Genomic DNA, 144,179 nt, shown 5'->3' on the forward strand with positions numbered 1-144,179 from the left:
AGAATGTCTTAATAATCACTTAATAGAATCTTATCATGAGAAGCAAATTGCATTAAATGGGCAAATGAAGTTGACTGCGAGAAGCAGAGTTAGGAAATAAAATGCTATGGGGGGTTTTATGTGGGAAAAATCCAATTAACACCTTTTTAAAAGAGTCGGCCCATGGCTTTTTCATATCCCTCTCAGTGCCTATCACAGAGTTATGCCCTGAATAAATACTTTCTCTCGATCCAATCGATGTGAAAGAAATTATAGGTAAACATAAAGCATGTGAAAGGATACATAGGGGAGAGGAGGGAGACAGAAGTAGTAGCCATCTGATATCACAATTTCACTTAGAAACTAAATGCCAAATGATTTGATTGTAGAGCTACTGTGACAAGATTTACAACAGGGGCACATTAAAAAAAATTTATTATTGAAGTATAGTTGATTTACAATATCATGTAAGTTTTGGTTGTACAGCACAGTGATTCAGTTTATATATTCTTTTTCAGAAGAATCTGAAAAAGAATATATATGTATACATATATATTCTTTTCTTTTCAGAAGAATAATGAGTATAGTTCCCTATGCTATTCACAGGTTAAGAACACATTTTTTTTCTTAAGCAAAATTGCTGTCATTATGCAACATGTCAACCAAATAGATTCTGTGTGGGATGGATATTCCCTCCATTTATCCAAATCTGGGGAACCATAGTGTTGAAAGAGCCAAGCCCGATGTTAAGGCAGCAAGATAAAATTTGGTGAAAAGAGAGTTCAGGAGGGGGTAAAGTCCACATAGACACCCTAGGGAAGGCGGCTGGAATGGTGTATCACACACAAAGATAAGGAGACTCCATGGAAACTGCCGGGGAAGTCTTGTGACTCAGACGATAAAGAAGGGGGTGAATTTTACTCAGGAGAAATGATTCTGGGAAGCCTGGTGGTCAGCGTCTTGAGCTGGGCTTTTCAAAAGAACCAGTAGGTGGCAGAAAGGCATGGACAAAATCCAGACTTTGTGTCCAGGATACCCAAATCCAACATGCAAGGAGCAAGGGCATGGTCTGTAGGGAGGCCAGCATGAAAGGGGGGTTGGGGAGTGGGATTCTGGGGGTAGCTCAGACCAAGGAGGCTGTGCATGAGACCAAATTAAAGCAACAATAAAGCTTGCACTCTGGAAACAGCACAACAGGATCACTGAGTCTGAAAGTTGAACTGTACACCTCAACTGTACACACACACAGACACACACACACACACACACACTGAAAACTACACACCGAATTGCTCCAAGAGCATTCCCTATGAAGAGGCGGGTAGAAAGGGGGTAAGAGAGATGAGAGAACTTTTATTTTTTTCTCTATACAGTTTCATGTTATTTGATTTTCTTCCCTTTCATAAGAGACCTACTTACCATTAAAAAAATTAAATGGGAGGGAGTGGAAGCATGTACTATTTCCAGAAAGGACACCAGGGCTTTGGTCTTTGCCAGGAGAAATTGCTTCCCTTTTAACTTGAAGGACAACATGGACCCTAAAGCTATGTAATAATGCTTAAGAGGGTGCTGGGATCTATTTTTCTCACAATGCAAATAAATTTTACTCTCCCCTTCTTCCTGGAAGCTCTGGCCGTTCTGTCAATCTTAGCAGGCTTCTTGTAACCACGGTTTGCCTGCATTTCCTTTACTTAACGTTTCCATTTGCCTGCAGTGGCCGTGCGGACCTGCATGGCCAACCTCCCCAGATCATCCCCCTTTCCCGGGCCTGAGACTGAGGCGGGGCCCGCATTACCGCCTAATGGCCTGTTCTACTGCTTACCTCTCCTCTCTGTGATGAACAGACCTCAGGGTTGCATTTTAGCCTCATTCTAATTGAGCGTGGAACATCGTTCTGTTTTGTAGGGGTGACTAACGAGAGAAAACAAGCACGTGCGATGGGCAATCAGGGTCACTTTTCTCACACCCCAAGGCCAGCAGCGGCGGAGAGAAGGAGCAGGGAATGAAGAGACAAAGCCGGCTTTTCCAGCAGCACCCTGAGACGTGAGCTGCCTGCCGCAGCCTCAGGCCGACGCAGACTCTGTCCACAGCGGCTCAGTAGTGATACCCTAACGGCTTTTAAAACCTTGTAAGGGTGCTCAGGTGGGAATCACCGATGCTTCCAGAATGCAGTTACGTCTCTCAGCAGTACAGATTCCTGCTGACACCTTGCGGAATTTTAATAACGTCATTTAACAAATTAGAAGGTGAACAAATTAAATACGGTAAATCAAAGCTTGATAAACAAAATAAAAGCAAGCTGACTTTTTCCAAGTGTGCAGATTTGAAAGCGTAAGGTTTCCAAACGATTAGCAATAAAGGGGAAAGTTACCATAGCAACAGCCAAAGCCGGCCTAGGTAGCTAGCCAGCCTCCACATGCCTTCAAATGTCCCGCTCTGTGGAGGGGAAGAGGTGGGAGGTGTTTGAGGGCAGTTTTTGGGTTTTTTTAATAGGGCAAAGAAAAAAAAAAAAAGCTTAGTGGATTGTGATTCACCTTTAAATACCAGGAACAACCCTGGAATGCCAAGATTTCTGGAAAGGAGCAGATGCCTTGAGAAATGGTGACTGGCCACGTGGTGGCGCTGTTGCTCCACTGCTGCGTTCTGCAGAGGCCTTTCACTTGCTGGTGGACGACAGCCTCCCTTCGCAAGAAGGTGCTCTTTCTGTGAGCCGCCCTGACATTCATTTATTCAGAAAGTATATTATCTACCATGTACTGGAAACCATGTGGGTCTCTGAGGATAGGCTGATATGCACAGTCTAGCAAGAGAAACAAGTAATCAAGTGAGATAATGACACATTGTGATTAGGTCTGTGAAGGAGACAATGGGGTTCCTATTGTAGAAATAATGGTAGGCAACTGTCTTTGTACAAGATGGTCAGGGAAAACCTTTCTGATGACTGTTTATTGATTGACTGATTGATTGATGACTTTTTAGACTGCACACCACCACCACCCCCGCCCCATCCCACCAAGGGATGGAGGAAGAGTGTTTCAAGCGGCCACTTTGGCTGGGGCACAGCAAGGAAAAGAGGCGTGTGGAGAGGCCAGATCATGCAGAGCCTTTCGTCATGGGAAGACCTCAGTTCACATTTTATTCTTAGGGCAAAGGCAAGCCTTTGAAGAGTTTCAGCAGGAAAGTGAGATTATTCAATTTAAACAGTTTACTTGTCACATGCTATTGTGATTCCTCTTTGATCGTCTTACTTTAGATATATGTAAACACTATGAAAAAAGATATTCAGTATTGTAATAATCTTACGTTTTTATACAGCTGCGGTTTTTATAATACAAACTATATGATATAAAACTTAACAAGATCTTTGCTGGTGGGGCAGAGTTTAGGAAGTTTGAGAGACGTAAACAAAATACATGGCAAGACAGCACTGCATTAGGGTGAGAGTTAGCAAACTGGGTGAGATGTCCCTCCTCATAGCACTTCTCATACTGTGTTGTCATTACTCTCTACCCTGTCTTCTGCCCCACAAGACTCTGGAATTCAGAGGCAGGGACTGTCTTATCCACCTTAGTAACCTTGATGATTAACATTGGAACGTGGTAGAATCTCAATAAGTGTTGGATGGGTGGACAGAGGAATGGGTGAATGGATGACTAGATGGAGGAATGGATGGGGAATTGAAGAATGGATGGATGGATGGAGGGATGGAGGGATGGGTGGGTGGATGGAGAAATGGTTGGGGGAGGCAGAAGGTAAAAGATGCGGAAATACCAATGCTGGATAGGTGAGTCTTTAGAGAAGTTTGGTGACACTTTCCCGAAGATAAATCATTTTCAACTTCCAGGTGTAAGACAAAGCATTTCTCTGGCCTCCTTGTGTATGTACCAAATATCAATTGAGTACCTACTATGTGCAAGGCACCAGGCTATCAGGGACACAAAATGAGTAAGACATCGTAACAGTCCTCAAGCTACTTACAGTCAATAAAGGAGGTAAGACCCAATCACAATCAACACAGTTTAGAAAGTGTTGTGTACACAAAGTGAGGTGTGGATTAATTGCTGCAGGTGTTGAGAAGAGGGAAAGAGGACTTTGAACTATAGACATTAAAGGAAAGTTTCATGAAAGTGACATTTGAGTTTCATCTCAAAGGATGAGAGGTTTCTTTCTGGGGTGACAGCTCTGTGAGCCTCCACTAAGAGCTAGAAGTGGCTTGTTCCTGACCATGCTGTGCCAACGGGGAAAGAGTGCAAAGCCCTCTCGAATCCCTATCCCTCATTTTGTGAGCCCACGGTGCTGTCACCCCAGTGCATCCAGACAGCCCAGCTTCCCAGACCATGAGCTGAAGGCCACCATTGAAGAGTGTGCTCTAGGGATGGATATTCTGGGCCACGACTTTTTCAAACCTCCCAAGCAGTGTTTGTGGCTTCCTGTTAGGGTCTTTAGTTTGCGTACACTCTTCATGTTTCTACTGCACTATTTTTCCAATTGCAGGTCACAGTCCATCAGCATGTCAAGTAATCAATAGAATGAATGTGACCAGCGTTGTGAAAGATGGAATAGAAGAGAATGGAAACTATTAAGGAGCATTGCATATTAAGGGAAATATCATTTTGTGTGAAAGCTTTTCTCAGTTAAACGTAATGTGTGCATGGTAGCCGTCCTGCCAGGTGATCTTTTTCTTAAAGATTCTAAGGGACAAACTTCCTTGCCAGAGTATCGGTACCCTACTTACATGGCGATTCCACCTTTCACAGAACCAGGAGAGAGCTCCCAATGTAAACTTAGGTGTCCTCTGGGTTCCAAGAATATGGAGATTCATGCCATAATTGAGTGGAATCGGAAAACATTTTTGTGCTAAACATAAACACATTTTTGAAAACAGAGGTCTTTTTTTTGGAGTGCCACTAAAATATTCTCAATTCCCCATCTCGTGTGTGTGTGCACATGCACGACTGGCTGAAGAAGTTCTGTGTCAGCCCTCTGAGCAACGTGCCTCACCAGGCAGGAAAATACGAGTCAAAGGACCACAAAATGTTCGAGCCGGGGAGTCAGCCCCAGCCTCACAAAGCCACGGAAACTCTTAACATACCTCCATTTTGTCAGAAATGTTTGCATGTGATTTCTGCCACAGATTTTATTCAGATTCCATAAACTACTGTTTTCTACTTCATTAATGTCTCATAGAAGGCTTCCAATGCAAGTTGTGAAACCATGCAAGCACAATTAAATTTGGGCAGAACTGAGTAATGCATAGCTTGTCATTAGTTGATTAGTTCTTTGAATCAATGAACAGTTACAAGGGCCCACTAAGGGCAAAGCACTTTGGAAATCTCATGAGAGACAGGCATGGCCAACTGCCATCAGCGAGCTCAAGTCACACTGAGAATTCAGCAAGTCATTGGACGCTTTTCTCTTTTGGGATGGAATTATGGAGAATAATACATTTGGAACAAAGGATGAACCTCATCCTTTCCTAAACAAATGAAGATATTTGAATGATTGGGTACACTCTTCACTACACTCTGCAGTGCAGGTGATACCATGTGGCCATTTTAAAGTGGTTGCCCCTCCTTTACATAAGATCCAAATCAACCCCAAAAGTTAACAAGCAAAAGTACATTATATGAAATATACAGTGTATAAAAGTATATTATATGTGAAACTCCACAGGAGAATTTGGGATGCAGGCGAGCCTCTGGCAAGTGTGTGCAAGCCAACTGCTGTCTTCTCAGCATCCCCAAAGTTCTCAAGGGCAGAGCTGACCTAGAGATTACCACTCCTGTGTCATTGCCCCAAATCCCCATCTAGATCCATCCAGGGGGTGTGTTAGACACCCCCTGGTCTCTGCAGATAAGGCGACCTGACTCATTCATTCTACACTATCTTGCATCTAAGAAGCTGGGGAGGGTGAATGTGAGCATTAAGGAAGCCTGTGTCCTCCCACCTGCTTCCCGCCTCCCACCTCCCGCCTCCCCTAAGGAATTGTTTCTCTTCCCTGCTGAGTAGGATCATCTATGTAAATATTCAGAGCCAAGCCACAGATAACTGAGCAGAGCAGACCTGCCTGACAGCTTTGTCCCTGACCGTGACAAACTCACATGTTCCAGTATACTTATGTCAGTAAAGACAAAACATTTTTGTTACAAAGTTTAAGCTGAGTGAATAAAAACTGGTTGAACAGAGGCCGGATGAACCTAAAACAACCGGATGCCTGCAGTGTGTCCTGTAGTGTGTCGTGAGAGTTCTCGTGTGGATTTCCTCTGAACTCTTTTTTCTTTTTCAGACTTTTTATTTTATATTGGAGTAGAGTTGTTGTGTTAGTTAGAAATGTTGTGTTGGTTTCAGGTGTACAACAAAGTGATTCGGTTATACATATACATGTATCTATTATTTTTCAAATTCTTTCCCCAATTAGGTTGTTACAGAACATTGAGCAGAGTTCTCTGTGCTAGGCAGTAGGTCCTTGTTGGTTATCTATTTTAAACATGGCAGTATGTTCATGTCAGTCCCAAACTCCCTGCACTGAACTCGTCTTTGAAATTCGCCAGATGTTAATGGGTTAATATGTTACCTCAGGATGTGACTATGTGGAAGGAGGAACTTGCAAAGGCCTGACTCGCTTTATCACTTGGTGGGAAAGGAGGGGTGTGTTCTGTATATGGCCATCAACGTTCACCTTCACCGTACGTTTTCCTCTCCCCTTCGCTATGTCAGCTCTGTATAGACAAATTGGTGCTTGTGAACAACTGCAGCCTTTGTTTTAGGGACCCTGGACCTTCCCAGTGTTTCTGCTGCTCAGGACAGTGTCCTGGGCTGGGCAATGGGTGGGGCCGGGCACCTCCACATGGCAGCTGCTGGCCGTGTCTGCGCCCCCAGAGAGGCTGCGTGGCTGCGTCAGGCTCTTCAGAGCTGCAGGTCAAGCCAGCAGATTCCCAGGCTCCACCCAGACCTGCTGGCCCTGGACGCCCGCACTCTTGTGCCTAAGGCGCCCCACAATGGATTCTTATTTCAACTGAAATTTGAAAACTATTGCCTGGTGGGAACCCAAATCTGGCTGCACCTCAAAATCATCTAAGGAGTTTTAGAAAATACTGGTACCCAGGTCCTACCACAGACCGATTGATAAAAATTTCACAAGAATGTGATAGTAGCTCTGCAGATGATTCTAATTTGCAGCCAGAGTTGCGAACCAAACAGTTCATGACAACAGAGTTATCCAAATACCTTAGGGGAGTAAGCCTGGGTGACAGTCCCAGTCCCTGTCCTGGTTCCTCCCCTGGGCCCTGAGGCAGGTTTGGGACAGAGCCCTGGGCTCCTTGTGACACAAAGTAGGGCCAAGCCAAGGGTGGGGGACAAAACCATAGGAGTCCTTCTGGGAGCATCTGGTTTCTTCCCTGGCATCTGGGGAGGGCTTTCCCAGTCACCAAGGGCTTTCTCACATTATGGAGGTAATGTGACAAGACTCCTAACTTCTTCACATGGCTGTAAAACAAGGGGACCAGTGAGAATCAAGTTCCTAGGAAGATGTGTAAACTCAACTTTAATAATGATATTGGGATGCAGAACTTGCTTTTGACCAGAGTAATTTTTTTCTTTTGTCTTGCCTGCCTGGAGTAAAATATCAGAAATCAATGCTTTCTGTATAAGGAAAATAAAAATGATCTGATTTCAAAAGTAAGTGTAAGTGGTAAACATAAAGTGTCAATCCCAAAGAGACTCATCTTTGGAATCATTACCTTTGACATTGAAAACCCTGATATTCCATTAAGAATTCACAGAGTCCAACATTGATTGGCTTATGTGAGATGCTTCTATAATACAGTTCCTTCAATATCTCCATAGCTATTACCCAGCAAATACTTGTTGAGCACTGACTAAATGCCAGGCAGTGAGCCAGGCTAGGAATACAAGAATGAGCATGACAAGATCTCAAACCTAAGGAGAATAGGGAGTATGGGGATTGTAAATAAATACAAAACAAGGTGAGGTTAGCATTTATCATGAATAAAATATTGGATGCTATTGAAATTGAAGGAACTATTTGTGGATGCCTGTCTGAATCAGTCAATTTGAGCTGGGTTTTGAAGTGTGAGTAGGAGTTTTCCAAATACACCTAACAGGACATTCTGGACAGAGAAAGTGGTACATGCAAGAAGTATGGATGAGCAGATCACCTTTGGAAAACTCTGTGCAGTTGCTTTCTATTCCTGCTATAAAAAATTGCCATAAACTTAGCAGCATAAACCATAACAGGTTGATTGTTTTACAGTGCTGGAGGTCAGAAGTCCAACATGTGCTAAAATCAAGGTGTATGCATTCCTTTCTGGAAACCCAAGGGGAGGATCTGTTTCTTTGCTTTTTTCAGCTTCTAGACACTGTCATATTCTTTAGCTCATGGCCCCCTCCTTCATCTACAATGGCAGATCAAGTCCTTATATTACATCCCTCTGAACCTTCTCCCATCACCATATCTCTCTCTGCTGCAGCCGAGAAAAGCTTCTCTAGGTTTAATGACTCATGTGATTAGGTTGGACTCCCTTGAATAATTGAAGATAATCTTCCCATCTCCAGGTCCATGACCTCAATCACACTTGCGAAGTCCCCTTTGCCATGTAACATAACATGTTCACAAGTTCTGTGGATTAGGGGGTGCACATCTTTGGGGGTTTATTATTCTGCCCACCACACCGTGCATCAATTTACCAAGTGACTTCTATGGGCCAGCATGATTAGAAAGGGTAAGTTGGAGCCAAATCATAAAAGGCCCTTATATATCAGGTTAAAAATTATTCAACTGGGACTTCCCTTCTGGGGCAGTGGTTAAGACTCCGTGCTCCTAATGCAGGGGGCCTGAGTTGGATCCCTGGTTGGAGGACTGGATCCCTCCTGCGTGCACGCTGCAGCTAAGAGTTCTCATGCCACCACTGTGGAACCTGTGTGCCACAACTAGGGAGCCCCCAGGCTGCAACTAAGGAGCCTGCCTCCCTCAACTAAGACCTGGTACAACCAAATAAATAAATAAATAATTTTTAAAACATTATTCAACTTATCCTGTAGGGGACCAAGAGTCACTGAAGGTTTTAAGCAAAAGGTTTCCCTCTTCGAGATCTCTTTGGCTGTACTGGTTGATCTTAAGTATCAATGTGTGTTGGAGCAGTGGAGGTAGGGGTGGGGGTGGGGGGCAGTGCTTGTTACTAAGACTGATCTGCAGACTTGGAGATTCTGATTTAGTAGGTCCAGAAACATGTTTGTGACCAGTCAGGTTACCAATACACCACTAGAGAAGTTGGTTGAGAATATAGCAAGCCTGGAGGTAGGGAGACCAGTGCAGAATTCTGGTGAGAACTAATGAGCACGTAAACTGAAGTAGGGAACAGCCCTGCAGATGGAGCCAAGTGGGCAGGTTTTAGCAATACTCAACAGGAAAATTCGGTAAAACTATTATTGTATATCTATTGAATGCAGCCCTGGGTAGTGGAAAATGCATGTTTTAGAATCAGATGGATGTGAGTTCAAATCTGTACCCTACTAGCAGATGCTGAAATAATGCCTTTGCTGAAACAATGTCTCCAAACCTGAGGATCTCTTACTATTAAATGAGGATTACAATGTAAATTTTGCAGAGTTTGTAAGGATTAGCAATAATGTATCCGAGGTGCCTAAAGTGTAATATACACTCAAAAATGGCGGCCACTATTATGGTTATGCTGGTGGTTGATGTTATATGAATGTATAGGGTGATGGTGTGGGACAGGACAAAAAAGAGAATAAAGATGACTCAAAATTTTGGACTGGCACAACCAAATGGGTGGAAGGGCCATTCTCCCAGATAGAAAATATAGGAGGAGGAGCGAGCCTGGAGTGAACAGGATGAATTTTAATTTTGAAAAGTTGAGTTGGAGATGAGGGTGGAACTTCTGGGTGGAATGCCCAGAAAGCAGAAAGCTATACAGGTTTGGAGTCAGAAAAAAGAAAATCTGGGTAAGAGCTAGAGCAGCTTTTCCATGGATATGAAAACTATTAAAAGATGTCTTTGAACGTGAGCTGCAAAACTGTGGGAATCAAAAGAACTACTAATTCATCAAAGCCTTTTTACTGCTTAAATCACTTTGTGTATTGTAATAACACAAAAGTAATTACAATGTTCCTGTTTAAGTAATAACACCCTGACAGTTGAAAGGCATGCTTAGAGAACTGCAAAGCCCTAAACATTCATTTTGAGCCCTCACGGAGCTGTTTGGTTTATGATTTTACACGTTTCCTGTAAGCAGGGTCATGAGGAGGTTAATAGACTGGGCTGTAATTCGTCTGGGATCTTTGGCAGAAGCCAGAGTCCAGGTCTCTGCTTACTGCTCTATCGTTTCATTCATTTTCTTGCTCTGTTAACCCAACACTGGACCCTCCTTGTGAAAGCATTCCTACATCGTTCGTGTGTCCTCTTTGGGGTCTGCCAGTGTGATTCTCCTTCATGCTGGAGCTCTAAACACCCAGTTCCTCATGTCTATAGATTCCTGGACTTGGGAAGGGGTCAGTGTAGTGTTTCTCACTGGCATCTGCTGCCTCTGGGCCCACTGAGTCCCCGAGACAGGTTGATTCTTGGGACTTGTCTTTTATGACCAGGCCATTCCTTTCATACTCAAAGCACCCACAGTCCATGACTCAGGATCGATCACCCAACAGATGGCCTCAGCTGCTCCCTTTTCCAGTGTCTCCAGCCTGCCACCAGCAGAGCCCAGGACTGGGAGTTGGGATTCCTAGAGATTAAGTCCCTGCCCTCCCACCTTCCAGCTGGATGACCTGGGACAAGACACTTAACCTCTCTGTGCAGCAAATTCTGCTCACTCCCTGTTTCCTTTTTATTACTTTAGATACAAACCCCTTGTTCAAATGAGCTCTGAAGTGGAAGCCCAGAATAGGAAACGGGGAACAAGGCAAAGTGCTCTGGAGAAGTGGAGTGGGAGTCCTAGGGCCTGTTCACCTGCCCCAGCTCAGCAGAGCCCCACTGTGGCCCCGGCATCTTTGCAGAGTTTGGTGCAAGAGGCCCTCAGTGCTCTCGCATTGCCACCTCTGAAATTCTGCTCATTATGTCCCTGTGCTGGAACCTGTCAGTGGCTTTCCAATGGCCCAGAGATCATCCTGTCTAAACTCATTAATCTCTCATTTAAGGTGCCCCACAGACTGACGCAAACTGACCTTCTGACTTTAAATTCTATTCTACTCGCTACAGCAACCCTCGGGTCTAATGACTGTCCCTAAATCATACTTACATGTTCCTGTCTTTGCACTCAACTCCTCTCCTTGATTTATAGCCTGTATTCGTTTGCTATTGCTGCTGTAACAAATCATCATAAATTTAGTGGCTTAAAAATATAAATGTATTATCCTACAGTTCTGGAGGTCAGACGTCCAACGCAGGTCTCGTGGGGCTAAAATGTAGGTGTTGACAAGGGCTGAGCTCCCCTCTGGAGGCTCCAGGGGACAATCTGTTTGCTGGCCTTTCCCAGCTCCGAGAGTCAGCCCCCGTCCTCCCTCTTCAAAGCCAACGACGTTGCTTCTCTCTGTGCCTTTCTTCTGTAGCTCCATCGCCCCCTGACTGGCCTCTTCGGCCTCCCTCTTCCACTTTGAAGGATCTTTGTGATTACGTCAGGCTCACCCAGAAAATCCAGGATAACCTCCCAACCTCCATATCCTTAATTGAATCTCATCTGTAGAGTCATCTGACATAATCACAGGTTCCAGGGATTAGGACAACTTTGGGGGCCACTACTCTGCCCACCACGTACCCAATATCCGTTCATATGAGTAGCAGACTTCATGAGGGATGGGGAAGAGTGCAGGGGTGGAGGGAGGCTTCATTGCCGCCACATGGGCTACTTCCAGTGGACTCTCTGACATCATCCTTTTGGCTATGCCACCACTGAGGGGGTTTCCCTGGCCATTCAACTCCTCCTTGCCGTCCTCCCACTCATCCCTCCTTCTTCTCTCCGCTTTCTCCCCACCCCATCCCCCACAACCCATGGATTGGCAGTGAGAACTCCCAATTCTTCTCACCCCTTTATGCGAAAAAAATGAAACTTTCTCCAGCATTGGCTTCCAAACTCAGCTCCCATGGAAGGGCTCAGCTGAAAAAAAAAAAAAAGAAAGAAAAAAAAAAGAAACCAGCTTTCCATTTAACAAGAGCTACCCTCCTTAGAATATGATTATAGTTGTAAGGATTTACAACCTAGTCACGTGATGACATGTTGACTTGTCCATGGACATGGTGCCTCTACTGGTATGAGTGCCACGTTTTTTTGCACAGATGTTAATACTGATGTCTCTCCATCTCTTTAATATGTCTCAGGAATTATTGCTGGCTGGGGCAAAAGAACAGGAACTTAAGTTGATGCTTTCCCTTCTCATAATCGAAAAGCAGAGACTGATAAGTGATGAATCTAAGGAAAAGTGTGGAATATTTAGAGATTAGTTAAAAACTATAAGTCCCATCCCTCCATGGTAGTCAAGTACTAACCCTCACTAGATTGTCAGAACTTAAGGCTGGAGACCATATCTTATGGAAAGTCATGTCCCCCGCATTCTAGTATAGAATCTCCACATCCTTAAATCATTTTGATGGGTATAATTAATAGACAGTGTAAAAATCTATTATATATAATATTGATATATAGATTACCCCCCTCACAAATATAGTCCTCTTTTTCTAACTCAGAAGGGGAGTTGCCCTCCCCCTATCCTCTGGCACATGAGAAGATGGACTGTGTTTCCTGCTGTCAGGTGAGGATTGGTGTTAAGGGAATTGAGTAATGCAATCGACAGAAAGTGTCCATGGGGGATGTTGGAATGGAACATCGGCGTAATGGAAGAAGTGTTTTAAAGCCACATATCAGTGTTAACATCTGTGCAAAACAAGCTTTCAAACGTGAACCAACAGGATTTCCAGCAGACTATTAATCTTCATTCTGTTCCTGAGGTAGAGAGATGTTTCTTCTCAACAGTGAGTCACTCAGAGACATGGGCTCCAAAAAGTTACAGTCTGCAGAAACGCAGGGGATACAACTCAACATTAATTCTCACTCTTGTAATTAAGGATAACATTTTCCATTTTGTTTCATATGGTTGGGAAATAGAACCCTTTGTTTGTAAGCAAAATTGGGAATTTTTCTTCATGTGGCAGGGACCACCTGGAGAGGCTTTCAGTAGGAACGTGAGGGTGTTTCATGCCTTTTCCAGTAAGATGTGTAGGAATCAGGAGAGCCTTGTTCGTGATGGTCAGGAAGCAGCAACTTTTTATGTAGAGAATGAGTATCACCTTCATTCCTCAATAATTGGTTATTCATTCATTCATCCATTTGGAAAATACTCACTGTGTGCCTGGTGGCGTCGTGGTTGGTGCAATGACGGAGAGACATACCTGGTAACATGAACACACAGAGAAGTAGTACTTAATCCGGGCCCCAGGGGTGGCATGGGGAAGGCATTACCTTGGAGTGTGGCTATAGAGCTTGGTCTTAATGGATGAGGAGAGAAGAGTTGTGAAGCAGGGGAGCAATACCATACAGCAGGAAAAGGAGCCAGAGGAAAGGGAGAGAGAGAAATTGCAGGGGAGACAGAGCAAGATGGCAGATACAACTAGATCACAGAGAAGGTGGGGAGAATTTGGGATCAAGGACTCAGGATTATTGATTGACAATGAATGGAAGGAAGTATTTTTTTCTCAATCCTTTGACTCCAGCAAAGATACCAAAAAGCGGTACAATAAGTAAAAGTAGTTCTAAGGACCCAGGGAGGGGACTGCGCTGAAGTGAAGGATGGAAGAAACTGAGGGACTCACGCGCGCCACGAGGAAGCAGTCCGGGCATGCTCTGCCTGCAGCAGGGAGCGGCAACACTTCCAGAGAGCCAGGCGTCCAACCTACGAAGAAGGGGAGGACCTAGCTAGCACACGCAAGCACAAAATACAGGTGTGGTTCAAACCGCTGGGCCAAATAGCGTCAGGAGCAGCCACAGCAATCACCAGGAAGACCCCGCAGGGGACATGCAAGCTGGATGCGTTACCTGGAGCCTCTGCCGCTGCCGGTGCTATTGTGTCCGCATCTTAGATTCCTGCAGCTCCCTTGGGAATTCTAACACTGGGAGAACTTCTGTCTCCGTCCACCTCCAGCCCGGTGAGTCCCCAACACAAGGCCTCCAAGCAGGGGGCCTGGTGGCCTCGGTTCCAGTCCTAGCCTCTGGCTTTCATGCTGGAGAGTATAAGTCAAAATCTGAAACTTCTCCTGGACCCAGACTCCATCAGTGACTTCAGCATCTACCTCCTGTGTGACCCCTCAGTTCCAAAGTGGAACTGACTTTTTAGTGGAGAATGTTCCAGCACCAGAATATGTCTAAATTTACAGGTCAATTCATCCGCTTAAACATCCTGTGTCCCTTGGGGGAACCATGGTGAAACCCTGTGACAACTGTGTATGTCTGAGAGACTCATCCGTGTTACTGTGTGGGGCTGTGAAGTGTTCGTTTTCGTTTCTGTTTAGTGTTCCACAGTGTGAATACACCAGAATGCATCCATTCTTCAGATGTGGAGGTACGTTTTAGTTGTTTCAGTTTGGAGTTATTACAAATAATGCTCCTCTGAGAATCTCTGCACCTGCTGTTTGACTTACTCATGTCGAAATCTGTGGCATGTCTGGGAGTTGAGTTGCAGGCTCCGGGCATGTGTATGTTAAGTTTTGGTAGATTCATATTTTCAGAGTTTTCTAAAGTGATTTCACCAATTTTACACTTTCACGAGCAATATATGAGGGCTTCTGTACCTTCCACCAACATTCAGAATCGGGGACACTTAATTGCCAATCTGGTGAAAGTATGATTTTTCACTGTTGTTTTCATGTTCATTTCCCAAACAAATGGATCCCTTTCATACTGGCGCCCAGCATTTCCTCTTATGTGAAATGACTATTCAAGTCCTTTGCCCATTTTTCTAATTAATTTGAATGAATTCTTTATGTATTTTAGATACTAGTTCGTTGTTTCATGTGTTGCACATATTTTCTCCCATTCCGTGGCTTGGTTTTTCACTCTTTATGGTGTCTTTCAATGAACAGAATCTCTTGATTTTAGTGTAGTCTGTTTCAGTGCTTCTCAAACTAACTGTGGAACATTTTTTTTTTTTTTTTTTGGTTTTAATTTCCAATCAGTCATAGACATATTTCAGAGAAATACAATAAAAATTAACTAATATAAAAATTAAAGGGAAAACAAAGATTAAAATAAGAGGGATAAATATTCATTTAAAAGAGGAAGATAGAGAATTAAGGAATGTAAATGTTCCCAAACCAAGTAAGGGGTTTCATGCTCCCTCAGACTTACCTTTGTGATTACACAAACCCCAAGGCCCATGGGCACAGGCTCCCCTGGCCTTGGCAGGCACAGAGGTACAGCCGGGTCATTGCCAGTCAAGCGGAGAGCCAGTCCATTAAGGCCCTTGCCACCTCCTGCCCTGGCTTAGCCCTTCTGCTGAGCTCTCCACGTGGACAGTTCAGTCTTTGCCTTGATCATCAATGGGATTGGACCTTGAGATGTGGAGTCACTCAAGCCTCCTTGCCGGGGCTCCCCTTTATTTGGGCTGAAAGAAATTGTCATACTTTGAATCCCATGACGGTTCTCAGCAGATTTTGTCTGTGTGACCATCCCAGTCTTAAGCAGATTAATGATTATAAATATACATCCTCCTGAGAGAAAGAAAGAACAGGAGGTTTTACAGCCTCAAAGGATCCCACTTTTACGATTTTCTCCCCTTCCTTAATGAGCTCCTGGTGAGAGAGTGTATTTCTCAGACCGTGGTAAAGAGAAAATGGGAGTGTAGAGGTAATTATTGCAAAATGAAGCCAGTCTTCTTTACTCTCTCCACTCCCCAAACGTGATTTAAGCACTGGCTTGGAGGACTGTAACGCATGCAGTCATTTCCCATAACCATGACAAATAACTACTATAAGGTCAACATTATTTGGGTTGTAACGTAGAATTCCAGAGTGAGCATAAAGCTATACCGTCACAGCTCAGGCAAAGAAGCTAAGGTCTAAGAGGTTTAAATAATGTCATTCAATCAACAGTACGTTTTTACAACTTTTTTATTGTGAAATAAAACAAAAATACAGAAAACCACACAAAACAAATATATAGCTTAGTGAAGTATGATCAGTCAAACACCCTTGTCATCACCACCCTGGTGAAGACACAGAACTTTGCCAGCACTCCAGAGAGCCTTCCATGTGCTCTGACATTAGCAAAGCATAATCTCCCTTGTTTCTCCAAAAATAACTATGCTGTGTTGACTTTGTATTAGTGATGTCTTTATGGTTCTTTACCCAAATGCAGGTCCTCAGACACTGTGATTGAGTCTTGCCCATTTAAAAATGTTTTGATATATTTCTTTTAACCTATAAGTTTCCCTTCCATCCTTTCTTCTGCTTACACTTCTATCAAAGAACACTGGACATTTGACCTACAGCAGTGGTTGGTCCTCAAACATAAGCCTGTATCAGAATTACCTGGAGAGCTCATCAAAATGCAGATTGCTGGGGCCTGAGAATCTGCACATCTAGCAAGTTCCCAGGTGATATAGATGCGGCTGCTCTGGGACCACACTTTCAGAATCACTGACCTGTGAACTGTTTCACAATTATGATTTTGCTAATTGCATCCTTATGGTGCATTCAATATGTTCCACTGTCCTCTGTGTTTCTTGCAGATTGGGTGCCGGATCCCGGGGCTTGACCAGACTCAGGTTCTATTCCTTTGGCAAGAATATAGGTTGTATGTTCTTTCACTGGGAGGCACATGTCTGGATGGCTCTTTTTCATGATGTTAGCAGCCATTAATGTTAATTTCTTAGATTCATTATTCATTGGTGCTTGCAAATTAGTGATATTCAAATGTTATAATGTAGTTTTCATTTGTTACGTGGAATAATTTTGTAAAGATAGTATTTGCTTTTCGCTAAAGCATCTCTTTACAAAATTACTCCAGGTAACGAATGAAAACTAAATTATAACATTCATTATTTTTATTGGAATATAGTTGATGTACAACATTATATGTCACAGGCGTACAGTATAGTGATTCACAATTTTTAGTTATGATAAAATATTGGCTACATTCCCTGTGTCGTACAATGTATACTTGTAGCTTATTTTACACATAGCAGTTTATACCTCTTAATCTCCTACCCCTGTACGGCCCCTCTCCCTTCCTTCTCTCTGCTGGTCACCACTAGCTTGTTCCCTACATCTGTGAGTTGGCTTCTTTTTTGTTATATTCACTAGTTTGTGTTTTTCAGATTCTACATATGGCATATCATACAGGATCTGTCTTTCTCTATCTGACTTATTTCACTTAGTAAAATACCCTCCAAGTCCATCCATGTTGCTGCAAATGGCAAAGTTTCATTCCTTTTTATGGCTGAGTAGTATTCCATTGTATATATGTGCCACATCTCCCTTATTCATTTATCTGTTGATGGACACTGAGGTTGTTTCCATGTCTTGGCAATTGTAAATAATGGTGCTATGAACATTGGGGTGCACATATCTTTTCAGATTAGTTTTTTTTTGTTTTTTCAGATACACAACCAGGAGTGGAATTGCTGGGTCACACGATAGCTCTGTTTTTAGCTTTTTGAGAAAACTCCATACTGTTTTACAATTCAAATATATTTGATGTGTTGCAATTCATGGCAGTTATTATCATTGCTGAAGCTCAAATCATTCCATCTTTGCCCAGTGCGAACCTCATCAAGTTGGCTCCAGGTCTTTTTGACATGACCCCTGTAGTCATTGACAGCTTCCTTGTTTTCTGGAATGACAAGATGGTCTAGACTCTTTTTGTACATTTCCTACCTCACACCTGAAATCAGCCTGTCCTCCAAGAACAAGAAGCCCTGGTTTCTTGAAATAGTATTTCAAGACCACAGTCTGAGCCTAAGGATATTCAGAAGTACCTGGGTCTGTCAGTGTTTCTAGAGCTTTTCAGTAGGTGATACAGATACACACATTTGTTTTTAAACTATTTCATGTGTTCATACTGACATTTTCCATTCACATATCGACTACAAATTTCATCTCCTTTCTTTCATATAATAATTCTAGTTCCTAAGAACACAGTGGGTGATAGGATTAGAATGTCTCATAAGTATTCACTTGATTTATCCCATATTACCATTGTAGGATAACAATGCTGACACTATCACCAACTACTATGTTTACTGAAAACAGTTAAACGTTTTTTTGCAAATGTTATCCCCATTCCCTTTCCTTTTTAAAAAACACAGTTGCTTTATATCTGCAGCGTCAGAGCGTATGACCATGACATATGATGCCCTCTCCTTCTTATCCCTCCTTAAGTCTGAATTCTATAGGCAACTGCATCTTCAGTGCTCACTACCCGTCCATATGTCGAAGTGTCTTGAATCATTTTGGCTGTTTCAGGAAGGGCTCAGAGGAACAATATTCTCTGGGTTCTTGTATTTGATAACACGTTGTGACTTGGATACTTGAAAGTCATTTTGTTGGATATAAAATTCTTGACTTACATTTTCTTTCTCTGAGTATCTTAAATGTGTTACTCAAATTTCTTATGGCATGTGGTGTCATTGCTGAAAAGTCTGAAGATAATCTAATTTTTATTCCTTTATAAGGCATTTGCTCTTTTGGGCTAGATGTCCAAAGACCTTGTTTTCCTCTTTTACTCTAAAATCCAGTAATTTTTACCATGTGGGTGTTGGGTTGGGTTGATTGTCTCAGTTAAACGATGTGCTTTTTCTTTATATACGTTCAAATCATTTTTTATTCCAATAATTTTTTTCTTGAACTACAACTTTTAGTATTTCTTCTCTTGCATCGATTTTTTTCTTTAGTTGCTCCTATTATCTGTATAGATCTTTTTTGCCCGTTTCAAGTATTTGTACTTTCTCTTCTTCATGTCTTTTTGATTTTTAACCTTTTTCTTTTTTCACCTTCAACTTCTTTTAAGACCTTATTTATTGTGTTCATTTGCTTCTGTGTTCTTTCCAGTTTAGATTTCATGTCTAAAATATTTTTTTCTTTTATTCCTAGTACTGAGTTCTGTCATCTCATTTTTGTGTTTTGCTAATTCTATTTTATGTTGTTCTTTCATGTCTTATATTCTGTTCTTAATGTATTTTAGCCTGTTTTGGAAAAATAGCTTACAGTTTTAATTTATTTTGAAGTCACTAAATTTCTTGACCGAAAGATTTTTTCTGTTCCTTATTCTCTTTGTACTTATAATAACTTTGCTTAGGATCTGATCTCAAATGCTTTCTGTGGCTCATTTTTATTTAAAATTAGTTTGAGATAGCCTTTCTAACATCACAGATTTCCCTCTTCTGTTTATGTTTCATATAGAGTTTAGAAAACATGATGGTTTGTTTTCTGCGATCTCCTGTCTCCGTTACCCCCACCACTTTTATCTGTACTTCTCTTTCCTTTACCTCTATTGTCCTTGTTCTGCTCAACTTTGATTCCACTCCCAAAAGTTCCTCCTCCTATAAGTCCCTGTCCTTTTACTCCCAGTAACCTGGGAAACCCTTGAAGAGTTTTGAGCAAAGAAGGGACACAATCTAACATTTTTAAAATGACCCCTCTGTTGTTCTGTTGAACAAAGACTGCGGAGAGAGAACACCATGGTAAACAGGGAGACCCATTAGGAAACAACTGCAATGCCAGTATTGAAAATTGTATGCAGGAGGAAACTGACAAAGTTAACCTTCTGTAGTCTCACGTTTCAAACGGTCTTTCTATATTTTGATAGTTTTTCACATTATGAGCCCCAAAGCAACATTTCCCAGATTCCTTTGCAGCTAGAATGCAGAGTATAACTTAAGTTTCACCCATCAGATGCACTCTGATTTAGCAAATAATAAGAATGATGTCCAGTTAAGATTTTTATTGTGTATTTTTTATTGAGATAAAATTCATCCTTTTAAAGTGTGCAATGCAGTAGTTTTCAGTTTATGTATAAAGTGTGACCATCACTGCTATTTAATTCCAGATGATTTTCATTACCACCCCACCGCAAAGAAACCTCATACCCACTGGCAATCACTCTCCATTCTCCTTTTTCTCTGGCCCCCAGCAACACTTTTTTTTTTTTTATTGTCTTCATGGGTTTCCCTATTCTGGACATTTCCTATAAATCATACAATATGCAGTCTTTTGTGTCTGATTTCTTTTACCTTAGTATAATGTTTTTAAGGTTTATTTATGTTATACCATGAATCAATACTTCCTTATGTTTTATGGCTGATAATATTGCATTGTATGGATATATCACGTTTTGTTTACCATTCATCAGTTGATAGACATGTGGGTTGTTTCCACGGTTTGGCTATTAAGAATAATGTTACCATGAACATTCACATGCAAGTTTTTGTGTGAACACATGTTTTCAGTTCTCGTGAGTAAATCAAGTTTGAATTTCAGATAAACAATGAATAATATTTTAATACAATTTTGGCTCAAGTATTGCATGGAACAAACATATTTAAAAACTATTTGTTCAATGGGAAAAAAATAAAAAAATAAAAAAACTATTTGTTGTTTATCTAAAATTCAAATTTAACCTGGAATTCTATATTTTATCTGTCAACCTTACCCAGGTGAGGCCTGGACAAAGAAGTGAGAAATGAGAAGCAGTAGTCGATAGTAAATTCTATCAAATATTTAAGGAAGAAATAATACCAATTCTACACAATGTCTACCAGAAAACAAAAGAGGCAGCCAGCATCATTCAGACAAAGACACTACAAGCAAAGAAAACTATGGACCACCATCCCTCATAAACATAGATGCAAAAATCCTCAATGAAAATATTAGCAAATTAAATCCAAAAATACATTAAAAGGATAATAATTAAAAAAATCCCAGATCCCTCAGACTCAGCCCTGCTTCCGCAACAAGGGTAGCCCTAGAAGCATCTCCCTGGAATTCAAGAGTTTCCAGGATGCCGGATTCAAACACCTCTATTTAGACCTCAAATTTTGTCCTCAGATTAAGCTACAGAGAGCAACATACCGATACTGGGTTATTTTGCTTTTTTGTAGATTCTTTTTTTTTTCAGAGTTAGTATTTTAAGACACCGTATCATAAACAGTGGTGTGAAGATCATAAATGTACACATTTTAGTTGGAACATTATGAAGATATTTTATGTCTGTGAGAGACTCAAAATCAAGGAAAACTATTCTTCTGTGGAACATTTAGTTTTCCTTTTACTATATCTTATGGAACATACTAAATCTCACTTTCTTTTGACTAGAAATATTAGAGCCAAATTTGTGGCCCATCTCTAGCAAATACATAAAAATATGTGCATAATATTTTGTGTGTTAATCTTCTCTCTCACTTTATTATCTTCCTACTGTTAAGAGTCTCCTATTTTTTATTTTTTCATACATAGATGTATTATTGAATTCTAGAATTAATTCTACCCCTCTCAAATCTCAAGGTAATAACAGTAGAAAAAAATAACAGTCTTTTGGATTAGCAACTTCACAAAAGCAGAGAGCCATGTAGTCATTCAGCAGTGGAAAGGAAAGAGGGGAGAGAATAATTGAGTATAGATTTGGGGAGTCAGTTGCAAACAAATCCTGATTTTTGGTAGGGAAAGTGTATGACATGAAGAAGAGGAGTATGTCTGACTCTTTTCTTTTTTTTTTTGCAGTTAAACTTTTTAAAGGTTTCCAATTTTTTTTAAAAAACTTTTATTGAGATACAGTTAACAGACAATAAACAGCATACATTTAGAGTGTACAAACTGGTATCCCAATCTCCCAGTTCATCCCCCCCCCAACCCTCCCTGCTTTCCCCACTTGGTGTCCATGTGTTTGTTATCTACATCTGTGTCTCTATTTCTGCCTCACATTTCCTCTTTCACAGTAGTTAGCATTTGCCTTATATATTGAGGTGCTCCTATATTGGGTGAATATATATTTATAATTGTTATCTCCTCTTCTTGGATTGATCCCTTGATCTTTATGTAATGTCCTTTCTTGTCTCTTGTAACATTTTTTATTTTAAAGTCTATTTTATCTGATGTGACTATTGCTACTCCAGCTTTCTTTTGATTTTCATTTGCATGGAATATCTTTTTCCATCCCCTCACTTTCCATCTGTATGTGTCCCTAGGTCTGAAGTGGGTCTCTTGTAGACAGTACATATATGGGTCTTGTTTTTGTATCCATTCAGCCAGTCTGTGTCTTTTGGTTGGTGCATTTAGTCCATTTACATTCAAGGTAATTATCGATATGTATGTTCCTATTACCATTTTCTTAATTGTTTTGTTTTTGTTTTTGTAGGTCCTTTTCTTCTCTTATGTTTTCCACTTAGAGAAGTTCCTTTAGCATTTGTTATAGGGCTGGTTTGGTGGTGCTGAATTCTCTTAGCTCTTGCTTGTCTGTAAAGCTTTTGATTTCTCCATCAAATCTGAATGAGATCCTTGCTGGGTAGAGTATTCTTGGTTGTAGGTTCTTCCCTTTCATCACTTGAAATATATCATGCCACTCCCTTCTGGCTTGCAGAGTTTCTGCTGAGAAATCAGCTGTTAACCTTCTGGGAGTTCCCTTGTATGTTATTTGTCGTTTTTCCCTTGTTGCTTTTAATAACTTTTCTCTGTCTTTAATTTTTGTCAGTTTGACTACTATATGTCTTGGCATGTTTCTCCTTGGGTTTATCCTGCCTGGGACTTTCTGTGCTTCCTGGACTTGGGTAGCTATTTCCTTTCCCATGTTAGGGAAGTTTTCAACTATAATCTCTTCCAATATTTTCTCGAGTCCTTTCTCTCTCTCTCCTCCTTCTGGGACCCCTATAATGCGAATATTGGTGCATTTAACATTGTCCCAGAGGTCTCTTAGGCTGTCTTCAGTTCTTTTCATTCTTTTTTCCTTATTCTTTTCCACATCATTGATGATCACCATTCTGTCTTCCACGTCACTTATTCGCCCTTCTGCCTCAGTTAATCTGCTATTGATTCCTTCTAGTGTATTTTTCATTTCAGTTATTGTGTTGCATATCTCTGTTTGTTTGCTCTTTAATTCTTCTAGGTCTTTGGTAAACTTTTTAATCTTTGCATCCAGTCTTTTTTCAAAGTCCTGGACCATCTTCACCATCATTATTCTGAATTCTTTTTCTGTAAGGGTGCCTATCTCCTCTTCATTTAGTTGTTTTTCTGGAGTTTTATCTTGTCCCTACAATCAAGAATACTCTACCCAGAGAGGAGCTCATTCAGATTTGATGGAGAAATCAAAAGCTTTACAGACAAGCAAGAGCTAAGAGAATTCAGCACCACCAAACGAGCCCTATAACAAATGCTAAAGGAACTTCTCTAAGTGGAAAACATAAGAGAAGAAAGGACCTACAAAAACAAAAACAAAACAATTAAGAAAATGGTAATAGGAACATACATATCGATAATTACCTTGAATGTAAATGGACTAAATGCACCAACCAAAAGACACAGACTGGCTGAATGGATACAAAACAAGACCCATATATGTACTGTCTATAAGAGACCCACTTCAGACCTAGGGACACATACAGATGGAAAGTGATGCAAATGGAAATCAAAAGAAATCTGGAGTAGTGATACTCATATCAAATAAAATAGACTTTAAAAAATGTTACAAGAGACAAGAAAGGACATTACATAAAGATCAAGGGATCAATCCAAGAAGAAGAGATAAAAATTATAAATATATATGCACCCAATATAGGAGCATCTCAATACATAAGGCAAATGCTAACAACTATGAAAGAGGAAATCGACAGTGACACAATAATAGTGGAGGACTTTAACACCCCACTTATACCAATGGACAGATCATCCACACAGAAAATTAATAAGGAAACACAAGCTTTAAATGACAAATAAACCAGCTTGATTTAATAGATATCTATAGGACATTACATCCAAAAACAGCAGATTACACATTCTTCTCAAGTGCACATGGAACATTCTCCAAGATACATCACATTTTGGGTCACAAATCAAGCGTTGATAAATTTAAGAAAATTGAAATCATATTAAGCATATTTTCCGACCACAATGCTATGAGATTAGAAATCAGGAAATTACAGGAAAAAAACTGTAAAAAACACAGACACATGGAGGCTAAACAATACGCTACTAAATAACCAAGAGATCACTGAAGAAATCAAAGGGGAAATCAAAAAATACCTAGAGACAAATGACCATGAAAACATAATGATCCAAAACCTATGGGATGCAGGAAAAGCAGTTCTAAGAGGGAAGTTTATAGCAATACAACCCTACCTCAAGAAACAAGAAAAATCCCGAATAAACAATCTAACCTTACACTTAAAGAAACTAGAGAAAGAAGAGCAAACAAAACCCAAAGAGAGAGAGAGAAATCATAAAGATCAGAGCAGAAATAAATGATATAGGGACAAAGAAAACAATAGCAAAAATCAATAAAACTAAAAGCTGGTTCTTTGAGAAGATAAAATTGATAAACCTCTAGCAAGATCCATTACGAAAAAGAGGGAGAGGACTCAAATCAATAACATTAGAAATGAAACAGGAGAAGTTACAAAGGACACTGCAGATATAAAAAGCACCATAAGAGATTACTACAAGCAACTATATGCCAATAAAATGGACAACCTGGATGAAATGGACAGATTCTTAGAAAGCTATAACCTTCCAAGACTGAATCAGGAAGACATAGAAAATATGAACAGACCAATCACAAGGAATGAAATTGAAACTGTGATTAAAAATCTCCCAACAAACAAAAGTCCAGGACCAGATGGATTCACAGGTGAATTCTATCAAACATTTAGAGAAGAGCTAACACCCATCCTTCTCAAACTCTTCCAAAAAATTGCAGAGGAAGGAACACTCCCAAACTCATTTTATGAGGCCACCATCACCCTGGTCCCAAAACCAGACAAAGATACTACAAAAAAAGAAAATTACAAACCAGTTATCACTGATGAATTTAGATGCAAAAATCCTCAACAAAAATACTAGCCAACAGGACTTCCTAGGTGGCGCAGTTGTAAGGAGTCCACCTGCCAATGCAGGGTACATGGGTTCGAGCCCTGCCCTGGGAAGATTCCACATGCCATGGAGCAGCTAAGCCTGTGTGCCACAGGTATAAAAAAAGTTAAAAAATAAATAAATAAATAAAATAAAGAAATTCAAAAAAAAAAAATACTAGCCAACAGAATCCAACAAGACATTAAAAGGATCATACACCATGATCAAGTGGAGTTTATCCCTGGAATGCAAGGATTCTTCAATATATGCAAATCATATTAACAAGTTGAAGGATAAAAACCACATGATCATCTCAATAGATGCAGAAAAAGCTTTTGACAAAATTCAACACCAATTTATGATAAAACCTCTCCAGAAGGTGGGCATAGAGGGAACCTACCTCAACATAATAAAGGCCATATACGACAAACCCACAGCAAACATCATTCTCAATGGTGAAAAACTGAAAGCATTCCCTTTAAGATCAGGAATAAGACAAGGATGTCCACTCTCTCCACTACTATTCAACATAGTTTTGGAAGTTCTTGCCACAGCAATCAGAGAAGAAAAAAAATAAAAGGAATCCAAATTGGAAAAGAAGAAGTAAAACTGCCAGTGTTCACAGATGACATGATACTATACATAGAAAATTCCGAAGATGCCACCAGAAAACTACTTGAGCTAATCAATGAATTTGGTAAAGTTGCAGGACACAAAATTAACACATAGAAATCTCTTGCATTTCTATACACCAACAATGAAAGATCAGAAAGAGAAATTAAGGAAACAATCCCATTCACCATTGCAACACAAAGAATAAAATACCTAGGAATAAACCTAACTAAGGAGGTAAAAGACCTGTACTCAGAAAACTATAAGACACTAATGAAAGAAATCAAAGATGACAGAAACAGATGGAGAGATATACCACATTCTTGGATGGGAAGATTCAACATTGTGAAAATGACTGTACTACCCGAAGCAATTTACAGATTCAATGCTATCCCTATCAAATTACCAGTGACATTTTTCACAGAACTAGAACAAGAAATTTTATGATTTGTATGGAAACGCAAAAGACCCCAAATAGCCAGAGCAATCTTGAGAAGGAAAGACGGAGTTGGTGGAATCAGGCTTCCTGATTTCAAACTATACTACAAGGCTACAGTGATTAAGATAGTACGGTACTGGCACAAGCACAGAAATATAGATCAATGGAACAGGATAGAAAGCCCAGAGATAAACTGTGGTCAACTAATCTATGACAAAGGAGGCAAGGATATACAATGGAGAAAAGGAAGCCTCTTCAATAAGTGGTGCTGGGAAAATTGGTCAGCTACATGTAAAAGAATGAAATTAGAACACTCTTTAACACCATACACAAAAATAAACTCCAAATGGATTAAAGACCTAAATGTAAGGCCAGACACTATAAAACTCCTAGAGGAAAACATAGGAAGAGCACTCTTGGACATAAATCACAGCAAGATTTTTTTTGATCCACCCCCTAGAGTAATGGAAATAAAAACAAAAATAAATAAGTGGGACCTAATGAAACTTCAAAGCTTCTTCACAGCAAAGGAAAGTATAAGCAAGAGGAAAAGACAACCCTCAGAATGGGAGAAAATATTTGCAAATGAATCAACAGACAAAGGATTACTCTCCAAAATATATAAACAGTACATGCAGCTCAATATCAAAAAAACAAATAACCCAATCAAAAAATGGGCAGAAGACCTAAATAGGCATTTCTCCAAAGAAGATATATGGATGGCCAAGAGGCACATGAAAAGCTGTTCAACATCACTGATTATTAGAGAAATGCAAATCAAAACTACAGTGAGGTATCACCTTACACCGGTTAGAATGGGCATCATCAGAAAATCTACAAACAGTAAGTGCTGGAGAGGGTGTGGAGAAAAGGGAACCCTCTTGCCCTGTTGGTGGGAATGTCAATTGATACAGCCACTATGGAGAACAGTATGGAGGTTCCTTGCAAAACTAAAAATAGAGTTACCATATGACCCAGCAATCCCACTCCTGGGCATATACCCAGAGAACACCATAATTCAAAAAGACACATGCACTCCAATGTTCATTGCAGCACTATTTACAATAGCCAGGACATAGAAGCAACCTAAATGTCCGTCAACAGATGAATGGATAAAAAAGATGTGGTACATATATACAATGGAATATTACTCAGCTGTAAAAAGCAATGAAACTGGGACATTTATAGAGACACAGATGGACCTAGAGACTGTCCTACAGAATGAAGTGAGTCAGAAAGAGAAAAATAAATATCGTATATTAACACATATATGCGGAATATAGAAAAATGGTAGAAATCAACCGGTTTGCAAGGCAGAAATAGAGACCCAGATGTAGAAAACAAACATATGGACACCAAGTGGGGAAAGCGGGGAGGGTTGGAGGGAAATGAATTGGGAGATTGGGATTGCCATATATACATTACTAATAAGAAAAAAGAATACCAAATTGTATACTCTAAATACATGCAGTTTATTGTATCTTAACTGTATCTCAATAAAAGTAGTTAAAAAATATCAGATACAGTAAAGAATGGAGCTATTGGTAAGGGTGGTATTGGAAACATCCCACATTTAAATAGCAGTCATGGCATCTCACATATGGTCTACATCCCTAATGGTGTGAGCTCTGGCATCTTCACTGGAGAAGCCCCTATAGTGTGGTTTCAGTTTTGTTCTTGATTGCATAGCCTCTGGTACCCAGTGAGCTACCCAATATCCTTCCATATCCTTTTTAAAGAGATATTTCTACTTCAACTAGCCAGAATGCATTCTGTTGTTTTTATTAAGAATGCTATCTATTTCAAGGCAAATAAATATATACAGATTATACATATATCTACAAATACACATATAGCCATCTTTATAACTAAGTAGATTTAAAAAAAACAAAAACCTTGAGATTGTAAACATGATTTACCTCTCTGAAAATATGTTCCTCTCAGTTTTCAATTTGTCTTTTTTTGGGGGGAGGAAAGGGGAACAACTGTTCTAAAGATAGCTGACTTCTAAAACTATCAAGAAAACTTGAATGCTGTTTGGATAAGAAGGAGAAGTACAGTAACTTTATGATAATCTAAGAAGCTTGTTGTTTTTTCCAGTATAGGCTACTTCTAGCAACATCTAGAAGGGTCAGGGCAAGGACAGGGGTTTAGACCTCTTGCCTCTGCCTGACATCTTGGTCATGGCCCATTCATCAGGTTTGACTCAGGGATGCAGGGTCTGCTCCAGACATTGTTGGCTAGGCCTTTGAATCGGGATGGGATGAGGGCAGGAGAGTGAGAACCAAGATGATTAAAACTGCCCTCGAAAACTTGAGATTATTCCTTGAGAAAGAGTCATCTTGGCCTAGGCCTCATGAGTTCTACAGGCCTAGCATGGAAGAAAGAGAGAAAAGGAAAGACACTTAGTCATTACCAAGACACCATTGGCCAGGAGAATGGCCAGAGAGAATCCATTTGTGGCTCTGCCCCTTCCTTAGCCACGGGGAGCAGCCGAGCCTGTCTTGGCAAGGACGGCCTAGGCAACACAACCAAATGTGCCTCTGCTCCTTGCCTTGGACTCTTCCAGCATTTATGACTGTGCTGGGGTGAATGCTTTGTCCCCACTGCTCATGTGCCCATAGAGAGAGGAATTTCCATTCCGCCATCCAGAAGAAAAGAACACAGTCAACTTCTGCCCCTCCACTTCCTCCTCCTCAGGGAAGGAGGAGGACTTACCTAATCAATGAACATGGTGACGGAGCTGAGCATACCTCACTCAATCTTTCGCTCCCTTTTCTTCGGAGTTGCCGACCTCGATCAGTCTTCCTCTGTGTTATAAGTAACAGACAGGGCTTGTTCCTGTTGCAGAGACTAAAGTTGCGTATCTCTGTCTGTGACTTGGTGGATAAATCTTTTAGTAAAGGAAGGATTTGGCAAGTCTGGTTTGCCACAAATCTAAAGCCATTTTTGTGTCTCCTGTGTCTTACTTCTTTACTCATTTGAACTCTGGCAGGGCTGAATGCAATGACAGAGGTGGAGAAGGGAGGAGCAATAACTATACCACCCGCAGCAAGGGATCAACTTGGCTGACTTAATCTCTTATAACCCACGCTCTTCAAACTGACTCGTGAAAGAGAGACCAGGTGGCACACTGTGGCAAGCCGGAGTTTGCGAAAGATAGGGGTATCTGATTACTTCCATACAGACGATGAGAAAGGAGTCCAGTGTTAACCTTCAGGTGGCCAGAATTTCTATTCCGGCCATGGAAAATGGCTTCCTGTGCATCACCTACCCTAAAGCAGTATGAGGAACCTGCCAGCCACCTACACTGAGAAGACCTAGGAACTGGAGGTGACGAAGACACAACCAGGTAAGGCCATACGCATCATCAGGTGTGATATAAATGTGGATTTTGGTGCTTCATCAGTTTATAGAGATTTGGAAAGACAGGGAAAGATGTACTTAGCGTATATGTTGGAAAACCAGAATGTTAAGCCTTTTCTGACTCTACAAATAGATTCAGGAGAAAGAAGTCAGAAAGTCAAATCACTCTCCAGTTAAGCTTGGAAACATTTAAAAGACTATTTCCAATTTATGAAGTTAAACTCTATAAGATCACTTTCATTAGCTGTTCATAATTACTAGTCAAAAATATAAAGAGGATAAAACTAGAGGCAGATTTGCTGCTTTTACAGGGAAAGAACAGCCAAGTGCAAAAATGGAAGAAAGCCATAAATCTGAGCTAATTGGAAAAATGGAAAACAAAATAATCTATTGCATTTTAGTCACTGGATTGAAGGCTATGATTATAGTGTTTATTACCAATACTCTGTATAGAGTTACCTAAAACTTACCCAGTTGAGAGAGGAAGACCCTGAGTCAGCAAACCCTCTCCCCTGCATCAGGCATCTGTGGTTCCACTGGTCCTCAGTGACAAACACCATAGAGAGGGGGTTTATGTAAATTTACATGACACAGTTTTCATCTCAAAAGTGAGGTGTGAAGAGAAGTATGTCTGTAAAATAGGGGTAATCCTTATTCTACAGTTTAAGTATTTGAGAAAGGGCACTTCTTGTTTTTCTTTTATATACTGAATTTTCAAAGTCACCAATCCCCAGAAGAAAGCTCACCTGAATAGCCACTTTGTTTCAATTTCCTATGGAAATAGCTTTGACCCCTTCACTGTTTGAAAAATAATAGCATTATGCCATAGCAAGAAAAAAAGCCCAGTAATTTCTTTCTTTATAACCAGTGACCTAATTCAGCTGGCTCAGCCCCATAGTTATCACTAATTAATAGAAATTGAACAGAGCAAATATCAGCTTATCATATTGGTAGAGAAAATGCATGATATATAAGGAAAAAAGCAATTAATTTCTTCCAGTGAGCTGGAAATTCTGGGACTATATGAAGCTATGAAGTAAGGTGAATACATGACCTTTTGGTCCCTTAACTGTTGATTACAATTAGTGCTTTTTCTCTTGGTCCTTAACTTGGGTTCAAAGAGATGTTTGTTTTGAGGAGGAAGCTTCTAATGGGTCCAAAGTATAATCCAGCCTGAGCGTAGGCTGGTTTATAAAGTTCCCTGGTAGTGGCAATGTTTTAAGCTGTGGCAGCAGAATTTCTTTATCTTCATTGCTCACCGGATTTGCGTTAGAATGATACTTTTAAAATTCATTAGACCAGTAATAACGCAGCGGCATTTAACCTGATACTCAGATGGCACAATGCACTCCCATCGCTGTGCTAATAAAGGGCCTTTTCATTCTAGTCCCTTCCTGTTCAGCTGAAAGCCACCGTTAATGTTTTTTTTTCTTAGTCACACATCTCCTAACTACACATTCCTTAGCCCATAATAACTGATGTTTCTGGCCAGAACCCTGCTTTAATGATTTTTCAAATTCATATCCACAGACTGTTCAGTTTGGATCAGGAAACAAAACCCAATACATATTGAAGATATGTAATCTTCCAACGGCCTCAATCTCAGTTGAGACTGGGTTCCTAGCACAGTGTCGGGCACATTGACACAGATGGAGAGATTAATAAATGAAACAACCAGCATGACACGATTTCCAAATGTACAGCAGGATGGGATGACTTAGAACTACAAGCACAAATTTTACTTTTACTAGCTTCTGTTTTGTTTTCAAAAAAAGGCTTTCCTGAAAACATGAACCTTCGTCTCAAATTTGAAGTGCAGCAATTGGGGAATGCTCTCTGGTCACATTTCTCTGGCTCTAAAAAAAAGGCTTTCCTGAAAACATGAACCTTCATCTCAAATTTGAAGTGCAGCAATTGGTGAGTGCTCTCTGGTCACATTTCTCTGGCTCTAAGCTTGTTAGTTTTTACGAGTTCTCTTGTGACAGATTTTATGTCTTTTTGGAAAGTATTGAAGGGGGAAATCTCTTCTGAACCTGTAAGCCTACATTGGAGAGTTCATCTGTTCTTTTGGGGGTAAGGGCAGCCACTCAATATGATTCTCATCCGGGATGTTCTGAAACATAGCCAAGACTGTCTTAACTCATTATGGGACTTTGAAAAGGTTAAGTCACTCAGCTGTGTACTCTTTCCATTCATGCATTGTTGGAATGGAAGGAAAAATAATTGACATACTTATGGACATATACCCCCATCATTTGTTTCCTTTCTCCATTTAGACAGTTACTCTGTCTCTAAGCATTGCCTCAAAGAGGGAATATGATAGGAGAAAGCAGAGAAAAACATTTTCCAGTACTTGAGCTTTAAAAGGGCTCAAGAAAATTATGTAAGGGAGTACAGCTGAATAAGAGCAAGGACTTCCCAGGCTGCAGGAGAAGGCTGTATTGAAGGGAATGACAGGGAAATTATTTGGGTGGGTCTTGAAGAAAGGGGCCCTGCACCAGCTCCCTGAGCTCAGTCTGGACTAGGGAATGGTGGAGGAGGAAGAACCAATGAGGTTTGTGAGATTCAAAAGAAGAAATCAGTGTCTTGTCTCCTGGGTAGAGCCTCAGAAAGTAAGAAAACCCCAAGAAGAATGGCCTTAGAGAGTCTCAGGGATGGCCCACTGTGGTGGGAACAGCAGTATGAGTTCCAAGGACCTAAAATGGCCTGGAAGTAGATTAGAGATCCACCCATCGCAAGGACAGAGAAAGGGGAATGCAAAGGTGAGTGGCTCACATGGGAAGGTGGATGTCTCCGAAGATGTTAAGTGTGAATAGGAGACATTTAGTTCCAGATAGACAGCCCTCTCCTCTGCCCCCAACTCCAAAACTTGGTTCTGTAGATGCCAATTCAGGTAAAATACAGGTGAAAATTTGGGAGGATCTTAGAATTGATTGAGTTTTTTTTTGGACTACCCTAGTAGAAAGTGGGATTGAAAAAGAGATTATGTTCTGCCATAGAAAAATAATGCTGTTTCTTATATGCTTGCATTTATAGGCTAAGATTTAGACCCACTACATTTAAGAAAAATATTGAACACTTTTCATGTAGTATATACAGCATCATTTTAAATGCTTTATGCCTATTCATTCAGAAAAGAGCTCCTATGTTTATGAACTTTGGACTTTTACAGTGTCCTTATATAAGAACATGTAGAAGTACTATAGTGTATTTCTAACAAGAATAATTTCTGTTTCATTATTCAGACCCTGGTCAAAAAAAAAAAAAAGGAGGGGCTTCCTAGGTGGCACAGTGGTTAAGAATCCGCCTGCCAATGCAGTGGACACGGGTTCGATCCCTGCTGCAGGAAGATCCCAAATGCCGCGGAGCAACTAAGCCCGTGTGCCACAACTATTGAGCCCGTGTGCCGCAATTACTGAAGCCCATGCGCCTAGAGCCCGTGCTCTGCAACAAGAGAAGCCATGGCAATGAGGAGCCCGCGCACCACAACAAAGAGTAGCCCCCGCTCACCACAACTAAAGAAAGTCCGCATTCAGAAACAAAGACCCAGCACAGTCAATAAATAAATAAATAAATAAATTTATAAAAAAAAAAAAAGGAGAGAGAATAATGTAAAGAATCTCCATGTACCCATCTCCCAAACTTAGTAATTATTAACCATGGACAATCAATAACATTGCATATTTTGAACCAAAACCTAAACATCGTGTCATTTTATCTATATATATTCCATATGTATCTCTAAGGTATGGCTTTATTTCATCAAATGTTCAGTGTTCACATATCCCCAATTGTCTCATAAATTCTTTTAAACATTTATTTAAGGCAAGATCCAAACGAGGTCCACATATGGCATTTTGTCGATATGTCTCTTGTGTCTCTCTTATTCTATAGATTTCCCTTTCCTCTTTTATTTTTTTCTTGTATTTTATTTATTGGAAAATCCATGTCATCTGCCCTGTAGATTTTTCCATATTCTGGGCTTTGCTGACCTTCATCTAATCACTTAGCTTGTTCCCCTGGCCACTGTTGATTCCTGCAGTTCTTGCTAATCTTTAGTCTCAGTTTTTGTCTGTTTACTCTTTCCTTTCAGCTATACATGTACCTACACTATAACAGAGCGCTGACTAAGAACAAAATGAACAGGTAATAAAAGTTTGATCGTAGAAGTCATCTTTATTTTTACTGATTCTTAAGTTCTCACCTGTGAAATCCAAATCTCACGTGTGCTGTTGAATGAACATCCTCGCCTGCACCCCTGGTCTAACTAGACATTTATTTACAGATGACTCACCACATGGCTCAAAAATCTTTATTTAAACAAAAATAAACATTAACACACATAAAGCGTTAATTTGTCTTGGCTTTTGTGTCCTACTCCTGTGTTTCTAATTTCTTTTTGTTTACCAGACAAAGCCTGGTGCTCTGGGATCTGTGATATGCTAATCTGTTCCCCATTCACTGTGGGATTGAGGTCAGCCCTCAGGGAATAGGCTTTCCTCTGAGTAGGCATATTGAATGGCTGGTTTATTTCTATTCAGGCCTCTGCAGAGAAGACAGACACTGGAGTCTCCCCTGGGAGAAGGTGGGCCTGATTCTAGACAGCATTTGATATACTCACAGCTGAGAACTCTTGACAACAAAGAGGGAGGGAGAGAGGGTGTTGTATTGTATTCAGAGCAGGTAATTGGAGTTTACTAATCAGATAAACCATCCGCAAGCTGACGTATCATAGTTCCTGTCTGTGAATGCTGAATGGTACAATGACTATTTTAGCTTTGGCCTTTTGAGTGATGGTAGCATTGACTTATACCACTCATTTGGCCTCAAAACTTTTAATGAACTTTAAAGCCTCTCCAAACTCTGTTACATAAGGTGTATATGTGCTACTCAGCTAAATACATCCTTAAACTATCTTTGTTTCAAATGATTCCCATAAACTGACTTCATTATAAATAATTCCCAGTTGCATGTAGCTTCAGGTCTATTTTATCTTTTTGGAGAGTACAGTTATTTTTTTTGCATCTGAGTTCCAGTTTCTAACAAATAAATTTGCAAACAGAAAAAAGCTTAGAGAAATAAAAACCCAGAACCATGTTATTGGAGCACATTTTGTGTTTGAATGTCAGGAAAATATTGAATGAAGGAAAATATTGATGTACTCAGAAGCAGAAATGGGTGAATATTGCTGGACCCACTATCTACACGGGGAGATCAGAAGGTTGTCACTCAGTCTAAAACCCTTGTGAGAAGATGAGATTTGTTCTACAGCTGAAAATCAGCATGCTCCATGCCTTTAAATACTGGAGAAGAATGGAAAGTAGGCTGCTTGGGGGAGGGGCATGATAATGCTTAACTTTTTATAGACTTGGCAACTTACGAAATGATCTGCCTTACATTTTCTCATTTTAGCTTCATGACAACCTTGTGGAATGGGATATTATGCCCCTTTTTAATGGAAATCAACGAGGTAAAAGGAGATTAAATGACTTTTCCAAAATCACATAGTAATTAATAAGATTTGAAAATAGGTCTTTGGGTCCCCTCTGCCTGCCCAAACCACACACCCCCCCCACACCCAGCCCCCACCACAGAGCCTACCCGCTCTCCAGCATCAGCTGTTCCCGCCTCTGCCTTCCCACCAGGCTCCGAACCGCCTATTCTGGTTACTTATGTAAGGACACCCCCGGGAAGTGGCTCTTTCTCCTCGCTTCCTTTTGTGTACTGCTTGATATCTAACTGCTAACTTACGGGGTATCCTTGGGCTAGTTGCTTCTCCTCACTGGCCTTTATTTTCTTAATCCTTAACATTTCTTCTACTTCCTACATGCTCTATTTTTTTAAAATTAGAACTTGAACTTTAAAGCATAGTGAAAATGATAGCTACCATTTCTTGAGCACTATTTGGAATTAAGAACTGTACTGAATCTTCTTCATGCATGGTAACTAACTCAATATAGCCCTGCAACATTAACTTTATTTCATGGTGAGCCTTTGAGCCGCAGAGAGGCTAAGCAGCTCTCTCAAAGTCCAGGTGCCCCCATCATCCCTCTCCTGAACCACTGCAGTAAACTCTTACTTCATCTTCTTGCTTCCTCTTAGGCATCACCACTTCCATTTTCCTCACAACATTCAGAGTAATCTTGTTAAAACTTGTATCAGAATAGGTTCCTGCCTGATGGCTTCCCATCCCACTTAGCCAACCAAAGCTCACACTCCTCACCACTTTCCTCCTTCACACTCTGTGGTAGTCAGAATAACAGGCCCCCCAAAGACATCCGCATTCTAATCCCTGGAACCTGTGAAATTGTTACCTTACAGGGCAAAAGGGACCTTACAGATGTGGTTAAGTTAAGGAAATTGAGGTGGGGAGTGGTCCTTTGGGTGATTATCCTGGATGATCTGAGTGGGTCCCATGTAGTCACAAGGGTGCTTATAAGGAAAAGAAGGAGGCAAAGGAGGCGGCGGGGCAGGGGGCAGGCGATGGTGACAGAGAGATTTGAAGATACTAGGCTGCTGCCTTTGGAGGAGGAAGCCACGTGCCAAGGAATGCAGGCAGCCTGTAGAAGCTGGAAATGGCAAGGAAACAAATTCTCACTGAAGTTTATGGAGGGAGCCCTATTGACATCCTGATTTCAGCCCAGGGAAACCTATGTTGGATTTCTGACCTCCAGAACTGCAAAATAATAAATGTGTGTTGTTTTACATCTAAGCTTCTGGCAATTTGTTATAGCATCAATAGGGAACTAGTACATACTCTCTCACCATCTCCCATGTCTCAAACGCACCAGGCTTGTTCTGGCTTCAGGGCCTTTGCACTTGTTCCCTCTGCCTGGAGTGCTCTGCCCTGAGATATTAGAATAAGACCCCACCTGGGGCAGCCCACCTGCCCATAACTCTCTGTCACATATTTTATTTTCTTTATTTTATTAGCCTCACTCTCTGGATGGTTTCTTCTGGAACCTTGCCAGATTTGGAAATGAGCGAGAAGTGAAATATATTCAGAGGACTAATCTTACCATGTCTTTCCCCTCATCGTTGGCACTTTGTTAGTCACCACGCAAAACTTCCAGGAGCAGAAGAGATTCAATCCATCTCAGAGGTCCTTGCTGACTATCACACCCTAAGACCTTTACAATATCTAGGACATCTTTACTATATATACACTAAACTCAATATTTATATTCTATTTTTGTAATTAGAAAACTTGGATGTCCATTCAGCTCCTTTCCAAGAGGCCAAATCCAAAGGAAAAAATTCCAGTGATTCCTTACAAATAGAGACCTAACCCTTTTCCCCCCTCGCATGAATATTAGCAATAATATTAATACCATACATTTACATAGGTTAATACGTCTTCTGGGATTTATCTGGCACACATGGAAGTAAGTTCTTTCTAGATGTCAATGAATCATCCTGGAGTATCTCAAAGAGCTAAAAAATGTCAACAAGTAGCAGTGTTGGTTGGCTCTGAGGGCTGGATAATAGTCTGCAAAGGCATTCCCAACCCCAGCACCATAGTGTTTGGTCTAAGTGAGAAGATGGGGGAAGTGAAGAAGAGAAGAGGGAATGGCCTCCAGCACACTAGGCATATAGCACTCTCACTGGCAGCTTCCCTGGGGAAGGAACACTGTCTCTTTCTCAATCTTTCCACCCAAAACCCCACGAATGAATCTCATTGAGTTATATGTCTGTCCCTTACCAATTACTGTGACCAGAGGGATGCAGTCTTCTGCTTGGTCAAGACTAGGTCTCATGCCCACCTTCAAATTTAGGGTCAGAATCAATGCTACTTCAAGTCTTCAAGGAGAGCTGCGGAGAGGTGCTTTTCTAAGGAAATCAGAGTGTTGTTAGCAGAAGGGGAAATAAATGCTGGGGAGGCAAAAGCGACATATATCCTCTACCTTCCCCAATTGCTAAAGGTGGAGTTTCAGGCACCAAGTCTCTTAGATAAGGGAGGTATTTTTGTAGTGCTTCTTTTGGGTCCTCAGATAACACCATGTTACCACCAGCCTACATAAAAAGCATTAAAGAGCCATCTGGTCTGGGTTTGACTATTCTATCCATATTGCTCGCAGTTCTAGTTTTAAATCTCTTGGCTTGTAAAATCAGGTAGCAGCATTTAAATATGCTGAATTCTGAAAATGTTGGGATTATAAATAGTTCATCATATTTCATAAATGCTAACAGCAGTTCTGAGAACTTTAGTGTCTCAAACTTCCAGCAGTTTTTTTCCTGTCTTATTTTGTTTGCTTGTTTTGCTTTGTTTTATATAGTTGAGAAAAGAGGAAACTTTATCTACAATTACCCTTACACTAAATAAATGAGATAGCAAAACTTCTGTACAGATAACTTCAAATGCTTACTTTCGTTTCTTAAGGCTATTTTTGTTTGAATATTTTGGAATGTGTTCATGGTTTTTTATTTCCTATTTTAGATTTGCAAAAAGTGTGTTAAATTTAAAGTGTGCTAAATTTAAATCTTCATTTCTTATGAAAATGATAAGTAAAAGGTATTAATTGTCTTGCTCAGATTTGGATGTGTCTCGTGTTGCCAATTTGCAACATAGAAGTTAGATTCCTTTGTCTTTTCCCAAGTTTTACTTTATAGAGCTTTTACTTAATATTATTTTATAAAACTATTGTTTTATTTTAGATTATTTTTATTATTTATATTTTATAGATGATTGGACAAGGCACTGAAATTTATTTCACCCACTCCACTTAGTTATGGAATGAACTGTAACCTAAATTATACTGCAATCCTGCCTTCTAGGATTTGTCTGCCACCCACTTTTCCAGGCTCCTATTCCTATCAGAAACTTTATTACGGTATTTGTTTTTCACACATATCCTGTGTCCCTTTTCCTCTGGTAAGAGCACCAGCTCTTTAACCGCTCCTCCTTTACTCCGTGTGGTTCCGGTGGGACTGCTAATCATGGTAACGCTGCCTCTGGAGAGGATTTTAGCAGGCGATCCAGGCTGAGCTATTTGACCACATTTCTCAGGACATGGTGATTGCTTCAAGGAGTGGGCACCTCACCCAAGCTGAAACAAATATCTCTTCCCAGAATTTTCTGAAATACAAACCATTCTCATCTCTCCCTGGTGAAAAGCAATAATAAGTAACCCAGGAGCTACCTGCATCCATGTTCCCTACCTCAGGAAGTCTTTTCCTTAGTAGGATAGAATGAGGCCAAATATACCGAAAGAGGCAAAAGTAAGTACAGACAGTAAAGACAAATATTTTTGTAGGACCCCTGTCTATATAAACAATTTGATCCAAAAAATGTATTACAAAATTCTTGGGCCCATGCAAGGTGTAGTATTTATCACTGAAGATTTAGAATACTGGGTAGATGGATAAACAACGAAGTCATACTGTATAGCACAGGGAGCTATTTTCAATATCCTGTGACAAAACATAACGGAAAAGCGGGGGTGGGGGGGAATGAATTGGGAGATTGGGATTGCCATATATACATTACTAATAAGAAAAAAATATCACATTGTACACTTTAAATATATGCAGTTTATTGTATGTCAATTGTATCTCAATAAAAGTTCTTAAAGAAAAAAACATAATGGAAAAGCATATGAAAAACAATATATATATATATATAGCTGTCACTTTGCTGTACAGAAGAAAATAACACAACATTGTAAATCAACTATACTTCAATAAAATTTAAAAAGTAAAAATAAAATAGAATACTGGGTTGAGAAGAGGCACTTTCATATTTGTTTATTGTCCAACAAGTTTACATGATGAGTCTTTGTAGTATCCAAACACCACCTCTTCTGCTCAGGAATCTCCTCTTCAACTTTATTGTCAAATACACTGTTCCTCACTAATATCATAAACATTTATAAAAGTGTAGCAATACACTTATTGCGCATACTGCCATGACTCTTTAGAATCTCATTTGTATTGAAAGAATACAGATATTCTTCCCCTGCAAATTCTGTAATATCATTTATTTAATGCTGGTTGCACCAGTACTCATGAAGCCTCACCATCCACGGTGCCACTCATGAATACTGGCTTCCAGTGATTCTCTCAGAGGTGGTTCCTGTGTTTCATTGGTAATGACCACAACTCAAGCCTTATCCGGAGTGTGCAGTGAAGGATCATGTGTTTTCCATTTGTATTAAAGTCACCATTTGTAATGTTATAGCATTAACACAGAACAATACATTTTCCAACCACATCGTTTATTGAATTCTTTAGGCCACAGTCATTCCATTCGAAGAATGTGATCTCTTTCCATACTGACCATATCCCTACCTTCCACATACCTCCACCAGAGGGACAGGCAGTGGGCCCATGGGAGAGAAGGTAATAGTGGGTCCATCTTCAAAAGGAGGGTGTGTCCCTGTGTAGCATGGCTTAAGATTGACTTAGAAGAGCACAACATCACCATATCAATTGGGAATAAGAGGACATGATTGGGCTTCCCTGGTGGTGCAGTGGTTAAGAATCCACCTGCCAGTTTAGGGGACACAGGTTTGATCCGGGAAGATCCCACATGCAGCGGAGCAACTAAGTGCATGCAGCACGACTACTGAGCCTGTGCTCTAGAGCCCGTGAGCCACAACTATTGAGCCCAGGTGCTGCAACTACTGAAGCCCACGCACCTAGAGCCTGTGCTCTGCAACAAGAGAAGCCACCGCAATAAGAAGGCTGCGCACTGCAACAAAGAGGAGCACCCGCTATCCACAGCTACAGAAAGCCCGTGTGCAGCAATGAAACGCTGCCAATAAATAAAAACAGATAAATAAATAAATAATTTTTTTAAAAAGAGGACATGATCAAAAGGCTCCAATGGCTTTGCAGAGTAATTATCTCAAAAGCCCTCAGAGAAGAGGCACGGCCACTGCCAGAGCCCTGCCTGACACATGGTATGAAGTCTGAAGAGGAGGCAGGGTGATTGAGGAGGCAGGGTGATTGAGGAGGCAGGGTGATTGTCCTGGGTGCCAGTGGTGCAGGCACACCGGGTAAAGGATGCCTGCCACCACCACCCCACCCTTAAGTGTTGTAGCCTGAAAGCGTCACTATGGTTGAAACTTGGATGGGCAGCAGATGACACAGGGGCCCCTGCATTCAGCTCAAGTCCAGAAATCAGCAGTGGGTTGTTAGTCACGCAAAGACCTGAACTTATCACCATTAAGAAAGTGGAAAATCAGGAAGCTTCCACTGAAACTATCGAAGTCACTAGAGCGTAAGCTCTATCAAGGAAGTGATTTGGTCTGTTTGTTTACTCATGTGTTGTCAGCATCTCAAATAGTACCTGGCACACTAGTAGGAGCTTAATAGTATTTGTTGAATGGCTGAAAAAATACCTTATTATAGCTGCAGTCCAAGGACCAGGAAACTGGGATCAGGAGTTGCTGTCATCACTGCACAACTGGCTGGACAGTGGGATGTGGATTCTGTTCTCTGCAGTCACCATAACTTTCTCTTGACAACTGGAAACTGGTGCTTAGACATTGGAAAGCTGAGCATAGTCAATGACACCACTGCAATTACCTCACAATATCTACAAACCAGAAACTGAACACTGTCATCCTCAAACCATATTTGCAGGTAGAAAAACAAAGCAGTAGCAAGAGTTACCTGTGCCTCATTTTTCCTTTCAAATCTCACACTAGTGTACCTAATTAATGGATCTTAATTTGCATCCAGGATTTACCTGCAAGAGAGGTTTGGGTAATATGTTTTCTTTAGGTCTCTGCAGTCAGGGCCCTCACTACAATGAGATAGGAAGAGAAGATGGGAACCATTTGCAAATATCAAGTTCAAAAGAAGAGTGCCTGGGGACTAAGTCCTGAAACACTCTGTATTCACTTTATATTGCTACAATAACAAATTACCTCAAACGTAGAGACTTATAAAAACACATATTCACTATCTCACACATCCTATGGATCAGGAGTCCAGGCGTGGCTAAAGTGGGCCACAGGCTGCAATCTGGGTGTCAGCTGGGCTGCAATCTAATCAGACGCTCACCTGGGCAAAGGTCTTCTGAGGTTCCTAACCCTGTTCGCAGAATTTATTTCTGTGAGCTCATGATGACTTGCTTCTTCAGGGTCAGAAGGAAAAAGAATCTCTGACCTTCTAAGGGCCTCCATCTGATTAAGCCAGGCTGTACTCAGGATAACCTCCCTTTTATTTTTTTTTTTTTTTTTTTTTTTTTTTTTGGCACACGGGCTTAGTTGCTCCGCGGCATGTGGGATCTTCCTGGAGCTGGGATCGAACCCGTGACCTCTGCATTGGCAGGCGGATTCTTAACCACTGCGCCACCTAGGAAGCCCAACCTCCCTTTTAGACAACTCAAAATCAACTGATTTGGGACCTTAATTACATCTACAAAGTGCTATCACTGCTGCATATTTTATTGGCTAAAAACTAGACACAAGTTCCACTCACAGTCAAGGGAGGTGTGTTATATAAGGCATGACTCATTGCGAGGGGTCCCTTTAGGCTGTGTCCACTGTATACTCCACAATTTAAAGGTCAACAAAAGAAGGATAAGCAAGGCAAACTGAGAAGAATGGCAAGTGACGATAGAAAAGGGGGGGTAAAAGGAGATTGTTGGGGTATGAAAATCAAATGAAGAAATTGTTCCAGCTGTGTCATACGCTGTCCAGAGGTTGAGAAATGAGAAGATGAGGATGAACAAATGACTGGTGGATTTGGTAATGTGACCTGGACAAAGATTTCAGTGGTTGAACGTAAGCCTGATTAGAGGCTGATTCAAAAAGGAAAGGGAGGGAAAGATGTGGAGACACTGAGCACAGACCATTCTCTTAAGGAGTGTTTCTGTAAAGGGAAGCAGAAGAATGAGGTGGTAGTTGGAGGAGATATGAAGTCAAGGGGGATTTTTTTAAAAAAGTGCTGTTCGTTCATTAACGAGAATAACTCAACACAGAGACAAAAAATTGAACATACAGGAAAGCAGGGAGGTAACCATGGGAGCAGGAGAGGTTGGAATCCAGTGCACAGCAAAGGGGATGGTAGGCAGGAAGTGGGGCAGCTCATTCACTGAAATAGAAGGAAAAGAGGGTATACAGGGACAGATGCAGGAAGGAGGAGGATTTGATGGTGAGAGTTTCTGCTGCTGCTTACATTTGTCGGAGAGAAATGGTCGATGAAACAGGGGGAAGGTGATGCAGTCTTGAGGAATGAAATAGCCCCGGGAGAGTCAAATAAATTGACTAGGAAAATGCGGAAGAATTGCCAGTCAGCAGTAACGGTCAACTTAAGGTCTGATGTCAGCATAATCATTTTTTTTCTTGAGGTATATTTAGATTCTTAAGGGCAGGAACAGAGAAGGTAGAGACAGGACTGTTTCCAGAGTTGGGATTTTTTTTCAGGATAGTATAATGGAAGCAATAAGGGGTCAAAAGGGGTAAGAGCAGATTTAAAGGAGTCATTATAATGCAGGACCATGGAATTTAAGTTAGGTAAGGTGGGAATGAGGGCCTGAGGGATGGCAGTAAACGGTGAAAAGGCAATAGGGTCAGATGAACTAAGTGCCTGGTGCAGTAGAAGAATGTTTTGAGCTGAGGGCATGAGCTGGATGTAGAAGTAAAATGCTCGACACTGTGATAATTGAGGGGAGGTAGTTATTATAAATGACAAGAACTAAGGATAACTGTGGGGGTTGGTGGCTGAAGTGGCAGAAGAGAAGATCACTGGAAGTAAAGAGGTTGAGGAATAGAGAGGCCATGGGACTGGATGGACCAGCCATGTAGATATTGAAACCACCAAGAATAATGCAGGAGAATGGAGGAGAGAAAGACAGTAAACCTGGGGTAAAAATCTCTGAGGAATGTGTGGGAGTGACAGGACAGGGGGAGACACAGCGAGAAGGTCTGATAGCATGAGCTTCAAAGCAGCTGACGGGGGAGGGCAAGAAACAGACTGGCTTGAAGCGGCAGTGAGGAGCAAGACGGACACCTGGATCACCTTCTGACCCAGCGGTGCATGACAGGGGAGAGAAAGCTGCCACCACTCATGAGGGCTGCCCAGAATTCAGTGTCCTTGGGGAAAGCCAGGTTTCCCTCAGAACTAGAAAGTAAAGGGACTGTTCAGAGAAGAGTGTGGATACAGGGGATTTTTCTGATGACAGAGCAGTGTGGGGATAAGGATTTGAGTGATGAAACTTGACCTGGGAAGCTTGGACATCCTGGGGTCACTGAGATGAACATCTAAGACAAGACGGGGTACGCTGGTGGCTGTTTCAGTGGAGGGTATAATTAACTCCAATTATTTTTAGAACTTGACTAAGGCAATTCTTAGGTGAGAAAAGGAATTAAATCCATTGGAATTCGATTGATCCAATAATGCTGTTCATCATTCTTCCTTAATAACTCACGTTGGCCTCCTTTCCAATCCTTACTGATTCTGTCCTGCCTTAGTTTCTCATTAGGTCTTCCCTGGATTATTACGATTGCCTCCTAACTGGTTTCTCTCATCCATCTCACCTCTCTCCAATCCGTCCTCCACATTTCTGCTAGAGTGCTCTTTCTAAAGCATTCATTTAATCAGGCACCATCTCTTCTCTAAATCCACTGATGGCTGTCCTAATGCTTCATGATCAAATCCAAACTCCTTAGCATGGAAAGGGCCCTCAAAAAGCTGCCCCATTCTGCCCTGCAGCCTCAAGGGCCCCAACTCCCCCACAAGCTTTTGCTGTTCCCTTTGCCTCAATGCTCCATCTCTTTTTCACTTATCTTGCACTTATTCTTTCAAGCTACAATTCAAATCATTGGAAGAATATATAAGAAATTGGCAGTCCTGAATGTTCCGAGAAGAGAAACTGGGAATCTAAATCCCCCAGCATGCCCTTATTTACATTTTGAATTTTTATTATGTAGATGTATTGCCACATCTTTAAAAGTAATGAAAATTTGAAAAAATTTAAAGCATCAAATGGACCGAAAAAAGAGATACATTTCAGTGTTTCGTCCTCCATGAAATCTTCACTAACTTGATGCTTCCCTCCACTGAGCCATCACTAAGCCTTCCACGTTCCTCTATTACAGCATTTATCAGTCTGTGTTGTCATTATCTGTAAACAAGGTAACAGTCTTGACGTCCTCACAGCCTGGAAGCACCTTGAGGGAAGGGACTTGCTTTGTCTAATTCATCTTTGAATCTAGTACATGGCAGGTGCTCAGTAAAGGCTTGTTGAATGAATGAATGAAAAAATCTTCTGTACGGGAAGCGAAACGAAAGATAGGTAAGCAATTCCGCTTCTTTTACAGATGAAGAAAATGAGGCCCAGAGAAGTGATTTATTAAGTGGCAGAACAAAATGAGAATCCAAGCTTTCTAGACTCCAAGTTTGGCATTAGAATAAGTTATAAAACTTTCACTTTGAGGCAGCAGATGTGATGTGAATTATACTTATTTTGACCTGAGTCTCTGGATTTTCAGGAAATTTCTGATTTCCAGTAAGCTGCCCATTTAACCTTCAAAGGACACTTTCACATATCAGATCATGGGTCCTAAATTTGGGTTTGGAAAATATGTATCCTAAGGAGCTCATAGACGAGGCTTATATTCACATAGAGAAATCACAGGAAAATCTTATGGCATGTTTGTTTATCTTAAAAGTTGTGTTTCGTTTTATTGTTTTCCTGAAACACACATAGTATGATGGACATACACAGCTGCTCTCTGTAGAGATGCTAGAATAGCACAGGGAAACGTGCCCGTGTGCAACTCAAAGTGGTATATTCCGTTCTTATTTGTTAGCATTTGCTGAATATCCAGGGCACACAGCAGTGACCAAGGGGTATTTTATTTTATACAGTAGCCAAGTTTTTAGTGTATAAAATGGTAATGTTGATGATTACTTGGACCAGATTTTAAGTACCCTGGAGAGATCTTCTGTGGGCTTCAAGATCAGTGGTCTTCAAACCTTTTGCTCACATACCTCTCTGAAAGAATTCTGAAAAACCTGCATCCTTCCTGTATTTTTCTGTTGCCACCTATAATTTTTCAACATAAGCTTGCAAAGAGTATCATTTCCAGAGTATTGCACGCAATTCATGGTATTTTAAAATAAAGCTGTTAGATCACTCTTTTAAAGTTACCCCAAGGAATCTAAATCCCACAGTATTTTTTTACTCAACATTATTCATTTTAAATTTACGTGACCTAGCTCTTCTTTAACAGCCAGAAAATTTACATTGTTCCTTTTTCTTCTTGAACTCATATTTTCATTTCCATTTCCATATTTCCATTTCTCCCACAGAATGCTATCTTATTGCATATTTTCATGCTTGAAAAATTTGCATTGATCATTACACCATTCTTTTCAACTACATATTTACATAATTTTACTTTCCCGTAACTCTATCTTAGGAATTATGTCTCTGGATGGAGTTATCAGTTATTATTAGTAGTGCACAACTGATCAAACAGTGGCTATATTACAAACTGACAAGCATTTTTAAACATAAAAATAAGATTTTATTGAAAATGCATCTGTTAGCAAAATGGAAGGGACTTTTTCTTTTCCAGTGGGTTTTGGAATGAATATTATAGAGTGAGATGGAGTTCTGCCCCAATTCTATTCATGCGTTTGACAAGGTTCTTGCAGATATAAATGCTGAAGCATTTTGTTCACAAAATAAGTAGATGGGAATGTAAGGTATTCGCTGTAGCCATGTTACTCAACTTCCTTGAACTCCTCTCAATTATATACCCAAAACCATGTGATGATCTCTCATTTAAACTATTTTTTTCTTCCCATTGGTTGTCAAATGGTCCTTTATTGAATTATGTTCCTCTGCAGTTCTTAACTAGCTTGGCATTCCACTGTACCACTGTTTTTGTCATTCATCTGTGATGTCATGAGGATGATGGCCATCCACATCAGAGCCCACAGACCTGGCAGTCCCCAAGATCTCTTTAATGGTTCCAGAGTATTCTCTCGCTAAAGATTGGTGTTGTACTTCCTGGGCAATGTTGACCATCTCATCAAAGTGATGTTCCACTATGCTTAATGTTTTCAGCTTCTGTCTTTTGGTTGTTCCTTGAAGGCTTCGATGATCAGAACAGAGACAGAAGATACCACCTCAGTCTGGGCCTGTGTGTTCTGAATGGTTAGTTTCACTGTAGTTCTCAGACTCTTCCAATCATCAGTTGCCTTTGCAATGTTACCACCAACTATTTTTGGAGACAGACCCAAGGGGGCCAATCTTGGGGGCCAGGGCAGACGTGGCACAGACTTCCTCACTGGTGCACCTCAGGTATATAAATTTGATCTCTTTGGGCTCAAACGTAGGCAACATGGTGAGGCGGCTGGTGTCAGATATACCTGGATTTCAGAGGACCGAAGAAAATTGCCCCTTGGCCTCCTTCAAGCTGAATCTGAATAAAAGCCATTAAATTTTTGTTTAATGCTCTAGCAGGTGACACTTTTGTTCCCCAGTCATCAAAGTCATTCCCTTTCACAACACTAACACAGGCTTCTAATTTTCTGTGTTTTGTGCACCTGGGGTGAATCACCATAGTACGATGCAGAATTTGTGAGAACGACTTTCTTTTGTTAAGTAGAAAAATAGTGATTGTAAAAAAAGGGATGGAAAAGATATTGCAAGCATGTTCTCAAGCAAGTTCTAGGAATGTGTAGAAAGATAAGTTGAAAATGTGGAGTTGATCCCCTTAAAACTATCCATGCTCTGTACCACTTCAGAATCTTCATGTACATGGCCAGAACATGGTTATCCTGGTTTGAAGATTTCTATTCACTAATCAGCAGGTTTTGAACAAAAATGATTGGAGAGCAACAAAGATTAAGGCAGTCCTAAAGAGAATGGGAATGACATGGTGAAGAGAAGAGCTCTGTAAATCCTAAATTTGAAATTTACTAGCTGGGTATTTTTAGGCAAATTAACCTCTGCTTTAATTCCTAGTCTAGAAATAAAGGCAATAGTGATACCTACTTCACAGGGTCGTTGTGAGGATTAAATGAATTAATATGTAAAGCACTTAGAACACTGATGGACAAAGAATAATCACTCAATAAACCATTAACATTAAAACTAGGAAATGATTACATACGACTAAAAATGAGTTATATATGCCTCACTCCTAAATAAGTTAAAATTCTATATATACTTTGCTGTCATCAAAGCTAACCCACTTAATTTGTAAATTAAATGAAAAGTACAAGTACCCACAGCACGTAGGGGGCAGAGCCAAGATCCTTGCCCAGAGACTGCAAGCTTAATGATCAAGCTATGCTGCCTCTTGGGGAAAAAAAAAAAAAGGCAATAAAAATAAATGGAACAGAAGGTGTATAAGTTGTAAAGTTATTCTTTCTGGATCAAAAGATAGCCTATGTCAGGCAAAGTTTATAATATACTTATTTGGAAGCGGCAAGAAGTGTTTGAAGTGTTCTCTCCTCATATTGGGTAACCACGAAAAGTGCCACTATTTCCATTTAGGACATCCCCTCCCCCTACACAGACACTCATTACTAAATATATCACCCAACTTTCGGTGCTTAGAGGTTCAGGGGGGTTGCCTTGCTACTGTCACTGGGGCTTCAGGCAGATCATGTTCAACAGTCTTATCTCTGTTAAATGAAAATCAGAGGTGTTTTCAATATTATTGTATTTCTCCAGTATTTTTAATTGTCTCCACCCCTGCCCCATTCTAAATTTGAGTTTTATGTTTGGTAGCATATACCATAAGTTGTGAGAAACACAACAAAGAGCTTGAAAACCCTCATTTGAATAACATCGACTTCATGAACAGCTGCTAAGATAAAATAAATCCATGAGGGCTCAGCAACCACAGTGCAATTGCTTTTCTTCTTAAAGAGACAGGCAGATTCACACACGACTATAAGTCTTAAGTAGCTACATTAAATCAATACCGTATTTTAGTTGATAGCTAAGTTTTTCAACTCTGAATTTTTATGTGGGTGTTTTACCCGGCATATAGAGAATTCTATTCCACCATATTTCAGTTTGAACAATTATTTGATGACATCACTGATAGAGGTTTACAAAGCAGGAAATAAAATCCACCAGAAATCAAGCCTTCAGATGTCTCCTTCACTGAGAACGCAGAAAAAGAAACTTTGCCTAGCGAAATAGAAATAATGAAATCAAATGGAAATTTATCACTAAGATAAAATTGGATTGCCAGTTGCAGAAGGGGAAGACAAGAACTGTTTTGCTGATTGCAACACCTCGGCCATTGGTACTGAGATTCATATTACAGAAAACTGTTCATTAAAATAGTTACATAAAAGGTTTTAAATAAAGATAGGTGAAACTCTTGTAAGAAAATCCAACATATTAAAATATAATCTTATAGAATGGATGAATAATAAGGAGATTATTTGTTCTACAAAGGCGTCATTCATCATGCAAATAGATTTATCATAATTTTAAACATTTAGTTTCACTAGTACATTTAGATTATGACTTGATTTCTAAATACATTATTCACATATGACTTTTGCTGGAATATACCTATAACATAAAGCAAGTACTAGCCAGAAAACATAGAGCTGTGGCCTGAAAATTTCAAAATAGCATTTCATGCAAAGTTATATTTATCAATGTGTCTTAAATTTTCTGGCCTAGTTGTATCAGTAAAGAAAGAAAATATAATTTAGAAAAATATTAATATCCAAGATACATATTTATAATTCAAAGCATAGACACAGTCCCACATTTTCCCTGCTTCTCATTTAATTATTCCATTCAGTCCTTCGTAAATAACTCCTATACTTCATTTTTCACTGACTTTTTTGCTCACTTGACTATTTCCACATGTGACACTTTGATATATTTGTACCATTAAAATGAAATATCATACCCTCAGGTCACTTCATGAACTTTTTTTTTCCAATGTATTATCAGGATGCTTTTGGCTACAAATACGAAACAACTTCATTATTAGTGACTTAGACCATGAAGCATTTATTGTTAACTACACAGAATGCCCAGAGGAAGAAAGCCCCAGGTGGGTTTGGGAGCTCAGAGATGTCAACATTGACCCAGGTGGCCCAGCCAGTATTTCAGCCCAGGTAGTCAGACTCAAGTGTCAATGGATTATTCTGTCTGCCTGGGAAACTGAGTTCCTGTTCTAACAGGGACTTAAAATCTCTCAATCTCTCACATGGCAATCATTCAATAAATATTCATTAAGGAAATTTTCAAATAAGAGCAGGGAAACTAAAATTATGTGAAATAAAGGGGTGCTTTGGTGCAGAATTATATCACAACTCTTCAAGTTAATGCTGGATCTTTGTGCTCTGTGGTTTTTAAGCAGATTTCAGCATAACTAAAAAACATTTTGAGTCATTTATAGTCCCCCTACTTCCTTGGAGGGTCTTTTGTTGTCGGCTCAATGCTTGGGTTTTAAATTTGCAAGCTTAGAAGTGTAGACTGAGCCAAGTTGCTCTATATGAGAAAGGTTTAGAGGCCACAGTAGTCAGCAAGGTAAGCTTTGTGCAGCATTTGTGTGTGTATGTGTGTGTCTGTATATTTTGCATGAGTGTTCACTGCATTTCCTAAAGGAGGTATGCTTCTCTTTTCGAAATACAGGGTTTCAGGACTACCCTGGTTGGTACCTGATCACTTTTCTGTGCTAGCACATTAATTGTTGGAGTGATTTATGCATAATAGTTTTACATGACATAGTTTAAAAGTAATAAAACAATTTTGGGACAAATGGAAAGTTGGAAAGCAAACAGTTAGAGTTGGTAAAAGCCATCAGGCTCAAAAACAAACAAAACACTTTCAAAAGAAATGGTAGAGCAAAACATTCAGCAGACCAGACAAAATCTAAAACACCAAGAGTGAACCACCTAGATGATGTTGAAGCATTTTGTCTGCTGTTCTGTGTGTTTGTGTGTGGTGGGGGGGCATGGCGGGGTGGGGGAGTGGGGGAGGGGAGATAGTGCGGAGAGGCAGCGGGGGTGGGGGGGTGGGGGGGTAATGAGGAGGGATCATTTCCTGAGAATCTTCACTTGGGTGGAGGTGGTAGGAAGGGGGATCCACAGTGGTCTGCTTTTTCTGCAGACTCAGCCAGCACTTTATAAATGGCACAGGACTGTCATTTCAAGCTGAATTACTACTGGCCCAAATCCAAAGGGACAGGCCAGAAATGAAATCATCTTTGGTAATGCAGCATGATGCAGAGATTCACGCAGACAGCTGGAGGAGCCAAGCCCAGCTGAGTATAAGGCCACCTTTTAGACCAGGAAGCAGACCTAGTGGTCTGGTCTCTGCCTACCGCCAGGCTTGCAGGGTCAAGATTGCCCCAAGGCCCTACTCCAGTTCCCTCTCCTCCATGGAGTACTCCCGGACTACTTCAGCCCTCAGGGAGGACTCTAAAGTCTCATGGCCCTTGGAATTTGTCCTATACTATTTTGTAGTTAATTACAAATAGGCTTAAATTGATCTTGTGAATAAAATGAGGCCATGGATATGAAAGTTCCTAGTACGTAATGCAGCAAAGACTTTGTTTCTTTACCTGGCCACCCCTGGAAAGACAGTCCTGTCTAGAACACACAATTAATGAGAGTGGGGCCCTTAAGGGAGATGACTCAGTCCCTCTTCTCATCTGTTATAGCACACAGGCCCTGAAAAGCAATGGTCTTCACTAGATCCAGAAATTGTTGCTGCTATTGAAATAATCCAGATGGTATGAATTACAGCAGAAAGCCTTTATAAGTTGGCGCATTATTATCCACATTTGAATATACATGGTATTAGAAGCAGTGTGACCTGAATGTTTGCTGGTATTTGAAACACTGGTTTCCGAGGAACACATATGAGTAAATAGGGGGTGGATTATTAACTTACTAGATGTATTAAAATCAGAGCCTATTTATTTCAGCAAAATTAAAATATTTTAAAATTATAATACATACTTATAAAAATTCATGTGTCACAAAAGTTAATAAAATGTAAAGCAATCTCACTATTAACGGTATGGTTAGCAACCCTCCAGAGAAGGCATGAAGGAGCTGGGACTACAGAGGCAAACATGACCAACAAGGTCCCTGCCTTCATGGTGCTTACATTCTAGTGGGAGAAGACAGGCCATAAGCAAGCAAACAAGTGGACAAATAAACCAGACATGGGAAGGTTGCTTTACATACAAAAGCGGGATCCGAATGATGAAAAAGAATCAGAGTCTTGATACCTTTTTGGAAGAGCCTTCCAGCAGATGGAATGGCAGGTTCAAAGGACTAGAGGAGAAAAAAAGGGGCCACTACAGCTGGCACTTTGTATACCAAAGTGAGAGTTCTAAGAGGGGTGTAGGGGCCAGATCATGCACGCATAACTGGGTAGGAAGTTCAATTTCATGCTAAATACAACGAGAGGCCATGAAAGATTCTTGATTGAAGGAGGGGAGGGCAGCAGAGGGGATATGATCTTCATTTTTGAAAAAAAAAGTAAGGGCAAGAATGGAAGTCTGCAGACAGGTTGGAAGAGATTCATTCACATATACACACAAACATATAGAGTTCAAAATACATGTATACTTTTCCTGCAACTTGCTACTAGTGTGTATTTTTAGAATTTCTCTTTGAAATTATGTTCACGGTCTTTTACTGTCTTAGAGAATCAAACACATCTTGTTTTTTGACCTTTCCCTATCCACCCAAATGCAGTAACTTAGTTGGAAAACACAGGTTTTGGCATTTTAACACAACTCCAGAATGTGTTCATCAGATTTGGCTCTCAATAACTTTTTGGATCATTCCAAAAATCAGATTTATTTATTCCCAAAGAGAGAATTCTTTTAAAAAATTCAGTGTCTCCTAATGTGATACTTTTGAGCAGCATCATTGGAACATGTACATAGCCTGCCAAAGTGATTTATTTGAAATCAAAAACATCCATTTGAAGCTATAGTCATTTATGCACCAATAATTATTGAGCACTAATCACTAAACACCAGGCACTGTTTTAGGCACTGGGCATACATCAGTGAACAATCAGACAAAAATCTCTGTCCCTGCTGGGCTTACATTCTAGTAAAGGGAAATGGACCAAACAACAAAAAAGTAAACTCTGTACGATGGTTGAGCCAGGTAAGAGATTTAGGAAGCTGGAGGAGGGTTCCAACTTTAAATAATGTTGTTAGGTTGGGCCTCACAAAGAAAGGGACTTTGGTTAGATTTGAAAGGGCAGAGACAAGTGATATAGCTGTTAAGGGGAAGAACATTCAAACAGAGGGAACAGTGCAAAGATCCAGAGGCAGGAAAGTGCCTGGCAAGAATGAGGAGCAGTGGGGTGGCTAATGGTCGAGTAAGGGAGAGAGTTGTAGGTAAAGTCAGAGACGTAAGGAGATGGAGGGCAAGTCATAAGGAACTTGTAGCCACGAGAAGAAATTTGGCTTTAACACTGAGTGAGGGGAACGAAAACAGAAAAGTGACATGAATTATATTTTTAAAGAATTACTCTGACCACTGTGATATAGACTACAGAGGAGCAAGGGTGGAAGTTTTGATGTGTTTTGGAAAACAGCACTTGACAGTCATATCCCTTTAATTTTGCTCGAAAGGGGGAAAGTAGCCACAGTGAAGCATTGAAAAACATTCCAGATCGTATCTTTCCCCTTTATTTCCCTTACCAAAGCAAAGGTCTGTCAAGCCCAATCCCTTTATCCCTGGGCCAAAAGTGTCCTTAGACTATTTTCAGGCTGTAGCCAAATTCTTTATCTTGTCCTGTACGTTAGTCAGGATCTTCTTGGCTGCAAGTAACCAAATATCCGACCCCAAAAGGCTTAAGCCATAGGCCACTTACTATTTCACATGTGTGCAGTCTGGAGGTATGCAGAGCCAGGGTAGGTTAACTTAGCCACTTAGTGACTTCTGGGTTCTGGGTTACCTTTCCAGAGGTAAGGTATCCTTCCTGTATTTTTCTTGCTTATTGTTGCGGGATGTGCCACCACAGCTCCAAACATGTCTTGCTTACGATGGCCAAGGCAAGAAGTAAGGAAAAGACTGCTTAGGGGCTCTCAGGGATAAAACCCTTTCCTTGTAAGTCCCCCTCCCTCCACTTCCCATTATGTGCTCACCAGAAGTAGGTCACATGCTTAGCTCCTAAACCAGTCATTGACAAAGGGGGACAAAGTACCAGGACCCATCTAGACTAGTGGCTCTCAAAGTATTAACTGGAGAAATGGGGGGGGGGATGTTAGGAGGTGATCCCCAAGACCCTTTCAGGGAGTTTGCAAGGTCAAAACTATGGTTATATTACTAAAATGTTATTTGCCCTTTTTTTCCCCCATTCTGAGTGTACTGTGGAGTTTTCCAAAGGCTACCTGAAATAGTGCAACAGATTGAATGCAGATGTGAAAATCCAATTGCCTTACATTAAGCCAGATGTTAAAGATATTTGCAAATTTTTAGATATGACTCTTTTTACTATTTTGGGGGAAATATAGTTATTTTCCATAAAAATGTGCTATTAATGATAAGATTATTATTATTTTAAAATAAATATTTTTAAATTTCTCAGTTTTAATTTCTAGTATAGTAAATATCACTTGATATAACCCACGTAAACAAAAGCTCCCCGGGGCCCTCAAAAATATTTAGCCGTGGAAACTGGGTCTCTAAAGCAAAACATAGTAAAGCATTTGTTTAATCAGACAGCTCTGATTCATCCTTGCGGCTGGGGGCGGAGCCGAACTTCCCAGAGCTCACCTTGGCCTGACTCAAGCCTTCTTAAAATCCTACTCTGTAGGTGGTTAGGTGACAACATGGACTGCCAGACGCTGCGTGTCGAATCAACCGATCTCAAAGCTTCTAGCTAATCGGAGAGTGAGCGCTTGCTTTTTGACTGTGAGGAGGTTAAATGGTCAACATGAAGCTGGAAGTGTTATTTCAAAGACAAACTGTCACACTAAGTTGCTTCTTAAGATAGGAAGGGGTGTGGGACTTTGGGGGATGGACAGTTGAAATTTCAAAACCCCTCTCGGGGGCAGGGGTAACCCCTTCTACCCCCATCAGTTGTCTGAGTTAGCAATTAAGGTAATTATTGGTAGTACCTGGCTTTCCTCCCAAGCAGCCTGCGCTAATAGCGTCCTTACAATGAGGGCCTTACCTGGCGATTCGGCTATCATTCACCTATGCTTAACAGGCCTCCTGATCGCTTAGGCCGAAGGCAAACAGGATTACCTTGGATTCTGAAGTTGTCGCCATGGCATGTTCATTTTCTCCTTGATCTTTCATCCAGGATTGGGCATACGTGTGTGTAAATTGGAAGAGGGCACTCCTGTCTTTCCTTGTTCTTCAGTGTTAATATTTCTTGCCCTTTTCTCATACTATTTTGGTTTCAAAGTGCTCTCAGGAGCCTCCTTAAAATACCAGACCCGTTTTTCCTTTCTTGGGTAAATTTCTTGGCTTCACTTAAAAAAAAAATCTATCCAGTACATTTTTGTGTTTATAACTCAACTCATATGCCTGCGATTTCTCCATCTGATCTCTTTCCTTTTTCTGGCCATTCATTTTCCCTGGAGAATTTCAGGCTGCCATGGAACAGGGGAGGAGCTGGTATGACCCCAACTACGGGTGTAGCAGGCATACATTTTCTTTGCGCATATTTTGTTTAGTGGGTGTGGGACATTTTTGTATAAACTTCTAGTTCACGAGTGCCTTTTCTTAGACTCCCCGCTGTCTTCCGCCTAGGTCCGTTTCTTGCCCTAATTTTACATGAACTTTCTCCTTGACTCCCGGCGCTTGAACCTCCCTTCCCCTGAGCCTGACCTAATTCTGGGTGCCGGCTGTTGTTTGGTTTATTTCCCCACTTTTGCAAGCGCACGTGACTTTTCTGGGCGCTTCACTTTTGCTCCTGGGGTGATGTTGGGGTTCACCGGGGCTCGGAACGCGTGCCTTAAAGCAGCCGCGACCGCCCCCGCCCCGCCCCCAGGCCCCAGGCCCCAGCCCCAGGAAGCCCGGGGCCTCGAGCTCCGCGGGGGTGGGGAGCAGGGCCCGGCAGGGTGAATCACAGGGCGTAACAGGTGTCGCAGCCGCAGCTGCGCCCGCATCCCGCTCGGACTCTAGGGATAAGGTTTTCTTTTTCTCCGGGTTTTTTTGGAGGTGGGGAGGAGACTCCGGGGGGCCCCCACCGGACCAATGCAGGCCGCGGTTGTTCATCGCCTAGCAACCGGCGGAGCCAATGGGAAGCGACTGGGCCCGCGGCGCCGGCGGCGCGGGGGCGGGGTGGGAACCTCGCGAACCTGCCTAGCCCGCGAGGCGGCCGCGAGGGGCGGGGCAGAGCCCGGCCGGGGGCGGGGAAGGCGGGCGCCGGGGTGGAGGCGGGGCCGCGGAGTCCGGCGCTGCGTGCCGTCGCGGCTGTGCGGGCCCTCGGGGCTGCGCGAGCAGGTCTAGGACGCCGAACGGTGCATCCCCGTCGCACCCGGGGGCCGTGACGGTGAGAGCCTCGCCCCGCGCCGGGGATTGTGACGCGCCCGCCCGGGGAGGGACGACGACGCCGGCGGGGCCTGGGGCGGGCGAGCGGCGGGGTGGAGGGGGGCGGGGGAGGGCGCCGGTGGTGGGGAGGGCGCCGGTGGTGGGGCGGGAGGGCGGGCGCGGAGGTGAGCCCGGCACCTGGCGCGACGCCCCGCTTCTCCGCGGGAGGCTCGGCGCGGCGGTTGGGGCCGTTGGTGGCGGCGGGCGAGCGTGCATCCCCGGAGGCGCCTGGAGGAGGAGATGGGAGGTAGGTGCCAGCTCCGGGACCGCTCCCGCTGGAGGTCGCAGCGCTGAGCCCCAAACCCTCTCCGGGATGGAGAGAGGCTGGCGCCTGGCGTGGGCTGATGAGCGACGCGGGGATGTGGGGGAGGAGGGGATGGCCAGTTGGGGCTGCGGTGTCCGTTCAGCAGAGGCTGCGGGGCTCGCGGGCTTCGGGGTTTGTTAGCTGGAGCCGCGGGGGACGGTCGTTAGGATGAGTTGCTGGTAGCCCTTGGCCACTGCAGGGGGAGAGAAGCCCGCTAGCGGTCTAGTTACAAGACTAGGGGAAGAACTTACATCATCCACAGGCAGGCGTGTGTGAGAATATTTTGATGTAGAAATTTGTAGTAAAGTACAGTAAACTGAACTGTGAGTTCCCTGCCCTCTTTCGAGCCTGTGCTGATCGCCCAGTTATGCAAGTCACTTGGGCCCAGGAAATGGAATCTGCTAAATAATTTGTATAATGTGGGAATCTTTAGGTTATTACGCCTTTTCAAGGTCTATAGTTGTGATTGCCAAATTACCATTACTTGCAAAGCGGATAATAGTTTTCGTTTAATCCGAGAGAGTTGACATTTCCTTTTTTTGGACCCCATGATGGGGCGACAGTTAGAACCACCCTCCCTGGGTGGTTCGGAGGTGTAAGAGGGGGCCGCCTGAAATTCGAAATTGCTAGGCTACCCTAACTCTAGATTAGCGTCTAAATCTAGAGTTGACTGTGATTGATGGGTGCTTAGGAATCCTTCATTGCTCAGGAGGGATTGGTTTACTGTTTAAGTAGGAGAAAATTCTGGTAGCCTTGATCCTGAACTGAAAAGGTAGGTGTGACTTGACACATTTAGGAGACTGAGCAAAATTTGAAAGAATGAGAGATCTGGAGAGAGAGAAAAAAAATGCCTTTAAAGTTTAGGTCAAGCTGTCTCGAAATGTAGAAGTTAGAGGTAGATTTATGAATTTGGATTCAGTCAGCAAAACTTAATCCATCAAATCTCCTGTCCTAGAGCTATCATAACCTACAGGTCTAGGAAGCTTTGGTTATTCTTTCAAATTAAACAAGTAAAAGCTAATTACTGGCTTGACGCTCTCTTCTACCTGCTGTCAGTGAAAGTTTCTCAAAGCCGTTCTATGAAGAGAAGATGAGCAACTGATAGTTAAAATGAAGGCTCTTGTAGTGACTTGCTGGGCCTCTTCAGCCAAGTCATTTTATATCCTTCCTTCCCCCATCTGTACAATGAAGATAATAAAGGCCCGGGATTAAGTAACATGGGTAAAGAGGCTTGACGATAACTGAGAAGACTTAGTTATTCTGGGATGAAATGTGAAAATCTCCTCCTAACACATTGCGCCTTGTGACAGGACTTGTTAAAGCACATTGCGATCCAAACATGCTGAGGCAGTGTATGAGAAAAAGAAATGTTAACTGTTCAGATGATTTGCCTAAGGCTTCAAGGCGGACACAGATTATATTCTTGGACTGTCTGAAAACCTGACATAGCTTCTCTTTGACCAAGCTAGCTTCTCTTTGACTCAGGTTTTATAAAAGTAGATATTTGAGTGCCTTCAGTGTGGTATACACCTAGAGATAAAAAGATGAAATAGATGCTGCCCCAGAATTATGTCATTTTAATTCATTTTACACACTTAAATTGGAGCACTTCCAAAGCTTCAGTGATGTTTTTTCCTGTCTTTTACCAGTAGTTGTCAACATGCCTTATTGGTTTGACCAGGTCATAAAGAGGTTTTGGTCTTCCTTGGATCTCTTTTGTGTCTTTGGTGATGGTGCTCATGATTAGCTGGTAATGAAGGTACAAGTTGTCTTGAATTCACGCGTTTATGGGATAAGATAGAATAGAAAAGTGCACCATTCATTATCAGTAGTGGAAAACTACCTAAAATCTTTACTTTTGATAGTGGATCAATAGTATATAGTTCCTGCAGATTTACTGTATTATGCTTTAATGATTTAGTCTTTAAATAAACATTTATTAAACATTTCCTAAGCCTCTACATGCCAGACCTGAGGATAAAAAAGATGAGTGTTGCCTTTGGAGTTTGTTTTCAGGAAGTTTTCAGTATAGTAAGGGAGAGAACAAAAATAGAAAATAAAAATTACAAATATGAGAAGGCTTTAAAAAAGAGAATTTCAGCTGTCTTGATGGAGGAGGAGACGTTCACCTGGTAAACACCTGTTGGCATGCTCTGTGCAGTGGACCATTGAGGAAGTAAAGGTGGTTTGGTAGTTGGAACCAGGTAGAGTGGGTTAGGGTTAAGGCTGGAGAACAGGGCTATGACCTTTGACTAGTAGGTGATAGGGAATCTTTAAAAGGTTTTATCCAGGGGAATTATATTTGACTTTTACTTCAGAAGGGTGTTTCCACCAAAATCAGTAATTCGAGTGGTCCACAGACAATCCAAGTAATATCTGAGAGAGAACAGCCCTACATAGCAATTAAAAACTTTAAAAATATGTTATTGAAGCCCCCAGAAATTTCAGAGAAGTAAAAATGATTATTCATACAAGCAACCTTTATTGAGAATCTCTTTTTTTAATTGTGGCATAATTGATATATAATGGTGTATTAGTTTCAGGTGTACAACATAATAGTTTGATATTTGTATATATTGCAAAATGATTACTACAGTAAGTCTAGTATCTTCTACTTTTAAGATTGGGGGAGTAGAGAATCAAAGATAAATAAGATACACTCCCATTTTCAATCAGCTTGCAATTCAGTAGGAGAAATGACAATTATAATGCAGTGCCAAGTCTGAGTGTCATAAGAGGCATAAAAATGTCAGGTCTTAGCAGTGTAGGATTCTGAGATGAGAGAAGACACAAATTCTTTCAAATTAAAAATAAGTTCTTGAGTAGATATTAAACTTTGGCCCGTTAAACTGTCAGTGCAGTCTTAACTATAACATAGTTTTCGTCTATTAACCTTCACTTCACACATTGCCCTCCCTCCCTCTTACTCTTTGAGTGAAATTTTGGGCTTGACTACCATACTTCTAGCTGTGGGGCATCAGCAAGTACGTATCTTCTCTGTGCCTTAGTTGTCTCATTTGTAAATTAGGAATTATAATACCTAATTTGCAGGTTTGCGAAGATTAAATAAGAAAACATGTTAATATCCAGAACGGTGCCTGGAAAAACACTGTACATCTTTTAAGCACTTAATATTTCTATTTGACATATAAGTGCTTTAACTGAATAAGAACTAACATAAAGACAGGATTTTTTTTTTTTTTTTTTTTGAGTCGCTAGAGGATCTGTCCCTGAGTATCAGGTAAAGCCTCTTCTCTTCTCATTCAGAGAAGCTAAATATATTCTGTTAAACTAAGCTTCTTGAACAAGTGACCTTTGTTTTTTTTTTGTTTGTTTTTTTTTTTTAATTTTATTTATTTATTTATTATTTTTGGGGGGGTACACCAAGTTCAATCATCTGTTGTGACCTTTGTTTATTATCTCCTTTTCTTATTTGCTGATCACTTTTCTGAAATCCGATTTCCATTTTTACCCCTCAGCTTTGTCATAAAGTCACTAATTACCAAATCCAACGTAATATTCTATTTAGCTCCTGCCATTTCTATGGCATTTGTTGCTGTTCATCACTTCCTCCTCTTTGAAACTTATTTTCCTTGGCTTTCCCAAAACTACCCCCACCCCTGGATTTTTATCTCCTACATCTAGGTCACCTGCACTCACCGGTTGCCTGTTGATGTTCCTTAGGGTTCTTTCTGCTGCCCTGTTTTTTTTCTGTATAGATTCAACTGCCACATGTATACTGATGACTCCTAAATCTGCCCTGATGTCTTGATCTCCAAGATCCTAGAGTTTATCTCCATTTGAGTGTCTCATGAGGACATAGATAAACCCAGTGAGTCTTACACAGAGCTCTTTATCTCCACACACTTAATCAAACCCATTGGTAACCTTACGGCTCTGTTCTCTTTATCTGTGTGACACTGTTATCTGTCTAGTACCAAAGACAGATTTTTACATGAAAGAATAAATGCCTCCCTTTTGTATACTTGTCACCATGTTTGTCAGCCCAACTTCTGAAGTATTTCTCATCTGTCCTTCATTGTTCTCACTGTCACTGGCTAAGTGAACCAGCCAGCCCTGACTGTTAACTGCTCGGTGCCATGACACTTTTGTGCTAGGGCTGCTGAAATGGGACCTATTTTGGAAACATAATGTGGGAGATTTCTAGAATAATATTGTTCTAAAAGAATTGAGTTTAATGAGTGGCAGTAGATACTTGTAACCCAAGATGGGTACCAGCCATTGCATATACAGTCAGACCTCCATATCCACGGATTCAACCAACCACGATTGAATTGAATCAATTGAATTGAGCCCAGGTTGGTTGAATCCGTGGCTGTGAAACTCGTGGATAAGGAGGGCTGACTGTATTCGTTGTACTGTACTGTCATTTTGTATAAGGGACTTGAGTGTCCTCAAAGTTCGGTATCCACGGGGGCTCCTGGAACCAATCCCTTTTGAACACTGAGGGATGGCTGTAGTTTTTACCTGAGAGTTAGTATTGTTTAGGTTTAGTTTATAGAGTAGTTTAGGTTATAAAGGACACAGTCTTGAGTTTGTCAGCCTCTTCCAGTTGATTTTAGTCTCGTTGTCTGTGCTTTCTATCTAAAAGATGGCGCTTTCAGCATTGTTCTTTATACAGGCGCCCTCGGAGATACAGTGGGCTCTGTTCCAGACTACCCCAGTTTTGTGAACATGGCAATAAAGTGAGTCACATGAGTTTTTTGGTTTCCCAGTGCATATAAAAGTTATGTTTATACTATATTATAGTCTGTTAAGTATGCAATAGCATTGTCTAAAAAAACAATGTGCATACCTTAATTAAAAAATACTGTATTGCTAAAAAATGCTAACCATTATCTGAGTTGTCAGTGAATCCTAATCTTTTTGCAATAGTAACATCAAGGATCACTGACTGCAATTCACCATAACAAATACAAGAATAATGAAAAAGTTTGAAATATTGTAGGAATTACCAAAATGTGGTAATGACATTGTGAGACATGAAGTGAGCAAATACTGTTGTGAAAAATGGTGCAGGTGGACTTTTTTGATGCAGAGTTGCCACAAACCTGCAATTAGTAAACACAGTATCTGCAAAGCACAATAAAGCAAAGTACAGTAAAATGAGGTATGCCTGTATTCTGTATCCAAGTGTTAGAAATCTCCTTCTATGTAGGATCTAGTATGTAAATGCAAGAAGACATTTTAGAAATCATCAATAAATACAGTCTGTCATCAACTGCTTTATAATGAGGAGGTGGGCTCAGAGAATTTATGACGCTTGCTCCAGGTACTTGTTGAGTATCAAGAGGAGGCCAGTGTCGTGAGGTTTTGGTATGAAATACAAGCATACCTCTTTTTAATTGTGCTTCACTTAACTGTATTTTTATAAATTGAAGGTTTTGGGCAACCTTGTGTTGTCAGATGATGGTTAACATTTTTTAGCTATGAAGTATTTTTTAATTAAGGCATGTACATTGTTTTTTCAGACATAATGTTATTGCACATGTAATAGACTACAGTGTAATGTAAACATAACTTATATGAAGTGGGAAACCAAAAAATTCGTGTGACGTGCTTTATTGTGGTGCTCAGGAACCAAACCACAGTATCTCCGAGATATGGCTGCAGCTAGTCTTTATTCTTACCTTTCAGGTAAAATAGCTGGGTTTTCCTTTCTGTCTTTCAGATTTGCAAACTGGGTAAGGTATCCAACCTCCCTGAGCTTCATATTCTTCCATCAATAAAGTAGTGATTATATCTGCTCCTTCCTAGGGCCATTGTAAGGGTGAGTGACATGGCTGTGAGTACTTCTGGCAGGTAGTAAAGGCTCAGAGCAGTAGTTATTTTCTCCTACCAGCTTCACATAATTAGCTGGAACCAAAATTCTTAATTCCATATCCATGCACCTTGGCAAATCTGTGGATGGCTTCACGGATCCTCTGAAACTGTGGCCAAAACTGCCTGTTTTTGTGCTTTTAAGTGGGAGGCTCAGTGGCTTTGAATTCTGTGACCCAAAACAACTTAACCCCTGGGTTGGCTGTAGTCAGGCCTAGAACCCCAGGGCTTTTGGTGCCTCATAGCCAGACTGGGTAGAATTTAGAATTGCTTGAAATATCTGAGGAACTGTGTGTATGTGTGTGTATTTTTAATTTAAAGGACTTTGGATGCAAAGAATTAGATTAGTTATATACCTCAGTTTATGACACATTCTCATAATTGGTCCACTTATTTTTTCAGTTTGAATAATAATAGGCACCACCTAACACAGAACTAGGACCTTGACAATAATCCCTTTAAACCATGTGATAGGCCCCTCCATCCCCTTTCCTGCTTCCCTCACCTGCGGCAACTGTTTACTGAATCTTGTGTTCATCATTCCCTTGGTATCTTTTTAAATAGTTTTATTGCATCTATAAGTATTCCATATAGGCATACATAATTTAAAACTATATCTGTTCTTCTTCTGAGATGTTTTTCACTTTATAATGTTGAAATTCATCCACTTAATATTACATTGCTGAGGTTCATCTATATCGTGTCACTGAATTTTTCTGATTGTTGCACAACAGCACATTTTGCAGACGGGCCATAGTTTATCCTCCTCCCGTGATGGGCATTTGGGTGGCTTCCAGGGTTATGCTCTGTGCTGCTTCACCATTGTGGAGAGGGCTGCTGTAGATGTTCACGCCTCTTGGCATGCATATGCACAAGGTTCTCTTGGATTTGTACGTAGAAGTGGACTTGCTAGGTGGTGGAGGATGTGAATAGGATATATGAATTTCAGCTGCCAGACTGTTTGCTTTTCAGAGATTCTCCCCACCCACCAAGGTTTAATAAGCTGTAGTCAGGCATTCTGTAGGACTGTTATATTCAACCTTCATTTAGTACTTTGAAACATTTTTACATAATCCTTGGAATCCATTCTGTAGCACCCTTAGGAAAGAATTCTTTTTTGGTATTTGGTAATGTAAACTGCGTATACATTCTATAGAGTACAGCTGTGTTCTCAGACTTTATGCCTCAGAATCCCATGGCAAGTCTGTGAAAACACTGATTTCTTGGTTCCACCCTAAGTTTCTGAATCTGTAGGTCTGACATGGTACTTGAAAATTTGCATTTTTTACAAGTTCTCAGGTGCTATTGATGCTGCTGGTCAAGGCACCAGCAGTTGAGACCTATAACCAATGATTGAATTGGGGCTAAATCATTGAAAAAAACTAGTACAGATACATGATTACATTATCACAGGACAGATTCATGAATTACGTTTAGTGTCTTTGTTATTTCCATTGCCTTTAGTAAATGTCATAACCTTTTACCTAATTTTGAGAATGAAATAACAATAAATGGCAGTTGTTTGTAAAATTTTATTGGGACTTCTTAGCTGACTTTCAGCTTTACAAAGTTAGATTGATGGACTTTTTTTTTTTTCTTCATCCTCTTAAGAATGATTGCTGCTATTCCAGCCTCTGCCCTGGAAGCGTTTGAAATTGGTATACTGTCTCTAAATTGTCTTGCTCTTGATTCATACATCTAATTGCCTAAGCTGGCACCCATCAAGACTCGATTGAAAGCCTTTCTAAGTCACAGCATTGCTAAAGTGTTGATTCTTGTCTGTGATAATATTAACAGTAGCATACCTCACACTAATATACCATTGAACTTAGTTGAGATTCATTCAGCAAACTTAATTGGGTTCCATATTGACCGTGGGTCAGTTATGATACCTCATACAAAAGCAGGGTACAAACAGTATGCTGGCAGGCTTGCTGACCAGGAACACAGCTTAGGTGGTGGGAGAGAAGTTTCATTACAGTTAGAGCTGTACTACAGAGTTGATGCAAAGGGTTCTGGAAGCACAAAGAAGGGAATGACAGTTCAGGGGTAGCCTGGCAATTTAGGCAGTATATTGACCAGATTTTTCAAAAAATTTTTTTGATTGCTATAACATTTAATATTTTGTGTGCTTTTATACAGTTCACATTCCGTTTACTCAGTTGGAGTAATACTGTTGGATTGTAATTGTGTCTCAAGGTGAGGTGGTAGGGAAGCAAGAACCTGTGTGTATGTTGGGTTTGAAAAAGCAGCTCACGTCTTTTGTGTTCCTTCCTTTCCTACAGTAAAGATAGTAGGGTGTGTAGTTAAATGGGCTGGACTGTTATGGTTTGATTCTTGACTGTCATATTCTAGCTATGTGACCTTGGGCAAGAAAGCTCTCTGGCCCTCAGTTTCCTCATCTGTAGTGGGGGAAAATGACTTTTTGAGTTATTGTGAAATTGAATCAGTTAATACATGTTAAGGGGTTTAAATTTACTTGTTTCAAGTATATCGTTTATGCTTGATTATTTTATTCTTAAAATTAGGTAGAATCTCATTTGATAAACGTGGTTATGGAGACTGTGCACATTCTGGTATAAAAATGTGAAGAAAATTTTAATATAAATGGCTGTACTCAATTCCCATATGAAGTCCCATGAGAAATATAAAAGCTGTAGATAATAGAACTGAAAATATTTTAAGATCATGTAGCTTGACCTCCTAGCTTTACAGATGTGCAAACTGAAAACCAAAGAAATCATGACCTGCTCAAGCTTGCTCAGTGTATGATGGAAGTGGCAGTGGGAACTGTGGTCCCTGACTCTTGTCTGGTGCTCTTTCAGAGCCTTCTTTGTGCAGCTTCCCTGAGGGGATAGTGCCCTGAAAAAAAATGAGTTTAACTGGAGAGCCAAGAGCAAAACAGATGAAAACATGAGCGATAAGAAGTCATAGTATGATGAAATACTGGATAGTGTAGCATAGACTCTAAGAACATACCTGTCTAACCTCACGAGCTGCTCTCTTGAAGCAGAGAAACACACTTTATTAGTTGCTTGAATCAAAGAAGGTTGATCGCTTAAGAGTGTTCTTTTTTGAAAAGAATCTTAATAGTTATAAATCAAAGTCAGCCTCCCTCTTCTTTCTTCCTATCGAGTTTAGATTGTAATTGAGCTGGAGGAAGAGTCCACCTTTGCCAGGCCGGCCGGTACTCTGCACCTTTACTCTTCACATCAGTCGGAGGGTGGGAGGGAAGCCTGGCTCCCCACAGACATGCTCTGGCGTGAACGGGGTCAGTGTGAAGACTGCAGCACCCTTGCTCACTTGTATGTGTGAACGTGGGGGGTGGGGCGGGGGCAGGTCCTGGAAGTGTAATTGGTTGAAGGGGGAGCGTTTATCATTTGTCTGCATTGATATTTCCACTGAAGGGCAGGGGATTGAGGTGGCAGTGCATCCATACACACTGCCTCATTAACTGTGCGTGAATCCACTGCCTCTAAAAATTTTACAAAATAATACCTGCCCCATCCGCTATATAAAGCTGTGCTGTGGCGGAGGTGAAAACCCTGGCCAAGTCCTCAGTACACCCAACCATCCCATTCCTCAGGAGTGTCCTTGGTAACAGTTTGCAACCTTTCCACACCTTTTTCCTAAATATATTTAGATAATTTGATTAGGAAAAAATGGCGATCAGAGTATTCTTGTTTTTCATAACTTTTTTCCACGCTATACATGATCTACTTCACTTTAATAATCTCAGAGTACCCCTTTTTCTGACTGTACCATATGTATTGGTTTTTAACTGTTTCCCTGTTGATATTTATTTTTTTGGCCATGCTGAGCGGCTTCTGGGATCCTTCTTCCCCACCAACCGGGGCTCCAACCCGTGCCCCCTGCAGTGGAAGCACAGAGTACTAACCACTGGACCACCAGGAAATTCCCTCTCTATTGATATTTAAATTGTCTCCAGTTTCTTCCCATTAAAAATAATGCTACAGTCAATAGTGTTCTTGTATGTCATACTTGCTAACTTGTATGACTGAGTATGTGGTAATAGATGCCTAAGAGTATAATTGATTAGTGGAAAGATTTATGCATTTCAAATTTTTGTGGACTGCTGGGTTACCATCTCAAACTACAAACTACTGACCTCTGATAAAGTTCTATCCCTTACATAATTGATTGTCTGAATAACTCTGGGACACTTGTATATTTCTAATCAATTTTTGCCCTTCAGGCCTGCTTGCCTTTGTGTATTGATACTGTAGTTTACCTGATTAGTCTGGAAATAAATATTTTATCCTTTTTATCACTCATGCCATTCTGCCATTAGTTTCGGTGTCTGAGAGTTGAGTTTTGGTGCTATTCACCCCTATTTTCTCTGCTGTCATTGTAACTGCCTTTCTAAAACATGGATTTTTTCTCGTTATGTGAAAAACACATTCACTTACAGAAAATTTGGAAGACACAAAAAAGTGAAGATTACCCATAATACCTTTGTGTGTGTGTGAAAATACATCGAGAAGGGGATGAAAAGTCCTTTCTTTGCCCCTCTCTTTTCTACTCCCAGGTTGGTCTTGGTCTTGTCTTCTAATTTTTTCTGTACTTATATAAACTTCTGTCTTTATAGAGCAGAATTTATATCTATACACATATACTCCTATGTAGATTTTTTTAGATCATGTTATTGTCCTGCAACCTTTTTTTATTAATTAACAATCTCATGGAAATTTTCCAAATTAGTAAAATGTCTAATAGCTAACATTTATTGAGCGCTTATCATGTATCCAAGACCCTGTTTTAAGCCCTTTACATGAATAAACTTATTTAATAAAGTGAATAAACTTATTTAATAAATTAAATAAACTTAAAACTAAATTTATTTTTTAACCGTAATTAATGGTGATTTTTATCATCGTCCTTTGAGATAAAGACTGTTTCTACTCTCCTTTTGCAGGTGAGGAAAGTGAAGTCTAGAGATTTCTGTTTGGGGCCACTTACCTTGTAAGTGCTGGAAGCGAGGTGTGAAACCAGGTGGTCTGACGGTGGACCGCATGTTTTTACCCGTTATGCTGTGCTATTTCTCATACTGCAGCAGCAGGTGGTGCAGGGTGTGTCTAGGAGGAATTTGGTGTTGCTTCCTGCTCCCCAGGCTGCCGAGAGGGCAGCTTCCTAATGGCGAATTCCCACTTGGGAGCTTCACTGAGATGGTATCCCTCAGCCCAATGAAATAGCGCCGTTTGTGTCGTCACACTGTTCTGTGCGGTCTTTGCCCAGTGGGTGATATGCTCTAACCAGTGGTTTAGCAGAGACTGCTCCTGAGCGTCTCATCCATGAAGCAGCAACACATGATCCTTAGGAGAATGGGCTCTGGGGTGTGGGGTGGAGAATATCCCCCGGCTCTGCCACTTGCCAGCTGCGTGACCTTGTGCAAATGACCTAACCTTTCTGTGCCTCAATTCCCTTATCTCTGAAAAGGAGATGATGTGATAACATGTAGCGTTGTTGTGAAGGTTACCTTCATAAAGTATGTAAAGCATTTAGAACAGCACCTGGCTTGTGTTTGTTAGATCATTTCCCTAGGTATTCTTTACTTAGTTTTTCACCCCTTACCTCATTAAGTATCCATAACCAGTCTACAAAGTAGATAGCATCATCCTGTTTTCCAGGTGAGGAAACCAGCTCGGAGAGAGACTTGGTCAGGATATGACCTGACTGACTCAGGCCTGCACGGTGCTCCCAAACTGTAAATCCTCCTCAGAGCCACAAACTCAGCAGAGGGGCAGATGATTAAGGGGATACCCTTAATTTTGAGTTTCAGCCATTCAGATATATACCAAAATTTAACTTATGAAGAATTTATTTCTGTGGAAAAAATCTATACTATCATATTATGCCACACAGATAAAATCATTTAGATTTTAAATTTTTAAAAGTAGATTCTAAGAGGTTGAATTTCTTATGTATCTGTTCTGATGTGGATATCTAAATGGTTTTGTGTCAAGTAGCAGAGGTTAATGGAATTGAAAGCTGTAGTTTCCTTTGGAACAAAATTAAGTGGAAGGTGGTATTAATTTTTCGAGTAATCATAATATATTTGGTTTTTGAGAGTAGCAACATCTATTAAAGTATGCAGATAACTAAATTCTTAAGTTTTATGGCTGAATTTGTAAGGACTAATGTTTAAAGACTTAGTTTTAACAGTTTTACTTTCTTAACCCAAGAGTTGGGCAACCCTAACTTAGTGAGATTTTAGCAAAGATTTTAGTTGGTTATTTGTGAAAAATCCTGTGTAATATTTAGTAGCCCAGATGGTATCATGTTACTACCTTCCTCTATAGTGAAAGAACCATTATTTTCTGACACTTGATTGAAGTTTGTTTTAGAATTCTGATTAGGTAGGCAGTTGTGCCTTCTCAAGTTTGAATTTCAAGTGAACCTGAAGAGAATACTTTAAATAGTGTCCTGTGTGAAGGAAATCTTGTAATCAACACATCACTTATGTTTCTGCCAAGGTCTCTTTCCATGGGTAGAAGTGTAAGGAGAGAGCTGGGAGATGATGAAGAGTAGTACTTTTCTCTAAAGGGCTCACATCTTGTGCATCTCTTCTTCCATTGCTGTTTTCATTTATCCATTTTTGCTTGCTGGAATGAATGTGCTAATTTACCATCAGTTATTTACTTGTGTATTCATTAATTATTCTTGTCTATTAAGATGGGAAGGTGGGTACAGAAATGGAGAATGTGACTAAAGAGTATAGCTGGGAAAGATGAAATAAACTAGAAAGACCTAGAGAATAGAGTTTCATGGCATGTGTGGAGGGGATGATGGTAGGTGAGCCGGGCTTTGAAGAAGCGTTAGTCTGGGGACAGGTGAAAGAAGAAAGCACATGTGGAACACATAGGCTGGAGTGAGTGTGCCCTATGTGGGACTCAGTTCATTTTATAAAGGTCTCCTGAGCACCTGCTGTGTTTCAGGTACTGTTGGATACAAAAATGAATATATTCCCTACCCTGTAGAAGTTCATAAACTAGTGGGGGAGGCATCCAACTATAATAACATGGAATGGTTTGTTGTAATACTGCATGATGTCATTGTCTTAAACCTGATGAGTTGCTTTTGTAGTGCATGGTATCACTTCAGTTAAGTTTCAGCAGGAAAGGTAATTATGGAAGGGACTCAGAAATGTAATATATATATATAAATATATATAAAAACTTGTGTTATCTATTGCATAACAAATTACTCCAGAATTTAGCAGCTTGAAGCAACAGGTGTTTATCTCGGCAATTTTTGTCCATCGGGAATCTGGGCGCTGCTTAGCTGGATGCCTGTGGCCCAGGGTCTCTCACTAGGTTGCCTGTAGGTGTTGGCCAAGGCTGCAGGCATCTCAAGGCTTGACTGGGGAGGGTCTGCTTCCAAAGTAACTCGCTTGACTCCTGGCCGGCCTCAGGTCCTCACTGGCTGTTGGCTGGAGACATCGGTTCCTTGCCATTCATGGGGCTGCTCACAACATGACAGCTAGGACAGCTTGCTTTCCCCAGAAAGAGGGATCCAAGATACAGGGAGTGAGAAATGACTCCGAATGGAAGGCACGGCCTTTTTATAACCTAATTTGGAGGTGAAATCCAGTCACTTCTGCTTTATTCTATTTGTTAGAGGCTAGTCACCAAATGTAGCCCACACTCAAGGAGCAAAATAACCTAAAGGTATATACAGAAATAGCTGGGGGCCATGCTAGAGGCCTCCTACCCCAACATTCTATAAGTGGTTGATATATATTGACAACGCTGAGTCTTTGGGGTAGAAGGAGGAAGAACCAAGCCAAGGAACTTTTCTTTTGGAAAAAAAAAGCGTGTAATTAACCTGAACCACAAATGTTCTTGCTAAAGATCTGTAAAACTTAGTTTTGATGTTGTTGTTGGTTTTTTTAATATATATATATATAAATTTATTTATTTATTTATTTATTGGCTGTGTTGGGTCTTCATTGCTGCACATGGCATTCTCTAGTTGCGGCAGGCAGGGGCTACTCTTCATTGTGGTGTGCAGGCTTCTCATTGCCATGGCTTCTCTTGTTGTGGAGCATGGGTTTTAGGCATGTGGGCTTCAGTAGTTGCAGCACACGGGCTCTAGAGCACAGGCTCAATAGTTGTGGCACAAGGGCTTAGTTGCATGTGGGATCTTCCTGGAGCCGGGATCGAACCCGCATGCCCTGCATTGGCAGGTGGACTCTTAACCACTGAGCCACCTAGGAAGTCCTTGATGTTGTTTTAATATTTATTCTTAGGAATAAATGATAATATGAGTTAATTCCACTGTCATTAAACTTTCTGTGGAATTGATCTTCTTTCTGGAAGTTGTTTTTATGCCTTTTTAAAGCAAAATATTCATAAATGAGAAAAAAGCTTATTGTTTGTGGCATACCAGAGGAGAGGTTTACAAGTGTGTTCTAAATGGAATCATTTAAAATGAATTATAGGAGCTCAGTCTTAAAGAACCTTGATGGATATCTTTTATTATATTCTCCTTTTTTTTAAACTTTATTTTTATTATTTTTGGCTGTGTGGGATCTTCATTGGAGCGTGTGAGCTTCTCTCTAACTGTGGCATGCGGATTTTCTCTCTCTAGTTATGGCACATGGGTTCCAGAGCACGTGGGCTCTGTAGTTTGCTGTACATGGGCTCTCTAGTTGAGATGCGTGGACTTCGTTGCCCTGCGGTATGTGGGATCTTAGTTCCCCGACCAGGGATCGAACCCGCATCTCCTGCTCTGGATGGTGGATTCTTTACCACTGGACCACCAGAGAAGTCCCTATTATATTCTACTTTTAACATAGATTAATTGATTGATCTGTGTGTACGGTGTTGAAAGGTTGAATGGTGGAGTGAAAAGAGCATGGTTTTGAAGACTGAGATTTGTGTCCAGGCTTCACAACCAATTAGAAATCTGACCTCAGGCAGTCCTGTTGACTTCCCTGAGTCCAAGTTTCCTGTCTGTAATATAGATAAATACATATGAAAGAAAATACTTTGACTTGAAGAGAGAGTTTTTTTTTTTAGAAACTTACTAAAATCTTCATTTTTAGAAACAGTACAACTAAGTTCAAATGTCTCACTGTTTCTCAATTTTCTGTCAGTGTTCTAACCTAGAAAATGCTACTGGATAATTCTTAAGTTCAGCATAATCATTTTACCCAGAAAAGACCAGAGTGCCCTTGCTTATTTTACGCTAAAGTATATGGCATTGTACTTGGGGCCAGTAGCAACATAGAGGGATGCCAGAGTAGTTCTTCAGAGATTACATTTTTACTGAAATAATTGCAGTTTTATTGCAATTAGTAAGATTTTCTGTTATGAAGATTTATTAGAATGTACATTGAGAAATACTTGGAACAGGGAAGTTTATTATATGCCTATACACGTTATCCACTAGGAAGGAACAAAACTATGTCTTTCTGTCTTGTAGAATAGGAGAAAAAATTATTACTTACAGATTAGTTTATAGATTTTTTTTCTTTATTTCAAGATTATTCTCCATCGATCTTAGATGAGTGAAATGACTTCTACAAGATGTTTAAATTCTTTAATCTTCAAGTTTTGCTCATAAAATTCACTCGTGATTTTGGGAATTTGGGCAGCTACTCTAATCAATTGTATTTGGAGAGAATTGGGGATTACAAGATTACCTGAACCAAAACACAATCAACTTTTTTCCTTTCTTCTTCTATAATGAACCTATAGTAACAGTCCTAGCATAACCAACTTTGTTTTTTATGTGACTTGTCGTGGATAATAATGTCCACTATGGTTTGCTATGACATGATTAATATGTAATGATAATAATTTTTATTTAAAGTATGGAACATAATTCTGTGTTCCAGCACCAGGCTTTAATGGAGTCCTTCTTGGCTGCTTTTAAAGCTTTCAAGTTGAAATGGACTTGTGATGGTATTAGATTTATGCAAAGCAGAGATACTTCTGTTATCTTTTTTCTTTTGCTTTTGAAATTAATATTGACTTATTTTAATACAACATAAAAATAGTTTGTAACCTTCATCAATGAAATTTTAGCTGTGATTGAGCTAGAATAGAATACTTTGCATAAATTAGTCTCTTGGTTTTGGGATGCATATTGATGAGTATTAAGTCTCCGTTTCTTGGAAAGACTGGTTGGGTAACTTTTCTTTTATCACAAGCCTCATGGTGTGTAATTTGCTGCCTCGTTGAGCCAAAGAGGACACATAGAAACTTTTTTTTTCCAGATCTTTATTGGAGTATAATTGCTTTACACTGTTGTGCCGGTTTCTGCTGTACAACAAAGTGAATCAGCTTAATTTATACATATATCCCCATATCGCCTCCCTTCCACTCTCCCTATCCCACCCCTCTAGGTCATCACCAATCATCGAGTTGTTCTCCCTGTGTTATGCAATTGCTTCCTGTTTTACATTTGGTAGTGTATATATGTCAATGCTACTCTGTCAGTTTGTCCCAGCCCCCGCACCATGTCCACAAGTCTGTTCTCTACATCTGCGTCTTTATTCTTCCCCTGTCACTGGGTTCATCAGTACCATTTTTTTAGATTCCATATGTATGAGTTAGCATACAGTATTTGTTTTTCTCTTTCCGGCTTACTTCACTCTGTATGACAGTCTGTAGGTCCATCCACCTCACTACAAATAACTCAGTTTCATTCCTTTTTATGGCTGAGTAATATTCCATTGTATATATGTGCCACATCTTCTTTATCCATTCATCTGTGGATGGACATTTAGCTTGCTCCCATGTCCTGGCTATTGTAAACAGTGCTGCAGTGAACGCTGTGGTACATGTTTCTTTTTGGATTATGGGTTTCTCAGGGTACATGCCCAGTAGTGGGATTGCTGGGTCATATGGTAGTTCTATTTTTAGTTTTTTAAGGAATCTCCATACTGTTTTCCATAGTGGCTGTACCAATTTACATTCCCACCAACAGTGCGATGGGGGGGGGGGGGGGTTCCCTTTTCTCTACAGCCTATCCAGCATTTATTGTTCCTAGATTTTTTGATGATGGGCATTCTAACTGGTATGAGGTGATACCTCACTGTGGTTTTGATTCGCGTTTCTCTAATGATTAGTGATGTTGAGCATCTTTCCATGTGTTTGTTGGCCATCTGTATGTCTTCTTTGGAGAAATGTCTATTTAGGTCTTCTGCCCATTTTTGGATGGGGTTGTTTGTTTTTTTGATATTGAGCTGCATGAGCTGCTTGTATATTTTGAAGATTAATCCTTTGTCAGTTGCTTCATTTGCAAATATTTTCTGCCATTCTGAGGGTTGTCTTTTCATCTTATTTATGGTTTCCTTTGCTGTGCAAAAACTTTTAAGTTTTTAAATGGTGTGACTTACTGTTCCTAAGTTTTGTTTCATAGCACTTAATGGAGTTTTGCTTTTCACTTTGAACATTTAACGAGACCAGAGTATTTTGCAAGGTTTTTTTTTTGGGTTTTGTTTTTAACAGGACAGGGAACAATTTACCATTGAAAGTTGTAGGTAATGCGGAACTAAATTCACAGACTAAGAGTAACTGACTTAAATTACAGTTTTAAAGTATGGATGTAGTAAACACATTTTGGTGTTTAATGATCTTTCTGTGTGAGGAGAAAAAGCACTTAGGGGCACTGTTGTATTTTCTAATGATGTCTGTCTCAGATCTTCTAAGAATTTATGTTCAACTCTTATTAAGAGCAACGGTGTATTTTATTATGGGTTTTAGAATCCTGTCATTTATACCAAACAGATCTGTGTCTAGATGTTGATGGTAACAGCTGATATTAATTATGTGTGTCCCATGTGCGTGGCAGTGTGACTTAATCCTTAGGGGATAATGACAGCTTATCAGTGAGGAAACTAGGGCTTGGAAGCACAGCCAGGTTAGAATAGTCGGGTTTATTGTCGCTTGGGTCCTGTTTTGCTTATAGCTACTATCTCTGAAAACCAAAAGTGAGATCATTTGTCTTTCTGGGTGCAGATGAAGGCACTTATTTAAGTTCAGTGGAAAGTGCCAAAGGATTCAAGGTGCTCTTCCCAAGGCACATGAGTAGCAAAATAGCAAAAGATCAGTGCCAAACTAGATAACCTTCCGTGTGTGAGTGTGTGTGTGTGTGTGTGTGTGTGTGTGTGTGAGAGAGAGAGAGAGAGAGAGACATCATAATGTATTATATGACACATGCAATTATTTGCATGAGTATGTATTTTATGTTGCTGTCTGATCTAGGCATTGTCATCTCTCTTTGCCCTTGTTTCAATCCATCTGCAAGTCCTGAAGGTTCTGCCTCCAGGACACATCCCGAATTTATCCACACGTCTCTGCTTCCACTGTCAGAGATGTAGTGTAGCGCTGGTTTTCTTACCTGAACTATTGCAGTATCCTGATTTCTTCAGTGCCCATTATTGCCCACCTGTAACCTCACAGGGTAGATAGAGTGGCCATAATGATCTTTTTTCCCCCCTTTTTTATTTATTTGTTTGGCTGCATTGGGTCTTTGCTGCGCGCGGGCTTTCTCTAGTTGTGGCGAGTGGGGGCTACTCTTCGTTGCAGTGTGCAGGCTTCTCAGTGTGGTGGCTTGTCTTGTGGAACATGGGCTCTAGGCACACTGGCTTCAGTAGTTGCAACACTTGGGCTTCAGTAGCTGTGGTGCACAGGCTTTAGAGTGCAGGCTCAGTAGCTGTGGTACATTTGCTTGGATCATCCCAGACCAGGGATCGAACCTGTGTCCCCTGAATTGGCAGGCAAATTCTTAACCCCTGTGCCACCTAGGAAGTCCCCATAATAATCTTTTTTAAACTCTAAAGGGGAACATGTTGCTTTCCTGCCTAAACTGCTTTTAATTGCAATTTAGAGAAAATCCAACTTTATACATCTGTTCTTGCTTACTGTGCTTCAGGTGTATTGGCCACTTCTATGTTTGCCGTACGTATCAAGTTCTTTCCATCTTGGGTTTTTGTATGTGCTGTTTCCTCCACCTGGGCTCCTCTGGCCGTTGACTGTCTTGTGGTTGATTCCATATCATTTAGGGTTTGGTTCAAATATGCAGCCTTCTTTGACTGATTCAGATAACCCCACCCCCCCCATACTCTCTTGTTACTGTGTTTTATCTTCTGTGTTCTCATCACTCCCAGTGTGATGTTATCGTAATTTATTGCTTACTTCTTACCTATTTCTACCCCACCAGAATGTGGACTTCTTGAGAGCCGGGCTTCCCCTATGCCTAGAAAAGCATGCCTGGCACATAGTAGTACAATTAAAATTTTATTGAATGAATGAAAAATTTCATCTCACTTTAACATTATATTGTGACTATTTCCCCACAGTCTTAAGTATTCAGAAGAAAGGTGGTAAACTCTTGATCTACAGTCCGTATCTGGCCTAAAGACACGTTTTATTTGGCTTATTAAAAAGTGGTGGTGTTTGAGCTGTAACTTCCATTCACTCAAGTGCACAGTCTTACGTGTACAGCTTGATGAATTGTAGTGATGTGTGTACCTCAGTAACCACCTCTCAGATCAAAATGTCGGTGGTGCTCTGATCTCCCCCTTGCAGCCGTTTCCCCCTTTGCACAGGATAACTTGCATAGCTACTGTTTTTAATTAGCTTCTGATATCTAAAAATTGGGAAATTTCACAGAGTAATCCAGAATTCCAACATCTCTTAAAAAACAGAAAGATGTATCAACACAGGAATTGCTTTCTTTTTTGGCCACAATTTATTGTGGCTGGGAAGCAGCTGTCCAAAGTGTTGACATGTGGTCTGCAGTTTGCCTGCAGTTTTCACCTCTCCTCCTCCTGTCCCTGACCTTGAAATCAATTTCCAGTTGCTGTTTATAATTTCATTTGAATTTTTTTATGGTGCAGAAGTGTTTTACTACTTTCATTATCTCTGTAAAAAAGTAGAAGCATGAACGGTAGACTAAAATGGTTACGTGCGTGTTTCTTAGACTTAGCCTGCTTTATTCATATACATTTCTTTTTGTGTGTTTTTTGGCCACCCTGATTCTACATGGCTGTGTTTAAGGGTTACACGGTGTTCCAGTGTATAAATGTATTATTTATGTAACCAGTCTCCTACTGTGGAACATATATGTTATTTCCGGGGGGTTTGTTGGTGTTGTAAAGAACAATATATAGGTAAATCTTTGTGAAAAATTGTTATTTGGAATTTCTGGATCAAAGTATATTTTCATTATTAAGACTTTTGATACATATTGCCACATTGCTTGGTAGTAGTATAAATTGATCTAATCTTTCTGGAGAGCAGCGTATGGGAGTATTCATTTCATTACATCTATGCCAACACAAAGAATTGTAATTAAAAGTTTTGCTAATACAGTTGGTGGCAAAAAAAACAAAAAATTGAAATGCTGGCCAAGGAAATCATCTTTTCATCTACGTAAGTAAGAATTGCACTTTAAAGGATATAATTTGGAAATATTTATTGCTTAATACAATTCTGTACCTTAGATTTATATTGTGAGTCAAATCACGTACCGTGTACTTTGTATGTGAAGTAATGCAAATACTTTAGTATGACTTGCGATGCCTTTAACCTTGATTCTTATATACACACACATGATTATTATTATTAAGCTCTATCATGTTCTATATGAGAGTACATCAGAGTAAAAAATACAAAATCCTTCTGTTTTGAAGCACATACAACTAATTCTTACACATTGGCTTTATATTTGTTTTCGTATTTTTAATTAGATGCTGTTACTGTATGATTTGTTCTCTAAGGAGATGCCTACATAGAAGAGTGACAGCAGCTGGGCTGAATGTTTCCCTGCTGAACTGGTTCCTCAGGTATCCTGGCTCTGGCGATTGCTATGGGAGATTGGATGACTGTTACAGATCCAGGTCTGTCTGCAGGTAACTGAGTTTAGAATAGTTATAAGCTGAAGCAGTAGTTGTAAAGGTTTATTTTCATTGACATTCTAATTACCATAAATATTGAAGATATAACTAGAGAGAGACATAAATAGTTACAAAATATATAATTTTCATCTTCAGTAAAATTATCGGGGAGAGTTAAGAATTGTGCCTAATTAGTGGGGTTAAGTGTTTTGGCTGAATAGTTGATTACTTGAGGAGATTTTTCTGCACTTGAAATAAAGTTCTTTGGCTACTTCAGTACTTTCTCTGCTTTATTCCTTTAATCACGTAAACTTTGAGTGCATAGACAAGTGGATTTTGCCTATTAGTTTTATAAATCTAAAGTACTGTAAATTAAGACAGTATATTGTAGCCTGACATGCCTTCTAAGAGCACCACTTTATTAGTTGTATCTTTTTGGAAAAAATTATATACTTTTCATACAAAACTGTGCTTTGTCCTAATTTGAAAAAACTTAAAAATATTTCTATAATTCAAAATCTTTGGTAATGGAGATTATGTTATTATCTTTGTGTGCATTTTTACAAATTATTTGCATAAATGCCTTTTATTGATTCTTTCAGAAAGCAAAAATATCTCTCAATATACCTCAGAAACAAAGATGTCTCCATCAAGTTTATACTCACAGCAAGTGCTATGTTCTTCAATACCGTTATCAAAAAATGTGCACAGTTTTTTTAGTGCCTTCTGCACAGAAGAGAATATTGAACAAAGTATTTCATATCTTGATCAGGTAATCTGTTCCGCTTTTTTGGCGGTGGGGGGGGGGGGGAAAGAAGCAACAAATTACATAAATCATGTTATATAATAGAATGTATCAAAGGTATGAGGAAAAGCTTGTGAAGCACAAGTATGTTACCTATTGGCCAGGGACTTACCTTAGATTTGCAGAGAGCCTTGGTGACCATCTAGTCTAGATACCAGGTAAACGTTTTTGTCTGGAGCAGGTTGCCTCCCCCATCACCCCAGGGGCTCCTCCATGAGAAGTCTTCCCCTTATTTTACTGATGCGGAAACCTACGTGCCTTCCAGATCACAGGTGATTATAGAACCGGGGCTAAAGGAGCCCAGTTCTCTTCATTCTTTGTTCTTTGGCATACGTGCTACTTTCTCAACTATCTCAGGATAGTTTTCTTTCTCAGGAGAGATTTTTGTCTTTTGTTTATTTACTAAGTTGTCCAATAACCAACTTTTAGGAAAACATTTTCTCCTACTAGGAGTTGACTACTTTCGGTTTTCCTTCATTATATGAAGAATCCAAAGGTAAAGAGACAAAGAAACAATTAAATATAGTTGCTGTTTTAAATTGCATGAATGAGCTACTTGTACTTCAGCGGAAGAACCTTCTAGCTCAGGAAAATGTGGAAACACAGAATCTGAAACTGGGAAGTGATATGGACCATCTACAGAACTGCTATGCAAAACTTAAGGTAGAAATTACATCTCAATCTATATTTCAGTGCCTTTATTATGTAGTTTGATACTGTAAATTTTCTTTGAATTTATTTATCAAACAAATTTTAGGGTTTTAAGTTTTAGGATATTTTTAAACTGGTAAGTAAAAGTTAACGTAATTTGTACAAATCATTTGTGCTGCTTCCTAATATCTATATTGACGGCAATGATTTTATGAGCTGTTTAGTCTTGCTGAATCTGCAGAAAGTTAGATCAGGGAATGCTTATATCTGAGGAAAATAAAATAAGGATTCCCCCACCCTATCCAGTCTTGCTCAATAAAGTAGGTGCTTAATTTAAATTAGTCTTATTGGGGACTTCCCTGGCGATCCAGTGGTTGGGACTTTGCCTTCCAGTGTGGGGGGTGTGGGGGTGGGGCGGGTGGGGTTTGGTTCCTTGCTGGGGAGCTGGGATCCCGCATACCTTGCAGCCAAAAAAACCAAAAGATGTAAAGTGAGGGCTGTATTGTAACAAATTCAGTGGGGACTTTGAAAGTGGTCCACATCAGAAAAAGAGAAAAATCTTAAAAAAAATAAAATAGTCTGATTGTGAGAGACTTCATCAGTTAATTTCACGAAGAATATTCTTGAGGGTATCTATGCCACAGTTGCTAAAGCTCAGTAATGAAAGCAGGCCAGATTAACGGCTAAATCTTAGAAGTCGCTGGGACTCTAGAGAGGACCATAGAAGAATGCTTTCATAGACTTCCTTATTTCTCTGAACAAAGGAAATATTTTTTACATCGACCTGCTACCTTGAACTATAGAACGTTTGTTGCTGGCTGTGCTTTGCTTTCAGTGTTTCCTTTTGTGTATTCCTTTTTTTAAAAATGTTTCATTCATTTATTTAAGAAATGAATTTCTCATTTATTGAGGGGGAAAAGGTATTCAGAATCACAGTCTGGTAGGGACTTAAGATTATATATTATGAATGATGTAATATAATCAATTCAAGGCAAAATTTTTTTTAAAGATACTATTCTATAATGGGTTTCCTTTTTGTGTGAAAGTAAAAGCCTTTGAATCTGCATGCTCTCAGAAAATCAGCTTTTTCTTTACTTTTTCACCTGGAGGTCCATGCCTCTACTTATTTTTCTTCTTCTGTATCCGCTCCCCATCCCACCTCCCTCCCTCCAAGAACAGATAATAACAACAACAGAAACCCACTCAGATTTTGAATCTCTGAGCTCTATTGGAGAATGACAGGATCTTCAGTATATAATACATAATGTTTATAATATTTGAAAACCCTTCAGTAGGGAGTGTACAAGAAAGAAGTAGTCTCGAGTTGGCCGGTATGTGAACACTGGGAATGTTGGGGATTGATTTAGAGAAGCGTGCTCGCTTCTCATCAGCCGTTGCCCATACCATCCTGCCATGGCCTAATACTATTGAATGTTGTCTCAGCTCATATACACATATAACAGTGTGTTTTTTCTGCAGTGATAATATTGGGTTTTTGTACATTCTGTATGCCATGCCTAAGAGAGAGACATTATCAAGCTCTGTATCTTGGCTGGCTGGGGAACTGTGCCGGGGTGTAGAGAGTAGTTGATGCCCTCCAGGCTTATTAAAAGGCTGTGGGTTGTGGAAACTACTTTAGTTTAATCAGAGAAACTTATGGAAGGTCTCATGAATTAGACTGACCCAGAGTTGTAAGTCCTAGAAGGGAGTAATTCCACGCTAAAACTTTTCATATCTGGGCACCCTTGGCTGACTGTCTTATAAGCAGCTAGTGAATAATTACATGATGATATTGGTAATCTGGGATTATTGAACCTTTCCTCTAAGCAGTAATCATTTATTGGGACTACCCAAAGCATAGAGTATTTTCCAGGATATCTTCTAATTTGGGATTTGACCAGGGCCAAAATCAGGTATTTTGGGTCAGCTGTGGACAAAAATGTGTGTTCAACGTGAGGAGTTGCTGATTTATCCTAGAAGAGTTTCTGGATCTATCATATCATTCATTCAATTTGTTTAGCAGAATTTATGGAGTATTTATGTGGTAGGCACTGGGTTCCAGAGATGAGTGGAACCCAGTCCCTGTTCACAAGGAGGTTGTAGTCCAGTGGAAGGAGACGCACTGACCCGTAATCGTTTGCTTCACTCGTTGTTCTTGGTGTGGGAGGTCAGGGATGGCTACAGAGAGAGGTGACTCTTGATCTGAGATGTGAGGAATGAATAAAAATTCTCTAGTGTTGGGAAAGGCATTCTAGGCAGAGCATATGACCTCTATAAAAGCATGGAAGTATGAGAGAGCATTTTCCTTTTAGGGAACAGCAAATAGCTCTGTAGGAGCTGATGTATGTGATATGTGATGAAGAGTGATAAGATGTGAGGCTGGGACACAGGCGCCATAAGAAAGGCATTATACAGAGACCTGGAGGACCAAGGAACGTAAACACAGGGAAGGCATCATGTAAATAAATACTCATCTGGCAGTAGGGTGAAGAAATTAGAGGAGGAGGTATAGAAGACACAGGAATAGTGGTAGGGGGCTCAGAAAGCCTGGTGAAAAAGAGCTGTTAGCAGGCCTTAGCAGTTGCCTAGTCCAGGGGGTCTGGGGCTTGAACTGAGGTAGTGCCAGTGAAGACAGTAAGAGTGAGATTGAAGAAAACTTAAGAAGTAGAATGGGTAGAATTTTATGAAAAATTGAATTTGGGGAAAAGAGAGTCATGAATTAAAGATACTGTTCAGGTCTCTGCTTTGAATTTACTGAGGATGGTGGTATGATTCCCTGGGATAAGAAACAGATTTTCAGGATGATGGTGAGTTCATGTAAAGTGTTGATGACTCTGAGAGAATCTGATTTGACGTATATGGGACATATCAGCTGGCCCAGTGCCTTTAAGTTCAGCCATGCCAGATGGTCTGGCATGATAGGAAGTTTTAAACACTCCAAAGAAGAGGGTGCCAAAAATTTTGACAATGTTGCAGTTATCTAAGTTATAGTCCTAAATTTTTCTTGAGATCCATTGTTACAGAGATTGTGCAAGTTGTTATTTGTGGTCAGTTATGACATAACTTGAGTGGCTTTTATATTTTATGAAGATGAGAGCATTTAAAACATACTCCAGTGGCTTCATGCAGAATTTGGCACAGTTCCTCTGAATTGAAAGTGAGCATCTTAATTCTGTACTGATTCAGGCGATGCTGGCATTGCCTTCTAGGAACGATCTTAAGAGTTTCCCGCGTGCAAGGCAGAACTGCTGTTGTCATGCTGTAGTCCCACCCTTTTTGACCTGAAGTGTTCTGCTTTGCTTGGTCACCTGTCTTCTTCAGACTTAGCTCCAAATCATTGTTGGCTCTTTCTCAGAGTGTGCTGTAGAGTGTTAAAAAGTATTAAAAAGAAATTATGAAGATGTTCAGTGGCAACATTACTGGAGTAGATGAAGAATCTTTCAAGGGATCCCCTTTGAAGGTCTTTTGTATATACACTAAAAATTGGGATTTAAATTAAATAAAATTTGATATTCAAATTTAAATAAGTTTTGTAACTCTGTAGCATCAAGCTTTATAATAATTGGTTTAAATAAACATTTTGTATGCTGCTAAACTTCAATTTTAGGTAACAAAACCTAGTGTGTGTAACTTGTTTTTACTAATCTTTTAAGGATTCAGTTGCTCTGAATCCTGTGTTAATTTTAGTCAAAATTGCATATGAACATTTTAGGAACAACTGGAAACCTCCAGGAGAGAAATGATTGGTCTTCAGGAAAGAGACAGGCAGTTACAGTGCAAGAACAGGAATTTGCATCAGCTACTGAAAAGTGAGAAAGATGAGGTGAGTTGTCAGTTATTGCAGATAAAGATCAAGTGAATTTACTTTTTTTTTTTTTTGTAATTTGAGGTAACCATAATGGTCACTTGACTTTAAGACAAGAAAGAACCATTTATTCATCCTGTGTCAAATTGGCATGGTGGAGCTCTGTGTATAGTGTTGTATCATACTTAACTGAGAGGTCAGGTACCCTGCCCACCACCCTCTCCCCCAAGTGGATCCATTTAGCTTAGTATGTTAGTCCATAGCTCGTGACAGCCAGTGCTCTATACCAGCGGTCCCCAACCTTTTTGGCACCAGGGACTGGTTTCGTGGAAGACAATTTTTCCACAGACGGGGGATGGGGGGATGGTTTCAGGATGATTCAAGCATATTAAATTTACTGTGCACTTTATTGTTATTACATTGTAGTATATAATGAAATAATTATACAACTCACCATAATGCTGACGGGAGGCGGCACTCAAGTGGTAACGCGAGTGATGGGGAGCAGCTGTAAATACAGATGAAGCTTTACTTGCTCGCCCACCACTCACCTCCTGCTGTGTGGCCCTGTTCCTAACAGGCCACAGACCAGTACCGGTCCATGGCCCTGTTGATTATACTTGAAATGATTTGACTGTAGGTCTTCTTCAGTGAGGATTAAGTTAAACATGATCATCTCTAGCAGAGATAAAGAATGTCTGTATAGAACCTGCTTGCTATGCAGGGTTGCCTGAGAAGCCATAGTAGACGTAAACATTGACCAGTAGTGCTTGGCATATAATACATACTCAGCAAGTGTCTGAACTGGATTCTGTCTCCTGTCTGTCTCACTCTGATTTGAGAACTGGTTTTGATCAGAGGAGAATGAAGCAGTTTGTCTGCTGCCACACGCCATGGCTAATTCGCCTTGTCACAGATTGATAAGAGATAAAATGATTCAAGTCACTAGTGAAAGGGAGTCATTACAAATGATCACATGACGTCTGCTGCTTTCAGGTGAAGCTTCGATCACATTAATGCTTCCATAAGAGTGTGTGGTTTCTAAATGATCAGAATCTATATGTAGGGTGAAAGGTGTAGAAGATAATTTAGAGAATTAGCAGCTCTGGAAATTTCAGAATTAAAAATAACAACTTTATATGCTTCATTTAATGAAATTTTAAAAACTGCTTTCCAGTGGTTACAGAGAAGGAAGAATAATCCTAGGATTTTTAAACTATTAGGAGCTGAATTCTAGGACTTCTGTTCTCTTTTGAATTTGTACATTTTAACTGGGTTTACCAATCCTAAAGGGACTTATTTAATAGAAAATGTTTTTTTTAGGTGCAGAAATTACAAAATATCATTGCAAGTCGAGCTACTCAGTATAATCATGATATGAAGAGAAAAGAGCGTGAATATAATAAACTAAAGGAACGTCTACATCAACTTGTTATGAATAAGAAGGATAAAAAAATAGGTAAGCAGCTGGCTAAGATAAAGCAAAGGGAATAAATAAGCTAGTATTACACTAAGAAATAAATGTAGAGGGATTGAGCTCAATAACTCATAAAGTGTCATTTTCATGCTTTATACATTCGATTTTAGATGGTATATATCCATGTAAACCAGACATTGAGACAACTGGTTATTTGAAAAATAGTAATTTTGCTTTGCTCCATTAGTTGCATATAAGAATTGCATATATATTTTTTTAACATTACAGATGTAGGATTAATCCACAGAGAGAAGCTAAACCAGAGGACACCCTAACCTTTCATAGCAAAGAACTGATAATATTAAAAATCAGGATCAGTTTCTGAGTATCAAAAGTGGGGGTTTTGAATTAACTTCATGAAATTGTTCATCAGGCCAAATTATTCATGTAGTTTGAGTTTTTTTTTTTTTTCTGAGTTCTTTTAAATTATTTTTTGTGCATTTTTGAAGTACAGCTGGCTGTGAAAGTTATGTTTGTCAAAGTATACTTTTTCTGTTATTCTTTTGAAACTTATTTTCCAACTTTTTTCATCCAAGTTTGTGCATAACTTTAAGTAAACAGTATAGATTAAACAACAGAACTACACTACTCAGCCATAAAAAAAGAACAAAATAATGCATTTGCAGCAACATGGATGCAACTGGAGATTATCATACTAAGTGAAGTAAGTCAGAAAGGGAAAAACAAATACCATATGATATCACTTATATGTGGAATCTAAAATATGGCACAAATGAACCTATCTACAAAACAGAAACAGACTCATAGGCATAGAGAACAGACTTATGGTTGCCAAGGGGAAGTGGGGAAGGAGGGAGGGATGGACTGGGAGTTTGGGGTTAGTAGATGCAGACTACTAACATTTAGAATGGATAAACAACAAGGTCCTACTGTATAGCACAGGGAACTATATCCAGTCTCCTGGGATCAACCACAGTGGAAAAGAATATAGAAAAAGAGTGTATATATGTATCTAACTGAGTCACTTAGCTGTACAGCAGAAACAAGCACAACATTGTAAATCAGCTAGACTTCAATTTAAAAAAAAATGTAAGTACAGACACACAAAAGTAGAGCTACAGAGATAAAGTTTTGCTGGCCTGCCAAGATTCAGGAAATAGGAAATCTGTGCATTGATTTGTTGAAGAGTGGTTTCCAAGTGGGCTATAGGCTGTCATCTAACCTACATTATACATTATTCTGAACTTGGACTTGCATACAACAGCTGATGAGCAGATGTTTCAAGCTGTCACATGGTGGGCTAAACCTGTTACCAGCAAGCAGTTCCGTGTTCACTGTGTCACTGTCATTCTCTACAGCAGCGCTGTTGCAGCTATTTGAACATTTTATTTTAAAATTATTAAAAAATGGAAGTTTAATAATTTGCAATTAAGACAAGGTTAGAAATCTAAGTATTCTGAGATTATAAATCTTAAACTTTACTTGGACACTTATTGGTTTCTGAGGTAGGTTAACCTTTTGTTCATTCATGAGCGAAATAGCAAAATTATAGAGCAGGATGAAATGCTAGAAATATAAAGTGTAACACTTAGAGAAGTTTATTAAATATTTAACTCTATAGCAGAGCCCTCGTATTATGAGTATCTGGCTCTTTTCCTGGTCCAAACCCAACTGGAAGTGACAGTTCTGTAATGATTCTTTTTATCAACTCTAAAATTACGATAACTTATTCTCATCTTTTTTCCTTCTTATGCCAACTGCTTTCATCTCCACCCGGGGCAGAAGAGACATGAACACTGTCAGGAGCCTTGACTCCTTTGATGATGATGGTGGTGGTCATGCTACAGGGTGTGGCAGACTTTTTCTGTAGATATCCATATAGTAAATGTTTTGAGCTTTGTGGGTTCTGTGGTCTTTTGTCACTCCGTCATTGTAGTGCAAAGGTAGCTATAGAAAATATGTAAACAAATGGTGTAGCTATGTTCTAATAAAACTTGATTTACAGAATTAGGCAGCTGTCCACAGGCCATAGTTTGCCAACCCCTGATGATAAAATTAATAATGATAATTAAATTAACACTTATTAAGTACTTACTGTGTTAAGTACCTTAACATTTATTTCACTCTTCACAACAACTCTTTGATAGATACTTTCATTATTTCCACCCTATTGATGAAGAAACAGACCAGCAGTTAAGTAACTTGCTGAGATCTCAGGCTTATGAGCGATGCAACTGGAACTTAAAATCTGGGCTATTTGAGCCCAAATCCTAATCTGTATACCAGGTTGACTTACGTCCCTAATGCATATAGAGTGTTGGGATTTTAAACACTTAAACATGTGTGGTTAAGAACTGGTTTTGTTCTGTGTGTTTATGTTTGTAGCTATGGACGTTTTAAATTACGTGGGGAGAGCTGATGGGAAAAGAGGCTCCTGGAGGACGGGTAAAACTGAAGCCAGGTAAGGCACGGTTGAAACTGACACATTTAATCAGACTTTCCTTTCTATACTGCATTTTCATACTGACAGTTTCTTTCTCAGGAATGAAGATGAAATGTATAAAATTCTCTTGAATGATTATGAATATCGTCAGAAACAAATCCTAATGGAAAATGCTGAACTTAAGAAGGTTCTTCAGCAAATGAAAAAGGAAATGATTTCTCTTCTTTCTCCCCAAAAGCAGAAACCTAGAGAAAGAGCAGATGATAGTACAGGAACTGTAAGTGGCTCTTTCCTCTCTAATACAGTCTTCAGATTGCTAATTGGAACAATTAAAACAGTAGATAGGTATTCTCAGTGGGGTCACACTCACTGCTGTGCTACCTGCAGTCACTCTGACAACCAAAAACATGTGCCTGTAAGTTTCCAGACGTGTCTTGGGAAATGATGGAGATGATTTTCTGGGGACTTAATATGTATCAAGCACTTTATAAGCATTGTCTCATTTTAGTCTTAGAATAATTTCATGCTTTTGGTACTGTGATTATCCCTATTTTATAGGTGAGGAAACTGAGGCACAAAAGCTCGCTCAGTATCATGCAGGACAGAACTAGGATTTGAATCCAAGTCTGTCTCACTCCAGAGCTCATGGTTTTTTAACTGCTGTACCAAATATCCTCTCAATAGCTTAAATATTGGGTAACTTAAGCAGGCTCTACCTTTCAGAGAGTGAAACTCTTATTAATTTTGGGAACCAAATGATCACTTAGTCCATAAATTCATTGAATGTTCATTATGTGTTCTAGTTCCTGGGGAGAAAAAGCTAAGAAGACTTTGACTGCTTCCTCTGTTTTAGTTCAGGCTCCTAAAGCAAAGTACCGTAGACTGGTTGGCTTATAAACAACAGAAATTTATTTCTCGCAATTCTGGAGGCTGGAAATGTAAAATCAGGATGCCAGCGGGGTTGGTGTCTGTGAGGGCCCTTTTCCTGGTTGAATTGCTGACTTCTTTCATCCTCACGTGGTGGGAAAAGCTATGAGAGAGTTCACTGGGGCCCCTTTTATGAGGACTCCACCCTCATGACCTAATCACTTCCCTAAGATCACCTCCTAATGCCATCATGTTAGAGATTAGGATTTCAACATATGAATTTTGAGAAAGCACAAACATTCAGACCATTGTATCCTGCAAGAAGCTCTTTTAAGAGAGACAGGCATGTAGAGAAGTAATTATTATACACATTAACAGCTAAAATAGGACGGTACGTGTGTAAAATAAAACAATTATGGCAATCAAGGAAGGCATCACAGAGAAAGTCACATTTGAATTGGGCCTTAGTAGGTATTTTTGAGGTAGGAAGCACGGGGAAATTATTTGATGAGGGCATAATGTGTAGAGGTCTGAAAATAAACACGTCACATAATGGTGAAAAGTTTTTTAAACTTAGTTCTTTACATTTAAATTTAAATTCTGGATGCAAGCAAGTTCACATTAGTAACTAAAATCTGAAAATATTGGGTTGGCTAAAAAGTGCCTTCGGTTTTTAAGTAAAAGTAAAAGACACGTTTTTCATTTTCACCAAGAACTTTATTGAACAACATATTCACCATTTTGTTCCACTACCTTCTGCCATTTTTCAGGCAACTTCATAATTACATATTCCCAAAACTTTATCTTTTTGAGCAAAGAACTGTTCCAGGTGCCTTTTACAGCCTTCCAGGGAATTGAAATTTTTTCCATTAAGAGAATTTTGTAGAGACCTAAGTAAATGGAAATCAGAAGGTGCAATGTCTAGTGAATACAGCGGATGAATCAGAACTTCCCAGCCAAGCTGTAACAGTTTGCCTGGTCATCAAAGAAACGTGCAGCCTTGTGTTATCCTGATGGAAGATTATGCATTTTCTGTTGACTAATTCTGGATGCTTTTCTTCGAGTGCTGCTTTCAGTTTTTGAAATTGGGAGCAGTACTTGCTGGAATGAATTGTTTGGTTTTCTGGAAGGAGCTCGTAATAGAGGACTCGCTTCCAATCCCACCACATATGCAACATCACCTTCTTTGGACGAAGACCGGCTTTTGGTGTGGTTGGTGGTGGTTCATTTCGATTGCCCCACCATCTCCTCTGTTCCACATTATTATTGTACAGTATCCACTTTACATCGCTCATCACAATTTGTTTTAAAAACGGAATGTTTTCGTTATGTTTAAGTAGAGAATCACCTGTGGAAATATGATCAAGAAGGTTTTTTCACTTAACTTACGTGAAACCCAAACATCAAAGCAATTCACATAACCAAGCTGGTGCAAATGCTTTTCAGCGCTTGATTTGGATCTTTTGAGTACGTCGGCTGTCTCCTGCGTGATGTCACTTTGTTCTGAATTAATGTCTCAATTTGATCATTGTCAACTTCAGCTGATCTACCTGACCATGAAGCATCGTCCAGTGAGAAATCTCCAGCACAAAACTTTGAAAACCACTTTTGACATGTTTGGTCAGTCACAGGACCTTCTCCATACACTGCACAAATCTTTTTGTGTGTTTCAGTTGCATTTTTACCTTTCTTGAAATAATAAAGCAGAATATGCCAAAAGTGTTGCATTTTTTATATCTTTGATGTTAAAATGGCTACACAGAAATTCACCAATTTTGATAAGTCTTTTTTTAAATACACGCTGTCACATACAATTAACAGAATTGTTTCGAATGAAGTTAAAGACAACTAAGTGCTACTAGAGGCATCTTAAATGAACCTTTTGGCCAACCCAATAACAATGTTGATGGAAAGTGGTAATTACCAGTAAGTCACCAAACTTGTTTTTTTAACCTATATTTGAGGATTATTTTGTGGTATCACAAATCAGTCCAACCGATAAGCTTATCTCCTTTTTTTTTCTTCTTTAAAAAAGTACCTAAATGTTCTTTTAGATTCCAATATGGGGTCTGCTTGACATCTTGTATTCAGTTAATTAACCTTTTCTCTCAAAGTCATAATCACTTTGGGTCAGCTCTTAATAGTCACTAATACCTTGGTAGAGTTAGCATAGTTTCTGTGACTCCTGTGGTTTCTTCACTTTTGGGCCCAGCCTTTACTAACCTCTCATTACCAGCTTTTAGTCAGCAAAAGTAGAGAGTAAATCAAGGAGATCTTTCTCAGATGATAGTATCCTGCATAACTTCTCATAATTCAAATGTTGACGTTTTTAAAAGATCCATTTTTCAAGATCCATTTTCTCTTAAAATTTAAGTAATTCAACCATTCCTTACTTGTAAGGAAAGATTTTGGCCCATTATAGCAAGAAGAGTAAGACATAATCTTGGAATGCCTAGGTAGCATCCAAACTTTCATTTATTATTTTGCTTGCTTAATTGTAGCCCAAATATATACGCAAAATTCAAGTCAAATGAATTTTTAATTTTCACTTGTGGTTTTAGAGTGTCACTCAATCTGGCAATTATTAATGTGCGGCACTTATTAATTTTAGTAATGAATTTGTATTCTGGTACGCCTTGAAATATATAGCATCTTGAAATATATAGCTCCTTGAAAGAGTTACTGTCAGGTAGCTCCAGAGTGTTGATTGGCAAGAACCGGACTCACAGCCACACCCTGGGCTTTTCCTCACCTAAACCCCCTGGGGGACCTTGACCTCTGCCAGCCCATTGCCGACTTCAGACTACTGATACAGTTCTTCAGACTCAGTCACTCTCTCAGTCCTGCTGCATCTATAGTCTAATCAGCCCTTCTTTCTTTCAATCGTCTTCTTCTTTTTTACCCCAGCAAGATATTTATTGTTCAAATTAGTTAAGTATATATATCTACTTTCCTGGATGTTAACAAATTAGGACCGTTTTATGTAGATGCAGGTTATTATGACATGTATACATCTAATATTGCTTCCCGATGTTCTTTATCCTGCTTTGATTCTATCAGTAAAGGTTGCTACACTTCCTATGATTTAATGTCTTGGTAGAATACAGAGAAAAATATCTCTAGTTTTATTAAAAAAAAATTATATGAAAAAGATAGAGTTAACAGTTGCTTTTACTTTGGAGATTATTTCACAGGTTTATTTGTTTAAAGCAGTCAAAAATTGGAGGCAAGTTGGATTGGAACTGTGTGCCATCGGGAAAGTTAGTTTACTTCTCTAAGCCTCAGTTTCCCCACGTAGTAACATGATTTGAGGACTAAATAACATGTGAACGCCCCAACACAACATTAGACTGGTAGTGCATAACTTCCTCACACAGGTCCATGACTTTTGTCACTTTTTATATTTGGCTTCAAATTCAGGTTTGAAGAGTCCTGAGTTGGGGAATATCTATCTTTAGTATTAATTGCTTTTTCTCAAGACATTTATGTTAAGGACTGGGTCATTTATGCTTCAGATACAGCACAAAAATGATTTTTATACGAGTCTCTGACCATCACTCTGATGACTTCTGCCTGAGTGTCTGAAGCCATTTTATGATACCGGTCTTTCCCTCTCCTCTCTGGCCACTTGTAGGCTATCTCTGATATTGAAGAAGATGCTGGGGAGCTGAGTAGAGAGAGTATGTGGGACCTTTCCTGTGAAACTGTGAGAGAGCAGCTTACCAACAGCATCAGAAAACAGTGGAGAATTTTGAAAAGTCATGTAGAGAAACTTGATAACCAAGGTAAGAACTGCCTGAATGCAGGCAGAGTGAGCTGTGACACTCAGTAAGCTGACTTCAGTCACCTGGAAAGCCAAGTTGTGGGCTCAGACTGAAGTCCTTAGCTCAGTCCGGTTTCTCAGGCAGAAAAGCAAGACTGCCTGTGTGTGATTTGAACCTCACTGAGAAAATCCACCTTGTTTTCAGAGCAAATCTTTCTGAAAAGAGGACATCGCATGTCCATTCACTCTGAGTGCAGAAGACAGTTGAATAAAGTGAACTGAGTCTCTTACTATATCTTGGAAACCAGGAAATATTAATCATAATATAGTATAAATATGAACCTTTTGCTTATTATTCCTAAATACTTGCCTATTGCTAGGTTGCTAATAATTCATTTTTTAATTATTTTCAAAATAATAGACATTTGATGCAAAATATCAGGAAGAAAGTAGCATATTCAGGTCTCTATTCCCTATGTGTAACACTTCATAGTTTGGTGCATACCTTTCTAGACCTTTCTCTGTGCATTTGCAAAATATTTAATTGCATACAAACCAAAAATTGAATAGTACATATTTTTTCCTGCACTGTTTTTTTCACTTAACAGTGTATTGTTTTAGATACCACTTTCTGTCATTATAGATAGTATAGATTTATGTGGTTGACTATATCCATAATATTTTATATTTGTTAAAATCTTTATGCTTTTAAATCAAGAAAATTAAGATTTTTGCTAAGTAAATGAAATATCTTTAAAGAAAATTTATTCTAAATGGTCAAAAATGACAAACTCAGTGCTAATTGTCTTCAAAAATAAAAAACAATCAGCAAAATTATAGTATCAGAATTAATTTACATGAGATTTTATTAATTTCCGTCATCATCGTCTGTTAGTAAGTAGCTGTCTTTGGACTTCATATTTGTTGAATTTTTTTTTTTTTTATTTGTTGAATTTAATAACAGAGCAAGGTTTGTAGCACTGAACTGATCTTTGAGGAAGTGTCAAAAGAACATAGTTTATTAATGTTAATTTTTCATAAAATAAATGTAAAAACAGATTGTACATTTTTAATTAGGACATGATCTGCATAAATATGAATTACAAATTAAATGTTGGCAGTAGAGCTGAGTAAGTAAGTAAATAAAGATATCATTTGGTCCAGAAATAGCATGAATGTATAGTTGCCATGAACTCCTTAAAGCTGCTTTGCTTTTTAAAATTTTTTAGTGTTAAAATAATATGCATTTTATTGGATTAAAGAGCTAAATGTAAGGCCAGACACTATAAAACTCCTAGAGGAAAACAGGTAGGACACTCTGTGACATACATCAAAGCAAGATCCTTTTTGACCCACCTCCTAGAGTGATGGAAATAAAATTGAAAATAAACAAATGCGACCTAATGAAACTTAAAAGCTTTCGCACAGCAAAAGAAACCATAAATAAGACAAGACAACCCTCAGGATGGGAGAAAATATTTGTCAATGAAGCAACTGACAGAGGATTAATCTCCAAAATATACAAGTATCTCATGCAGCTTAATACCAAAAAAGCAAATAACCCAAACCAAAAATGGGTAGAAGACCTAAATAGACATTTCTCCAAAGAAGACATGCAGATGGCTAACAAACACATGAAAAGATGCTCAACATCACTCATCATTAGAGAAATGCGAGTCAAAGCCACAATGATGTATCACCTCACACTGGTGAGAATGGCTATCATCAAAAAATCTAGAAACAATAAATGCTGACTAGGGTGCGGAGAAAAGGGAATCCTCTTGCACTGTTGGTGGGAATGTAAATTGGTATAGCCACTACGGAAAACAGTTCGGAGGTTCCTTAAAAAACTAAAAATAGAACTACCATATGACCCAGCAATCCCACTAGTGGGCATGTACCCTGAGAAACCCATAATCCAAAAAGAAATATGTACCACAGTGTTCATTGCCGCACTGTTTACAATAGCGATGACATGGAAGCAATCTGAATGCCCATCAACAGATGAATGGAGCTATATGTAATGAGTTGGATGGACCTAGAGTCTGTCATACGGAGCAAAGTAGGCCAGAAAGAGAAAAACAAATACCATATACTAACTCATATATATGGAACCTAAGAAAATAGTACTGATGAACCCAGTGACAGGGCAAGAATAAAGATGCAGATGTAGAGAGCAGATTTGAGGACATGGCGGTGGGGGGAGCTGGGATGAAGTGAGAGAGTAGCATTGATATATACACTACCAAATGTAAAATAGCTACCTAGTGGGAAGCTACTGCATAACACAGGGAGATCAACTCGATGATGGGTGATGGCTTAGAGGGCTGGGATAGGAAGGGTGGAAGGGAGGGGATATGAGGATATATGTATAAACACAGCTGATTCACTTTGTTGTACAGCAAAAACTGGCACAACAGTGTAAAGCAATTATATTCCAATAAAGAGCTTAAAAAATAATATACATTTTATTTCATGTTATTACAGTTTATGGAATTTTTAAAGGGCAAAGGATATAACTTTTTAGAAAACCTATGAGATTCCAGAAGGGAAAAGTTCTGAGAGCCTTGATTTTTAAATGTGTGTCGCCAAACGCCATAAACTAAAATAATGACTGTAAGGTTTATGTCAAATTACTGGTTTTGTGTTAGTTTCAAAGGTACACCTAGAAGGTTTTAATGATGAAGATGTAATCTCACGACAAGACCATGAACAAGAAACTGAAAAACTCGAGTTAGAAATTCAGCAGTGTAAAGAAATGATTAAAACTCAGCAGCAACTTTTACAGGTAAATGCGAGGCACCTTCCCCTGTGAAGGGTCAGAATTTTACTTAATCGTACTAGATTTTTACTGCTTTATTTCATAAGATCTGTAGCATTTGACATTTTTCACTCTGAACTAAGCTCTCTGCTTGCCCACAGATAGACTGCATAGCACTCCTTGTTTAGGGGCTTTGCCAGTTAGAGTAGAAGCGTCTGGGAAATGAGACTCCTCATTTCAGTTGACTTTCTGATTCTTTATCATTTCTCTCCTTCCCCTAAAATTTGACCTGCTTTTCCTTCGCTTTCATTTCAACTTGGAGTGTTGCAGGGACCCTCTGGAACTTACTGTGTTTTAAAATTTAATAGCAGCAGCTCGCTACTGCGTGTGATGATGATACCACTTCGCTACTACGAGACTGTTACTTGTTGGAAGAAAAGGAACGCCTCAAAGAAGAATGGTCCCTGTTCAAAGAGCAAAAGAAAAATTTCGAGAAAGAAAGGCGAAGCTTTACAGAAGCGGCTATTCGCCTAGGATTGGAGGTATTTTAAGCAATTGGCTTTCCTTGTTTGAAGGTCCTGGAGAGGTCAGTAGAATACATCTAAGTTCTGCTTTTTCTTGTTTCTTTGCTAGCCATTTTTTTTCTCAAGTATTTACCAGCGATTTCACAAATAGCTTGAAATGGAAGCTATTATAGAAGGGTATCATTTTGCCTTTACCAGATTTGGGAATTGAAAAAATTTTTATACTGAAAACAAACTTTTTTATTGAAGAAACTATAAGCATTTATCATCCCTTTTGGGTGGCTTTCTACTATTAAGGGTTTAGCTTCACACAAGAGATTTCTTTTGGGCATCTGTCATCTCGCCACTGTCAGTAGGTGTGGAGTCAGAAGAGAGTGCAACTGAGAGCATGTCTTTTGTTTGTTGTTGTTTTTTAAAGCGCGTGGGGGTGGGTGAGAGTACAGTAAAAATAAAGTTCTCTCTCACTCCATCCCCTCACACAGGGATGAAAGCGTTAACTGTTAACAGTTTGAGCTGTGTATGTATACACTTTGACAGCTCACTTTTTTTATTTAGCAGTGTATTACCTACATATTTCCTTTTCAAAAGTTAGAGAAGTAATGTCTGAACATGGTTTAAAAAAAGAAACTCAATCCATACAAAAAGCTACAAGGTGAGATGGTATCCTCCATTCTTATTGCCAGTTTCACTCCTCAGAGATAGTCACTGTTAAAAGTTTGTGATTCTTCTGGGACGTACTATTTTAACTTGAATGAAGTTCGACCTTTTTTCTTGGTATAAGCCTATTGAGTCCCTACTATGGAAGATAAGGAGTTTGGTGTCTTTATTATACTTCCCATCTGCGCTGTTTCTCACTTACCCGATTTCTTCATAGTATTTTTACTTTTTTAAACTACTTTTTTAAACAAATTGTTTCTCCTGGTTGACTTTTTTACTTTAAGTAAATTTGTTTAATGCTTCCATTTCATGTTTGCTCAGCTTCAGACAGTACAGGTTTATCCCCAAGATGAAAGATGAGGGCATCCTTGCAGTTTCCCTTGTTGCACTGCTCTTATCCCTCAATTCCCCAGTTTTTGTCTGTGATACTAGTTTTTACTGTCAAGTATTATCACATTTATATTCTGTCTTTTAATACAATTCAGGTATAAGAACTTTGTCTAAGATTGAGACTTAAGAATTGAAAACCAGAAAGAACATTGATAACATTGTGATTATATAAATATTATTCATTCTATAGTCAAGTGATTTTTTTGGACACATAGAAAATATTCTATGTTATTAAGACTACCACATGGAAGAAAATCTTCCATGTATCACTATGTAGTAAATTCTTTGAGTTTCTTTGTGGCTTCCTTTATGATTTCCTGATTCAAATTCAAATTATATCTCATGTAATTCTCTTTCTTGGGTTCTTTGCTGTATTACTTTCTTCAGTAATTTTTTTTGTAAGTAGTGTGTGAGTGAAAAATATTCTGAATTCTGGAATACCCAAAAATATATTCATACTTGATTGGTTTGGCTGGGTATAGAATATAGTTTTTCAACTTTTCCTGTCAAAACTTTGAGTTATTCCATTTCTTCCAGTGTTTGGTTCTGCTCACACGAAGCCTGATTATAATATAACCTGAGTTACTTTGTAGATACTTGTGTTTGCTCTTTTCCCCCTCCATGGAAGCTTTTGGAATTTTATGTTCTTAATTTAAGAGTTCTGAAATTTTACCGGGATACATCTGGGTAGCTCCTTTCAGCCTGAAGACACTACACTTCTTCAGTTCAGGGATATTTTCTTGAATTCTATATTTTTTCCTTCTTTGACTTCTCTTGCGTTTTGGAACTTCTATTAGACAAATGTTTGTCCTTCTGGCTACATCTATAGATTGACTTTATGTTGTGAATTTGGGAATATTTTCTCACTTTTATCTTGTGCATCACCAACCTGGTATTCAGAAAAGGTCAGTTTTATTATTCACTTCATCCATTGAGTTTTTATTTCAGAATTTATCTTTTGAAGTTTTCTAATACCCTTATTTTTTGCTTTTTTTGGTGTAGCATTATATTTTAACAGATGTTCATAAAGCTGTCTGATAATTTGTTATTTTTATCTTGAACTGTCACCCATAGCCAGTTCTCTTTATTTATTCTGGCCATTTTTCTTTTATGCTATTAGTTTTCTTCAAATGTCTGGTGATCCATGATTTTGTATTAATATTTATGAACGAATCTATATGTTATCTTAAGTAGCTGACATGGCCTTCCTGCATAATTATGTCATCAATAGCTATCTTCCTCAGGAAACAAAAACAGTTTGCACCAGCAATTCGTCCTGTCTTAAGGGATCACCTCTGTTTCTAAGCCCATCCCCGCCCCCCCAATGCTATTGCAAGAGATACTCTTGCTGCTTTACACACCACTCCCCATCCTCTGTCTTTGGTCACTGAGGACGGTGGGGCCAGTGAAGGATGGGAAGGAAGTACGAGAGACCTGAGGGGTGAGGGAGAATTTGGAATCCATCAGCTGTTCAGAAGGGGGTGGTTTGACACAGGCCCTCTGTGGTCTAGTGGTGGTGGCTGCTAGATGGTAGATGGTTTGAGGATGAGAGCAGGGCTGGATGAAGCCATAGCTCCTTTTTTTCAAGCAATTAATTTACAATGGGCCTTTTTCTGTTGTTTGTAATCTTATATTTACCAAGTTTTGTACGTTCAAAAGTTATGCCTAATATTCTATATATTTAAAGTCTATATGCTAACATGCTTATTTTTTTTGTGTTATACATTTGAATTTATTCAGAATTGATGTGAAAATAGTAGTTGGCTTGTCAGGAGAAACAGGTGAATTTTTATTTTTTAAACATAATTTTCTTAAGTGAAATTTTTCTTAGTTTTCTAGGGTTAATTCCTTTGACTTAATATATAGAGAGAATCGGAGAACAAACACAAACAGCTAGAGAAATTGTGTGAAGTGGCAACTGTGTGAATATGGAAATATTGATCGGTATTTCTTTGGTTTGCTTGTTATGGTAGAGAAAGGCATTTGAAGAAGAGAGAGCCAGTTGGTTAAAGCAACAGTTTTTAAATATGACTACTTTTGACCACCAGAACTCAGAAAATGTGAAACTTTTCAGTGCCTTCTCAGGAAGTGAGTACTTCATAAACTCTTTAATCTGAAAATGCATGTAAACAAAGTACTGTACATTATTAATGTATAACTTTAGCAGTCACCAGTAAGAACTCTCTAATTGGAACTAAAAATTAACTTTGGTATTTTATTTGCTGTAGTCAGAATAGAAATGCCAGGAGGACTGTGCATACCCAGGGCAACTTGTGTTGTGAGTGTAATAATGTCAAGTTTTGAAAATTCACAATCTAGAAGTTTTTTTTAAACTAGATCCTTCTAAATGTTTGTGGACTGTGCATAATGAAGGTCGCTGGATTAGTTAGACTAGACCCATAGGGCTGCAGTGGACATTTGATGAGTTTGTTCTCTCACACCTCGCTGAGACCTACAGGTGAATCTAGTCTAGGATCCTCGTTACCTTCACAATAGCTGATGCTTCTCCACATGCACTGCCTCTTTACCTTCCTTTTCTTTTTTTTTTCTTTTTCAAACAGGTTCTGATCGAGACAACCCTACAGTATACTTGAGGCCACAGCAAAAGAAGCCTCATGGTGCGCCTAGTGGGTCTCCAGTTTGCACATCTAAACTTACTAAATCTCTTCCTGCGTCTCCTTCTACTTCAGACTTTTGCCAGACACGTTCCTGTGTATCTGAACATAGGTACTTGTCTATAGGTGATCTTCTCACATAAATTGTTAAAGTGCTAGAGTTGCATTGCAAAGGAAAAGTTGGCATGCCTAGGATGAGCAACGGTAGAGGCTCTGGAGAGGACTTGAGTAGATTGACTCATTCATTGTACTAGTATTTATTGGGTATCCATTATATATAGACACCTGTTAAGTAATGGGACTACAGCAGTGAACAAGGTAGCTCTGGTTCCTGTCTTCTGGGAGCTAAGTCATATAATGTGGTTCCTTTTATTTCACATGTAAAATACGATTTAAAATATAATCTTATTTCAGTAGTTACTTAATAATTTAATTGTATTGAATAGAAGGATATTGTTTTGATAGTTTCTGTAGAGTGCCTATTTTAGAGTTCTTGTGGTATGCCCATTTTATTGGTGTGGAAGGACAAAGACCCAAGAAAAGCTGCCTCCCCTTGACAGGTGAAGAGGATCTGTGCGAAAGGATGATGCAGTAGACAGAGTTGCTCCCCACCCCCGGGAAAGCCAGATATTGCTTTTAACTGCTGCATTTCGGTATTTTCTTGTGTCCTAAGACCTCAAAGCCTATTCCAAGATTAGTTTTGAACTAAGCAGATAGAACATTCGTAGGGAGATAGGAGTAGAAAAGAGCAAAGGGACATGTTGCAAAGTGTGGTGGTGACCTCTTTCCTCTTCATTAACATAGAAGACCGTGGCCGGAGACTTGTATGGAGCTAAGTGCTGAAGATGCCAGCTAGCCCTTGGACCAAGAACTGTTAAATAAATGACATTTTAAACAAAAATATGAAGCTTTAAAAAAGGACAAGGCACTGTCATTTATTGTTGGCCTTTAAAAGGATTAGGACTCTAAGTAAACACTGGGGGCAAAAAAGGAGCTGGGAGAAGAGCCTTCCAGGCAAGTGCAGGACATGGGTGTGTTTGTGGAAGGCGAGTGTAGTCAGCAAGCAAGACCAAGAGGTGTGAGGTTGGGAAGTAATATTTTATTATGTAAAAGTTCAAATATGTGTAGATGTAGAGAAAATAAGGTCAGGGACCCCTGAATGCCCATGACTCCGGCTCAGCAGTTGTCAGCTCGTGACTGATGTTGTTTATGTACAGCCCCGCTCTGCTTGCCCCGCCCCACCATGCACTTGAGATGTCATTTGTAAAATATGTTAGTCTGCACTTGTAAGTCGGATATTGTGCTAAAGGCAGTGGAAAAGCATTGGAGACCTTTTAAGTGAGAGAATGATTTTTTAAAAATCTAAATTTTAAAAAGATCACTTGGTTTTATTATGTGAGAAACAGATTGTAGGAACATAAGCCAGGAAACCAAGTTAAGAGATACTAGTGGAGCTGAGGTGAGAGATGGGCTAATTTGCACTCTAGGGTCATAACATGAGGATAGAACTGTGCCTGGATTTAGGCTGTATTTTGCAGTTAGAGCCAATAGGTTGACTGATACGTGAAATATGGGAGGTTAAAGTTTGTTTAATTTACAGTCAAAAGATAATGTAAGCTCAAAGTGTTTTCTTACATAGAATGTTACTGAAGCCCCCAGATTTGACCAATCAGAACTGTGTGTATAGATTTAGACACATTCTGCTCACCATTTACAAATAAAGGCAGCCCTCAGAGATGTTGCGAATTTGGTTCCAGACCACTGCAAATGTCACAGCAAAGCAAGTTCCTCTCAAACTTGTTGGTTTCCCAGTGCATATAAAAGTTAGGTGTACACTGTACTGTAATCTATGAAGTGTGCAATAGCATTATGTCTAAAAAACAATGTACATGCCTTAATTGAAAATACTTTATCACTGAAAAATGCTAATTTTATGACAACCCAGGGTTGTCATAAAACCTCAGTTTGTTAAAAAATACAGTATCTGCAAAGTGCAGTACGTTGAAATGCAATAAAATGAAGTATGCTTGTAATGCATTCTGTACCTAAAAGAGAACATAGCCTAGTTGCCTCAATTATTTTTACATATTTAAAATTTTTACTTTTTTACATAATTATTTTTAGTTATAAAATATTTAACATAAATATTCCTTGAAGACTTTGTTTAGTGTGTAATAGAAAGTCCAACATAAAAAAAAAAAGTCCAACATTTATTACCTACGTCATAGGATAGTATGAGATTCAGAACCAATATACGTGAAGCACTTGAAACAGTTCTTGGTCCACCATAAACTGTCAGTAACAGGCTCTAAAAATAAAAATATATAAAAACATAAATGGGTTATAAAAATGCTTTTCCGTTTCTTGTATTCCAAGACCTACACTGAACAACATCAGTGGCATAGAAACAGAAATTTGGAGCTTAAAGAAATTTCACTAAGCTATTCACAGTTACTGGCCTCTGAGGATAAAACAAAAGAGTCATGTAACTGGTTATCAGGAGAGAAGCTGTGCAGCTTACCATCATTCTTGAAATTTTTAATTATTTGGTATATTTGGATTCCTGCTCCCAAAGTACCTTGGATCTGGGTTTGTAATAAGGTTATGGCAAAATAATTAGGAGTATTTGTGGCTGATTTCTACAGCAACATCCTCATTGCTCCACTGTAGAGTGGAATTTTACATACAGGTTGTGCATGGATTCCATGCAAAGTACCTCACGTACTAAGTTACATAGAGAACTTAATTTATCATTGATCTCATCTCATCTGAGATGGCAGGAATTCTGAATCTAATTATAAGCAAGTTCCTTTTTTTTAAGCCAATGAGTATAAGTAAAATTGTCAATTATGTTTTTGGTTTAGCGTTTTAGAGTTAAAGCAACTTAATTTTTTTAGGATTGCCACATTATAAGGTTGAGTTAGTTAAGCAAAGTTAACCAAAAAATGAACATTTAGGAAAAAGAAGTTTTCTGGAAAAAATTGTGTAAGATAGTCAGTTGATAAAAATGTGTTGTTCATTGGCTCAACCACGTGGTTTGCAGGTAATCATTTAACTAAATTTCCTTGTTTTGAGCCTGGTTGCAGAGCACACCTCAGAGCATATCTCTGAAGCTAGGAACCGTGTCTGTGTTCAGACACTTAGGTTGTTATTGTCCGACACCTGAAGTTAATTGAGCATCATTGTAAGTCTCAGTGCGTGTGAACTCATTTAGTTCCCACCCCAACCCTATGAGGTGTAAGTTCTATTATTATTTCCATTTACAGCTGAGGAAGCTGAAGAACAGGGAGGGTTAAGTTGCCAGAAGTGACGTAGTAAGTGGTCCAGCTGGGCTATGAACCTAAACCATCTGTTCGGGGTTTGGACTCTTAACCACTTTGTAGGTACTCATTAATATCTGCATGAGTGAACAGATGGAGGAGGAAAGCATGCATGGACAGATGGTTGAGTGAAGAAAGAAACCATAAAGAGATTAGAAATTAGTGGCAGAAAGATGGGGGTATGGGGAACATTAGCTTTCAAAACTCACATGTTCTCTATCTACCTTAGGCTCTAGTTGGGTAGCATCCTTCACAGTAGTCTGAACAGATAAATAAAATAAATGGATGGATAGATAAAAGTGATAAATTAGACCATGTTGAAACACTTCTATGTGCTTGACCAGTGTGTTCTCAAAATTTACTGAGCATGGGACAAGGGAGTAATCAGATTTTAGACACTGAGGCATATCTGAGGTATGAAAGGTGGAGGAGATGATGATTAAGATCTGCCTTTTCTTTCCCCAACAGTTCAGTCAATGTACTGAATATAACCCCTGAAGAAACTAGGCCAAATCAGGTTGGAAGAGAATGTACGAATCAGAAGTGGAGTGTGGCATCAAGGCCTGGATCACAGGAAGGTTGCTATAGTGGATGCTCCTCAACCTACACAAATTCCCACGTCGAGAAGGATGACTTACCTTAGACGTGTGAACTGGGATTTTTTTTTTTTCCATTAACATGTTCATCAGATTTCACATCTGAGTTGAAACAGGGTGTGTTATAAAGTCAATCATCTCTAATAATTTAAGATGGTCTGTGTTGTTTGTTTGGACTTCCCTGTTCCTCCCCCAAAGAGCTAAAATGTTAAATCTATTTAAATGGATATAAAAGCTTTGGATATGTATTTTTAGTAACAGAAGCATCTGGTTCTGTGAATAAAGGAATGTATAGACGTTTGGATGGAAACAAAGCACTAGAAGGAGTTTCCTCTTATAGGTATTAAAAATAGCACTTTTAGGAAACTGACTATTGTAAATGTTTAATTTTGTCTCATATATAGCTGGCATTGGAAGTTTAGCCTTTCCTTGAAAGTATACTGTAGATTTTTAACAAAGCAAGTTCTATATTTATTATGTTTAGTGTGATTTGAAATATCCTCTTTCATATGTTTTAAATAAAGTGAAATTTATGTATGTTTTGTACATAGATATACATGATTATGTTAAGAGGCTTTAAGATTTAAAGATTTTACACGTCCATAATTATAGTATTCATGCCAATAAAATTTTTATTAGTAATATTCTGTTTACAGATGTATTAGAGCCATTGCCACATTATGTTTAAGAATTTTTTGAACCCATCTGAGCAATAAATACTCGAAAGCTCTTCCATGAAGCCAAGTTCTTTAGATAACTGACATCACTAACATTACATTTTTGAGATTTCTACAGCATTAGATGTTTTTAATGTGTAAGATATTACAATTTTTCAAAGGACTGTTGATTTTAGGGTAATAGAGGTAAGACAACAAAGTACCTTTGGATAAAACAGTTTAAGAATATTGGCTTCGGATGTTTGGATGATAGAAGATATTAAGATATTTAAGATGTTTGGATGGTGGTATTTTCTTTACTGGATGGGTACCCATACCGTGCACCTGTACCAGCAAAGGCTTTGTATAGTTGCCAATAAATCTTTAATAATTTTTCAATGAGGTATTTACTGATAAGGAAATCTGACAGTATAGAAGCATCAGATTTTATAGTCCCGAAATTATGATGCCGTGGACAAACTTGTCATTTCATATTCGGGACTGATCGCATGTTTCTTTATGGTTGTTGTTGTTGTTGTTGTTATTGATAGTAAGAATAATATACATGTGGGGCCAAGTGCTCTCCTAGAATTTTCACCAGAAAGCTTTAAGTACCTAACTCTGTCTCTGCACGTAGAAGCCTACATATATCCAGTCCTTGCTGTAGATATTGTACTTTAGGCCCACCTGCCTTCCCATTTTCTAGTAGTTTAACCATTTATATTCACTCACCTGGTTGTGGCTGTTCCATTTAAATCTGTCATGTTAAAAGGTACTTTCGTCATCCACTCGTATATATAACTCTTTGGAGTTGTGTAGCAGCAACCATTGTTTTCAGGGCTTGTAGCATATCATTGAGTATCTTGTAAGACAGTGAAAGTGCTCATGAGAAAGTACCACATTTATAGTCTCAGAAAGCTGGCTCTTGAGCAAAAGCAAATTAGTCACTCACCACATTCAGCTTGATGCATGCCTCTTTACCATTTAAAATATTAGAAATGATGCAGAATTTCAGAAACAGTACCATATTCCAAAGGAGGAAACAGCTGTGATATCGTTCTTTTCCTATTGAGCAATAATGTGATCAAAGAAAAGCAATCAGATTTTCTAAATAGTCAGTGATATGTTTGTCAAGAATTAGGTTTTTCACCAGGGGTTTCCATGATGTACTTGGCTAGAAACAGTGTTCCAGTTTTTAAAGTAAATCTCGTATTTTAGGGAATGTTCATTCCATGATGATGAATGTCTATAAAGCACCATCTGTTTTTTTTTGTTTTTGTTTTTATTTTAAAGTTGGTTGAATTCTCATATTGGAAAGAAAAATTCCCTTGAGACTTACTTTGAAATCTAGGGTGTGAAAGAAACAGTAAAATGAAAGCCAGGGTCCTTATACTTTTGATAAAAGAGCATAGATCTGCCGGAAGTTGTATGTTTTACTTAACACATTGAGTTTGCTTTACATTCCGGATGATTCCTAGTCACGCTAAACTTCCCAGAATGTTGAAACGGTTTCCATGCTGAATAACTCCTGACTCCACACATAAAGCTCCTAGATTTTGTTTCCATCCCTCTCTAGGTGTTTGCAGTGTACTTAGTAATACAGCTGTGCCGCAGTCCTGCATTTCGCTATGATGTGGTAAGAGCACCGTGTTCACTTTCAGGAGAAAGTCCTCCTGACCATCTTAAGTGAGTTCTTGTTTATCAGGATGCAAGTCTGAAACATTTTGTGCCTTATTTGTTTCTACCTGGCATATCCATTTTGAGTTTTCAAAGCATAAAAGTGGCAAAGAAAATTTAAGAGAAAAATGTTATTTCCTACTCTTAAATTTTTATATTTTCAATTTATGATGAGAAACTTAATGGAAGAATAATCCTACCAGAAAATGAAGATTAAAATTCAGCTTATGTAGGTATTTTCTTGTAGAAACAATGTATTAAATGTTTAGATTCACAGAACAGTCCACAGCCAACTGTTTTCCTCATGGTATAATTAAAACGCTGTTGTTGCTTAGAGTTCCATTTTTCCTACCTTTGCTGACCAGACTTGTTCATAGGCTTGTGGTAACAGTTTTGGAGGGGAAACATATTTCGTGGTGCATAGTGAGAAGGAGAGCACCTTAGAATCCAGGCTTGACCTGCCCTGGCGGAGCATTTGAAAATGCCCAGAATGCTGGGAGAGGTTTTGTGGTGTGTATGCCCAGAACGCTGTGAGCTACATGCCCCTGATGTGATTGCCTTGTTGTAAAAGTCTTCAATGCCTGTTGCCTGATGTAAATCACGTTCTTATTTCTAGATTGGACTTAAATTAAGTATGGGTCATGGAACTCTAGTAAATATACCTCTCCCTATGTTTGTCCTTAAATTTTTTCAATCTTTTCATAAACATATAAAGTACCTGCTGTGTGTCAGGGCTTAATATTACATTCTCGTCACTGGGGAGAGAAAGACAGCTAAGCATGCTCCCTACCACTGAGAATCTCTGGGTTGAGTGGAAGCCCAGCTATATAAACCTAAATTGTCATAAACAATGGGAGATGCTGCTCAGACATTCGGTGTGGTGATAAAGCGTGAAGAACTGATTGTCCTGCTCTGGGACTGCATATCCATCTTGCAACAGTGACGTGGCAAGCTTCTAGTTAGAGTCTTTGCATTATTTCCTATGGGAAGAACTATGTAATATATTGTTTTGTTTTTGTTGGGTGTTGGGCTTTGTTTTTGTTTTCTACAATCAGAATACCTGCAAAGCAACATTAAGAATTTCTGCCCACAAAACCATGTATTATCTAATAGAAAAAGAATTTACAAAAATTTGGGCCATGTAGATAAGGATAATGAGATAGGTTATTCTAGTCATTTCTCTAAATACGATGCTTTTTTTCAGGTTGGTTGTAGATTAAAGTGGAATGGACTGATTAAATTATTTGATTTATATAGAAATACTTGACTGGTGGTTTTTTTTTTATTAAACATTTACAAATACCTGATTTCAGAGGTCTTAGGAGGTACTGTAATGCCAATGGTACATAAAGATCCTGGTAGAAATCCTTCTTGATACTCATATTTTAGATTCAGAAACACTTAATCCCTTGTGTGATGCCTAGTGCATAGTGAGCACATGCTATTAATGAGAAATAAGAAATAATAATGAAACAAGTAGCACATCGCTTCGTCGGCATGAATGGACTAAATTTCAGGTCAAAATCCTAAAACTCTTCTTTCAGAAGATGGGTAGGAACCTTTTTTTGGTTGATTTCCAACCCTATCTAGCTTGGTTCCTTGCACAGAGAATTGGGATACAGTAGGCCATCCTACAATGAAAAGCACCAAACGTGTGGCTCAATACAAAAGCTGAATTCTCACTCATGGAGTGACCAATGTGGATTGGGCGGTCTTCTCCGTGGCCCCCAGTGTTATCAAACGGGAAAGAGCGGACTGGCAGGTGATGTTGGGTATAAAAAACCAGATCTGAAAGAGACCTGCTTTCTGCACATTGCTTCTTCTGGAAGCAAGGCCTACAGCCCCAGCTGAGCAACAAAGACTGGGCGGTGTGGAAGATGTAGCTATTGGGGAGCACTGATGGCTCTGCTACACAGTGTGCTTGATGTGTTACTTTTAAAAACCAGCAAAACATTACTCTGTGCAAGGGTTTTATTACTGATAATTAAAGCTTCAAATAGTCTTAATTTTTGTTTTTTGTTTTTAATCTGGCTAGAACCTTTATTATTTCAGAAATAAGCATTCTATGTAACTTGAGGTGATTAGAATAGTTATTTATGGATTACTGTAATAAATATTTGTCAAAACACCAACTATCTCAATAATCATACACTTTTTCATTCATAAGAACTTCCAAAAATAACTTCTGTATCAAAAACTTAGAAATGGCACAAGAGTTAAATAATGGTCTGTGGAGGAGAGAAGGAAAATTCTGCTAGCGCAAACTCTAATGAAGCATTTTCTCCATTACATTTTTGTTCATGAAAGAAGCCTCGCTTTGCCTTCTTTTTTTCAGTGATTCCTCTGAGAGGGAACGCAAGACACCAAAGCTGAGGGGAAAGACTGCTTTCATAATCTCAAGTGTAAACCACAAACAGGCTTTTCTGATAAAAGCTTTAAAGCCTGAAGAGATGAGAAAGGCAAATTTGCAAAACTATTCAACAACTATGAACAGTTGTATACTATATTGTTTGATTCCTTAAAAATGCAACCATTTTCATGCTTTGAATATTTTTTCCTGAGTGTTTTAATGATATTTTGTTCTAGATGATTCAAAAGTATGACTTACACACACACATAATATATATAACAGGAATTCTCCATATGATTAGCATTGTGGATTCTCCTAACAGTGTCAAACAATGAGAAGCCAAATATGATCACATCTATACTGTAAGGAGAGCCCAGAGCATCACCTAAGTCCTTCGTTTTCTGCTCAATGCTTCTCTAAGGTCAGCAGATGTACAGCCATGACTTATTTCCAAACATCTAGACCCCCTCACTGGCTCACCACAATTACACGAGTGCTAAGCTCCAAGTATTCAAAGAAAGACTTGCAGGTGACTCTTTACTTCTCTCTGGTCCCTTTACCAAACCCCTACATCACTTATGATATTACTTGTTAATATTCCATATTCCAAAATGAAAAATGCAGGTTCACAAGTTTGCTAAATTTCATTTAACCAAATGAATTTAAAAATAGACAAAATACGTAATTCCTGCAACACAGAACTTGGTTTTCACATTCACATTAAATAACATTTAAAAGTTATTGAAACATGAGAATTGAATATGTGTGTGCTATTTGGAAGAGACTACTGAATTTATTCTCCAGAAGAAAAAGCAGACCTGAAGCATCACATTACTGGAACACTTGAAACATGTTGACAAGTTCTTATCTTCTAAACTTCAATGAAAGCTGCTTGCACAAACTATTTAAAGAATATCTGCCCCTATTAAACAAGCCAGATATCTGATGAATGAAGGAAGTCAGAAACTGAGTCACTTCACTTCTTTCTTTTGCCTCCAGTTGCCGGAATAGTGGCAACTCGCATAAATATGTTTAATGTATCCATGTAGATTCCCAGCATCGAATTGATGGGATCATATTTTTGAACTCCATACACTGGTACTACTTCTGCACGCTTGATTACTTTCTGTGTATCATACAGAAGAAACATGCTGAAAAGAACTAAGCCACCATAAATTGCCACTGAGTACAGAGTGGCACCAGCCACAGTGGTAGGTGGAAGAAACATAGATCCTAGTGAGGACACGAAGACGACACCCAGGCCCACGCCCAGGGGTGCTCCCATGTTCAAAAACTTCTCACTGGGCGCACACATGGCCACGGTGGAGAGGCCTCCTACAATGCCAGCTGTGTACCATGCAGCTCTGACGAGAAGAGGCCCCCCCAATATCGTCAGAGGTGCCACCACTGCACCCATCACACCAGAATGTAGTAACCAAGCAAGATGCTTTGGGCCTGGGCTCTGGTCATAGGATATTGACTGTACCAGCATTCCAGCTCCAATCATGGCTGCAAAGGTTGCACCAATTGTCACCCAAGAGCCTCTCATCATGAAGTTCATGAGAGCTGGAGTTCTGCTCACTGCCAGGGCAGACAAAGCTGTTATGCCAATACTTCCTGCTAAGTACATATAGGTGGAATGAATTTTATCCTTCACATACTGTGGCCAAATTACAGCTTTTTCAATAGCTCCAATCTCATTAGACATTCCCAAGCCATAGTAGCACAAAGCTCCAAGACCAACAGCAGCCCCTCCAGCAATAAACCATCTTCCCATCTGATCGATTTTAAATATTTTTTCCAATGATGGTTCCAACGCTGCCTCGAGCTCTTGGCTAGTTTTTCCACGCCGAATCCCAATTCTTGTCTTGGTTGCATATTCCCTTCTGGGTGTTAAGAGCCATTGATTCTTCGTGATGGAATTCTTCACAACAGGGGAGGCCTTGGTGAAAGCTGGGTGGAAAACCCTGGAAGGTAGTGTCCGGAGACACACAAGTCTTGCGGCCAGCATGGTGGTGCACCAGGTTTACCAAGCAGATCTGAAATGCTCAGTCCCTGGTCACCTCAAGCGCGCAGTTCCCCTTCCGGGCCGCTGAAACAGCACGGCACACGCCTCCCGCCTCCTCGCCCACCGCTTACTGACTTGTCAGTCTTAATTTTTGGAAGGAATATATTTTAAGGCTTCTTTTCTCTAACCTTTTCATAATATGAAGTTTTTAAATGTTTACATGGTAGTTTTACATACTCACTAAAATATAGTATGCAGAACACACATTTTCTTTTGATTCAGCAACCCTGCAAAAAAGAATATTAACCTTCCTAATTCTAGAGTTGGTAACAGACACAGACGTCAAGGGACAAATGCAAGCCCACAGAACTGTGACAAAATCAGAACTTAAAAACCCAGTTCTTCCATTCCAAAATCTCAGCTTGTTCCAGACTGCTATAGTGCCTTTTGGTATGGCTTTTCAAGTGAAATTGTCAATTCTTAACCCATGATCTTTCACCCTGTCATCTTCTACAGCAAAGATAGTGACCGTTTGGTCCACATAGGAGGCTCACCCTTGTTTTTGTGAATGGTGACCAATAGCAGTCCTATTCAGAGCTGAATCTCTCTACATTTTCAAGTCTAGGGCATTAAGGATCTAAATGAAATAGCTAATTTAGTAGCAAATAATACAAAAGGCCATTGAGGAATGCCAAGATATACCTAGGCGGTCTGTTTTTTCTGCCGTGTGCACCATGTCCCTGTGTGACTGCAGTCACGGTGACCAAAACAGTGTTTTGTCCAATGGTCCAGTAACCTTTTACAGATATCACCCTGAAAAACAAATGTTAAAATAGTAGAATTAAATAATGTGTATGAATATTTTTACTCAATTTAAAAAGAACAGCTGCCTGCAGGACAGCTGGAGATTTTCTATTTCCCTGCTGTGTCTGCATTTAGATATTGAGTTTCCTGGTTTCTGGTCCATCAAGACAGTTTCCTGGTTACGGTGCTCCATTAAAGCAAACCATGCACAGCCCGGTGTACTGATTAGAAAAAAGCAGACTTTTGCATCTTCCCTAAAGCCCTCCAACTGATCCTAGAACCTGCCTTCCAGTCCAGTTCTCTGGACCCAATTCTCTCGTATACCTGGTGTCTAAGCTGAGGTGGAAACTGTCCAGCCAGGCACCGGGTCAGACACTGCTGGTTCTCAGCCTGAGCAAGTGTCTGCTCCTAGCCCTCTCAGCCCCTAAGTGTTATTACTTGATTATAATGTCATAGTTAATTTACCCCAAAACCTGTAACTCTGACTCTTTTAGAATAACTTTTTCTAATTTTATATTAGGGAAAAGGTTCAATGAAACACGGTTCTGAAAGTTGCGCAGGAGTGTAATGTTTTTGTGGAGTATCAGCTTAAACTCTTTTAGTCTTTTTCCTTTATCAGTCGCTTTTATCTTGAAAAGTAACTGATTATTTTTGGTAGTTTTATTCCTTTTTTAAGCAAAAAGAATTAAATAGTGAAAATCTCTATAAATTATTTGAATTTAGTGAAATCAAACTTTTCCGAACAATTATTTGTTCTAGGCTTACTGCCCCACAGAAAAATAGATCAACAACTAGCCACACAAAACCATGGCATATGTTAGTTTTAAGAAACTTTTGATCTTAAAGACCCATGGAAAATTTTAACTGGAATTAGAAAATTCAGCTTTGATCCTTTATTTCTGACCACAGTTGCTCATTTTTATCAAAGGCAAAGATTTGAGGAAACAACCAATTCAATTCATGCTTTTAATTTAAAAACTATAAATTATTGTCCAAACTGAGAAGTTTTTGGTAGTGAAAGGGGAGCTGTTCGTAATGAGGCCCATACCAGACGTATAAAGTGGGGTGAATGGTCACCTTATCTGTGGCTGAAGGCTCCTCCAAGTAACCAGAACTCTGACTTGTTTCAATTGCTGAACCCTAATCCCTTCAAAACTACTCCCCTTAATTCATGCCTCAGGTATGGTTTCTATCCGTAAAAGATGGAACCAAGTTGTAGTCTATCAATGTACAGTCAGTTCTCAAAAATACTTGGTTTAGAAATGCAACACAGAAAAACAAATTTGTCCCAACATGATTGATACACTAGGCAATGATTTAAGCATAGTGCAAAATTTGCATTTGTCAATGCATGATGCTGTCTGTGAGAAGCACTAGATGAATGCAGAAAACTACCCCCAGCTGAACTGAGCTGGGTAGGGACACCTAAAACACATATATTCAGACACCTCAAACATCTACCAGAAACCGCAGTTTGCCACGTGTGTTACAAGCAACGCCCACCTCTAACAACTTCCCCTTCCATTTCAGACAGCCTCCTACCACCGCTTTACAATAACTCACAAGCTACAATCTTCCGACACCCCTTCCACTGGTAAACTTCCAGTCTTTTCCAAGGTAAAGTGCTGTATTTATTGTAGTGTTTATGTGTTTCTTAACCATTTAACGTGTATAAAACTCTACTGCTGGTTTTATTAAGATTTTGTGTGTGTGTGTGTCACTGATGAAGTTTTTGAGTGTTGTGCCCATAACCCTATTTTCTCCAAACACCCTGTGTTTTTTACTGTGCAATTTTGCACGTGGTAGTCTTAGGAATACATTTGTTCTGTGAGAGCAGAGCTGATGGAAACAAGAACAGTCTTCTGTCGACCAATTTATAACTCTGGCTGCTGGAAAGCCTCTCAAAATTCCATGGCAACTTCCCTCGATCTACACATCTGTAACACAATCAAACTGCTCTTTGTGAATACAAACATCACATTTCAAATAGCCCTTGCTGTGTTCCAGATACCACACTAAACCATTATAAGCAATTTCTTTCATTTCTCCCAACAACTTTATAGGTAGGAGCTCTAGTTATACTCACTTAACAGATGAGGAAACTGAAGTAAGGAGAAATTTGCCCAGTGCCACACAGCTGATATGTGGTGGAGCTGTATTTGAGCATAGGAATCACATTAAAATTATTTTATGGCATTTTCTCTCAATCTGATAACATCTATTTTCCTTTAATAGTAACTTAAATGTTCTTATGTCTTTATATCGCTTTCCCTGATTCTGTAAGCAGGCAGTCGTCTCTCTGCTTTCAGAATTGAACTATCATTTTCTCAGCAACTGTTTATTGAGTTCCTAGTAGGATTGCAGTGCTAGGTGCTGGGGTTATAACATTGAAGGTGACTTAGTTGTTGTTAGAAACTAAAAATCTACCAGGGGAAACAACTGAATGAACTATCGAAGTGTATTGATAAGTACTGCAATAGAAGTATCAGAGTGCTTGGAACATCGGTGGGGGCAGCATCTTCGACTGGGGGGTAGGAGATCAGAGAGGATGTTTGAGCTAAATATTGAAGCGTAGACATTCCAGGTAAAGGAAACAGAACAGTCAAGGTCAAGGGTGTGAAACCACGGAACATTTACTGAAACTACAAGTGGTTCTGTTTGCACAGAGTAAAGGGTATAGGAGACCAGTAGGAGGGTAGGCAGGGGCCAGGTTAAGAGGATCTTGGATACAAGGGATTTTGAATGTATCCTAAAGGCTTGGTGATGCTATTGAATAAATCAAGCAGGAACAAGACACCAGCAGACTGTTCCTTCTCTCTCCTTGTCACAGTGCCATGAGCATTCCTCTATTATGGCATTTATTACAAATGCCTTGATTGGGCATACTTCTGTCATAGTGTTTATCACAATCCTAATTTCCAGATGGACGCAATATGGAGAACTGCTGGAAGGAAAACAAAGTGGAGATGAAGCCAGTTTGCAGTAACCCAAATGAGAAGGGATTGAGAAAGGGGATGGAATTACACGCAGATCTGATTGGATGTGGGGGTTAAACAAAGCACTCCCGGCTGATTTCGCACTCAGATAACGGCAGAGGATAGCGTGTAAGGAAGAACAGCTTTGTGAGGTCATGTGGGAAAGAGTTAACTCAGCAGCCCTGGGTTACCTGGACTTTACTCCCAAGAAAGTTCTGTCTTTAGGACTGGCCCTTGACTGGCTCCTGGGAAATAACCTCTGACACCTTGGAACATTCTGCCCAATAAGCATGTTTTTATACGCCTGAAGCCTTGGGCCACGCTGTACCAGTGTGACCATATAAGTTTACTCTCCCGACGTGACGCATGATGAAGGCCTGCTTTTGCCCCGTGGGGCTGGCACCTGAGTAGCTGAGGTCATTCATGTGGGTCCTCCACACCTATGTGACTGACTCCCAGTAAAACCTCTGGACACCAAGGCCTGGGTGAGCTTCCCTGATTGGCAGCACTTCACCGATGTGGTCATACGTCGTTGTGACTCCACTGGGAGAGGTTACCTGGAAGCTTGTGCTTGGTTTCTCCTGTGCCTTTGGGTTTTGCCCATGTGCCTTTTCCCTCTGCTGATTTTAATCTGTATCCTTTTGCTGTAATAAATCATAGTCCTGAGTGTGACAACTTTTCTCAACTTGTGGGTTCTGGTAAATCATCAAGCCTAAGCGTGGTCTTGGGGATTTCTGGTGCAGGGATGAAGAACTGTTCTGGGCATGTTGAATTCAAGGTGTCTGAAGCATCCATGTGTCTGGTAGGCAACTGGAAATATGGGTTTGAAAATCAACAAAGAGGTCTCGGCTAGATACTGAGCTCTGAGAATAAATACGTAAGTGGCTAAAGCTATAGGTATAGATGGCATCAAAAAGGAGAAAGAATGAAAGGCGGATGGTAGAGGCTTGGATATTACTGGCATCTGAAAGGCAAGCGTGTGAGCAGAAGAGCCAGGATTTTGAGAGTAAATGCCGAAAAGTTGTCATCAACCACCCTTGGGAGGAAAGAATTTTAAGGAAGTTGAGGCAAAGAGGTTGAATTCATTAAGAAACATCAAGTCTGCAGCGAAAGTGAATTGACAGAGCCATTCAGTATTCACCATCAGCCGATGAAGGTGGTTCCTCCTGCTGTGAACAATTTCAATCTTGGTCCTGCGCTCAAAAAATCACAGGGAAACTTACCCCTCCTAAGCCATCAAACTGCTGTGTGGCCAGGAAAGTTGGGATATTCAGCTCCTACTGCCGACAAAAATACACAGAACTGACAATGGTTAAGTCCATGTGAATAAAGGAAATTCATCACTGGGACCCCTGGTTCAGTAACACACAGCTATAGTGTCACTGTGTAATAAACCCAAATAGATTCACATCTTTCTGCAAAGTTCCTGCTGCTTCCCACCCTCACCTTAGCAAACTCTACGTTGAATTGTACCAAATTAGTATTTTCTCAATGTCTCTGAAGATATCCTCACCTGTAATTGTTCCATGCCAACTATTCAGAGGCTAATTCTTCCATCACTTCAGACTTACTGTTGACTCGTCAAATAACTGGGCAGTGTCGGTAGTATCTGACTCATCAAGAGCCAAGAAAATCACTTGCCTTGGTTTTTAGCATTTACTCTCGATGTTTCTCATAATGTCCTCAGTTCTTTAAGTGATTTCTTGCCAAAACCAAATAATCTTAAACAAATTCATTTTGTCTGGACACATGTCTTCAGCTGCAGTAATCAAATACTATTTGATTAACTCATCATTGGTAAACAACTTAGTTTGCTTACAGACTCATTTTCATTTTTTATTTTTGTGAAGAAATTCGGATATAATGAGTCCATTTTAAATTTTAAAAAATTATCTGACCACTGCTTTCCTGTGATGAATGTTTATTTAATAATGTCAACATGCATTGTATTCCTTTAGCACGGCTCGTGTCCTTGCATAATAAAATCATGCTTTTTAAAAAATATATTTTTTAATTGAAGTATAAATGATTTACAATGTTGTGTTAATTTCTGTTGTACGGCAAAGTGACTCAGCTATACACATATATACATTCTCTTTTATAGTCTTTTCCATTATGGTTTATCACAGGGTACTGAATATAGTTCCCTGTGCTATACAGAAGTACCTAGTTGTTTATCCATTCTATATATGATAGTTTGCATCTGCTAATCCCAAGCTCCCAGTCTTTCCACCCCCCACCCTCCTTACCCTTAGCAACCACAATTCTGTTTTCTGGGTCTGTGAGCCTAAAACCATGCTTTGATGTCTAATTTGATAGCAAAATTCTACTGTTAAGAATACAACATTCAAAGTTCACTCCTCATCTCAATTTGCCATGATAAGTATACACAGGTAATGAAAAGAATTTTAAAATGTCACTGTATGCCATTACCTGTGGCACTTGAAATGCCACCAGGTATGACTGCAGTTTGCAATGCCCGTTATGACTGAGCAGCTGAGCAAAGCAACAAGGGTGTCACATACAGCCCATCGTGACTCCTTGACTCTGCCACGTTAGCATGGAAACAGTCATAGATGAAATTAATGAAAAATTAATGAAAATGGATAAATTAATGAAAATGGTAGTGTTAGTGTAAAACTTAGGTTATAGTCACTGAAATTGAATTTCACTTAATTTTACATGCCTCAAAATATTCTTTTCAGGGAGACAGTAGCGGGCTTGACCAGGTTTGAGGTCCCCATCCCAGCTGCTAGACTGGTGCACAAGGGGTGTAACCAGCAGGGCCATCACGGCAAAGTCATGTTTGATCCTGTCTGTAAATGATGGAAGCCCAACTGGAAGTGACTTAGGCAAAACAATTTGGCAACTCGTGTAAGCACGGAAAAAGTGTTAGCAACGTGCCCCAACAGAACAGTGGCTGGAAATACAGGGCAAGGGGTCCACCCCACAGGGAGAAGGAGTTGGCAAGGCCTATGGAAGTGGTCAGGACCCCAGGCCCTAGGGGCAGACTCCAGTCCCCAAGGCAGCTGAGCAGAAACCCAGTCCCATGGACAGGCCAGAGGTTCTCATCCACAACTATGTGGCAAGAAATTAGTTACAGTAGACTATAAATACTTGCACATGAATTCTTTTTAAAAACGTTATTTAGAGCAAAGGTAAGCTCATCCTTATTGTCATTCCCACACACGTGAATTTCATTAGGTTTATTAGAGCAATAGAAGGGTACAGGCTAGCTGCTAGCATGAAGGGTATGTGCTGTGCACATGGGTGTCACCATTCCTGCTGGGCAGCAAGACGGCTTTCAAGAGGAGACTCACTGCGGTAATCCATCCTGCGGGAGCCCAGAGCCCACCGCTGCAGAGACTGACGGAGATGCGAGAATCTCTCGCCCCCAACAGCCTACCCATGGGCTGCTGGTGTTGGTCAGGTTTGCTCCAGAACTCGATGGCTCTCAACTGACAGGTTGAAGTGTATCACTTCTGCCCCTAGGTTACGAAATATTCTTTCCACTGAGGTTTGGAAGGAGTTGTCCAAAGCCGCCTCCTACCTGCATTTTCTTCTAGAGTTCCTCAGAAAATGTTCTGCCTGATCCCTTGCTGCCTGACCCTGGAACGTTATCAGAAATGAGGTCCCCAAAGCCAAGATATTGGGATTTACTTTCTGGAAGCTGCCTGTGCGTGTTGCCCTCCTGGGAGACCGTTCCTAATGCACTGTGGCAAGGTGACAAGAATGGGGGCGATGATACGCCAAGAGTGACAGAAGCAGCCCTGGCACGTCTGCCTTCGAACCCTACCTTTTGCTCTGCCTGTGTGCAGAGAAGAGAGGAGATCTGTCTCCTCAAACAGTCTCTTGTGCAGAAATCATATCTCCAGCTCCCTACAGCTAAGGGAATTTTCTGAAGATGAGTTCTTGTGTTATGTAATTGGCTCCATTTAAATCTGGGGAGAGAGGGGGAAGCAGTATTGGCTCCGTTCGGTGGGGCATGTACTTCATGATGTCTTTGTGCCGGCAGAGTTCTCCCTCCCAACTGTCACTGACCTCAGCTAGACAGGGAGCCCGGGAGAGGGGGTGCTCCCAGAAGCCTGCAGCGGAAGGGCTGCCGCCAGGGACCCTGCAGGGTGGCTTGAGCTCCATTCCCAGTGGCTGGGTGTCCCAACGGGTCCTTAAACCTGTGGTCATCAGAACAGGAGCCACAGCCTGCATGATGCACCCCTGAACACAACGGAGCCTTTGGCAGGGGAGTCATATAGCTGTTTACGGTTCCCTGCACCTGAGAACGAACGTACATTTTCTGTTTCACAAACATGACTCCTAAGGTGAAAATTCTCCCTTGAGGTGCGTTAAGGAAACGAATAGGATTTTATTTCCTGTTAATAAAATAAATAAAATAAAATCCCCAAAAAGATTACAAAAAAACTCTCACGTCTAGGGTCTACTTTTGCTCCTAGGGCATTGCATTTTCACCTTCTTCTGTCCCCCAGTAGTCATCTCGGAACGTTTTCGGTTCTTGTTTTCAAGTTTGGAGGGCCTGTCTTCCCCCGTCCACGTGCACCCCAGGAGCAACATGGTGTGGTGGAAGGCGGCAGATTACAGGTGCCCTGGTGGTCCAGCCAGACTGCCCTTTAGGATAATACGCTCCATCATGCTAACAGAAGGGATGGGATTTTCGTATGTTTGAGTGTGTACTGCAGGAACAGCCACGATGTACATAAATAAGAGTAAGGCAAGACATAAATTATGTGACAATGGAAAAATTCTTACTCGTTGCTCAGCCAGGTCAAAATTAGATGCTCTCTTCTGTGGGATCAAGTATAAATATTCAGGGCTTACAGATTGCATCCATGTCCTAACCTAGCTCAGGGCTTAGTCTCTGAAATCGATCAAGAAAATTGTAGTCTGTAGACCGGCAAGTATTTACTGTCAACTTGCCATTCAATATTTATGATGGTTCAGGTCAGAGCGTCTCCACAAACACTCCTGACAGAGATAATCATCCCACCAGTTCTGAAAAAGAGAATCTTAATTTCAAGTGACTCACTTATCATCGAAGCAAACTATTAAATTGTCTATTTTGAAATTCCAGTATATAAAATTTTCAGATGGCTGTAGAAGCCATTTAGGATGCGTGTTCAGCTGATATGGCATGTGAAGAGCCTTATTAAAAAGAAAAAGATTCTAAATGCATAAAGAATAATGGGCTCATCCTCCCACTCCTGAACATTTAGAGCAGAGTCTGAGAGCCTCTATCCCTTTCTCCGTGTCTCTTGCATGGGGACAGGCATGCCCTGGAACAAGTCCAAGGAAACGCTCCTTCTCCAGCTTCTTCTATTGGAAATGATGCATGGACAGGTGGGTTAGAAGCCTAAGGGGCTACAGTCCAGTCCTGTCATGGCCAAGCTGTGTGCCTTTGGGCCAGTTGTTTGGTCTCTCCAAGCCTCTGCTACTACATGGTAGAGGGACTGTCTAGTGTTGAGAGGTGGAGATATTGAATAATATCCTCCAAACTGAGAAGGAATTTTGATATGGATGAAACGATGCAGGCAACTCCATGAAGTGCAATATGAAGCTTATGGGTAACATACACAGGAAAGAAGGATGGGACAGATGATGTAGATGTATTAGCAGCTGCACTCTGAACCACCATAGGGGTACAGGAGGATTTAAAGGGGCCAAAGCTAAAAATAGAATCTGACTACCCAGTGAGAAGCACATTTGGCACTGACCGGAATTGGGGTTTTTTTCCTCCCATTCTTCCAGTTTTCATATCAGATGAAGGCGAGTGTAAAGGCTGATAGCGAACTCATCTGACTTGGGCGCAATCCTCGTGACTAGGCTAAAGTTTAGCGCTCAGAAAGGGGAGGGGGTCGGCCTGGGGCCTGAGACCGAGCTGACAAAATGGAGTCGGTGTGGTTCAGCTACACACTAGTTCAATGCTGAGTCACGTCCCCCCATCAAGCTGAGTCTCCTGTTAGCGGGGAGGCGTCAACACCCATGCAGAAGGAGCAAACATATAGCATTTCCAAGGTTAGAAAATTTGCAAATACAGCTTCAAGACTCATTTGAGACCCACAGCAATCATGCAAGCCTAACCTCCAGGCAAATATTACTCTTCCCTACTGGAGATGAACAAATTGAGGTCAGGAAATTTAAACAAACTGGGTAATGCTAATTGAGGAGTCAGCCCTGGTGTTGAAATGATCTCATGAAAGAGAAGACAGAAAGGCCAAAAGGCAGAGTAAGGGCATCCAGCCCTTAGAAACCAGGCCTGGCTGCCTCTTGGCTTATCTTATACGTAATACCGTGTATAGAAAAAGACACTAGAAGAAAAGAAATATTACTTTAAACGTGCTTATCTCTAAAATTATGGGATTAAAGGTGTTTTATTAATTTTCATCTGTAAGATATTTTGTGTTTTCCAAGATTTTTTACAATCACTAAGCATGACTTTAGAGAGGAGAAAAAAATAACTGGTATTGAAAAAACAAAACAACACAAGTGGAGGGAAATATGGACAGAGAGGCAAGAAGGTGGGAAATGAAAACCAAAACCCAAACCAAAAACTGATCTCAGAAAACGAGGGCAGGCCCACTCAGACTTACCCAAGCTCGCTCCCTCGGCATCCCGGCTTGGGGAGCCTGAGGCCTCTCGCCTGCCCAGCCCTGCGCCAGCGCGCCCCGCACCTCGGCCCCGCCAGAGGGCGCCCTGGGGCCGGCCCCCGCGTCCACGCCCCGCGCATTTCCCTCCGCTCTGTTTCGCTGGGTGAGCAGGCAGCTCTCCCAGGTGGCGGGCGGACCGGCGCAGAGGGAAGCGCCTGTGCACAGCGAAGCAGGATCGGGATGCAGCACAGCGCCCCCGCGCCGCACCCTCAGAGCACCGCGAGTCTACACGGCCAGGGCCAGCGCGCGCGCGGTCCCGCCGCCCCCTCGCAGAGAGCGCAGCGGTCAGCCTCGTCCGGCCTGGGTGCGATCCTCGCAGCTGCGGGGGCCTCGGGGCAGGTCCCGGCCAGGGCTGCCTCCCACCCGTCCCCGCCAGGCTCCTGAGCCCGATGCCCCCTCCCGGGCGCTCAGCCCCCCCCCCCGAGGCCACCCTGGGTCACCTCTGCGCACCAAGGCACACCCAGGGGAGCGCATGACAAGATCTCACTTTCCCCAAGAGTGATTCCATTGTTTTTCACAATTAAAAAAAAAATAATAGCGAAGTAACACATATAGTAATATGTAGTTGTGAAAAATCCAAATAGCATGAGTGTATGTTTTAAAAAATCAGTCTCCCTTCACCACCGTCTTACCAACTCCCTTCTCTGTAAACAAGCACTAGTGATAGGTTCTTAATTGCATTCGTATATATATAATAAGTATATTGTTGTGGATATCAGTATGTTTGTCCATCCGACCATCGGTGCATCCACCCATACTTTCATGCATTCATCCATCCATCCCTGGAAGGATATTAATCAAAATGTTAGCAGAAGTAATTTTTAGGTGGTAGAATTAAAACGATTCTTATTTCCTGAATGTTCTACAATGAAAATACGGGGGGGGGGGGGGGGAGGTTGTTACTATTTTTAAGTCCATTTTCTTTCTTAAGGCTGTCTTCACCTGTACAATAAATGGACTAACTCCCAGCCACAGCTCTGACTCTCCACATCTTACTGGAGAGATCACCATCAACATCTCCCGGCCTCACCAAGCAGCGCTCTGGTCTCCTAGTAACAGATCTGAAGGTTTGTGTCTCAGTGATTAATGACTATGATGGACCTGGCTACTGCCTACGTTTTTACCAGTCTGAAGAGCAGATTAATCGGAAACTGTTGGCTGCTGGCTTCTGGGAAATAGCAATAGAATCACGATGATAGTGTTATCTCTGGATTAAGAACTGACATGAAGGGGTATTTTTTTCTTTGCAATTCTTGAAAATTTTGATTTTTGGAGGCCAGAGAACCCAAGTTCCTATTTAAGAGCTTGTTCTAACCAATCCTGAATCTTTATTGTCTCTGGGAGTTATGTAGCTTAGCCATTACAAGTCTCCTCTTTTCCTTCCCAGTGTTCGAAAACCAGAAAAGGGTTTGGTGCTCTAACCCGAACACATGGCACCCAACATCCATTTCTGGGCTGTCTGTGAGGGGCAGACATATAAAGCCCGAGAGGGTCCCCTGCAGTGTTGCCATGCAGGGGTGGTTTGACTTTTGTATGTGTAATAGATTTATTGAGAACACATGTATTAAAAATCACAATTTTAAAAGTAAATGAAAATGTTTAACATTTTGGTAATAAGTGGAGGAAACGAGTAAGAGCCCTGTTGAAGGCTTTGATTCCCTGTGCATCAACCATTTCCAATAAATTATTATCAAATAAGCACCTGCTTCACCACCCGCCAACATGATCAGGGCAGGGAAAGAGAGACCCACCCAACTCTCAGGGAATTGACAGAAATCCCAGTCTGTTTCCAAGCCTGTGGAAAATGCATTATTCCAGGGATTCCTAGACTTTTACATCACACCGACATCCAGGATGGTGAAGTGTGCCAACTCTTAATTTTGCCAAGTAAGGTCATTCAGAAAGAACCTGTCATCTACTGGCATTATGTTTGTTTGTTTTTATAAAAGAAAGGACACATTGACAACAACAAAAGGGACATGATCTCAGAATAAAGGACTGTCTTTTAAAAATTAATTTTGCATAATAAAATATTTTACCATATTTTCCTTAACTTTTCATTTTTTGCCCATTTTCCTGTGTTAGTTCCAAGAGCACAAGGACTGTAATTTAATCTTTGGTGGTTATTCTTACACTGTTTTAGGGCCATCATGGTAATTGTCAGTGAACAATACAGTACATTGAGGTGATACATAGTAGATACTTGACTGAATTTATACTAATCCTGAATTTATGCTAACCATAGGATCCTATACTAATCCTGCACCCAAACTTTCCAATTTTGACAAGTATACCATTATTTATTTTAATTTTAGATTGTTTTTGTTGTTTCTGTTGAGTTTGGATTTATAATACTTTCTAGATAATTGAAGGTCCTTTTACTTGGATTCTTGTCAGTTGAAGGCTCTCTGCTAGTGACCACCCAAAGGACTGAGCACTTTGATATCAAATTCTTTGACCTAAAGTATTTTCCAAATTATAATCGTTGAATTTCAAGAAACCAGTTCTCCAAAGGTGGGTTATACTAGCCAACGCTTTAAAATGAAATGGAGGAGGAGGAGGAGGAGGAAGAGGGGGAGGAAGAGATGATGGGAGGGAGGGAGATGGGGAGGGCAAGGAAAGGAAAAAGGGATGGAGGCAGAGGAGAAGGGAAAGGACAATAAAAATCAACTGAAATGAAAGGGGTGCTGTATACAAACAGACTTTTTTTTAACCTTTCCTAGAATTGCAGCAGATCCTGGGACTGGTAATCAACCTCCTATTTCTTGAAAGCAATCAGAAAGGCATTAAATCACGCATTAGTTGAAAGCAGTTTGTCAGAGAGGATTCCCTGATTTGTCAGTGTTTACAACACATCTCAACCTGCTGACGTTCTCCAGCCCCAGAACGGGAGGAATAATTACAAGGCAGCTCCCTGGATAATGAGAGGGCAGCAGGTTTTCTGGGCACAGGCTGTACTGTATTATAGAGTAGTAATGGAAACCTTAACCTTGAATGTGACTTCTTTCCAAACTGAAAAGTTAAAGTATGTCAGCCAGGGAAATGAAAAGCCTTTAGGGGTTTTACCTTGTCTTGAAACCCAGAGATCTGACCCAGGTCCTGGATGTCTGGGAAAGGAATGCATTTGCAGCCTCAAGTTTCTTGAGCTGCAATTCCCAAAGAACCTTCCATCAGGATGGACTTTGCAACGAATTCATACAACATTGGCACTTCCCCAGGCTTCATCCTTGACTTAGTTCCCCCATTTCTTTTCCAGTCAAGCTATCCCAAACTTGTGTCTGCAGCTGTCATTTAGACACAAACACTACAGCCCCTGGACTTCTCTCCAGAGCTCCAGACACATATTTTTGTCTCCCACCCAGTAGGTGTCTTAAACTCAGCATATCCCCAGTCAAACAGATCATATTCTCCCCACCAGCAGCACCCTCCCGCACTTGCTGTACTCCTTTCTTTACTTTCGTAAGCTGCATTGTCATTTACCAAATTGCTCGAGCCAAAACCACAGCATCATCCTAAACTCCATCTTCTCCCTTCACTGCTGTCTCCCCATGGTCACCGAGGTCTGTCCTCTCCTACCCTACCGAGCCTCGCTCTTCCATCCTCTTTGCTCCATTCCTCTCTCCAGGCCTTCACCCCCTCTCACCTGGACGGGGGCAACTGCTTTCTACCTGGTTTCTGGGTCACAGTATCACCCCACCAGAACCTATCCACACAGGAGTCAGGGAGATCACTATAAAACACAGTTCAGTTTCCATCTCTCTCCTGCTTAAACCCACCTGGTAGTTCCTCGTTGTCAGTAGAATAAAGTCCAAAGTATTACTACGTGCCATGTCACATCAAGTCCTTCCCATTTGACTCCCATCCACCCTAATGTCCTCCTGGGACATTCTCCACCAGGCATCCTGTGGGAGAGACTATAGATACCCTGCTGATTTACATTCTCCCCTTCTTCCCAATTAAAATAACGATTGTTAATTATATTTTCAAGTCTTTCATGAGGTTAGATGTGGCCAGGTGACGAGTTCTGGATAGTGGAGTGTAAGCAAAATTATCATGAGAGAATGTACCAAAATTTTTTCGGGGGCCCTGGCAAGCATCCTTTGCCCCATTTCTTTTGCTCCCTTCTCCACCCGACAGCCTGGAACTCAGATGTGATGGATTCCATCTTGGACCGTGAAGATGAGGGACACACCCCACGGGAGGAAGAGCAGCAAGCTGGATGGCACCATAGAGCAGGACTGCCACAGCCCTGACTACTGACCTCTGGAATTTTCCACCAGAAATAAACCTCTAGCATGGTTAAGCCACTGTTATTTTGAATCTTTGTCCCTTGTAGTGAACCTAATCCTAGGTGACCTAGAATCTGGTACCCGATAGCAGTTGCTACAAGTAACCCCATGCTCGTCTTTTTCTTTCTTCATGCTCCAGAGGGACTCAAGAAGCCAGCCAATCCCCCAGTGTTTAAATTCTTCACTCTCACCATAAAGATTTATTAGTGTCACCACTTGGCCTTCCAACATTTTCGTTTCTATAGATACTTTTTTCCCCAGGTGACCACAGCGATAATTTAAATAACTGTTCTGCTACTGCATAGCTCAGACTGGTGAGTTTTGCAAGTGCATCTGGTTGGCAGAATCTCATCCAGAACCATAGTTTCAAGACAGTCTGGAAATATGGCCTTATTTCTGGCACAGTGGAATAGGCAGCACGCTGGGAAGGGATGTGGAGTGAGTCAATCCAGACCGTTTGTTCTGCATGTGTGTCTCAATCCAGCCCCGCGGGACAGCTCTTCTTCAGCAGACTTGCCAGGACATGCATGCCTTCTTTACATCACCTCTGCATTTCCTTCTGCCTTGACTCTTGTCTTTCCCCCAACCTGACTCATCTGCCTATGATTTTATGCTTATCTCTTAACCCCTGGCAGAGCAAAACCATCCTGCCTACTGCAGGATCTGTGCAGCACTTGGAATAATCCACAGTCATTGTCCTTAAGTGAAATATATGATTGGCTCACAGATCCCTCTTCTCTGCTAAAAGGTGAGCTTCTCAAGGGCCAAATTATAAGTGACTGTCACCTCTGTGTCCTCTTCTGCCTCCTATCTCAGTCTGTAGGGTTAAGAGTAGACACCAAAGAAATGTTTGGTGAACTAGTGAACATTGACAATGGCTCCAAACAAAGCTACCGCCTCTCTCAGACTGTAGGGTTGAGTAGATGCCAAAGTACAGCCACCTGTATGTGAATCTCAGCTCTGCCAGGTTTTAGTTGGGGGCATTCCAGGAATAGCCTGTAACATCTCTGCACCTTAGTTTCCTCCCTGTGACATGAGTTCAATAGCACCTACAGGGTTGTTGGGAGGATTAAATGACAGCCCCTGTGAAGCATGTGGGGCAGCACCCAGGACGCAGATGGAACTCAAATGCCAACTAGTGTCATCTTGTGGGTGTCACTCTCTTGCAAGCTCGTCACTTTCCCTTTCTTTCACCTTTCTCTGTACTTTGCTTGTCAATAACATTTTGACTCAATGAACATTTTCTGAGCCCCAGCACTGTGCCAGGACAAACACAGTCCCAACCTTGGGGAGCTTGCTGCCTTTTAAGGGGGTGGACACATAAACCATGAGCTACAAGAAAGCATGGCACTTGAATGATAGAAGTTTTCACCAGTTTCCATGGATGCGCAGGGGAGAAAGGCAGTCACCAAGAGCAGAGGTGGGGAGCGCTGGTTAGGAAACAATTTACAGAGAGGGGGGTGATTCTTGCTGTGGCTCTTAAAAGAGGAGTGGGAAGAAGAGGATACTTCTGGGCAGAAAGAACAGCGTGTGTAAATGCAGGGAGATGTCCAACACGCACCGTGGGGAACTGCCAGTAAAACTAGACCAATGATTCTCACAGTTGAACTTGCATCAGAATCCCCTGGAAGCCTGGATAACATGCAGATTGCTGGGCCCTCCCCCAGAGTTTCTGATTCTCTAAATCTGGGGTCGGGCCTGAGGTCTTGCATGTCTAACAAGTTCCCAGGTGTTATTTGCTGGTCCAGGACCACACTCTGAGAGAGCTGAGGGGTCAGAGCTTGATGGGGGAGTGGGGAGCAGGGAATAGTGGAAAGGAGAGCTGGGCTTCGCAAGCCAGCCCAGGAGTTTAGATTTTGTAAACAACAATGACAGCAATGCTTAAAGAGAAGAGTATACAATCAGATCAATGCCGCCCGAGGGGATGTCTCAATGAATGGTCATTACCTGCCCCATTTCCTCACACCTGGTACCTACCCTCATCTCATTCTGCATCAGCCTAAGATAGCATCTCGCTTTTCTTATTTGTTTTAACTGCATCATCCCTACTTTTACTAAAATGTTTTAAGAGAATCCCACATGAAGAGCTCCAGTAAAAATAGTTAATAAATGTTGAAAATGCCACAACAGAATTGAATTTTTAAGCCTCCCAGACTTTATTAACCTTTCTACTTCAAGACAGCTTACAGGAAATTCATGTGATGGGAATATATTATTATTGTTCCTAAGTTAGGAACAACACAATCTAATTTGTCTAAACTGATGGAAGTCAAAAAAATTGAGGCTTATGTAAATTTTAATTCCATAGAGATGTATGTCTTATGCTCTCCTGGTCTGTCTAGATCTGTGTTCCTTAGAAACAGGATTTATCCACTTTTGTATTAATTACCTTAAGAAGTGTCCATGAATTGTCCATCACTTATTTCTACATTTTAAATTTTTTAAAAGCTTGAGATAGGGGAATTCCCTGGGGGTCCAGTGGTTATGACTCCACACTTCCGCTGCAGGGGGGCATGGGTTCCATACCTCGGCACAGCAAGGAAGGAAGGAAGGAGGAAGGAAGGAAGGAAGGAAAGAAAGAAAAAGAAAAAGAAAAAGAAAGAAAGAAAGAGAAGGAAAGAAAGAAAAAAAGAAAATAAAGTCTTGAGATAAAAATGGGGCCTGCAGAGTAGTGAGCACATAAGCAAACGCTACACTTACAGGTTCTTTATTGAAATGTTGTAAACAAACATGGAACATCCATTGAACCCAGTTCAAGCCCTTGGATGTATAACAGGGATTTAACTTACTTCCTGAACAGGCTGTTTTCTGAGTGTTGCTTAGAGCCAGAGATCTCACACTTCTGTTTGAACTTTTCCCTCTCTTCTGGACCATTTATATATCTGCTGCAAATCCTTGATGTCGTATAGTCTTTTCACAGGTGCCTTCCAAAAGTGAGGGAGTTGAAATATCTCCAAAATAAATCTCTAACTCAGGCAGGGTGTCTTTTATAATGTCAATAGTCAGAATAGCTAGGAAATTCTAGAAACAAACAGAGAGGCCCATTTCTTATCAATATGTTTGCTCCTTTTTAAAAGTTTTTTCTCCACTTTATTCCTGCTGTGACTTTGCAAAAACACATAGCTTTCTCAACTTCCCTGGGAGCAGAACTAATGATTTTATTTTTCTAATTAGCGGGAATACCAACAATTCTCCCATGATTATCTGAATCTTCTGAGATTAGGGGCTTCTCTCTTTTTAAAACAAGCAACTTCTTCTTTTAAACAGGACCTACTTCTAGGTCCATTTACTTGATTTGATTAGGGGCACAGAGCAGAAAGCCTGTGATCTCAGCTTTCTGAGAGCTCACACTTGGGGAATATTCACCCCAAGTGTGCAGGTAGAGCCGAGCCTGTGCCACATTCCCGAAGGAGCCTGAGATGCCCAGTGAGATGGAGCTGGGGGAGGGGCAGGGAAAGGAGAGGAGGAGGCCTCTGTGCCTGCAACTTCAGCAATCATCCCCAAGCCTAAAGAGAAAATTGGCTTTGTTATTTTACACTGGGGGCAATTCAGTGAAATCCAGACCTTTATCTTACCAGTTTCGTTGCTCTCTGCAAAATCCTTAGTAGTCATTTAAAAACTACCAGAATATTTTCTACTTCACACTGGTTCCTGCCAACTTGAAAATGGCTTTCTCAGTTTTCCCTTTCTCATCTGGAAGGAACCCCACTGGATTTCTGCCTGCAGATGATAAAACCCTGCCCCATGTCCACACCAGATCTGTCCTTCTAGTCCATGTTGGGAGGCTGGCTCAAAGCAAGGGTGACCACAGGCCACGGGGATGACCCCAAAGAGCAATTAGGCTGCTGCCTAGGGCCTGGTGGTTCTCCTAAAGCACATAGTTTTTCACAATTAGGAAGGAAATTAGGGAATTGGGGAGGAATCTATGGTAAGTGAAGGCCTAAAATGACCTGAATGTCCTCAGGTATGACATCCTGGAAATGTTCTCGAGCTCTCTGAGAGCTACCCCAAGGTTAGCACATTATAGATCCTGGCACCAGACAGATAGTGGATAAATATTTATAGGGTGAAAGGACACACTGCTAGGATGAACTAAACATAAATACTAGGGATGTTCTTTATATTTTCTTTTAAATGTTTTGATTTGGAAAATGTCTTAACCATTTCCCCCATCTTGTTCTCAGATTCAATCTCCCCAAGTTGACGAATGTGATGGTTGCTGGCCCAAAGACCCTTTCATACCATCAGCAAAGCTGACTGCTAGGATGGCATTCCATCTCTCCGCCTCTGTTAAGTTTGAGCACACCAATGGGAAGGTTGGAAACATTTATGCCCCTGAAAATATGTCAAACACTATTATATTCTGAGGGCTCTCTGTGTGCTGCATGTGACCATCCAGAGAACAGTCTATGAACTGCAGATGTGGGTGTGAATGCTGCCTGGGGTTTGCTGACCTTCCTCCCCGCTGTCAGGAGGAGATGATCAGATGACAAGGCGATTTTCAGCATTTCTGAAGTTTACGCACCAGAAATGCCATTCCGGAAGATGGAAAGTACAACTGGACAATTGTAAGCAGGAGCAAGGACCTCAGCCCTTGCCAACAGAAGGTTATGAAGGCCAGTGGTATTGGAACATGAATGGCCTCCCAGTCTACACTTCAGGGATCCCAGGACAAGAGCTCCCCAGCACCTTCCCTGGACCATCACCCCAGGGGGCATGGCACTCAGTACCCACTCTCCTTAATCAATGTCATAATGATTTGATCCGTGGTTTTTCAAACTGTGTCCTATACAATCTGAGATGTTTGGCCCAGGAACCATGGTGAGGGATGGTGTGTGAGCAAAAATGCAAGCATTCCCTCTTCTAAATTGAACAGCCCTACTTTTTATTTTTTAATTGATTTCATATGTTAGGTTTCTACTCTTTTATTGGAAGGTACTGCTCCATTCTTCAGACAACAATGATAGCTCCTGAGGCCAAAGATTAAGATTCTAGTGGTTCTAACACGGGACCCTGCTTCCTGTAGGCGCTTAACACACACTCATTCAATTGAATAGGCACTGCCTTCTCTGAAATTCATTTCCAAATTGAAACATTTGGGACTGAGTTTCCGTTCCTGTTACTCACTGCAGGAAAACTGAAAAGAACCTGAAGTCAGACCATGTCTTTCTGCTCTTGTTTACCAAACACCTAGCTCATAGTAAGCCCTCACTGCAGGCTGTTGAGTGGATAAATGATCAAATGAATGATGTGTGATCCTGTACAAGTTACTTGCCCTCATCTATAAAATGAGCCTAAATCCACTTTTTTTGCAGTGTATGGTGAAGATATAATGAAAGAAGATGGGTAAATTGTTTACTACGTAGGATCAACAAATATTTATTTTATTCTCTTCTCCTTCATGTAGATGTTATTCTCTTTGATCTTCTTTTTCTGCCAGGAAATCACTTACTCTGATGGAAATAATTGATGAACCAATCACATCTGATTTCCGTATACAAGATGGAAGGCCTCCCCTTCAGATTTCTATCCATACAAAACTTGGCCAGATGCCAATACAACTAATAAATATATTGAAATACTGTACAAGTTTGGGCTACATAAGATCTTTGAGTGATTACTTTCATGATGGAAAGTCATCAGGTGATACCACAGCAATAAAGAAATTTACTTTTCTCCATTTAAAAAAATAGATGGTGGAAACCTTACAACATTTAGGTGAGAACAACCAGCATCGAATCCATAAAGATGTTGTACATAATTATCTAGAATTGGTCCTTCTTACAGATCTGCCTGGGAGACCTTAGATAATATTTAGAAGCAATTTTGGGATAAGATTCAATACAGGTAGAACTAGATTAAGGTTATACTACTTGATCAGGGATTCTTGTAATGGACCATGATGAGATAATTTAACAGAATTCTGCAGATGTGGAGGCATTGACATTTGAGTGTGCAGCTAATAGCAGGAATTTGGGACGCAGTCAAAGCTTTGAAAGTTAAGCTTGGAGGAGGTGAACTTAACAACATGGAAACAAGTTTGCTCTTCTTGATAAGGGCTGATGATCAACTGCTACAAGTGGCCACTGTGAATAATTCCTCATTAAGCACCTTTTCAAAAAAGTATAGGCTAATAGGGAAACCAATAGTTCTTTTAGTTTTGAAATGGTTTTTAATTGAGAGTTCACATGAAGTGGACAAAATATGCTAACTCTTTAAAATCATGCTCTATTCCAAAGGACACCATATTTTTATGAGGATAAGTTATGCTGTGCTTTGAATTTTGGAGGTCTTGAGGTTGCAATGTTGGGAAAAGGTTATTGTTTGAAAAAATTTTTAAATGAACTAGGGAGAGAGGACAGCTATAGAGCTGTTCAGCCCAACCTTTCTCTGACACATTGACCTAATTGCTCTAATGTCTTTCCAAGTTGCTCCTGTGAATATAAAAGACTGTCAGGTGCCTTGCTGAGAGCCAGATGCACCCTGTCTGCTTTATCCTTCTGACCTAGAAACCCCATCAGAAGTGGAAATGAGCAGGCCGCCTATGAACTGCAGCCAGTGGACCCTGGCTGGTTTTGAGAGATTATCTCTGAAATGCTCTGAAATCATGTTTCAACATCTACCCCAGATGTTTTGTGAGGGATGGTTGTTGTGCTGGATGAAATAAAATCCATATTTTAAGGCAAGACAAGACCAATCTAAACATAAAATTTTTTCTCTGCCCATTTGGGCCTCCTGCCCCGCCTCCAGTGTGCATTGGGCATCTGCAGTATGCATCAACCAGACTTCCTCAGCGGCAGAAATACCTGCTCAACCATGAAGATCAGTTTTTCTCCTTTTGCCAACCATGTCACTCCTTAGAAGATAACATTTCTTTCTCAATCCTGTAAGGGGTCACACTGACCCGCCACTCACTTTGTGCGTGCAGACTCTTTGATGGACTTTATGTGCAAGGCCAACATCTCACTTCTCTTAAAGGTAGCAATTGGTGCAGCACAGACAAGTCAGATGACCTGGGGAGACACTGGGCCACATCTTTTGGATGATCTTAGCTTAAATACTTACTTATGACCTTATTAATGTCACTAGCTATATTACTTGTATTCTGCCTATTTTACAAGATTACTGTTTCTTGCATTACCAGATGTGTAACTGAGCCTCTGATAAAAAAAAAATGATGACTTGAAACGATTGACCAAATATAGAATTCTATGAGATCAATGATTTTAACAGTGTACCTTTAGATATGGGAAGAAGCAACAAGAGGGAAACATTTCCTGGACCATAACAGGCTAGGCAGACAGCCGGTCCAGGTGCTTTTAACTACTGTTAATAGGGCCTAGTCCAGTAACACTGAGTGACCTATCCATGACATCCTCACCTGACCTGGGAATGAGCATTCTTAGTACAGTGGGACAAACTTGTTACAAAATGTTTCCCAAACCTTGGTTGAAATTAAAGACCGAAAAGGAGGGTATTGTAAAATACCGACTATTGCCCACCAACCAATTCTACAAGAATCAAGTTGTTAGCCACTGCAGTCACTCACCTGCAGTACACCCTGAAGAATTCAGAGCAAAGATCAGGATGAGGCACTTTGTGTTTTGGGAAAAATGGTAGAACTGGCCCTCAGATAGATATATTCAGGAGAAAATTATGAACCTCGTTTCTGGCATCTTCCCATACTTAGAAAAGCACTAAAACCATTAAATCAGATAACTGTTCCTTGTGAATAGCAGTCACGTGCTACCAAGAAGTGGGCTTATTGTACATACCTCTTCTCTAAAATCACATATATACTGGCTTTCCCCTTTAACCTCTTCGGAACAGACCTCAGAGCTTTCTGAAAGATTGTCTCCTGGGTTGTAATCATCAGGTTGACACAAATAAAATTTTCCATTTGTTTTTTAGATTGACTGTTGATTAGTTTTTCATCAACCTGTTAAATCTCCCAAACACTATTTTTTGTTACTTAAAAATATTTGTGATATTTGCTGCCTCTGGCACAGCTTATGCTCTCATGATTTCTTAAAAGCTCACTAGCAGTGGTTCTGTCATCCTTTACACAAGATCACTAACAATAGCTTCGTGCATATCAAGTTCTTAATATAAGCAGAGCACTGTTCTAAAAGCTTAATACACTATCAACATATTTAACCCTGTGAACTAGGTACTATTATTGTCCGCATTTTATAGATGAGTCACACAGTGTATGAAGCACACAGTGTATAAAACTTGCCCAAAGGCACACGGGTAGCTATAATAAGTAAAGCAACTATTTGAACCCAGGCAATCTGGTGCTGGATCCTGTAAGGTGAGCCTTTACACCACACTACCTCTGTTCAGAAACCTGGGGCAATTGTTTGGCCCTTGACCTCTGTCACATCACCTCCTCCACTGTACCTCTTTGTCCAGCTTTATTTCCTTCCACCTGAAGTTTGGTCTGAAGCCCTCCTGATGGATGCGTCAGTGAATTTCCTTAGAAACATGTCCATTCAATTGTCATCTCAGATCCACCTTCTTGTCATTTGTGCTTTACCAAATGAGTCGTCTGTAATTCACCGAGTCCTTCTGGATTGTACGTTGCTAACAACCATGAAACCATAAAATAGTATCAGTTCATAACCATCACTGTTAAGTATTGGTTGGAAAAGCTAATGTTTGAATCAAATTACCTGTGTTATTTGGTTAGGAATGAAGGAATGACTATGGTGAGCCACTCAAGGCCCTTCTTTCAACTGCCCTTTCTTTTTGGTGGGAACTGGCGACTACCCCACGAATTTGGAAAGACTTTCTATTTCACACGTTGGCTCTTCTAGGATATGGAGTCTCTGTGCTCAAGTATTGTAAGGTGCCTTTGTCTTGTCCTAACACTGTTCTTTTGGTGATTGGTATCGTTCATATATCTATCATAGATTTTTTTTTTATGCGGTTGTGAGTCTTTGGAAATCCAGATGCAGAGTCCAGAACTTGCTTCATCTCCAGGATCTTTGCTCAGAGTTTCCAGAAGCAGCAAGCTCATGGAATGTTCTCTGTTCTACCAAATCTGTATAGCACTCACCTAGTGTAGCCAAGGCACAGTCCCCCATTTTTAACTAATTTTTGAGTCTATCTTTAGCTGTCCATGCCAAGAAGATCAGACAAAGCAGGGTTTAGCCTATCATATATTCATTCAAAGATTCTCTTCTTTATAAACGCAAGATGGCATTGATCAAATGTTTAAGAGAGCACCTCATAATAAAGGCAAGTTCCCTGAAAATAGCATTTCAATTTCCAGATGTAGTCTTGAAATGGAGCAGACCTATGTTGAGGCCTTCCTGGTGCAGCTAAGTAGTGCATGAGACAAAGACAGCACAGTCAGGCAGAGAAATAACCAAAGCTTAAACAATAATCAGCCCCCAGGCACTCCCAGTTCTGTCTCAAATGAAGATAAAGTCTACTGCACATTTCTCGGTTGTTTAGATCCTAACCAGAGGAAGAGTCATGACCTTTGAGCACATAGACTCCCCCAGACCACCTGGAGCCTGAAGGTTGATAATGTTAATGCCTGTGGCCTCACCTGGTTTCCTCACCACCCATCAATCGGAAAATCGTGCATGAGCTGATTATGTTCCCCACAGATGTCACTCCCTTCACTTTGTCTTTAAAAACCTATTCCTAAAAGTCATCAGGTAGTCGGGTCTTTTGGGCATTAGCTGCATGTACTCCTCGCTTAGTGCCCCGTAATAAATGCTGTACTTTCCTTCACCACAGCCCGATGTCAGTAGATTGGCTTTGCTGCATGTTGGTTGAGCAGACCAAGTGTGGTTCAGTAACAGTCTCTCTGGCTGCCTAGGGATGCTATTTATATAATCCTGGGCAATTATGTGATTGCTGCCAATGATGTAACCTGGGCAAATGAGCTCATCACTCTCTGCTTTTATTCCTACCAACTTCAAAGAAATTCCATGAAGATGAATCAGACAAAATGCATGAGGACAGGAGTTTTAACCTGGGATTCTTTGGAATTCGCAAATGAATTGCATGTAAGATTTGTGTATTTACGTGCACAGTGCATTTTTCTGATTAGAATATTTTATCAAATTCTTAAAGGAATCTGTAAACCCAAAGTGGTTAAGAAGCATTTACAGTCGATCCTTGCTACTCACAATTTCTGTATTTCTGAATTCACTTACACACTAAAATGTGTTCATTACCACAAAATCAGCACTCCTAGCGCTTTCAAAGTCTTCACAGCATGTGTGAAAAATTTGAGTTGTCTGATGTGCACATTCCCAGCTGAGGTCAAACAAGGTGATGCTCTCCTATCCTGCATCATTTCTGAAACTCTATTTTTTCTGTGGTCTATTTAGTGCCATGTTTTTTGCATTTTTGTGCTTTATGTTGTTGATTTTGCTATTTAAAATGGACCAAATCATAGTGCTGAACATATCTAATGTTCCTGAGCACAAGAAGGCTGTGAAGTGGCTTACAGAGAAAATATGTGTGTAGATAAACTTAATTCCGGCATGAGGTATAATGATGTCGGCCATGATTTTAGTGTTAACGAAGCAACTATATATTAAATAAGGTGTCTTTAAACAGAAGCACACATAAAACAAGGTTATATATTGATGAATTGAAAAAAATGTTGTGACCAGAGGCTTGCAGGAACTTAACCCTATATTTCCTCTAAGAGCGATGGTTTACTATTTGCTAACTCAGAGTTTGTGGTGACTTTATAAAACAACTACCTTAAATAAGGAGAAGCAACTGCATTTAGAAGAAGGGTGGGGAGGAAACATAGAATAATGCTTAAGAGTAGCATTTTGAGGTACATAGAAACAATAGAATACTACTCAGCCATAAAAAAGAATGAAATAATGCCATTTGCAGCAACATGGATGGAACTAGAGATTATCATACTAAGTGAAGTAAGTCAGAAAGAGAAAGACAAATACCATATGATATCACTTATATGAGGAATCTGTGACACAAATGAACTTATCTATGAAACAGAAACAGACTCACAGACATAGAGAACAGACTTACGATTGCCAAGGTGGGGGGGTTGGGGAGGGATGGAATGGGAGTTTGGGATTAGCAGATGCAAATTATTATATAGAGAACGGATAAACAACAAGGTCCTACTGTATAGTACAGGGAACTGTATGCAGTATCCTGTGATAAATCATAATGAAGAAAAATATGAAAAAGAATATATATGTGTGTGTGTGTATAAAGCTGAGTCACTTTGCTGTACAGCAGAAATTAACACAACATTGTAAATCAACTATACTGGAATAAAATAAATTTTTTAAAAAAGATTGCCACACTAATAAGAAAAAAAAAGCAAACTGTACACTTTAAATATATGCAGTTTATTGTATGTCAATTGTATCCCAATAAAATTCTTAAAGAAAAAAAAAAGATTGCACTTTCAGACTGGAGATAATTAGCTTAGAGTTACTGATAGTGGAGCAAGTGACACCTGTTACCACCACCAGGGAGGAGTGCCCGGTGTGGAGGATAGCAAAGAGATGACAATGCCTCCCACCAGGAGCAGCTGTCCCTAGATGTCAACCCACGGCATGGTTTGCAGGTGTTGGGGTCACCAAGAAAGACATGACTCACACAGACACTGGATGGAACAATGTTTTGCTCACATGAAGAAAACACGGAAGATCAGCTTCAATAGTGAGTGTCAGTTCCGTAAGGCCAGCAGGTCTTGCAGTGCAGCCGAGGCTGGGAGATGGTCTGAAAGCATCCCTCTGTGTTGCAGGTGAAGGACCCTGTTTTCTCCTCACCAGGAACAAACAGAGCAATGGGTTTAGTCAGGTCACATGTAATGTATACACTTGAAGCAGAACAAAGAAGTACACGTTAAACTCGGAACAGACACGCTATATTCCCAAACAAGGTGACACACCCAACATAGGCTGTGAGGGCTCCTCATCTCCACGTAAGGAAATGTTCCAGGCCCAGGGCACACTTTGGCAGCGGTGCAGGTGTCAGCAAACTGCATGACCGCCTTTCCCAACACTATCTATCTCTTGCTAGCTGTATTGGTCGAATTATTAAACCTTACTGAGCTCAGTTTCCTCATCTATAAAATAGGAGATAAGAATAATGACAATAAGAATACCTACTTTGTAGGGTTTATGGATTAAATATGATAATGAATGTAAAACAAACAAACAAAAACTCTGTGCCTTGAACATAAGTGCTCAGTAAATATTGTCAAAAAAATCAAGGAACTGATCTTCAACCTGTCCCTGGTACCATGTTCCCCAGGTGGGAGGGAAGTAGAGACAGCCATTCATCCGCTCCACAGACATTTATGTATGAGTGCCTTTTATGTATTAGACACTATTCTAAATACCAGGAATTCACAGATGAATAAGAAAAATTAAGTCTGTGCTTTAAGATGAAGCACTAAACAAACACATCATGAAAGTGCTTTGAAGAAACATAAAGCTAAGTAAGGAAGTGAGGAAGAGTATTTCAGAGAGGCTGATGGAGAGAGCCTCGAGGAGGTGATAGATGAGCAGAGACCTGAAACAAGTGACGGAAAAAGCCAAAGAAGCTTGCATAAGAGTGTTCCAAGAAGAGGGAAAACAAACGCAGAGGCCCTGAAGCAAGAACAAGGTTGAGATGTCAAAGACTAGAAAGAAGGCCACTGAGTTAGCAAGCGAAGACTGAAGGTCAATGACAGGCAGAAGGCCGAGACCTGGGGCCTCTAGAAGTAGATATTCAAATGGGGGCTACTATAGTGGACACACACAAAAGATGATAGTTGTTTGGACTAAGCTAGTGGTGGAGGAGGTGAGAAATGTTTGGAGAGGAGAGTTTGAAGATGATGGGTTAGATCTGGTAGGGGGGTGTGTGTGTGAGAGAGAGAGGGGGAGAGAGAGAGAGGACTTTGGCCTGAGCAATTTGGTGATTGGATAAGGGATTACTTACTTAGATGGGGAACTTTGGAGCAGGACCAGGTATGGGATGGAAATCAGGAGCTCGATTTCAATAGGGTGAGTTTGAGATGGCTCTTGAACACCCAGATGGAAATACGAAGTAGGCCATTAAATATGCAAATCTGGAGCTCAGGTGAGAGATGAGGGTGAAGCTATAAAGCTGGGAATCAAGCATTTATAATCAATGTCATGGGACTGGGTGAAATCAGTCAAAAAGCAAATGTGGATTAAGAGGAAAAGAAGTCCAAGATTGAGCCCTGGGACACTGCAGCATAGAGGTCAGGAAGATGAGGGGATCCAGCAAAGAAAGCTGAAAGGAGTAAGCACTTCCACGTTTGACTGCAGTCCCAGGCATCCTATAAGCAGATGCTGAGCCCTAGGATCGATTCCTTCGGACCCCCAGGTTCCACAGCCCTTTTCCAGGCCTAAGCTCAATGCAGCCATTTCAATAACCAGCAAGGAATTTAGAGGGAGTAATACAGAACAAGCTTAGGGCATTGCAATATTCACTAAGTATTTAATAAATTGTATATACAAATGAATGAATAAATGAATACTGAAAGATTTTATTTTACTCTTCTTTAAATACTTACATAGAAATCCTTATTTGTGTTTGATTTTTCCACCCAGAGAGAATACTGCATTTTGCTTCATTTTAAGATCAGAGGACATTTTTTCTAAGCCAGAAATCTTTCCTATTAGCGCTGATGGCATAAGTCTTCCAGAGTTTTATCAACTAATAATGAAAATATTTGGTTCTTAAAAAAGAGGATATGCAAGTTTTAAACCTTACAATTTCATTGAACGAGATTTTAGAGATACCATGTATTAATAATATTCATTTATTCATTCAGTTATGAAACCAAATCTTATGTAATATTTGTATGTACAAAAACACACTGTTAAGCTGTGTGTAGGATAAGATACTCCAGTAATGAAAATTAGTATTACTATGTGTCAGGTAGTATACAATACAAAGTGTTTTACATGCACTTCCTTTCTTTCATGTGATTCTCATAGTGCCCTAGGAGAATGATGCTATTATTGTCTGTTTCATAGAAAAGAAAAAAAAACCTCAGAGTGAAATAAAAATCTCATGTTCAAATGATGAGAACTGGGCAGAAATGAGATTTGAACCTAGCTCTCTATTATTATAGAACTTGAGCTCTTAGTCACTCTACTCTGTGGCCTCTGTTTATTAATCAACATCATCATTATAAATCTCAGTTTTACTTATACCATAAAACTAAAGCCAAGCTTTGCCTTTGTAAGCATTTGTCTTCAAAGGAAACCATGCCTGTGACTGAAATTCAACTGAGGTTGGAGGAAAATCCCATCCAAGTCTCTATGGAAAATGGTGACATTTTCCGTGACATCTTCTGGAAAGAGCAAGACAAAAACTGGGACATGGACCTCCAAACAAAGAGCAAATACAACACAGGGGCAGCATAGGCAGTGCCCCAGTGAGGACCAGAGGTCAGTTTTCCCGCGAGAGGACCCACAGCAGCAAAGTCAGAGCCCCTCGGCATCTCCTCAGCGGCAGCAAGATCAAAAACACTCTTGGAATTAAACAGAAAGAAAGCAAAGCCCAACATGCAAATGACTGGGGGCAAAATGAGCAGTAAGTGGTAGTGAAGCAGCAACAGCAGTGGTGCAGTCAAGGGGGCAAATGCAGCCTCAGCGGCACTAAGCACAGAGCCAATTAAGCAAAAGTACCCACGGCAGAAGTGAGAGTGAGGAGAAAGAGGGAATTCTCTGGCATCTTCACAAAGACACGGGATTACAGTTGGTAGTAATCATGTCACCAGCTTTAAGGTCTGGGCTTCCATAATCTATTTGGAATATACTAGATAGATACTATGAACTGATTCTGTGATGATTCACTGGACATGTTCTCATGAGATAATATACATTATAAATATAATATATATAATCTACTTATATTAAAGTGTTTAAATAGCAACATGGCAATTAAAAATAATTATTTATACTGTTGCTATTAATGATCATTGTATCATTGATATAAAAAATGATCACAAATAATATTATTAATAATTAAAAGTATCATTTTTAAAAATCCATACCGAAGAGGCTTTTGGTCATTTGGCTATTATTCACTTGCTAGGTAATTTAAGTGGTCCCTAATTCCTACCCTATAATTCTGTTATTAATCATCATAAAGTAAAGTAAACTTTATGAAGATGACCAAAGTAACTTTATCAAATAAATCTGGGCTAATCAGTCTGTATATGATTCCATTATTTTGTTTTGCCCCCTTCCAATGCTTTCCAAAATGAGTCTGCCTACCTTCAGAATTCTTCAAATGATGATTTTAATTGCTTCTCTTTCCATCCTATTTTAGTTTTTGTTAGATGGCCTTTAATGAGGCTTCACTTTTGATTATCACCTGGACACTATTTTAAAATTTTACTTGATCTGTGATGTCTTGGACACTTACCCCACTTAACATTATAGCAGTGTAGAGTTCTATTTTATCCAAAGATAGTACACGTATTAGTTTATTTGCCTTAGTTCAAAGATTCTACCAGAGACCTACCAATTAAAATTCACATCGTTCCCCAAATATAAGGCAGTTTTTATTCCTCAAGTGAATTCTAATTCTGAAAGGAACACATCTTCCATTGATGAAGAAAGCTTCACGCTATGGCTAGGATCACCCAGGCAATACAGCTGGGATTTAAGGAATGTAAACTAATGCTATTGCTGTCTAGTTCTTGCTCTTGCCAGAACAACTCATGGTACATTTTTTCTTGCACTGAAAGGAGCATGAAGAGAAACCCCCCCCCCCCCAAAAAAAACCCGTTATAAGCCAGAATTGGATACATTATTTTATTTGGAATTTTCAAGTACTAAAAACAACTTTTAAATTGGTTTTGAAATAAAACCAGAATGACATAACATTGTAGAATATTTTTATCACTTAGTAAAGGCCAACAATAAATTATAAGCTGTTTCATTGAGGTTCGATCTTATATCAGGTAAAAGCCCAATTATTTTCAAGGAGTGTATCTTCATTCAAAATAAGGGGAAGCATACTTGAAACTTTAAAACCAACCGCCTCCCCCACATGTACACATAAACTGCATCAGAGAAATATCTGAGACTGCTGGAGGCATTTCTGTAACTTCTATGAAAAGATTTTATGTCCTACTGTCTGCTTGAATTGTATTCTTGTTGCTTCAGGATTCAAAAATGAAAGCTCTGGAAAGCAAGGAGAGTGGCAAAAGCAGTAGCTGCAGAAGGAGCAGCCCCAGTGATGCCTCAAGCTCTGACACCAGCAGCAGTGGCCACCCCAACAACAACCTCTGCAGCCATGACACAAGCCCACCACAGCCGCGGCCAAGCCTCGGCAGCAGGGAAAGCACATTCTTCCAAGGGCAGCAAAGTAAGGGGAACTCAGGCTGTATCTCTGTCCAACAATGGTAGGCAGGTGGCATTTGAGTAAAAGACCACTCAACAAAACCAAGGGTTAAAAAGATGGTTTGTCAAATTTGCATTCCCACCAACATAAGGATACAAACTTGTAACGAGTAGTAAATAAGTCATAGAGATCTCATGCAGAGTATAATGACTGTAGACAACAATATTGTACGATTATGATGTAATGTGATAAATGCTGCTCCAGTGGCAACCAGATTATGATATACATGTATTCAAATAACATGATCACACCATAAATTTATAAAATGTAACATGTCAAATTTATTTCAAAAATAGAAGATGGTTTGTCAAGATTAAGAGGGTGCCCTGTTGCCCTGTAGCTTTCAAATTTTATTTTTTAAGCACTGAAAGCATTTTTCATGTCTAATATTTCTTAACATAATAGATATAACAGGGAAAGTTAGAATCCAAATTTTCTACTTGAACTATTTTTCTTCTTCTTTATAGAGCCCAATGTACTGGTTGAGCATGAGAAAAATGGTCTCACACTAACAGCCTATGGTTATGTCACTGAACTTTTTCATTGTGCAAAAACATGCCAAGTCTATTACTGTTACCATTATGATTGTCTTATCATTATTACAATTGCTTATTAAAAACACAGAATCATAGTCTTTCTCATTATCCTGTACTAGAAACAAAGCTCCAGGGATTCCTAGGTGGCGCAGTGGTTGAGAATCCGCCTGCCAATGCAGGGGACATGGGTTCGATCCCTGCTCCAGGAAGATCCCACATGCCACGGAGCAACTAAGCCCGTGCGCCACAACTATTGAGCCTGTGCTTTAGAGCCCATGAGCCACAACTGTTGAGCCCATGTGCTGCAACTACTGAAGCCCACACGCCTAGAGCCTGTGCTCCACAACAAGAGAAGCCATGGCAATGAGGAGCCTGTGCACCGCAACAAAGAGTAGCCCCCACTCACCGCAACTAAAAGCAAAGCCCACGCACAGGAAAAAAGACCCAACACAGCCAATAAAATAAATAAATAAATAAATTTATTAAACAAACAAACAAACAAAAAAAACCCACAAAGCTCCAACTTTCTTTTTTGGGTTACTGGAAAAAGCCATGGTTTGTGGAAACTCTGATGCTGAAAAAAAAAAATTGCATTCCAAATGCCCAATAGCTAAAGATGCAGGGAGCTTTGCTCAGTCGCGAATGTTAGCAGGTAGTCCTGTAATTCAGGTGTGAAGGGAAGTGTACCTCTTTTTTCAGTCTTGAGTTGCCAATATTCCCCAAACCTGCTTTTATACTAAGAGCAAATTAACTTTCCTGAGTAACATTAGTTTAGCTAATATAACAGGGTGCTTTACTAGTTTATCACTATGAACTTATGCAACTTGTCACACATGCTAACAGGATATCTCCAGCATAATTCAGTTGAAAAAGGGGCATCACCAGTTTACAGAAAACACATGAGAGAGAGAGCATCCTTGTGGTGAGATGGGTGAAGAAGGCTGCCTCAAGTCTTGTGATCTTTAAAATTCTCCCTGGAGACTTAGAGTCAGTATCACCAAGGAGCCCTGCTTCTTCTCGGGCAGAGGCAGAGTGGGCAGGGGAGGCTACTGCCCCAGGCCTGGCCTTGGCCTTGCTGATGGCTCAGTTTGGCTTCCTCATTTACCCTGAGTTAACAGCTTCAGAGGAACTGACTCCTGCAAACCAAATCCTGGAATGACTGAGGCATAATCTACAATGCTACTTTCTCTCTCTCTGTCCACCTTTTGTTAACCAGTGAGGATAAGTGAAGCCTTTTGGGCTGCATAACTGGTAAAGACATAGGCCTGGGAGTAGAATTCAGGGCTTTTGATGCTGTCCAAAATCAAAAGTGCTGAAAGTCCAGCACTGACACCAATGCAGTCATAGTGATGATCAGGTTCAATATGCTAAGGACCAGAATCGGCATCAGAAGGACATATTAGCTCCCTACAAAATGGGGTATTGCTTATCTGGTCCTGATTTATGGGAATAGATGTTTCTGGCTGTAGAAACATGTGGAACATGTTGGAGCATGACAGGTTTTTTGGGTTATCATATACTATTTTGTGCGTAGTACTGAAATGAAGTTTTTCCTAGTAAAATTGCCACCACCACTACGATCCCCACCATGGTCATCATCACCATCAACATCACCATCATCATAGTCTATATGACCAGTAAAGCAGATTTCTAATATTTAAAAAGCAACCACAATACAGGAGAATCCCGTTCTGTATCTGGAGCCCCATAAAAAAAATAGACATTGCAATGTACATCGATGAGGTTATAGGTTGAATTGTGTCCTCTTGATATTCACAGGTTGAAGTCCTAAATCCCAGTACCTCAGAAGATGACCTTATCTGGAGAGAGTCTTTATTAAGTTAAAATGAAATCATTAGGGTTGGTTCTAATCCAGTATGATTGATGTCCTTATAAAATGGGGAAATTTGGAGACATTCTGGCACACAGGGAGAACACGTGAACAGACACATTTTCTGTGGTTGTCCATGCATGCAGACAAAAGCTATTTTTAAATGCTGTGTTTACAGGTTGTCAGTTTGTTTTCTAAACCTTTCTAATTGGAGAACATGAGGACACATCACCTCTGAGTCTTTGCATTCAGGATGGACTGTCATGTGAACAGAAAGATGTGAACAGAAAGATGACCACCTACAAGCCAAATAGAGAGGCCTGGGAGAGATCCTTCTCTAACAACCCTCAGAAGGAACCATCCCTGCCAATACCTTGATTTTGGACTCCTGCCCTCTAGAACTTTGAAACAATAAATTTCTGCTGTTGAAGCCACTTGATTTGTGGTATTTTGTTTTGACAGTCTTAGCAAATGAATACAGACACCAAGTGAAATATTGTGTGTATCTTCCCAGTATGTGAGCTGCAGCCAAGAGTCATAAAGATGAGATATCCATAGGCTGTAATAAGAAAGCCTCCTCTTGCTTCTCAGTGTGGCCTCTGGTGTGTTGACAGGGCAGCCCAATCATAAGGACACTCAGCCTCCGTTGGTCTCCATGCTTCGCAGCTGATAAGTGGACACATTTTCAGTGGTTGTCCATGCATGCAGACAAAAGCTATTTTTAAATGCTGTGCTTACAGGTTGCCAGTTTGTTTTCTAAACCTCTCTAACTGGAGAACATGAGGACACATCACCTCTGAGTCTTTGCATTCAGGATGGACTGTCACAAATAAGACATCATTTCAAGGGATGAATATAAAGTCCTTTCTCAGTTGAACAAATTGATTGCACAGGTAAAGATAAAGGATATCTGGTTGAAAATGCTTTTTGTCAAACAGACATAAAGGGGTTTTAATTGATCATGAATTTATTATGAACCAAGAGGGATATCACTGTCCAGAAAGCTAAGAAGTCACTAACATCCAGAAAGCAGTAAGGCATGCCAGCTCATAGGAGGTAATGTTTCTGCTGTACGCAAAATTGGCCAGATCATGCCTGATCTGGACTATACCGATTAGCTTTGTACCATATCCTTAAATCTCATCAAAAAGAGTTGTGAGTGGGATGGTGAAAAAATTGGAAACTATGTTATAAGAAGAACAGTTGATTGAACTTGATTTATTTAATGTAGAAAAGGAAATTTGGGGACGCAGAGGAGGAGGAAATATTGGTTGTCCATCTTCAAATATATAAAGGGTACCATGTGGGAGAGGAATCATAGTTGTTCTGGAGGTCCCTCCCCAAGAGAAAGAACCGGGGCCAATTAAGGTAATAGTAGACAATTTCCAGCTCAAGATTGAGAAACTATGTATAATTATGTCCTTAAGACAGGCTGGGCTGTTTAGGGAACAGGTGAGCTTGTTTTACTGCAACACCTAAGCAAAGGCTGAGCACCACCTCTTATAGGAGGGGAAGGTGAATGCAATACGGGACTTTGAGAGCTGCTGTTCAAAGGTGTGGTCAGGATGGCCTGTGGAGACTCAGGAAACCATCTGGCCCAGGCTGCTAACTCTTGAGGTGGAGTCCTAGGTTATGCCATCCTAATGGTGACTCTGCTTTCTCCGTCCCCACCCATAACAGGCTGCAAGCTTGCTGTCTAATTTAAATTACCATTGACCAAAATACTATTGCTGTGGTTGATGAAAATGGCCCCAGGATGCTGTGTTCCTCCAACTGAGCTGACAGACCTTGCTCAAAGGCAGTGAGGGATGGGGCTCCCAGATACCTCACCTGCCTGAGGCTTGTTCTTCCCAGATGTAAGATGGAGACTGCACAGCATCATTTTCAAGACTGTGCATTTTGGAGCTACATGTTCAAATCCTAACTCCATGCCCTACTAGCTGTATGAAACTATTATTTAATCTCTGATGCCCCTTTTCCTATAAACTAGAGTTGACAATAATTGAACCTGTTTCACAGGTCATTGCGGGAATTAAATAAGCAAGGAAATGTTACATACTTTGAAAAGAGTCCACTGCTACACATTTTATATTCTATTTTTAACCTTTCTGCCCCTAGGCTGACGCCTACATTAAGATGTTTACTCTGGACTTCCCTAATGGCACAGTGGTTAAGAATCTACCTGCCAATGCAGGGGACACGGATTCCATCCCTGGTCTGGGAAGATCCCACATGCTGGGGAGCAACTAAGCCTGTGTGCCACAACTACTGAGCCTGTGCTCTAGAGCCCACGAGACACAACTGCTGAGCCTACATGCCACAACTACTGAAGCCTACACGCCTGGAGCCTGTGCTCCAATACAAGAGAAGCCACTGCAATGAGAAGCCCACACAGTGCATCGAAGAGTAACCT

At 40.2% G+C, this 144,179-nt stretch overlaps 2 protein-coding genes and 1 pseudogene across 21 annotated transcripts; 1 reads left to right on the forward strand and 2 right to left on the reverse strand.

Annotated features, from left to right (window-relative positions):
- The first annotated feature begins 13,974 nt into the window (after positions 1-13,974).
- SSX2IP (SSX family member 2 interacting protein) lies at positions 13,975-102,126 on the forward strand. Of its 20 annotated transcripts, none has more exons than XM_057714782.1 (16): positions 13,975-14,146; positions 29,095-29,451; positions 76,808-76,969; positions 77,557-77,726; positions 77,941-78,031; positions 78,210-78,422; positions 82,123-82,233; positions 83,539-83,674; positions 86,039-86,114; positions 86,184-86,373; positions 90,598-90,748; positions 93,378-93,514; positions 93,856-94,029; positions 97,032-97,146; positions 97,620-97,785; positions 101,462-102,126. In XM_057714782.1, the coding sequence occupies exons 4-16, from the start codon at positions 77,656-77,658 to the stop codon at positions 101,634-101,636; spliced, it is 1,806 nt and encodes a 601-aa protein (XP_057570765.1). In that variant the 5' UTR covers positions 13,975-14,146; positions 29,095-29,451; positions 76,808-76,969; positions 77,557-77,655; the 3' UTR covers positions 101,637-102,126. The 20 variants fall into 20 exon arrangements, with proteins under 20 accessions (XP_057570765.1, XP_057570770.1, XP_057570618.1 ...); XM_057714787.1 differs by having other exon boundaries at positions 76,808-76,957; XM_057714635.1 differs by lacking the exon at positions 77,941-78,031.
- On the reverse strand, positions 46,278-46,844 carry LOC130839949 (60S ribosomal protein L12-like; annotated as a pseudogene).
- A 4,914-nt stretch (positions 102,127-107,040) lies between the features above and the next one.
- LOC130858661 (growth hormone-inducible transmembrane protein-like) lies at positions 107,041-108,399 on the reverse strand. The gene has a single exon (XM_057745504.1). It carries the CDS (start codon positions 108,281-108,283, stop codon positions 107,249-107,251), a length of 1,035 nt encoding a protein of 344 aa, XP_057601487.1. The 5' UTR covers positions 108,284-108,399; the 3' UTR covers positions 107,041-107,248.
- Positions 108,400-144,179: the final 35,780 nt, after the last annotated feature.

The sequence above is a fragment of the Hippopotamus amphibius genome, chromosome 1 (assembly GCF_030028045.1).
Source record: "Hippopotamus amphibius kiboko isolate mHipAmp2 chromosome 1, mHipAmp2.hap2, whole genome shotgun sequence".
Lineage (NCBI taxonomy): Eukaryota > Metazoa > Chordata > Mammalia > Artiodactyla > Hippopotamidae > Hippopotamus > Hippopotamus amphibius.

Coding starts and splice junctions, on each gene's coding strand:
- LOC130858661 (XM_057745504.1), bottom strand. CDS start 108,283: ATGCTGGCCGCAAGACTTGTGTGTCTCCGGACACTACCTTCCAGGGTT.
- SSX2IP (XM_057714635.1), top strand. CDS start 76,927: ATGGGAGATTGGATGACTGTTACAGATCCAGGTCTGTCTGCAG. Junction 76,970..77,556: donor AGATCCAGGTCTGTCTGCAG/GTAACTGAGTTT, acceptor TGATTCTTTCAG/AAAGCAAAAATATCTCTCAA. Junction 83,675..86,038: donor TAAGAAGGATAAAAAAATAG/GTAAGCAGCTGG, acceptor TTATGTTTGTAG/CTATGGACGTTTTAAATTAC.